Here is a 134,111-nt window from a genome sequence, read left to right on the forward strand (position 1 = left end):
CCATCGAATTACAATTTTTTATTAGAGCTCACTTTGTTTCTGACCAGTTTAATCTTTGTATCTTTTCAGCAATACTTAATTTAGAATATAAATCAATACAAGTAAGGTGCTGCCTTTTCTCCCATTCCCAAACACCGATTACAAATTCTTCGCTTGTCTCGTAAGCAGGTGGTGTGATTTTAAGTGGCAGTTTATGGATGATATGATCATATTTATATCTATTGTAAACTTCACATTCATTAATAATTTTACTAATTTCTTTTAAGTAGTTCGGGAAGTAATATTTATTAACAAACTTTTATTAGTTCGGGTTGTATGTATGTAACGGAATCTTTGAGCTTAATTTTCACTGGCTTCTAAAAATCTGATCGACTTGGAATTTTGCACACCTATCAAGGACCGATGATAATGCAATAATTTGATAAAAGTTTCCTTATTAGGATTTCCAGGATTAATATTTTCGTTTTTTTACTGTGGGCAAAAAGTAAGGTGAATTTGGTTGTAAAATGAAAAATCTCTATTTATTCTTGTAAATCAATTTCATCCCCTTCAAAATAATCCCCTCTCGATGAAATACACTTATGCCAACGATTTTTCCAATCCCCAAAACATGCCAAATAGTCCATTTCCGGTATAGCCATCAGCACCGTCTTCGATTCAGCTTTTATCTCCTCAATCGACTCGAAACGCGTTCCCCGGAGTGGTCTCTTGAGTTTTGGGAATAGCCAGAAGTCACACGGAGCCAAATCAGGTGAATACGGTGGTTGCGGAACGATATGCGTGGAATTTTTGGCGAAATGGTCACGAAGAACGAGTGCAGTGTGAGACGGTGCATTATCGTTATGCAAAAACAAGAGTTGTTCTGGTCTTTTTAGACGAATTGCTTCACGTAAACGAAGCATAACGCTCAAATAATATTCCTTATTACTAGTTTGGCCAGGTGGAAGGAATTCATAGTGCATCACACCACGAAAATCGAAAAAAACTGTCAACATGACCTTTATTTTTGAACGACTTTGACGTGCTCTTTTCGGTCTGTCGTCGCCTTTAGCACGATATTCGCTTGATTGGTCGGTTGTTTCAGGGTCGTAAGCATAAATCCAAGTCTCATCTCCCGTAATGATGCATTTGAGCTTGTCCTGATAGTCTGAAAGCATTGTTTCACACACATCAACGCGACGACTTTTTTTCCAAGAAATTGAGAGTTTTCGGTACCAAACGAGATTTGACTTTTCGTAGGCCCAAATGGTTTTTCAAAATGGTTTTCACAGATCCTTCTGATATTCCAATCATATCAGTAAGGTCTTTAACAGTCAACCGACGATTTTTGAGCACTAACTCCTTCACTTTATTGACGTGTTGGTCATCTATTGACGTCGATGGTCGTCCGGAGCGCTCCAAGTCGTCAACACGTTCTCGACCCTCTTTGAAGTCTTTGTACCACTTATAAACATTTTTCTGCGACATAGTCGAATCACCAAATGCCTTTTGCATGCTTAACGTTTCCGCAGCCGAAATTTCATTCCGCAAACAAAATTTGATGGCACTTCTCTGCTCAATCAAATCAGACATTGTAAAAATCGAAAAATGCACTCTTGGTCGTTTGGTAAACACAAGCGTAAATATAGTATTACTGATAATGACATTCACAGGAAAGTTGGCCCAGATGTTATTAACAGTGCTGCCAACTCATGAAAAAATATTATAACTAGAGCGGAATTTTAATCCCGCGAAGTTTGACAAATAAATTCACCTTACTTTTTGCCCATATATTTTTTTATTTCTGAGTAATGGGGATTTAAACAGAGATTTAGAAGAAATTGGAAATTTTTGAGGATAACTACGGCCCGATATGGGAATGAGGTATAAAAAAATTCTGTCAAAACTGCTCCTGATGTATATCTTGAATGGTATATATTATTTATTGTAAGAAAATGTCGAAGTAAATTAAGAATATTCTATATTAAATTAAAAATATATATTTTATGCATTTTTATATTTTAACATTTCTTACGTCTATAATCGGAACATTTGTACTCGTATCTTTCTTTCACGAATAATTCAAATGCCGTACTTGAGCTTTGGAGAATAAATATGGAATATAGTCCTGAGGCTGAGCTTTCTGAACACAGGTTTTGCATCTCTTCCGTCCTAAGAATATTTGTCCACCTTTCCGCTAAATAACTGCTTATGAGAACCTGTAAAGTTATATTCCGAATTTGATTTGCCACAGCACAAAAGCTTCGACCTCATCTTACGAGTTTCGTGCTGCCTGCAATATTGGTTCGTTCTTTTGCTTAGTTTTCTAGGCTGCGATCCGGATGGCTGATCGTCGTCGCTTTCCCTGCCATCCGACTGCAATACAAAATAGTAAAATAGCATTTATTCACTTCTTTTAATTTTTTTGTTTGAATATATATTAACAGAAAAATGGGAAAATATATTAAAACTATCGTTGATGCACAGTACAGTTTCTTGTAAATATAATGATGCCGGTATAAATGGCCGTGAGAAATACGTAAACATTTTCAAAAAATCAAATTGTTCAAAGCACCGAATAAATGTGCTGATGCGTTTCCACCAACAACAAGAATAATGAAGCCTTATTCTAGGTACATATATCGTTTCATCTCAAAAACAAAATTTATTTGTCGACTATCTCGAGCCAAAGGAATCGTTGGAAATGCATTTGGAATATTGGTTTCGCGTATTTCGGCAGAATTGGCTTAGTTGATTACTTACTTAGTTGACTGCTTTTACATGTTGATAAAAATAAATTTATAGATTAAACTACACAAATGTTTGAAAACTGGTTACGCATTTAAAGTTTCGCACCTGTTTCTGTAACCATTATCTACCGAGTTCTCGATTGAAAATGTGAATTTTACGTCACAATGACGTCACTCTCACTTGTAGTTCTGTTGGCGCAAACGACCCATCGATATGAGATAAAGGTGCCAAATGGAACGACATGGGTTTAGGGTTAAAATTCATTTTTTTCTATATTTCGTGATACCTTTGAAGTGCAAATTATTGGCATTAAGCATTTCTTTTTTATTTGAATAAGTTAAACGTATATGTATATATGTATATGTATAGTACATACATATGTTTATATATACATACATAATATGTAAATGAATATTTTATAATAAAAGCTTGAAAATGGTTTTGTTATTTATGGATCTTTACTGAATGCTGACTGTTGTCATTAATAAAAAATCATTTTTAATTAAATTTTAAATATAAATTGAATATATGTACAGTAATAAATTGCAGAAGAGTTTTTTTTTAAATATCTCGCACAGCTCTTTTTCATTTCAAAAATATTTATTTATGAATAATAAAATTTCTGTGCACGCATTTTAGTTCTCGCATTTAGAACTCACACACCGATTGGCATACCATTTCTCTCACTATTCCACATTTTCTCGATTAATATTTACAAAATCACGTACTTTCGACCAATCGAGCAATTTAATTCGAATCGATGTGACATCATTATAATCGAAAATTTTCTTGAATTCTAACAAAAACTGTCCAACAACTACTTCAACCGTTATCTGTCAGTTCCCGGGAACTGGAGCTGGCGTATGGACACAGATGCGTTATATTTGCCTAACGAATTTCTGTGGATTTTTTTGTTTTTTCTACATCTCACTCAGGCAGACTGCAGATGATCAAAATCGTGTAAGACTGCAATAAAGTGTTTGGGGCAAATTTTTGACAAATTAACAGCGCTAAGAAACTGAATTTCTTAAGTTGGTTAGAAGTCGTGTTTTGCTCTGCGATTTCCCAATTTTCGATTTCTCAATCGTTTCAATTAACGTGAGTGACAGTTCTAACAACGAAAGTTGATGATATAAAATAATAAATGATAACTTTTATAACGCGCATTTTTGGTCAAAAAGCTAACCTTGCTCTTCCGAAAGTGCATTGTTCTTAATTTCTTGTTTACTTCGTATAAGTATTTCTTTTATAAAGTCTGTTTGCCTAATTAAATAATGTGGTGCTCAACATGCTGCGATTCGTTCCTTACACTCTAAGCTTAAAGATAAAGAAAGCTGACAACACAGCTAATGCTTCCACGCCATCTGAGTGTCACGTCCCCATATGGAAAACTATCACGAAAAATAGTCGCATCAAATGTAAACAACCATTAGTCATCGACACAAACAACAATATCACTAAGTTGTGTTTGTGATTTTATTTCGAAACATGTTGAAATTGATTCATAGTTTTTGGTCTGCTGCTATATGTTAGCTAAAAAAATAATCACTTCGTACCTTACGTTTCTAACACAAAACTCTATTCTGACACCCGATTCGAAAGTTGATTTTATTCGAATTCGAAGTATTCTGCAACAGCTTCGGCTAGAATTAGTCTTGCGAAAATTTCAGCAACCCTGTTGACAGAGATTTGAATATTAAACTTACAAAAAAAAATAAACTTATTTTTCAATAATTTACGAAACAAAGAAATGGATTCTGTTGCATTGTAGATGAACGAAGAAATTATGAAGAAAGATATGCGAGAAGAGCCATTGAGGATCACTTAAATATTGTGAAATTATCGCTAACACCAAAAGTTGCGTTTTTTCCATGAGGCTATATCCCGTGGGTAAGGTCCATTTCCAATTAACTCTTCATATACTTCAAAAATTTTTTTATGTTGGCTTAGCATCAGCGCTCTTTATGTAGCCTTTGGCCAAATTTGGATGCGATTATATAAATTCCACTTTAATTCAAAATTGACTTTGTTTTGTGTGTTGGGCTTTGCTTTCTGAATCCGTATTGACAAGTATTTCACGTTTAAACTTATTATATTTAATAAAAACTTATTTCAATACTTGCATTTTTACATTGTTTTCCCTTTCCAGAACTCAAAAGCTAACAAATATTATTTGCGAAGACCGAATGAATTTGACATAAACATTCGAGTAACATAGTTGCCAGTTTTCGTGCTTGTAATAAAATATTCGAAAATTTAATTGAAAATGCAAAAGTAGAGTTATCAAGTACAAATATTTCGAATTCAAATAATTTTATTTTCAAAGTGAAAAGTGAGCTTTTCTGAATCCTATGCAATAGACTAGTGATGGGCAAACTCAGCACATTTGCACTGTGCGGCAGCGTGTGCTTCTGCGTGCTTAAAAGTGCTAGGTGAAGGGAGATAACAAAGCACAGGGAAGAAACGGAAAAATTGAGCGAGTTGTGTCTGTGTTTGTATCCTGAATGAGAGAACAATTATTCATGAATTCTTACCAGGGATGCCAACTTTTAACTTCATATCAACAAATTTCTAAAAAAATTGGTTTTTTTGGTAGATTTTTCTTCAATAACTAAATTTAATACATATTAAACTTTCTATTATAATAATGAATTAAGATAATGAAGAACAATAAACAAGCAATTAAACATTTCAAAAGTTCGCGTAATACTGTTTTTTAATTGCTATATGTAAAGAAGATTAAGACCTCTGAAAATATTCAATTTGAGATTAAATTAAAATCTTACATATTGGAAAGCAATGACAGTTAAATCTTCAATAATATTGATCACTGCATGTACTGACGAATCTGTAAATTATTTACACTTATCTTATGATTACTTAAATGTTTTTTGAGATCGGATATATTTTTTTAAATTGAGCCAAGAAATCGAGAAAATCAAATTTTTTAGCAAATTACAATTGCAAATTGCAAACTCTCTTCAGCTACCGAAGTTTGTCAAATGATACCATTTTTTCTTTTATTTTTCATAAAAAGTGGACGTGATTGAAAACTAATTTCGCCTATCTAAATCCAATACACTCTGAAATGCACAACTGCAAATAAAAATAAACAACCAATAGTATATACTTACATATGCATATAAATCATGAATAATAAAATCAACAATTTCCAAAATTGATTCCCACATTTAACAACTGCGGCAACTCTTACTCATAAGTTTTGACATTTCATAAATAAAATCAGTTTTTTCGTGATTTCTTCATTTTTCGACGATATTTCTTGAGACCGTAAGTTACATATTATTGTCGCATAAAAAACCACTAATATTAAGTGTATTTGTATGGTGTGGATGCAGTGAAAGTGCTGAAAATTCTATTTAAAAATTTGAAACGGCGAACGTCAAAACAAACTGCACAGTGTTCAACTGCCGACAAAAACATAAATTTATTTCTAATGTTTAATATATTATTCTGTTTTAACTTTTAATTTAGATAAGCAAAGTTAAATAAAATATTAAATATAAAACATTTGGTTCTGCATGACCTAAAATAAAAGAACATTGTTTAATTTGAATCCGAAGTGGAGTGTAACTTTTTTATGCAAATATGTAGACGGAGAATCACAATGCCTTGTATGTGAAAAACGTGTGGTGTGTAAGGTTTTTAACATAAATAGACATTATGAGCTGCACAGGAGAGAATATGATGAATATGTAGGAAAAGAAAGGAGAAGTATATACAAATCCTTAAGTCTAAACGAAGAGCCCGATTCGATGTGCCAAATTACAGATGGTCGGAAAAATTCAAATTATTAAATGTTTTTTTTAATTTCTTAGGAAAGCGAAGATTACGTTGTAGATGCAAAGCGTGCAACTTATGAAATCGCGTTAAACCTTTCTTTTGAGAATCGTGCATTTTCGGATGGCGAATTGGTGAAGTCTTGTATATTATGTATTTGACAAAAGTACAGATATATCCGACATAGCCCAATTAGCGATTTTTATCCGAGGAGTTGATGCCCACCTAAATACATGTGAAGAACTTTTATTATGTATTTGACAAAAGTACAGATATATCCGACATAGCCCAATTAGCGATTTTTATCCGAGGAGTTGATGCCCACCTAAATACATGTGAAGAACTTTTGGACATTATTCCAGTGACAGGGACGACTAAAGGTGAAGATTTATTGCAATGTGTTAATGAATGTACTGAACGTATGGGTGTATCATGACGAAAAGTGGTTTGCGTTGCCACCGATGGTGCGAAATCCATGAGCGGATGCAAACAAATTTCTCTAATCATTTTTGTGTACTTTGTCATACTGTGCGCATTGCCATATGCGTGTGATTTGAATTTGAGAGCAACTAAGTACTCACCAAGAATACCCACTCTGCTATGATAATTTCCTCAATGTTTTTTGAAAAAATCCTCTATTTTTTTAATGGAAACATGTATAAATTGTCCTTTTTAACAAAATAAAATGTATAGCATCCATTGTTTAAATAAAACATGGCTGGTTGAGATTACTGTTCGCTGTTGTGACCAGCATTCTTTAAAAAAAATGCACTAACATAAAAACATACGATATACATACATACTTATATGTAAACGAAGACAATTTTTTCATTCAGAAAAATATACACCGATTTGTCAGTACAAATTTATCTCTACATAGTTTAGCAACTATGAAACTTTGACATGCGAATGTTCAAACTTCTTGATTATAAAATCGCCTATGCTTCTTGATTACAAAAATTATAAAAGTAAATAAAATAGAAATTGTTAATATTCAAAGAAGCGTTTCCAATAAAAAAACGAAAAGCATTTTATTATTTAATATGAACGATCTAGCAAATCCCAACACTTCAAAATACCCTAATATGGAATGAAGTCCCCTTATCTGGTAACTTTGCTATTGACAAAGCTTCACTCTCTTTTTTACAAACACATATGCGTTGCTCAGAACTGATTAATATACGTACACGCCTATTGCTTACCCTTCTGATGTAAGTTTGTCGCCCCCTCATCTAGCACTTTGCTAGCACGCTCTGCTGCGAGCGTGCTACTCTGCTGCCCGTCCCTACAATAGACCATTTGGAATTCAAAAATTTTATAATTTTATAGTGATGCCTTAGAAGAAAGCTTTGCCGAAGTTCAAATGGAAATAAATCTTTAGTATAACATAATTTGCAGAACGAAATTCGAGGAAAGGCCTAAAATGCTTTCAAAAATATGGAACTGTATCTAACAGATACACTGCCGAATATAAGTACGTAAATATATAATTTATTAACCAATCTAGTAACTCTTCCCATTATAACTTCGAATAATAAAATATCATTTTCATAACTTCGTCGACTCGAAACCTATTTAGGTAGTACAAAGCCGCAAGAGCAGTTGGATGGATATTCAAAGCTAAAATATTGATGGAATGGTTGCATTTTTCAAAACAAAATTTTAATTTTATTTGTTTGATAGATATTTTGTATTGATATAGAGGAGGAGGTAAATGGAATCGCAATGGAATAGGTCAAGTTACATTTACACAAACGTGAAAAATGGCGAAACATTTATCAAATTCATGAAAGATATGTTCAATTTCGATTGTGCATCAGACGTTAATAAGTCAACAACACTAAGGGGCACCATCATCGATTTGACTTTTTCAAGACACTTTACACTCGAAACACTCCCTTTCATTTCCTACTTTTCCTATCATCATGGACCTATTCTCAACAGAGAAATGGTTAATTACCATGCACACAGCGAAGGCACATGCAAATACAAATATGTGAATTTATATACATATGCGCATATACATACATATACATATATGTTCACTCAAGTAGGAGAGAGCCAGATGTCGAACGTTGCCGAACGCGGGGCCGATTGTGTCTCTTTGTCATTCGTTCCGCGCTCTCACTTGCAGTTCAAGCAAGGTAACGACGCATTTTTTGGTGCGTGCAGCCGGCTACATCGAATTATAAGACGTTATCACGTCAAAAAAAGACTGGAATTAAGCGTGAGAAAGCTTACGAAATGCAATAAAAAACAGGTTAACCGCCAAATAAAACAAATTAACAAGGAAGCCACGAAAAGTTTTTAAATGCGACTCAAATAAAAGAGAAGTTTGGTCTTCCAGTTACAACCAGGCACATCGCTCATATTTTACGCAACACAGATTACGTAAAATGAAAAATAAAAACGGTGTGCAAGCCTGTGTTGAAAACGCATCGCAGACAAGCGCGTTTAGACTTCATTCAAAACACATGCAGTGGCACAGACTCGTACAGTTGTTATACATATAGGTAGGATTTGCGTATGTCAAAAAAAAAAACGTTGCTGGGGCAGCATTTTCATCCAGAGGAAAATCAAAAATATTTGCTTTATGTCGAACAAAATGAATTTTAAAATATACACGGAATCGTTGGACGATGCTCTCATCATTTAATTTTTGGATGTTAAACTGATTGAAGACAGAGCACAACATACCGCTTATGAAGTGGTCTGAAGTGGTTCAAATCGGGACTGTATGATTTGGATCCTCTGGGAGTGCATATCTCGCAAAATTTATCGACAAAAAGCGGAAGGACACCAGTATAAGACTATACTAGAGTTCAATTTGGCCATTAAGGAAGCTTGGGTGATTTGGACCGTACTTTACTGCGAAATTTAGTGAAATCAATGCCAAAACGTTTTTTTGAAATTATTAATAAAAATTAAGAACCAATTAACTATTAAAAATTCTGTAATTTCCGTTATACGAATTTGAAGTTATTGTGAGCATTGCAATGAGAAAAAAGAAACATGGTAGCTAAATTAGAGAGCGTACGAATATGTCAACAATATACGGAGGACTGAGAAAGTCCTTTGGACTCGCTAGGGTTACCATTTAACCCCCATTGCAGAAGCTGTGAGGACCTTTCAGAGAAGGAGACTGTCGGGCACTTTCCTGTAAATGTCCGGGTTTGGCAGCTAGACGTCTAAGGTCACTGGGTGCTCCTTTCTTCGATAGCCTGGGGCAGTCCGCCAACCTAAATCCCATCAATCTTCTTTATTATATCAACAGCTCTGGCTGGCTGTAGATATCTGTCTGTTGAAGGTCTCACAATAGTATCAAAACGGCGCTTCAGTGCTACTTGGAGAGTACCAGACTAGCACTTAAACCATTTCACCTACCTACCTACCTAGGAATATGTATTGTATATCATCTCGTCCGTCATAGTCTGGCATGCTAGAAGGCAGTATTTTAGTTACATTCCCTCTCTTTACTAATTTTTATTAATGGCATAACTGCTTGTTTTAACTACTTGACGAAGGCTTTAGAAGATTAGTATGTCCATTTTCTCTATATTTATTTATCCTTTCTTTATCAAACATTAAACTTAAAATTTTTCAACTTTAATAATATTACTGATATTTTTTATTTGTAATTAAACTTAATAATAAAATGTAAATCCTGAAATTTTGAAGATTTGAAATTTTTCATAAATACATACGTACAAATGTAAATTAGCGCATGAAAACGAAGAGGTTTCCGATATATGGATATCGGGATACTCGCAATCGAATCGTAGCTCAAAACTACCGGTTTTTCATGCTCGAATATTTGAAAGATCGTACTAAATTTAAATTCATAAATAATCAACTGGTATTCTTCATTTCATCTTCATTGATAGCCGCAACACTTTTTATTTTAACTGATATTTTGATAATGGGGTTAGGTGCACGGCCAGAGAAATTAAGACAAAAATGCAAATAAATAAATATAATGAATACAAGTAAACGATTTTTTCTTTCGTTTTTGAATAATGTAGATGTATTTTTTATTAATAAACCTACTTAACTCTGATTCATATACATATACATATGTATATTCGATTTATAAGGTAAGAATTCTATCTCGAGGCCGGTTAACGCAGAGCTGTTGATTTGTGTGGACGATCCTTCTGCTTCAGGCGATATTGCTGTATCACCATTGTCTTCACTAATTTAAAATAAAATAAGTAATTTTCTCTTTGGAATAAAAATTTAAAAAATCTGTTAGATATGTCAAAGAAAACGCTTGTGGCCAAGGCGAACAGCTTTGTGCGAACAATCCCCAAACCCCGTTTTTAATCTGTTCTCGTTTTCGGTCCGAACATAGTATTAAATAGTAACTAGTTCTAAAAATTGTCTCCATGTAGTCTGTAAGGTACATAAATTTTAATAAATAAAAAGAGCAAAAAATCAAGAAAGCAGAAAAAAGAAAGTACACCAACACTTTTCTTACACGGTAGATACGTTCCTTAGAAAACTGTAAAAAGTACATGCAACATATTGGTAAATTTGGTAAATATTTTCCCAAAAAGTCGTGCAAAAGAACTAATAATGAAATCCATATTACATAAGTGTATTATTTATAACAAAGTATCTCATTTTATTTACAAAAAAAATTTCAATTAGTGTACAGTGAAAATTCGATCCATAAACATATAAAACTTATAAAAATTCAAATTGAAATTGGGAATAAAAATCAATTTTGCAACTATTCATCGGTCCTTGATAACAAGTGCGCACGGACTGGATCAAAATGCTATCATCAGTAGATGACATAGGACCAATACTATGTCAGATATGTATGTCCAGCTCATCTGTCGGATTTTATTCAAATTATTAGCGGCTTCTGTGAGTTTCTTCGTTGCAAAAAAGTCTGTTATTAGCGACTGTTTTTTGCTCTCTCGAGTTGATTATACTAGGTGGCGCAAAATTAATCACCTTATCCAAAAACAAAATTTAATGATTCATTTTGCGTCACCTTGTATATATATATATATGTATATGTATCTAATAGGAGCTTACACCCTTTTTGAGCGTTTGACTGAGCTACTCCTCTTTTTTGTGGCGTACGTCTTGATGTTGTTCCACAAATGGAGGCACCTACAGCCTTTTCATGGCAGAAATACACTCGGGGGCTTGCCATTGCCTACTGAGAGGCGACCGCTATTAAAAAAGGCTGGTGTTTCACGGCGATTCGAACCCACGTTCTCTGAATTCCGAATGGTAGCCACGCAGCAGCCCATTCGGCTACGGCGGCCACCTTGAACGATACTTTTTATCCAGCTACATGCGACTTAACAGTTACGTTGAAATTTTAATGCACTTCGTTAGTACTAAAATATACGTATTAAATCGTTTTGAAGGAACATATGTATGTATGTATATTTACTTAATCTTACACAAAAATTATTAGTGAACCGTGAAAAAAGACTGTTAGAAAAGACAGTTGGGTGTACATTTATATTTTATGAAAGAGTTATGTTTATAATTTCCACTAAATGTATTAGGAATATAATAGAAGGGTTTTCCGTTAGCATACAACTATCGATTCTGTTGAGAGACATAACTTTTACAAGGAACATCAAAAACAAAATTTACTTTAATTGTCACACACAACTCGAAGATAATTTCAACCGGCGTACATTTCTGTTCTTCTACAAGACATCCTCTTCAGAAAACATTTTCGTTTCGTTGGTCATAACCTTTAGTTTCGACTGTTTTTTTTTTTACGTAGCAGAAATATACTCAGAGGCTTGCCATTGCCTACCGAAGACTCGCTACTATAAAAAATGGTGCATGGTGCTTCGAACCTGTGCACTTGGGAATGGTAGTCACACACCAACATTAAGTAACGAAAAACAAAAAAAAATAATAATTATAGTTATGGGCAACGAAAAAAAAATTGTAGTCTAGATAACACATATAGAACAAAAAGCCTATGTATTGGTGCAATTACTCACTTTTACTCTGTGTGGTGCGCTTACATAAACGTTTATTTATTTATTCATGACTTATAAAATCATATTTCTGTACTAGTACCTTTTGATTGTTTGTCAACTTATAATTCGATTTACTTATTTTTTGACTTTTTTACATTCTCACATACCACTATTTTATCTGCAATAATAGGAGCGCACAGCAAATTTAAGAAGTACGTTTAAACATTTAAGTGCCCCAGAACTACTTTTTCACTGCCCATTTTTGACGTTTTTCCGAATTAGTACTTTCATATTACTTTGCATCACGTTCGATTCGTACACAAATCTATTTCACAGAATCATTGCTGCAGGGATAAATAATCCAGAGCTCCAATTTAACACGCACACGTAGGACAAGCCATGGTTGCACCAATGGCGGCCGCTACTGGTTAAGGCGAATTTCATTGGTTACGCCGAACATATTGTACATATAGCGTTCCCACTCTAATCAGTGTTTGTGCTTGCAAAGTTCGCCGATCGCCCATTTTTACCTGAAACGTCATGAGTGCAAATGTACGTACAAACATACGAACATGAAGGTGCTTTTGCTAAATTTCATGAATTGCCAAAATGCCCAGAAGAATACATTGAAATTGTTTAGTATTGAATTAATACAAATTTGTGCACAATTTTTTACTGATGCCTTTTAGTGTTTACAAATGAAATAATAAAAAATGTTTGTTCCGAATGATAAGTGAGGACTGAAAATGTATGGATGCGTCGGAAAAGGCTCAACATTTTTTTATATATATTTTATGGAAAATAAAAGTTAACATCTTTTTCACTTCGAAAGAGCTTTAAGAAAGAAATATTTATGATTTAGAAATAAATCACCACTAATCACATTTTTTACTGTGAAAGAAAGGAAATTAAATTATTGGACCAGTTAACATCCATATAAAGGGTTTTTCGATAAGGGCGGGTAGATGTTGAAATGGAATAAAATGGCGTTTGCTGTGTGGCACGTAGCGCCGTACTGCTGGAACCACATGTCGTCTAGGTCCATATGGTTCAATATGGGCCATAAGAAATTGGAAGGGCCACCACGTCTACCGAAAAATGGGCGCAACGCGCGCAACGTTTGTGTTAATGAACACTCATTTTGATAATAAAGTTTTATCATTTGAACGTGCTGTTCAATCGTGTAACTTGCCATGATGATTTGGCATAAACAACTGAATAATAAACAAAAGATTTGACAGATGTCACCAAAACAAAATGGCTGCCACAGGGCGCCAAAATCGACCCGCGCCAATTGAAAAACACTTTACTTATATGACAGTAAAGCCCTTAAATTCTTAAGGGAATATATTATATAGGACTCTCTGAATTTCAATTATTTGGGAGATTTGACATATGTTAAAATTCGAAGAGTCTGCATAGCTTCGACGACGGAACGCCACAATGAAATAAACGAAAGTCCCAGTATCCGCGGTGATTTCAAACAATTCAGTCATAAGTATTTTTCAACTATAAATGTTATGGTTCTCTGTTCTAATTCACGAAGTTCTTGATTTGATGTTACAATTAATCGGCCGTCGTAGCCGAATGGGTTGGTGCGTGACTGTCATTCGAAACTCGGAGAGAACGTAGGTGAAACGCCAAAATGAAGAAAAAGTTTTTTCTCATAGCGGTCGCCCCTCGGCAGGCAATGGTAAACCTTCGAGCGTATTTCAGCCATGAAAAAGCTTCTCATAAAAATATCTGCCATTCGGAGTCGGCTTGAAACTGTAGGTCCCTCCATTAGTGGAACAACATCAAGACGCACACCACAAATACGAGGAGGAGCTCGGCCAAACACCCAAGAAGGGTGTACGCGCCAATTATATTATATTATTAATTAAAAACTAAATATCATAAATATAATATATATTTGAAATTCACTTAATTGTACGGAACTACACGACCTTTCCCTTTCTAGATTCAAGAAAAACGTTGAGATCTGGTTAAGTTTATTTACGGACTCACGGACTCAGTAAAACACAGTTACATCTTCTGTATGAACTTTCAAATCAATATCACATATGGAAACATTCTTTAATGCTTAAACAAAAATGCTATATAATGCACCAGGAGTAAAGATTCTGAGTCCACGATTGAAGTCTTAGTATATACAGGGTGTTATTTACTACTGAAGAAATTTTCAAGTCGTTGGCATATATCAAGCAGCTGACATGAGACAAATATGAAGATATGTCATTGATAAACAAAGTGAATGAATGAGTAGTTTCCTTTCAAATACATACAGACATATTCAACTAACTGGAAATTTAATAAAAACTAGTCGTAGTATCGCCCGTGGTCGAAAATTCAACCAACAAGAAAACTCACTGTAAGTAGCAGGTTTTATAGTATACATTTTCAATTGAACTGCACAATGTATGTAACTACATATATAAGGCGGTTGCGATCCATATAAATTGTTCTAAGATTCTGAAATGTCCGTTGATTCGTTTATTTTGTACACAAAATATGAATTTCAAGTTTGTATGTAATTTTTCAAGATTTTTGTAGGTACATCAGCTTTCAATAACAGCCTTAAATTGGTACTGTTTATATACATTTTTCCAAGGATTTCGATAAAGTCAGCCACTCAAATTAATCTCAAAACTAAGAAGTTTTGGGTTTCACTCTAGTTTTCTTAAATGGAAAAAATTTTTCCTTTTCAATCGTGAATGTGTAGTTGTTGTCGATAAAGTGTCTTCCTATCCTTTTATTTCCTCTTCTGGTGTCCGTTTGGCCTCTTTTGGGTCCTTTGCCCTTTGCAATTTTTATTAATGCCATATCTGAATGTTTCCATTTCTCTGAGTTTCTTTTATATGCAGACGACTTAAACATGTTTAAAACTGTCTAGTTCATACAATCTTCAATCAGACCTCAACAACCTTGTGGTATGGTTAGAAATCCTGCCAGGTGTCATTTTCGAAGTCAAAGCATTTATTCTCTGATTTGGGAGTAATCTTTGCCTTCACTTTTCCGTTTCTTAGTCATTTGAAATCGCGCCAAATCGCGTTATACACTTGCTTTCATTCGGCATTTTGCTTCTGGTTTTATATGGATCCTTACTTTTTAAAGTTATAATTTACTTCACAAGTACGATCCAAGCTGAAGTATGCCGTCTTTATTTGCAGGCCATTGAATTTTTTTAGTTTTGCACTCAGCTCCTTGAACTTCACTGATCCGATTTCTTTATATAGTGCAAGGTGTGCATTCCGAAATTTAAACAAGTTACAAAGTATTAAATGAGTATACTTTTACTCTGCTTTGTTTTCGATATTATAAATAGGACAACTAACTCGTCTTCACTCTTAGAGCCCATTCATTTTTACATACCCCGAAAAAATCTTCGGAGTAATGATCTATTCTTCCTAAAGCGGGTTAGAACTGTTTATACCTTGAAAGCACCTTTTATTAGAACATTAAATGAGTTTACCATATTTTAAGTTCTTTGGCTTTTGGTTTATCGCTATCTATAAGTAAATATAAGTTCAAACTATCACTTAATGATTTAAAAAAAAAATTCGTTACATGTATTTATACGTAATTTTTATAACCACTGTTAGTTCTTTGTAGTCTGTAAGAAACCTTGTATTTCTAGATTTACTAAATAAATAAATAGATAAATATGATTGACGTGCGACGCCATTTGCAAAAATTATAAATCTTCTGGCAATCTTTGCCCCACTTTTTGTATCACTTTGTGAACTATTTTCGCTATATTCTTGCTCGAAAAAGGCATACAAGTGATGAGGGAGAGGGGCTTTGTTGGCACACTCATTACCATCTCTTTCTGCGTGACTACATTAATTCCGCTCTTTTATCTGGTTCCGTTATAAGCCGCTTAGTAAGCTCAGTTATAACACATAACTGATAATTTCAAAAGATTGGCCGAGAAAATGTTACGACTCAACAAATATATTAATAAATAATAATATCATAACAAATTATAAAATATTTTTAAATATTTATATTCCGGAAATACCTAAACATCGTCATTTTACAGTTTCCAGAAATAATTTATTCCTAAAAATACGTGAAAATGTGTTCTAGTTTTTTTAAGACTGAACTTCGTAGTATCATTGCCATGCAAATATTAGAACGTTGAAGGCAACAAGAAAAAATAAGTATAGTATATAACTTCAATAAAGTTGAGTTGAAAATTCAGCAGTAAAATAGTAAAGTGAGGTATAATTTCGAAAAAAGTACCCAAATAGAAAACATACTTTTATTTGTAATACGATTTTTTCGGTTGACTTTACAATAACTCATTTAGAGATTGTGAGAAATTTAAAAATCAAATGTGTCCAACACCTGTATCTAATAAGACAAAACAATTGCAACTAAAGGAAATCAGTAAACTATTTTTATTAAACTTAGTATTTCGTGGCAAAACCATTTCTCTGAATAACAGCTCGCCATCGTCTCGGAATTGAAGCTATCAAATTGTCAACTATCGTTTGTGGTATATTTCTCCATGCCTCCAGGACTCTTTGGAAAAATTGGTCAGTATTTGCCACATTAGTCCGATCAATTCTCTTTTTTACTATTTCCCATAGGTTTTCTATGGGGTTAAGATCTAGGGATTGTGGGGGCCACTCCATTACGTGCACTTTATTCCTCTGGAACCATGATTTCAGGACCTTCGCCGTATGCTTCGGGTCATTATCCTGTTGGAAGACCCACTTCAAGGGCATTTCCCACTCAGCATGTGGCAGCATTACCGATTCCATAATGTCCCTGTAAACGTACTGGTCCATTATGCCCATAATACGATGGAGTGGTCCCAACCCAGCAGCAGAAAAGCATCCCCAGACCATAATGTAAGCACTATGCTTAACAGTCTTTACACAGTATGATTTTTGAAGACGCTTGTTACGTGGGCGTCGAACGTAGGATACGCCATCACTTCCGACCAAATTAAATTTGGATTCGTCGCCGAAAAGAACAGCTTTACTAATAAGCGGCTTCTTTGCTGGTCGGTACGTCCGTAAATCAGCTTCAGCCAGGCGACGACTGGCAGTTTTTGAGCTGATTGGTAACCCAAGCTCCTTTACCAATTGGGGGGCACTTCTAAATGGATATTTTTTTACCTCTCTCGCTATCAGTTTGGTTTTTCTTGGTCGCCCTCCTCGATGCACCACCGTGATAGTTTTGTTTTTTATAAAGTTCGCAATAATTCAAGAAATTGATGACTTATGAATATTATATTTTATGGATATATCTTTCTGGGTCATCCCTTTGTTATATTCATCTACAACACGCGCGCGTAATACTTCACCGAACTTATTTCGAGCCATTACTTCATTTAACTCAACTTTACAAAAAAATTGTGTTATCGCCACAAATTCTGCACAAACCTGATGTTCACAAATTGACACGATTAAACTAAGCTCAGAACAGTTAGAAAACAAAACCAAGCTCAAGCATTTTTACCGTTATATAGCTAAGCTCACAAGGTTACAATTGTTTTGTCGCTCATAGTTGCCAGATAATTTAATTTTTTTTAAATACAGCTACAAAAAGGAAAGGATCTTGAAAAGATTTTTTGGAAAATATTACTCAGATGCTCTAGTATCCATAGCGTGAAATTGAATTGCAATTGAGTGAAGAATGACATTATGACAGAAAATAAATTGAAGGCTGCATTGCAGTTGTAAATGTTTTGTCCGATACTGTAAAGTTTTGTCCAGAAAAATACTTCTGATTTGGAAGCAAACTGCTACGCAAAGATTCAGTGGAACCTGCATACGTACTTCGTTCTTTCCAGATGTCTGGCAGTGCTAACCTTACGCCAAATTGTACAACTTCAGCAACAAGTTACTTAAAAACTATAAAACTTAAAAACTATGCGGTTTTCATTTTTTGGATGAGGACTAAGGCTACAAGCTACAAATCTCAAACTTATGAGTTTGTTTAGTTAAAAAAAAAAATAGGAGCCAGCCCATATTAAAATTAATAGGTATCCATTTCTAAAAATTTCGTTACCCTCACTAACTGCTGTTGCAAGAAACAATATTGCAACGTTGAGCATTACATGTACGCAATTTTCTGTCGAGAAGGGGTACCAAGCTCTAGAGCTACCATCTGGTGACCCTGTTTTTTGGTGAAGAAGGATTTCCGTATATATTGTTGAAGAATTATAACTCCGCGTTGTGCCTTCCCATATCTATTATTTTTAACAAATAACCTCAACCCAATGAATTTTTGAAAGCATGGAAAATATGTTTTATTTTTCCTATCCATAAATATGGGGGCAAGGCCGATGTGTAAGATATCATGCATACCTAAGTTATTCGAAAAACTTGTATAATATCAATTGGGGAATCGTGTTTCATAAAGAATGGAAATGTTTATCAACATTTTTGCTAAAATTTAATCAAAAAAATTTACTTTCGTTATTATTATTATTATTTTTTTTTTTGCAAAGAGATAGATAGATTAGTTTATTTTCCACGCAAACAAACTTAAAAACTACTTACAATGTTTTTCACTTCATTTAAATGAACATAGCTTCTACTCAAATATGAACGAGACATTATCAATAAAACGGTCCGCGGATGACATATGGCAAAAATAAATTTTTTGTTTTTTGATAGAACTGTTATAAGCTTACATGGCAAATTTCAGCGTGATATGTCACATAGTTTGTTTTCTGTGCTACTGTAAACAAGTCAAGCTCGAGTGTGTTCTTCGAATTTAACGATGGAAATTCAAGTTGAACAAAGAATTTGTTTGAAATTTTGTTATTCCAACAAAATTTCGGCTTCAGACGCCTTAAAATTGTTGCAGACAACCTATGGGGACTCTGCTCTATCGCGTGCACGTGTTTTCCAGTGGTACAAATCGTTCCAAGAGGGTCGTACATCGGTTGAAAACTTGCCTCATGAACGTCGTCCAGCAACATCAGTAAACGACGAAAACATCGGAAAAGTAAAGGAAATTGTGCTTGAATATCGCACAAATCGCAAAATCGCTTAACGCTGAATATTATTTAGACGTTTTAAAGCGTTTGCGCGAGAGCATTCGTCTTAAAAGGAAGGAATTGTGGGACAACAAGTCATGGTTCTTGCATCACGATAATGCACCAGCTCACACATCACGTCTTGTTCACGATTATTTGAACAAAAATAATGTTAATATCGTTCCGCAAGCACCGTGTTCGCCTGATATGGCTCCATGTGACTTTTTCCTTTTTCCCAAGCTCAAGTTGCCGCTCCGTGGAAAACATTTTGAGACAATTGAAGTCTTAAAAGAGAATTCGAAGAACACACTCGAGCTTGACTTGTTTACAGTAGCACAGAAAACAAACTATGTGACATATCACGCTGAAATTTGCCATGTAAGCTTATAACAGTCCTACCAAAAAACAAAAAATGTATTTTTGCCATATGTCATCCGCGGACCGTTTTATTGATAACGTCTCGTTCATATTTGAGTAGAAGTTACGACAATGAATTTAAAAGTCGTCTGCCGGAAAAATAAGCTAAATTTTTATTTACAAAACTATTCATTTATAATAAATAGTCTATACTTTGAAGCATCAGTAATAAAATTGATTAGTTTTTTCCATTGAAAATCACTTACACCATTTAGAACATCAGTTATTTCGGTGTTACTAGGAACGGTCTTGCAAAGAAAGTACAGCGATATTGTTTTAATATTTAAAAATCCATGAAATATTAATTTTTTTTTTTGTTATTCTTAAAATATTTTTGATCTGCTTTATTCCAGATATTTTTTCTGTTAGTAGTGTTAATACAATTTATAAATATTTCGCTTTTTTCAGCCCGCTTGTTTTTTTCTTACACCGTTTCGCCCTATTCCAAATTGTAAGCGAATCCTGTTTGGTTTAAAAGCATTTCTTTTTAAAACTATTTTTGTGAAGAAGCGTGGGAGCCTCAATGCTTCATATACAAATACATACAATATGTTTTTTTTTTTTTTAATATAATTTAAGTGTATTGCAAGCGTGTAAATGTGACCACACTCGATACCTGTGATACCTCGCATAACTACCATAAGTAGGCGAACAGCTTGGGAGCTAAGCATCTTCTTCATGAATTGCAGCTTTAATTTGTCAACATTCTCAAACATACAGTATCCCCATACCTGCGCCGCATAACTTTGGACAGCTCGACATGGTGAGTTTCCCTTTCACACCTAATTTTATTTCCTTCTTTTCAAACAAGTTATTCCAAGTGAAGCTTAAACTTGACATTGCAGCGTTATTCCTTTTTTCTAGATGTTTCTGGAAACCCATTTTGGGTATAATGGCGCGTAATCTTTTATTTAGCCATCTTTCTTTTTTCGATAGTTTGCCTCCACGACGAAAAACCATTTTTGCCGATTTGGCTTGGTTCACCTCCATGCTCCATTTTTCACGGTAAGCCTCTAGATTATTCATCATTTTTTTAAGTCAATTTTGTTTATTCGCCAAAATGACATCGGCATAGAAAAGCAGCATTTTATTTAGATCGTCAACATTCAAACAACCACCCAAATCTCCATGCAAGTCATTTAAATATAGCGCAAAAAGTAAAGGAGACATAAGGCAGTCTTGCTTTTTCACCTGTCTATATTATGCAAGTAGATCTTATATATCTACAGATATATCAATGAAATCAAATTTAGAAGATATCCCTATACCACGTAGTCTGTAAGTGCGCACTTTCCTGGGTACTTTTTCAAAAGCTGCTTTAAAATCATCAAAAAAAGGCATACAGCTTTTTCTTCTCGTAAAATTTTAGATGCACTATTGACGCAAAGCTAAAGGTAGTGTCATTCGTTGAATATTTTTGCTAAAAACCTGCACCTATCGGAATTTTTGCACTACAATTCATAAATTAATATCTCCTTTGTATCTCCTTTGTAATTTGTGGCTTCCCCTCTATCACCTTTTTTGAAAATCGGAAAAAGCAAATTGGTTGGAAAAATATCTCCCACTTTACCAATTCTGTATAACTTATTGTAAATTTCCACAATATAGATCACACTGGATATAGTGTGGAATAAAACGTTTCTCTTACATTATTTTCGGATTGAGAAATTTCAGCACCGCGAAATTTAAAGCTGTAAAGCAACAATCGAACAGAGAAACCTGTAATAAAATGCTACTTAAAGCAGCATAATTCACACCAGATACAAAGATAAAGCCTTAAATAAGGCTTTCAAATCAGTAATTTGAGGAAATGCTCATTAAAATAGATTTACTTCCTGAACATATCAGAATTATGCTAATCTTCTTTTTCTGGAAATGATTACAATAACAGTAATATAAAATCAGATCAGAAAGAAATTGTGCCCTCAAAACTGTAAAAAATTATCTAAGTTGTTGAAAAAGTCACAAATGGCTAATTAAAAGTAAATCTTTTCGGTTACTTTTTAACGATTGAAGTAATAAATGTTGTTAACGAGAAATTGTCGTAAGGTTAAAAGTTTTCCCTGCAGGCAATTTCTACCCACACAACCACTTCTAAAACACACAGGTAAATGGTCGTTATGTTTATCAGCCACACCATAAATGGCTCAAATAAACAGAAAACTTTGTTCGATGTTCAATTTGTACAAGTGACAAGATATAAAAAGTAAAAAATCATATCGAAATTTCTGAAAAGAGAAAATAATTCAAAGCGAAACAAATGGTGGCGGCAAAATGTTGTCACTGCCAATGCGCCGCTGCTACCGCCACCGCGCCGCCTCTAACATTCGGCGCCAAAAAGCGTTAATCCATCAATTACTTTTTACACAAATTACCATTGTAAGTCGTCACTACCAGCATACTGCCCGACATGGGGCGACACAGCGACGGCGAGCGTAGCGTGAGGCCAACCCATCAACCGGTAGCTCCGCGACCCTCTGAACGCCAGCAACAAAATGGAGCACAGTTTGAGGAGAACTTATCAATGCGACGACAAATTGATCGACGTTTCATGTATCGCCGACCACCATTCACCGAACACCGAACACCGGCTACTGCTCTAAATGTGGCTCCATGTTTGGTAACAAAGTCTGACGAATTGTCAACTGTCATTAATGAGATGACATATGACTGATTTTGAATGTGGTCGGCATCTCTTACCAATGGTACACAAATCTCATAAAACATAACGGTAACTGGCCAACTCGTCTATGGTATTTGCTATTAGCGGTATCCGTCGGTATGGCTGCTGTTTTGGTTAACAAACTTTCTGGGCCAAGTGAGTGGCACATATACACACACATGCATATCCAAGCACGAGAAAGTCGCGCCACTGCTATAAAGCGGCTCCAAAATAACTGTGCCATTTCAGGCAAGTACTGGTCATGTTGATTGATTCCATTGCTGACACTGAGCCCACATTTACGCAGCTAAGTCCAAAGTATACATAGAACGGCGTTCCGCGCTGTATTTTGATGCGTGGCGTAAAGCTTCAAGTGACAATATCTATCAATGGTACTTCAAACTGAAGATTTCGGTTAGCGATATTTACTTATGTATCCGATGGGTAGACTGGCACCTAAAGGTGCTGATGGTATTACTAAGCAATGTTCTTACGAACTTTTTTCACATTCATAACGGCACCAAAATATGTAAGAAGTACTTACCAGTCATAATTTAATTTGAATTGCATTAAATAACATTTTATTAAGAAGTAATTAATGCCACATCACTTGAAAAACTACGAGTGGTTAGACAATCAGCGTCTACTGGGGCGTATGCACATACGTACATATATGTATGTATATGTACATATATACATATATACTCATGGTACATACATCCAACGAAAAAACTACAGCAGCTCAACAATTTGCCTAGTTTCGACTAACTTTTCTTTTGTTCTTTTAATTTTCTTTTGACATTTTTTTCCCGCTATCGGTGTTACGCATTCTCTCCGTATAGAAAAATGTCGGGAGCTCGTGAAAATTTCTGAATGTTTTTATTTTTGAAATATTTCAAATGTTTGAAATTTGGATTTAAGCATAGGGTTTTTGTTAAAAAATTAGCTACATTTTTATAAAAAAAAGCAATAAACATTCAACAAAACAGAAAAATAGCCAAATTGTTGTGCTGCTAAAGTTTTTTTCGCGGGCTGCATGTACATTATCTAATTAAGCACAATTTTTGCTGTGCGTGACAATCCTAACTATTAATCAACTATAAATAGTTAAGTTGAGGTCAAATATAACAATTAGCACTCGATAATTAGGTATTCTATTCTATTTAGCTTCTAAAAAACCTACCCGCGGAAATTAAATAAATCCTATTTTTTACTCAAATAAATAAATTCTTGTTTTTTACATACTTACATACATACTTATACAATTCTTAAAGCATATTGTATGTATGTATGTATATATATGGTTATATAATTCACGCTTGCAATCTTTGATGGGTGTTTGGTTGATCTCCTCTCCTATTTGTGGTGTGCGTACTGATATTTTTCCACACACTGCTGGAACCTCCGAACAGAAGATGGTTTTTTATGAGGAGCTTTTTGCAAAAACTAGAAAATACATTTTCTATAATTTTCGTGCCTACAATGCGGAGTCCACCTTAACGCATATTGGTGAACAAGGAGACGGTGAGGGCGAATTCATTCGAAGTAATGACACTAAAGCAGCTGATATTGAGATTATTGTATCTGAATTGAAGATATAAATGTTAGACTTCTTCTGTGTACGGAAGACATAGTTATGTTATTTGAAGCTGTAGATGAACTACAAAAACTTATTTAAAATCTTCAAAATTATTAAGAAGTAAATTTAGCAAAGTCAGCAATAATGATTTTTCGTCAAGGAGGAAGGTTAGCCAATAGGGAGAAATGGACGCTGAAAGGAGAACAAATACCAATATCAACAGAATATAATTATCTACGTGTAAAATTGACTCCAAAATTTTAAATTAAATAGAAGCAGAGTCGCAAAAAAGTATAAACGCTGTAGGGCGAACTTTTCTGGCCAAAAACAAAATATAATTTCAACAAATGGAATATCTTTTCGGCAGTAACAGAACAATACAGAGTTACGTCGCTCAAGTTTGGGGGTTTGACCTGTTTGATGAAGCAGATAAAACTCAGTTCCGATTTTTTAAAATAATTTTGAACTTGCCTACAAATACACCGTCTCATTGTGATCTTTCAGAAACTGGCTTTCCAAATTGTCATTTGTGTACATTAAAACTTCACCTAAGATATATTCATAACACCTTACTTCACTATGATGCTAAGAGACTGCCACATAGATTCTCAAAAATTATCCTACAAACGCAAACCTTTTGGGCAAAAGCAGTTCAGGACTTCAGAAGAAAATTAAATCTAAATATGCTCCAAATCGATAGACGGAAATGCAGATGATTTATTTTTTTTTCTGCTTCTTTGTTGTTGCCTTATTTATTTATTTTCATCCTCATTGAACTGTTGACATTCGAACGACCGAATTGAAAAAACAAAATACATGAAAATGTTGTTGCTGTTCTAGCGAACTCGCTTTGGTTGAAACATTTTCATGATGAAGACTGTGACTATAATAAGAAAATCAGTTGAGTTGAACATATTTTAAGTTCTATGGTGGCCACAGCTTCAATGGAATGACTACTTTCAAGTGTCAACAAATCGTGGTCAGGAGAAATGTGACAAATAAAAATCGGTACGCTGGAAACAAATCGTATTGTGCGTTCAAATTTAAAAAAAAATCGGATAGACATGGTTATTAATAAACTTCCCTTAAGATGTCTTAATGCCGCCTCCGAACGGCGGATGGTTTTTATGAAGAGAGCAGAAATACTATCGGAGATTTGCCATTGCCCGCCATTAGAAAAAACTTTTTCTATAATTTAATGCTTCGTGTTCTGGTTTTCGAATCCAAGCTCTATCGAATAGCAGTAACGCACCAACCCATTCGACTATGGTGGCCGCGATGAAATTAACGAAGTTATAATATTTAGTCATATTTATTCTTATACAAATGGTTCCAAAAAATGTTCTATGGACTAAGTGCTGACATACGGGTCCAACTTGACAATTTCCATGACTTTCCATGACGTTACAAGGCCAGAAGGGAATAGTTGGCATCACCGCTGCAGTTGATACTATAGGGTGGGCCATGTAAAATTTGCTTTTTGAATCGGCTATAAAAAAAAACTGATCAATATTTTTTCAATTTTTTTTTTTATTTTGAAGATTGAACATTGTCATTTATGAATGAAAAGTAATATCGTTCAAATGACTGCCACGACTGGCTTTACAGTAGGCCATTCGATCAACCCAATTTTTAAGCACATTTTCGATTGTTTGGGCTCCAATTTCAGGAATGGCAACTTCGATTTCGTGTTTTAAAGCATCAATCGACTCTGAATGGTTCGCATAGCATTTGTCCTTAACGGCTCCCCACAAAAAATAGTCCAATTGATATCGGAATTTCGGCTGATTATTCGGTTTTCAAAAACGGTAGCCAAAAGTTCGAGTGTAACTGTGCAGTGTGACAAGTTGCACCGTCCTGTTGAAACCAAATGTCGTCCATATCATCCTCTTCAATTTTTGGAAACAACTCGTTGAGCATGTCACCATTTACTGTAACCGCGGCTCCTCGCTCATTTTCGAAATAAAAGGTCCCATGATGCCCCCAGACCAAAAACCGCACCAAACAGTGACTCGTTGTGGATGCATTTGCTTCTCTACAGTAACGACAATTTTGCTTATTGACGTAGCCACCGATTGAAAATCAGAAAAGTAGAAGAAGACTCACCACTTTGGAAATAGGTTTTCAATATTTCCCAATTTTGTTCAAGCGTATAGCGTCCCATTTCGTAAATGTCAAAGCTTTAAGTAAATTATGAACATATTTGACATGTCATTTATGTTACCATTCTCAAAAAATAGGTGGTTCAAAAAGCAAACGCTATAAGGCCCATCCTCTATATTGGGTCCATAAATAACACGATTTGGTTTGGCTGCCTGTTCCGACTTTTCACCTCGTACGTAGTATTACCCTTAACGATAGTGCAATGATAGACTAATTTCCAAATTACCAACAGTCTTAAACTTTTTTTAATGCATATATTGTATTTCGCAACCAAGAGGATAATTTCAGTAAACCAACACGATTTTTCGACTGGCGGTCGACTGTACTTAATTTCGCTGTTTTTGTTTTTCAATTTTTTCTGTCAGCTTTTAATAAACGACCTCAAGTTATTACTATTTGTACCGAACTTGCAAAAGCTTTTGATAAAGTCGATCATACAGTTTAACTTGTGGCTAAATTAGCCACACTCGGTTTTCATTATTTTTTCTATGTTGGCTAAAATCTTACTTTCGTCTCGTAAGTGTGTAGTTGTAGTTGATAAAGTTACCTCGAGTCCTCCAGGGAAGCATATTGGGCCCTCTGGTCTTTGTTTTATTTAAGGACATGACATATGCAATTACTGAATTTATTTTACTAATTTCTTAACAGGCATCAGGTGGAGAAGGAATGGCTTCACTTGGTATGTCCAACTGACGCCGGTTGCCATGAAAAAGAAACGACTGACGCGGTTTTGTTGCTTCAGCTCGTGCTCTGTTGTTGTTTACTGTAGACTAAAAGTCACAATTGCAAGGTGTGTAAACACGACGGGAAAAACAATAGAGAATCGCAAAGTTGAAGCATTCAAAAATTTGTCGCTATGTACCCGGGCTGATGAAACTTGCCTAATATCACAAAAGACAGATTTAGCAGCGTTTAGCGAGCAAATTGATAACTTTGTTGTTGCTTTTACTTGCAAATTTTTTGTCAAGCGAGCAGAGGTATTATATTAAAAACCATCTTAATTTAAATATAAAAAATTACTTCTCTTACTCTAAGTCTCGTTCTCGCATTTGCACCTCTATTATATTGGTAATTTTCGTTTAAGAACTCTAGTGGTACTCTCTTATCTGCGTTTTTGATTCAAAATGTGTGTTTCAAAGCCAATTAAACCAGACTATAGAGAAGTTTTATACCATGTTTGCTTTATTCGCCGTTTTAGCTTGGATTTCACTGATCCTTATACCCTCAAATTACTTTATAAATCTCTTGTACGTTCGAAACTAGAATATACTGTTTTCATCTGGAGGCCATATTATGATTGTCATATGGAAAGGCTGGGGGTGTTCAAAAAGTTTGTACATGCTTTGATCTTCATTTATTAAATTCCGGATCGTGCTCCCCTATAGTTCTAGATGTCTTCTGATAAACTAAAAATCATTTGTAGTGTGGTACCTATTTCTTCTCTAATATTCACGTTTGATATCACAAGAGGTTCGATAATTATCCTAATTTACTTGAGTAGATTAATTCTAACATCCCTATTAGAAGCCTGCGGAACCCGAATATTTTTTTCTGGAGCGAGCAAAAACAACTTATTCTTCTAACTCTCCCATTCTAAAAGCTAAGAAAGAAATTACCTTGCTGCCAAATTCGTGTGTGATCGGGACTTCTTTAACACATCTAATTTTGAGTTATTTTTAAATGATATGTTCATGTAGTTATTATAATTGTATTTAATAGTCTGTATGAATCTTTTTGATTCTAGATTATAAACAAATAAATAAATGTATTCATATACCAATCATATATCAATTTAGAGATCAATTGGAGACTAGGACTGGACACCAGTCAAATTTCCTTGCCTATTTCAACCAAGGATGGATAATTTAGAACCTTCCCTGCATGATCGTGATTATGTACCGAAACGACTTCTTAAAAGTCGGTGCCAATCACAACTCCGAAACTATTCAACCGATTCTTTTCAAATTTGGCACACGTTTTCTAAATCAAAAATACCTCCCCCCTACACTGTTTTTTTTTTCATTTTTTTTTTTTAAGGTTGTTTTTCACTTACAAATATGGCGAAATTTTTCGCCAAAAATGCTCGTTTTACGTTTTTTTGCCACCAAAACTACAAAAATTAAAAAAAAAAATTTATTAATGTAGGGGGGAGCATTACGTCATACTTTAACTGAAAAATTCGACTTTTTTAGTTTCAGATGATTCTACGACGAATGCCGATTGGCACCGCAGAGCACCTCTCGAAAAACATATCTCCAAAAAACTCTGTCATGGGCTTATTTGTCAATATTTTATTATTAATATTTTTTAAAAACTTATTGAAAAGATGTACAATAACATGCAACTGATTTTATGAAAGTATCTTAAGCCATATTTCTGTAAAAAAATAAAAAAAAAAGTGTTTTTTTTTTAGCGCTAAACCATTGTTCGCGCAAAAGCTTCTTTAAGGAACATCACATAGTAATTAATTAATAAATATCGTAGCATTAAAGAATAACCGAACTGCGGCTTCGGTTTCGGTCATGTTTGGCCACAAAATTTCAGTGCGGCTTCGGCCCAAAAAGAAGTGAAATTTTTTTGGTTTTCTTTTTTTATTTTTGAATATAGGTATCAAGCAAGTGCAGAACTACTAGCGCGGTTGTTAAGGCCAAGGATGTCAATATCATCGACATACGCCACCAAATAAACGGCTGAAAATTGTGTTTGAGCGATTAAGTTCTGCGGCTCGCATCGCTTTTTTATCATCAGATTAAAGAAGTCACACGACGGCGAATCACCCTGTCTGAAACCTCATTAGGTATCAAACGGCTCGGAGAGGATCTTCCCAATTCTGATGGTGCAGCTTTTATTGAACAACATCATCCTGTGTAGCCGTAATAGTTTTGCGGGAATATAAAATGCTTTATTAGTTGGACCCTTTAAAATGTTCAGTTCGAATTCGGTTCGACTTCGGTTGAGATTGGCCGAAATTCGGTACAACCTTAAAACTCGGTGATCGGTTCATCTCTAACTATAATTCATATTGCTTAATAAAAAGTACGTGGCTTTTGAATGTTACAGTTAGTGATCATTCGATAGCACCTTTGCGTCGATACATTTATTTGTTGGAAGTATCGGATCAAAGTATCGTGCACTGAATAAATATCGGTAAAATCTATCACGTATATTCAAATATCGAGTAAAAATTTTAGATTATAAAACCAGATTTTTTTTTAATTTTTATTGTAAACGGAAATTCATTTTTTTTAGCTTTGATTTAAGTTTTCAAAGGGAAATTCACAAAATTTAATATTTTTATATTTAGCAGAACATAGGCGTAGAGAGCACAATATATATTTTAGGTCGTCCTGCACAAAATGAATAGAGCAAAAAAATCGCCCGCACTAACTGAGGTACAAAAAGCCATTTCTTTAAATATTCATTGAACGGCATTTCCTTTTTTTCTATCTAACTATATTTCTAGGTTTCAAAAAGAGTCTTTCGCAAGGGTGAGAAAGCTTCACCATTTACTAAATATTTTATGCATTGCAAGTTTATTGGCGCAAATTGTTTCGAGTCAGAAGTTACAAGAAAAGTAAACACGAAAAAATACCGCCAAGCAAATACCTGCTTCGGGAAACTATTGAGTACATATTTATGATGGGAAAATTTCCATGTAATACCCCATGAGTTTAAAAAAAATGGTTATAAGGGGGGGTAGAGGGGGTATTCTACTTTCTAAAAGTGAAGTCCTCACTTGAGGAGGGGTTATAGTTTTTAAGTTATTTGATTTCAAAATTTGTAAAATTGACCCAGAATTCTCCTATTTTGGTTATTTCAACAAGCAGAAGTGCTGCCAGACATCTTATAAATAATCAATTTTAGAAGATAATAAATGAATAAAAAAACAGAATTTTCCAGTTTATTTCCATATTATATACGTCTATTTATATATTATATATATATATGTAGGTACATTTATGGATATATATACATATATATTTATATACAAATGTATATTAATGCTTGATTTTTAGTAAAGTACGTTTGAATGTATGCATTTTGAGTTTACAGATTTGTATTTAGTGGGTGTATTTAGATTTGTATTCAAACAAAAAAAAAGTTTTTTATTAATATTTCATGCATATGTATGTTGTATTTGAAAAAATATCAAATTTTAATATTAGATATATATATATATATATATATTTATACATATATTTTATTTTAAACAAAAATACGTCATTAATATTTAATATAGGTACAATACATATTTTAATAGAGCCGCAGGCGAAAATTTCTCGCGATTTTTCACTATATTATGAATATATGATATATATTCTTTTTTATATATTAAATATCATTTTCAAATATCTATATATAAAAAAGGATAATTAAAAAATTTTGCGTAAAACTTTTTTCTGCGTAGGCGGCTTTTGGCCGCACTTCAAAAAAATAACCTTAAATAGTCCAACACCGTCTCCACTGCACACAGGAGTTTTATGTGAAGCTGAACTGTATTTCGAAAATCATATCGATATTGCTTATATATATATATATGAACTGAATATATACACCTTAGAGGTTGTAAACCCCCATTCCCTGATTATTCTAACCAGGCCCGACTAGAAGGGGGAGATCGGATACTTTTTCCCCCGGGCCCGGAGTTTTCAGAGGGGCCCGGACTCGAGGGTAATTCCAAGAAATTTCCTGCTTGAAAAAATATAGTAAATAATACTTCTACCAGAGTTCCGTCACAGACTTTTTTTAGTGTCACCATATCGAATGTTTTGATCACGATTACGAAGAATAAATATAATATGGTGATACAAAAGTCTATATTATTGAGCTCTTATTAAAATGGAAAAGGTTTGCCAAACACTTCGTCAACAAGCCGAAAGAAGAAACGTAATGATGAAGAACCTGAGAATTCAGCTGAAAATATGACCGCCGAAGAAATTGATTTCAAGAGGAACACATTTCTCGTCATCATGGACTCAGTTATCACTAGTATTGAAAATCGGTTTACTGCAATTAAAAACATAAACAACATTTTCTCATTCCTGTGGCTATTTCCTGAAATTGAAAAAGCAGAACTTCAGACAGCAGCTCTTAATTTTGCTAAAAAATACCCTTCTGATGTGTCGGAAGAAATCTCAATTGAGATGTGTCACTTGAAGAGTGTGTATAAGGCGAATTTTACTGGAAATTCGGAATGTTGTATGCCTCCGTTCGACTTGTTGGATGCCATCACAGCTAAAAACTTGGATACTCTGTTCCCGAACATCTGCATTGCTTTGCGAATATTCTGCACCCTGCCAGTATCGGTTGCCGGCGCCGAAAGATCGTTCAGCGCTTTATCAAGGATCAAAGACTACCATCGTTCTTGTTCAACTCAGAATCGAGTAACAGGATTGGCAACTTTGTATTTGGAATCTGAGTTAGCAAGGAAACTCGACTTCGATGATATTATAAGAGCTTTTGCCTCAGCTAAAGCAAGAAAAGCAAAATTCTAAGCATCGTGGCAGTCATTTTCAAATATTTGTAAGGCTCACAAAATGAATAAAAAATTTTAACTTTTTTCGGCTGCGTTTTTTATTTCAGATCTGCTGAAGAGTTTTCTAAAATTCATTATAATCAATATTTCATAATTAATTCTATCAAAAATTTTATCAATGAGTTTTTCAATGTTTAAATGTTATATCACTATAACATAATACGCATTTTGATAAATAAAAAATATTTGAAGGGGCCCGCATCTCAAGTTTCCCCCGGGGCCCGAATACTCTCTCCACGGCCCTGATTCTAACAAAAAAGAGTGTGTGGAAATTATGTTCCTATGTTGCTTCGTTTTCAATCGGCAGCACTCCATTCAGCCATGCTTTTCAGTTATTGTTAATTTAGCTTGCGCGTCAAGAGTTTGCAAGTTATAAATGCAATTGTTAATTTATGGTATATATAAATAAAAGCTGTTAGAAACGTGTGTGTATGTTAATGTAGTTTGAATAATTATTAAAATAAATGTGATAAGTGTACTTATTGTATTAAAATTTGGTGAAGGTAAAAGTCAAATTTTATTAACAAATAACTTAAAAACTATTATTAACTGAATAGTGTTGGTGCTAGTTTTAGCAAAATAAGCTCGAAATCAACATCTCCTGTAAATTTCATTGGAAAATTCGTAATATTTCTCTCAAAACAAGTGAGGGGGCATTGCAAGGAGTCCTAGTCTTTATGATACTTACAAGTTTCGAGAATTCACTAGTTACTTTACAATTGGGACTTTCTGTATTTTTGAATGCATAAAATGTACAATTTTATTTGCTTTATGTAATATATATAAAAAACGTATCTCCGTTATAAATAGAAGGTAGGTTATAACTAAAAAACTAAAATAATAAAAATGCTTACTTATATTTCCATTGCACATATTCCAATGCGTATCCCACATTTGTCGTTTTTCCCAAAAACACGTTAATCCTCCCCAGTGGAGTCCAACCAGAGTTTTACGTCGCCAAAGCCACATGAATTACTGACAGAAGTTTTCAAAGTGTCAATCACATTCGTCTCTAGATAAAGGCGCAAGACAGAGGACAAATATTCACGAACACGTCACACAAAAGGGAATGTTTGTACTTGGTTCGACTTTTGAAAGGTGCGCAAAACAGGAGGAACAAAATTGAGATATCGACGTAGAAAACAGTAGGCACCAATAAACAGAAACGGCAACAACACCAACTGTCTGAGTAATAAGTGAGATAAAGTATCTCCGTTATGACGAAGTGACAGGCGATAGTCCAGCGGTGCGCCCACAGCCGCCATATAATAGAGGGATCATATCCAAGCGCTGACTTGGCTGCATACCAAACGTACGATAATATGCATATGTACTCGTATATACATACCTATTAAACGCACACATGCTTGAGAGTCCCACTGAGTTGCTAAAAAAATGAACTTCTTTGAATGCCAATCCATGGAGGATGCCTGTCGGATGCGTAAATTGCACATGACATGTTGAGCAGCAGCCGAGGCAACAACAACATTCAACAGAAACGCTTTCCTACTCCTGCTACAGATGCTATACATACATACCCAAGTGCTAAACATTGTCGAGTCTACATTTGCAAGTATACATGTGCATGTGCATATATAGCTGAGTACGAGTATCTGCGACCAGCATCTGTGGTCAAAGAAAGAACTCCAACAGCGTGAACGACACTCTGCCAAATACTGCACCCTGGAATTTCGTGACCACAATTCATACTCTAGGATATGAATATTTATGCTTACTCCCTTTATTATTGTTGCCAATTTTTTATCCCTTTTTCAATTCATTAAAAACTGTCATAGAAATATTTTAGTTAAAGGTAAGCCAACAGCTTTGGGCGTTGTAAGCAAACAAAAAACAACAAAAACTTCACAAGGAAGATACCAACAAAACAACCGGTTAGACTTCAGTGACTAATTCCGAGCCAGAAAAACTACTAAGCAGCAACCACGCGCATACAATCAAAAACAACAAACCTTACTAGAAAAACTAATACTTTGCCATTGTTGATAAAAATTTTCGGTGCTCTTGAAAAACTCTATCGTATGTGCAAACGAGTAACGTCTGACATGCCACAATTCCTTTTGTTTCATTCACGCATGAGAAGTAGTCGTAAGTCCTACACTGCCAAAAAGAGATGGAAAATACTTCAATTCATTTGACATAAAGAGGCGGAGCTCGTCCAACCGAGTTTCGTGTTTATCGGTGAAGGTGGTGGGACAGTGATGGTGGCAATGCACGTATTGGTATTGGTAGAGTGGTTGCGGTGGGCCATGTAGTTCGCCAGCAATCGTGCTCTGATTCAGTTACGATTTGGTTGCGCGATGTTAATGAATAAACGGCGTTGTGAGCGCGTTTCGTTCGAAATTAAGTAAATTACTCGTATAGCGGTTGGCGTAACGTCGAATTGTCACCGATATTCCCAAACTGTTAGAAGGTGCATAAGCGAATTCAAGTTGTGAAATGTGTATAGCCTAAGTAGTTCAGACGATCCACACGAACTACTGCAAGTGTTTAGTGCTCTTAAGTGCTGCATATATGTAGATATATACATACGTACGTAAATAAATAATACCATAGTACCCAAAAATGTGCCAATTTATGTGAATCGTAAATTCAGTCAAACACCAATAATTAAGTAACTGTGTTTAAAGTGAACCGTTAAGCAATACCGAGGAGTTGTAGACATAAGTATTTTTACACTTACATAATAAAAGCAACTGTTAGCTTCGATTGGTCAGCTACAAGCGCGAACTACACCCACGTGTAACTTTCTCCTTCGAACTTCTGGTCTGGTCAATATGATGGACGTTAGCAGCATGTACGGCAATCACCATCCACACCACCAAAACAGTTATCACTCCAATAGCGCTGCCACTGCCGCCGACATGGCTGCTGTTGTCTCTTCCACCGGATATCCGAACGCCTACTTCCCAGCGGCTGCCTCTGCAGCATTACCGACGCATCATCATCAGGTTCATCATCACCAACATCATTTGGGCTATGCGAGCTATGTGACGGATGGTTCATCACCCAACTACTATCCCCAACAACAACAACTAACTCCACCCCCGTCGTCTTTGCAGCAAATACCTGCGGGTGTAAGCCAAACAACTTCAACCGGTACGCCACTGCAACATCAACAGCAGCAGCCGCAGCCGCAGCCGCAAGCGCAGCAACAACAACCTATGTACCCCCACGCTCATCTTTTTAGTCCAAGTGCTGCTGAATACGGCATCACAACATCTTCCAGCTCTGGTCCAGTGACCACTTCGGGCACACCACTGCACCCGTCAAGTCATTCTCCAACAGACTCCTACTACGAAAGTGACTCAGTACATTCCTACTATGCAACGGCAGCGGTAGATGCAATACCACCTTCTACACACTCCCCAATTTCCGCCTCCAATGCAATTCAAAACAATCCAACACCGAGCAATGATCCACCGATCATAAGCTCAGAAAATGGCCTGAGCTACACCAATCTGGATTGTTTGTATAATCAAAATGCTGCAACGCACCCACAACAGCAACAGATGCAACATGGTTATGCCTCATTGCCCCACAACAATGGCAGTGGTGGTGGCAATGTGGAGGAAAAGTACGCAGCCGTATTGCATTCTACATACGGCACGGCAGGCTTAGCCTTCGACGAACCCCTTATGCAAATGTCAACGAGTCAACAACAATCACCACCTCAGATGTGGCATCATCAACATATTAGTGGTGGTTACAGCCTGGATGCTGGCATTCCCATGGAGTCTTTGGGCATACATCCCTTGAATATGGCGCACATGCAAACAGTGCCGCCACCCCAGCATCCGAATCAACATCATCAGCAACAACAACAGCATCATCTGCAACAACATGGATCACCAAATGGGCCGCGAAGTCAACAAGTTGTCTCGCCCGACGGCACGGGATTGCCCTCATCGCCGGGATCAGCATCTAGCCAAGCAGGCTCACAAAATAAATCCCCTAATCAGGCGAGCAATTTACCAACATACAAATGGATGCAGTTGAAACGAAATGTACCCAAACCACAAGGTGAGTGAAATTCTATAAGATGATTGAGTTGCTAGGTTACTTCGTTTGAAGAATGCTTCTGTTCGCTATGTGCCAATTTTAAAAGGAAATGCTATTTTTAGGAGTAAGTCGTTTGTACTCGTACATGCATTAAAGTGAGAGAGGCACACAAAAGAGGTACTGTGTTTCCAATTGGGTTTATTTTATCACTTCAACCAAAATAGTTTTGTTCTACGCAGGGTTATTCGTTAATTGGACGCCTATAAACATAGTTTTTTTATGGAAAAAAATGTATAGTATAAATTTTATAGAAGGCCTCTTCTTTTCGCCAAGAGTTAGCAAATGGCGAGTAGATGAAGCAACTGGTATAAATGGACATATCTTGGCAACGCTGAAATAGAGCTGCCTTAAATTACATTTGTTTGTAAGTTAGTGAGTTGTACCAGTTTAATAAGGTATAATCATAGTCGCTAGCGGCGAATCTTGCTCGATAACTTTGTTGTTGCTTTCACTGTACAAGTTTTTCAACAAGTGAGCCGAGCAGAGAAATAGCGAGCAGAGAAGTGGCGAATAGAAGAGGCCTTAATACTCACTAAGTGCTTCCGCGCAGATGTAATTTTTGGTAGCTCCTTTTCAGTACTCCCAACATACCTACATATGTTTTTTCTTATGCCATTTGCTTCATCTATTCACCACTCACTAAAGCATGGCGAAACGAAGATGTCGTATAAATCAAATAACAGCGCCCTTCGGTTCGTAGAGTTATTTCTAAGGTTGAAACTCTAGGTCTCGGGACCAATTCCTACACATATATATCCACAAATTCTTTAAATGTGCATAATACAATTTTGTATATATCGTGTGTGGTACGAAACAAATTTAGAGGAGAGTAAAAGTATTATTCCAGCTATCATTCAGTTGAAGAGCTTTTTAATACATTAAACGTAGTAGCAAATGTTCCACCGAGAAAGCCACAATGGCAATAATTTATTTGGAAGAGTGGATTCGTATGAAAGGAAATTCGTTAAGTTACGAGTTGAAAGAACAAAGGTTGCCCTGTATGAACCCGGTCTAATAAAACTTGAAGCTCTTCGATGAAGCAACTGGTATAAATAAACATATTTGGTAACGCCAATATCAGAAAGACAGCTAGCAGCATAGAGAATAGAGACTTATACAAGTTCTATGAGGTGTAACCATATTCGGCGAATCTATACAGCCGATAGCAGCGAATCTTGCCCGATAACTTTATTGCTGCTTTCACATGCAAATCTTTCACCAAGTGAGTAGAGCCCAATTGCACACTCAAGCAACTGGAAAATATAAATATAAGAACACAAGATTAGAAATGACGAAACAAGAAGAGGTAATCGAAGAAAACAATAAGTCCTTTCAAGATACTTGTAACAGTAATAACAACAAGAACGTGTAGAGAAGGGAGATGTGGACTTGCAAAGATATCAACTCAGTTCACCGACCACATTTTTATTTTACATTTTTTCTCTTCCGAATTTGAAAAAGCTCACAATGTTAGCAACCAGTAGCATTGCTTAATTATAGGTTAGGGACCTCAAATCTAACTACAGCGAAACCTCCCTTGAGCAGACACTCACCGTCAGTCAACATTTGTTCGCCCAATAGAAGGGCGCGCTCCAGGGGAGGATAGCTTGCTTAAGAACTTATTATTTTTTTAATTAATTGAATATTATTTCTTATTTGAATAAAATAAATGTATGAATATTATATCATTCAAACAAAAATGTGTATTTTTTCAAAAGTGCATATTTCAATGAACCGCATATGTGCATATAAAGTAATAACGAAAATAAAAATAAATATTCTTTTCCATTCAATAAACTACATAAAACCAGATATATTAGATTAGCTTTGGCTTTCTATCTTTTTTAACAATTCGCCAGCAGTTGTGCCATGTCTGCAAAATCGCTTTCAGTTCGAAACTGCATTCAAAGCCGTTTGGTTTGAGAACATTTTATTAGATTCTTCGGTAATACTCTCAGTGCCAGTACTGTTATCATCAGTAGTTTCCATACTTTCATTCATATTTTAACAAAATCTAACCCGAAATCTAAGTTTCCGGTCAATGTATCGTTATCCATTGTTATAAATTCATCAGAATTTGAATTAGATGTCCCAAGGATTTTTGTAATTCAAATAACTAAGCCAGCGTTGCTAGCGGCAAGTAATCTTTGGGATCGAATTCAGTTATTCATATCTGTTTTTGTTAAACTCTACTTTCTGGAAACAGTTTTTTATGGTTTTCGTTTGAACTTTTGCCCAGGCTTCTTTTACGAAATGTTTTGCCTCCAAGACATAATCTTTTTAGCCGAGATAGTCTCTAAGCCCACCGAGATATGCTTAACTTAAAGAATTCGATAATAAATTTAAAAATTTCGAATCACTCCTTGATCTAAAGGTTGGCGATATTGAAAAAATTATTTGATGAGTTTGATATTCCTTAAACTTATGAATTCACTGCGCAAACAAATTAAATGTGTACATAAAAAACATCACACTTTATCCGGGAAGTCCCATTTTTCCATTTAGTAAGTATGTACGTATGTAAGGAACTGCTCACTCACATTTTTTATATTTTGTTCAAACCTCAATAGAGGTTTCTGTGCAAATGAGTAATTTGTTGCGAAATTTATACTTAAAACTTGGTATAGAGAAAAATGTCTGCTCAATGGAGACGCTAATCTAATAGGAGTGTCTGTTAAGAGAGGTTTCACTGTAACCCATTTTCCGCCCGGTGGTGCACAAAATGTTCGTTAATAAACAGTAGTAGCAAGTACCCGGTATGTGCTTCTCTGTCGTTAAAGCAAACTATTCCACTGTAACGTCTTAGAGGACAATATTTTTTGTTGTTTAAACTTCAGTAGAAATAAATGCACATAATTGACTATGAAAGTAAAGTTTTCTATCAGGTATTGAAGTTATTCTGAAAGAAATTCATTAAAAAAACGTTCTCCATTAAATTACCAATGGGAGAATCCAAATTGGTTACAGTGTTTTTCAAAATATTCTCCATGATGATCAAAACACTTTTGCATCTCTTTGGACCAATTCTCGAAGCACGGATGCATTAACTTTCTCTGGCACAACCACTGATTTTGGACGACTTTCACGGAATTCGTCGGTTATCGAACAGCGACCACGTGAAAACTAATTTAGTCAGTTTTTATGGTGCTAAAAATGGTACTAGCGCGCAGTATAATCATTTTTATTTATTAATGTATTTTTTATTGTCTTGTTAATTGCACGAAAATGATTGCGGTTTAATTCCATTTTTTTACCGAGATGAATTTTTAAGGCCACTGGAAAAAACACAAATATGACTCACACATAAAAAAGTTCTGAGCGCGTTTATGGTATAGCTCTCCAAAGGAAACGTCAAGTAGCACCTGACTACACAAGAAATGCAAGGCCAGGAATTTAAACATCAGCCCTCGTATGCAATAATTACTGTATTCCCATTTGTGTAATACGTTGATACACAATTTTAACGCACCAAATTTCGATCATTAACTCGATTTTTAGAATTATCTCTATTCTAGCGTCACTTGCCTGGTATATACATTTTTTTAATACTGATTTTATAATTAATACATTTTAAATATGAGTCGAATCGGACCATGGATGTGACTTTTACAAAGATCTAGAATCCAACGCTAGTTTTCTAAAAAATGTTTATTTTCATACAAGCGATACGCATTTTAAATATGAACCACTTTATATAAATTTTGACTGCAGCGCCATCCACGACTCCAAATGAACCTTCCCTGACATATCTGCAACAACACAACAAATTGTATGGCAATCAGGTGAAAGGTATAGGAATGTATATCTGACAGGCTAACAGACTAAGAAATATTCATTTTTATATCTATATTAGACTACTGTGCACTACCGCTCCTTTTTGATGTTACACATCTTGAATGCCAAAAAAATTCCTTATATTTACTACGACACACCTCGTACGCTCTTTAAGCCTTCATCGAAAATCATCCTATGACTGGTATCGTTTTTCTTTTGTAATTATTATGTGTACTAATTTAGCAGGTATTGTTGGTAATCGTATAAATTTGGACATGTACAAAGATTTGATCAAGCAAAAGCTGCTTAATACGATTATGGGTTACCAACAACAAAATGTTCCCCTATTTTTGACATTTTAAACTATTTCAAATATTTTTTTAAATATTACGTCTTTAGTTTTTCGAAGATCTGATCTTTGGCCCCTACAGCACCTGTAATATAATTTTGTACAAAAAACGTAATATACTATTTGAATAGGCTTAATAGGCGATTCATGGTCATACTTTTTTCTTTTTTAGTTATTCACACACAATAATTTGAAATATCTGTTTACCAAATCCCAATTTCGAACTTCGAAGGGCCATATCTTGATTTCTGAGTCTAACTTCAGAATTTGGAGAAATTGCTTTTTTACTTATAACTATCTCTTAAAAAATTTTGATTTGATCCAATAACCAGCGGAGTGCTAATTTCGAACTTCGAAGGGTCATATCTCGATTTTGGAAATGCACTTCAAAAATCGGAGAAGTGACTTTTTTAATTATGACTCAATTTCTTAAAAAAGCACGTTTGGTCCAATACTAAGAAAAAGGTTGATTTTGTTTCATAATTGCCCATAAGTGCCCCGAATGTCACTATTGAAAGTATTGATAGTCTTTTCAATATCCGCATCACCGCTTTTACGATGAAAAGCTCTTTAAGTAATCTTCTTCTACTAATTGATTGGATACTAAGTCCATTGTATGATTTAATAGGACGTGTTTTTCTCCACTTCACGTCGATATTGGCACTACTAGTGATGATATTAAGCCCTTGAAAGGCCCTTTCCTATTTTACGCGTATAATTAGTTCCGAAATTTTTTAATTTACAGTTGTTCTATTAGTAAGGGTTTAAGTAAGACTGCGTTAAGGCATGGCTAATCGAGTCGATTGCATTTGTTTTTGTTTTTAGCCTACAATCAACAACAACATTGATAACGAGCACACAAAACTTGTTGCTCGAGCTCGAATAACTTGGTGCCCCTCTCCCTTCCGCAGCGACCTCTCCTCTCAACTAAAAGTTACAAGCTGCCACAACAGAAGTTGCGGTCGAAGTTGTGGAAGAAATTTAAAAAAAAAACTTTGTATATAAGTAAACATTTCGAAAATTGGCATTGGCTCCGAAGAAGCGTCTGCTATTAGAAAAAACGTTTTGTGTGCTTTTATTTTTCGTGGACACTCTAAGTGACCTTTGTATCATTGTATGATTGGTGTTAAGGGGAGTTGAGAAGGAGTTAAAACGTAATACTTCACTACATGTGGATCGCGTAGCCATCTTCTTATCGTTGCCATCTTTTACGTCCAGTCATGTTGAATTATTCAATAAAAAATATTTTAAACCCACAATTTTTTTACAAATTCCAGAGACACAAATTCGGTTAATGAAATGACAATAGTTATGGAAAAAATTAGCTAATGAGCTTTCATTAGACCTGCTCATTAGAGAAAGTTCAAAAATGTCCATTTAAGTGGGAGGTGGAGGGTTAAAATGTACTACAAAAAACCCTTCTTAATTCTACTTATGAAGGCTGAGGACAGAAATTGTAATTGAATTTGAATAATATGAATGAATGAATAATATTTTCTGTAAACTATTCGCACTTTAGCCCAACTTTTAAAACTTTAACCCTCCGTAAAGAAAACTCAGACCCTCTGGAGCAGTACTGTCTTTAAGAAAGTAACACCTCTTCTTTCATAATTATTAGCTCTTGCTTGCATTGTGGAACATTTTTATAAAAATATTGAAGCGCGTAATTTGTTAAAGTGATTTCGTAAAACTATATCAGGCTCTATTTAAGCGCTACTTTAAAACTGAAAAATTGTATAAAACTTTATATTGTCGATATTTGATGCCATCCCTCGATTTTGCAGTCATAGTGTTCATTGTAGTTTAGCACCTTGATATATCATGGAAATAAACTGTATAAGGTAAAGAAATAATTTCTTATCATACGTTTTGGCTTAATCTCCACGCGCTTGCATTTTTGTGTTAGGTACTCTCAAAAAATTGATTTTGCAGACATAACATTGGAAGCAAATTGAAAAAAACGTTTGCTTTTATCAGCTGTGCAATCTGCGCCCCGCTCTTCAGATAATCGCTATCGATACCCATAATTGCTTTCATAAGCTTAGTTAAAGTATTGTGTATTTAATAAAATATGGTATCACTAAATTTTCGGCATGCGACCGTATAAAAGCGGGATGGAAAAGGAGAAGAATGGAACAAAACCATCGCAACATCACTTTCTGTACTCATAAATGCAGTAAATTAAGCGCTCACTGTAAACGTGCATGCTCACTGTTCAATTTCAAAACAGAAAAAATTTCAGTAAAAAGTATAGTATACTTGTCATTTAATTAACGAATGTATATCCATTTATTCACATAAATAAATATAAATAAATAATATGTGGTTCGGGTTGTTTCCTGAAATTTCAAAATTGTACAATATACTCAACCGTTCGGAACTTTGACTCACATTAGCTTTATGGATATTAAGATTTATCCTATTGCCTTCTATAAAAAGAATACGAGGGGTGCCTTTTATATGTCGGGATTTGGCAACCCTGGTGTTGCAATCTGCCAACTGACAGCTGTATCGCAAAGTTTGACATTTTTTGGCTTTTACGTACTCAGAACGTTTTGAAATACCAGCGCTATTTGTTTTGTTTACAGTAACTTAAAAGATTCATCTCGGTCCAAAAATGGAATTAAATCGTGAACATTTTCGTGCGATTATTTTTTACAACTTTCGACGTGGATTAACTCAGCAACATTGCATGGGTGAACTTAATTCATTTTTTGGCGATGAAGCTCCATCAAGGACCAGTGTTTATCGATGGTATGGTGAATTCAATCGTGGTCGTAGTTCACTCCAAGACGAATTTCGTGAAGGTCGTCCAAAATCAGTTGTTGTTCCGAAAACCATTGATGCTGTGCGCGAACTGATATTGCAAGATCGTCATGTGACCTATCGTGAGATTGAGACAATCTTAGGCATTAGTGGGGCCAGCATACATTCAATATTGCATAAACATTGGACTGTCAAAAAAATTTGTTCGCGTTGGATCCCACACAATTTGTCAATCGCTCGTGTCGATTGGTCGAAGGAAATGCTCAAAAAATGCGATCGCGGGGCTTCGAAACACGTCTATGACATCGTGACAGGTGATAGATTTACGCGTATGAGCCCGAAAGTAAACAGCAGTCGACTGTATGGGTGTTTAAAGATGAGCCAAATCCAACAAAAGTTGTTCGCGCACGAAGCACTTCCAAGCAAATGGTCGCCTGCTTTTTCGGAAAAACTGGACATGACGCAACCGTATACTAGAACAACGCAGAACAGTAAATTCTGAGTGGTACACAACCATTTGTTTGCCAGTTGTCTTCCAAGAAATTAGGAAAACCAATCGCCAAAGACGGATCACGCTTCACCAGGACAATGCGAGCTCTCACCCATCGGCTCAAACAACTGCATTTTTGAGCACCCAAAACATCGAATTAATGGGTCATCCGCCGTATAGTCCTGACTTGGCACCGAATGACTTCTTTTTATTCCCGTACGTAAAAAACAAACTGAGAGGTCAACGTTTTTCGACACCTGAAGAAGCGGTTGCGGCATTCAGAATGCATGTTTTGGAGGTACCTCATTCAGAGTGGCAAAGGTGCTTCGACAATTGGTTCAAACGCATGCAAAAGTGTATAGATCTTCATGGAGAATATTTTGAAAAACAATAAAGTGATTTTCGATGATTAAAATTTGTTTTTGTTCTCTAATCCCGACATATAAAAGGCACCCCTCGTATTTCCGACACATGTGCTTGAAATACCTCTACACCAGAGAAAGCACTTCCCGACACATTTGAATTATATTTGCTTTCATCAGTGTATAATATTTTAAATCTATAAAATAAATTTTAAAAGTAGTTACTTAGTTATATTTTACTGTTTTCCAGAAGTATTTTTCATTAGTTAATTATTCAGTGGCAGCTTTCTTGGGGCCGCTCTTGTTTTTTCTTCTTTCGCGCAACCGTCCGTGGAAGCAACGTTTTTTCAACACATTTCGAGGGATTTTTTTTTACTTTATTTAAAATCATTCATTCTTCGCACCCATTAAGTTTCTTCCCTTGGCCTAGGCGGTTTTTATTCGCAATCGAAGGGCCACGTTTATATCTCCTAATTATGTACCGTACTGTAGCAAGTACCGCTTAGTTCGTAAGCGCCTTGCTTAGCCTATATAATAATATTGCACGAATTTAGATTTTTGTGAATAGTTTACAATCAATTCTTTATATATCTTATTTTCTTGCGCGTACCGAATTCTTCTTACAACTCTTCTATTTATCATCTGTCAACGAAATATTTTAACGCTGTCAAACACAAATGCAACTTTATTAGTTGAAAATTTATTCTTATTTTCTGAAAAAAGTTACACAGAAATAAATATTGTGGAAGTGATTTGTTCTATTCAGAAGTGCCCAGTTTCGAATCTCCGGGCATGAAGCATCAAATCATAAGAAGCGTTTTTTCTGATAGCGATCACGCCGCGGTAGGCAATGGCAAACCTCCGAGTGTATTTTTGCCATAAAAAACATCTGTCGTTCAAAGTCGGCTTCAAACTGTGGGTCCCTCCATTTGCGGATCAACATCAAGACGCATACCAAAAGTGGGAAGAGGAGCTCGGCCAAACACCCAATAAAGGGTGCATATAATTGTATCAACCTTCCCGACTAGAATTACAGAGAAGCATACCGAAGACTCAGTTAGGCCCGAATTAGGCAGGCCTTACTGAGGCATGCCTTACTGAGGCACGCCTCACAATTACTTTAACAAGCCCACGTTAGGCAAGGCAAAGATTGGCATGCCAGAACAATACCAAATTTGGTTGTGGTCACGAAAATCTATGGCAGTGTCTCACTTAGGCATAAATTGGAATCCCTAACTGATTTGTAGAAGGGCATCCGGAGTATTAACGAAGTTTGGTTTTTCGAACCTGCGCCTAATGAGGCAGATGTGTGGCGATACTTTTCTGGACTTGGGCCTAGTTTGGCTGCCTTATGGCGCAAATTTGGAATGTGGTCCTATTTGTGTCTAATCACCGCCTTACCAAAATTTCTAGTTGGATTGCAGTAGTAACCACAAGAAGAAACTATTAAAGATGAGATTGCAACTCTGAAACCCTCATCCATAACCGATGCTGATGGTGTGGCACCTATTCTCCTCAAAAACTGCTTCTCGTCCACAAAGCCATTCATGTTAATATTATATTTAATAACTCTCTCTCTGCTGGACTATTTCCATAGGGTTGAAAAAGACTCATATAACTCCAATATTGAAAAGTGGGAATCAGAATGACTTCAAGAGCTTTGGACCTATTATGAAATTGACAATAATGTCGAAATTATTTGAGACTGTTGTTAAAACAAAGCTGATTTTTGTAACATGGTTTTGGCAATGGAACGCCTATGGTATATATCCTTGAAATTGTTTCTAAGAACTGTATCGATAGCTTATCAAATAGATATCAACTATACTGACTTTTTGAAGGCCTTTTATAAAATTTTGCTATTCCATCTTTCTAGCTTGGAAAACATCAAATTTATCTGAGAGGACCTGTTCAGTTGCACAAGAAAAGACAACTTCCCGTTTTTTGAAGGTATCGTCTGGTGTTCCTCAATGTATTATTATCATTTCCGTATTTCCGTTTATAATTTTTGTTAATGATATAAGTTCATGTTCCTCTTTACGATCATGATTCTCTTTTTCCTCTTTGCTGATGATCTTAAATCGAGTATGGAAGTTTCAGTTTTATTGCAATCTGACACAGGCAGATTTTAGTTCAGACTTGGTGCGAGAGAATACAGACAAATGTGTTCAAGTAGTTTTTTCAAGAAAAGTAAATAGGTCCAAATTAATGACCAAGGGGTATTTTTTGCCTCTAAACTCACATTCAGTAACCATAAAGAATATTTAATTTCTAATGTTTATGCTATGTTAGCCTTTGCCCGGCGTTAGTGTACAGCTTTCCCAGATCCGTATATACATATATATATATAATATATAATTGGCGCGTACACCTTTTTTTGGGAGTTTGGCCGAGCTCTTTCTCCTATCTGTGGTGTACGTTTTGATGTTGTTGCACAAATGGAGGGACCTACAGTTTCAAGCCGACTACGAACAGCAGATATTTTTTATGAGGAGCTTTTTCATGGCAGAAATACACTCGGAGGTTTGCCATTGCCTCCCGAGGGGCGGCCGCTATTAGAAATATGTTTTTCTTAATTTTGGTGTTCACCGAGATTCTAACCTACGTTCTCTCTGTGGATTCCGAATGGTAATCACGCATCAATCTATTCGGCTACATCGGCCAGATCCGTATACTCTCAAAAAATTTAATTTAGCAAGTCGCTTGGAAAAGAATACAGCTTAAGTGTAAATGTTCATCATTTCCAGTGAGCATTACGACGGTGTCTTCATGCGTTGCTCTTGCACCCATATTTCATTCTGTAAGCGTAGTATTGAATCATCTTCTTCTTCCTTCGCATAAAAACTCGGCTTCTCGTCTAGGACGGTGAAGCTCGGGTCGTAGCCAGTCTCTCTCACGTCTTCCGAATTCAACTCCTTGCTGCCGCTTTTTGAGCTCAAGTTCATGGTTTCTCTGCAGGAAGTATGCCTCTTTGTTTCCGCTTTTTAAATCGTCGTTGTTTCCGGATCTGCTACCGAATGCTACACTTGCTGCTGTGCTGCCTCAGCCAGCATTATCTGCGTAGTATAATAGCCACCACTCATTATTTAATTAAGGAGGTGACGAGTTTCCTTATCTCTCATCGGGCGCGTCTCAGGTGATGGATAGGGAAACCTTGGCATCACAGAGTGGCCTTCCCTGATGAGGTAGGTTCAACACACGTGTGATGACTCAGAGTTGGCATAGAATCAGGGTGCCATCCGCAAACCAAACTGGCTAGAGAGGAGTCCCAAATAACAACCTTCATTTGTAATCGACAACAGAACGGATATTACTCCTGGTGGAACCCACACAAGTGGCAATCCACTCGCTTCGGCGGCAGTGGCATGGATTCTGGAGGCCCCAACCATTACCCAAGTCTCTCAGCTCTATGAGCGAGAGCGTATCCTGGAGGAGACGGGGATTGCTATCGCAATCTCCTCTTTTTCAGAGACTGAAAAACGTCTCTCAGTTTCGGAGGGCTTGAGTTTTGAGGTCACTTCGGTGGCGGCACGACCTCTCAAGGAAGCCGGGAAATCGAAGAGCGTGGCAAGGAGGGAAAGAAAAAAGCGACCCTCCTGCGTCTGTCTTCCAAAAGACCTGGGTCGGCGGAAGTGAAGATAGCGAAGAGAACGTACCCCTCAGGAAGGCCATCTGGATTCCGGATACAGACCTGTCTGCGGCGGATGTCCTGTCCTGTCTGCGTGCCCAGAATCCGGACATCAGCACGAGGTTTTGGTAAGTCCATTAGCACGCCAAGAGTAGCAACCGAGAAGGAAAAGAAGGGGTTGCTCTTGTGGTGCAAGTAGATGAGGCCAGTGCTGATGACATGGGCTCACGGTACGGGAACCGCCTTAGTCTCTTCTTTAGGACGGTTAGTTTTCACGTCTTTCTACTACTACTAAGTAGACGGCTTACCCGGTTGTACACATTACCCCACATAACAACAGTGCAAGAGCCCTGGCTCTTTAGTGGGCGCCTCAAGCGCGTTGAAAGGGACCCCGTTATTATATGTATGACAGGAGTTCGAGTAGACCTAGGACCGGTGTTATAGTGTCATCCCATTTCACTGTGACGGGTCTTGAGCAATTCTGTTGTCAAGACCTGGTAGCGGCTGAGGTGTATTATAGGGGTAGACGCGGATGGTCAAAGTTTGTGATTGCATCTGCTTATTTCCCTTACGATACTCTGTAAGGACCACCACCTGAGAAGGCAACTAGTCTCGCTTTCATCCCAAAGGTTGGAAGAGATGACTACACCAGCCCCAAAAACTTTAGACCCATCAGCACGACTTATTTCAAGCTAAAAAGTCTCGAACGACTGGTGGAATTGCGCAGGCGTCAGAAGTCGCTGAAGGCTGACCCTCTGTCTCCATTACAGCATGCCTATCAAAGTGAAAAATCCTGCGAGTCGGCACTGCAAAAGCTTGTTGCTAGGGTAGAGCTGGCCATTGACAGGAGGGACTACGCTATGGGCATCTTTTTAGACATAGAGCGGGTGTTTGATAATGCCACGTTTGACAGTATGTGCAGCTCTGCTAGTAGACACGGCGTAGACCGAGTACTAGTGAATTGGATTCGTTCGATGCTGGCGGAGGAAAATCTGCTGCTGTCATCCAGAGTTAATAAAGTTTGCCCCCAAGACGATGTGCTGTCTCCATTGCTCTGGTGCATGGTGATCGATCCTCTGCTCACCACCTTAAACGACTCGGGAGTCTACGCACAAGCATATGCGGACAACGTTTGATAACAGGCCCTTCGCTTATGAGCATATGCAGGGAAGAACCTTGATGGACTCGTTCTGCCTAAGCTAAAAGGAGTCACAATCCAGCTATCCAAGGAAATTAAATATCATAATATACATAAATACAAATATATAATTGTGAATTGTCTGCAAGGCGATGCGTGTATTTCCTTTCGCGGTAGAAATCCCAATATTGTCTCCTTCTTAATGTTAGAAATCAAGTTGCCATCTTCATTTGTTTTGAGGATATTCATTCGCAATTCAGCTTTGAAGAGACAGATAAGAACTAATTCTCCGTTACATATATAATTGGAGCTTACATCATTTGTTAGGTGTTTGACCAGAGAGAACTCCAATTTCTTTATGCGTCTTGATATTGTCCTGCAAATGTAAAGGCCTTGGGGTTTGTGCATACGCCAAATAGCAAACGGTTTATATGAAAAAAGGGAAAAAGGTCAAAAAATTATTTCTTTAAAGTTTTCCCCTATACATTTCAAAGATTCAATAAATTCGAAATAGTGCCGGCTGATGATTTCGATTCTCGTCAATTTATTCTTTTAGAAATTATCAAAAAACCTCAAGGAAAGAAATATAACAGCAGAAAAGAGTCCGGGGCATTTAATCCAGGAGCTAACTGACCTGGACAGCGGTCTCGTGTACTAACCTTTTTGAGTTCATCACTATTGACCACTTGCTGTATAGGTAGTATGCTTTTCTTCTTTTTCTCCTTCTTCATCAGTTGGCAGGTAGCCCAAAGTGATTTTAATTCAGCAAAGCCCGCCAGTCATTTCTTCCTCATGCTAATTGCCGCCAATTAGACGCACAAAGTGAAGACCTGCTAGCAGCAGGTGTCATATTGCTGGAGTGCTGTCGTATATTCATGGGATACTAATAAGTAAATGAAAACAAAATGACTAAATTAATAAAAAAATAAAATTTTTGTTATAAAAATATTTTGCAGAAAGATTAAATTTATGCGTTTATGAAAAATAATTTTATTGCTTTTAGAGTAATTAAAAAAAAAATTATTTTAAAATAAATCAGTATCTTTAGAACACTTTTGGTATAATAAAGTAAAAGTTCCAAGTTCCTAAAAAATCGCATTAATTTCTGACAATTCATCCGCATGAATGAGGTCGTATTCCAAAAATAATAGGAATATTTGGTCCTATAAACCAATAAGACAACGAAAAAAAAGGCTTTTGTTATTTTTTTGAAAATTTTAAAAAGAAACCACTACATATATGGGTTGGCTATTATGCCCAGCTGCTCCTTGATGTTGCTTTACAATTTTATGCTGTCTCTGAAAGAAAGATAGTTTTTTGGGTGAACTTTTTCATGGGAGAGATGCACTCAGAGGTCTATCATTGCCTGCCGAGTAGTGACCGCTAAAATACCTTTTCTAACATTTGGTGGAACTCGGGCACTACCGAATGGTAGACACAAAGAAATTCATTCCGCTACGGCGGCCAAAAATAATTGAAAATAATTTATGGAATTCGAATAGCATCGTTCCTGATTTCAGAGCATACTATTTTGTCGCTACGTAAGGAGCGAGAGTAGAAGTATAGTAGTGAAGTTATTCGCAATTAGATAAACCAAGAGCCAGAAATTTCTTTTACTTGTTCTGATTTTGTCTGCTGGGTTGATATACTACATATGTATGTACGTATGTATATATGGAAATATGAGTGTGCTTAAAAATGAAATAACTTTACAACAAACACAGTGACAACAACAATCAACAAAACAATTAAGAAAACAAGTAAAATAAAACTCGACGCTGGCAATTGATTGACAAGCAAGATATTTCGCTAACCATCGGACTTCCAACCGAGGGTATGTCACCTAAAAATAAAAATTTCTTAACACGATGCCAAACTAAATGCGCAATCATAATTCCCGCAACAAATGCTGCGCTTCGACTCTTTAGCTTTGCAGTCGACGCGATCGTTTTTGTGTTGCAGCTCTGCTCCTTAAAATGACTGAACGTTTTTATGAATGCTGAATATTTCAGATAATTTTGTCAATCCTGTGCAGTCAGGTTGTCACTTGTCAAGAATTCGTGCGAATAAGTCAAAATTAGCTCGTTTGCTTAGATTTCGGAATGCAGATGAGTTGAACTTGTGGTTGGGTGGGAGGAATGCGCTTTAAAACAAATTTTGTAAGAGGAATTTCAAAAACATGAGTGTATGTAGTTATGTTTGTTAAAATGTTAATTTCTATTTGAATTTGTAACTCCAAAATTAAACTCTCACATATTTATATTTACTTAGTTGCCAATAAATTGAGTTGTACTAAAATATTTATTTGTGCACGAGTATGTAAGAGAATTTCTTGAGAAAGTTTAAATACCATAATTGATCAAATAAAACCTGTCTGAAGTGTTTATGGGTGCTAAAAAGTATCATTTACATGAATCGTAATGTGTAATTAATGAGAATGCTACAGTCAACCAGCCGAGTAAGATGATGACGCCAATAAGCAACCGAAGCGAATGCGCTTTGTTCGTTCGTATGTTTGTATGTATGTACATACCTACGTATGCACTCCTCACTCAGCTGTAAAATGTCCATATTTACAACGGCAAACCTGCGCATTCAGCTGAAGTACGAGTTCGTGTTTACCAACACAAGCAGTAAGAAGAGGATAATATAAAATGAAAATCAGAAAAAATATCTCAAAAGAGGCAAAATTTTACTGATCTGGAAGTCAAGTTGCTTGTCAAATAAATGATTATTGAAATGTGCTACAACAGACAGTCGAACTGTCGTTGAGACGGTATCTGTGGTAGAGACTGCATTGTACGCACCGTGTGTTTGTTACGCCATTACTATACTACTATAATTAAGTAAATAATAATTATTCCAAAATTTTTAAAATCTGTTATAAGTTTCATTTTGTGGGTAAACGTTTTTTTACCTCTGTAATATGATTTACCTCTGTAATATGAATTTTAGTTAGCTGAGTGAACTTAAAGAAAATTATTTACTTAAGTTGGATGAAAGAGTTATGGATACTACAGACGTAGGGGAAACAGGGGTACATTTGGTACGGTACAAGTAAAGAAATTGGGAACAATAAAATACTTGACTTCATTAAGCGTCATGAAGGTAAACAGTTAATGCATTTTTTTTATTCTTTCACCTTGAACATTAGTATGCCAGCATAATATGAAATGTCGAATCGCTGTTCTATTCCACTACTACTCTATTCTCTTTTATCGCGACATCCTAATGTATTGAACGTTGTTGTCTAGTGCCACCAACTTTAATATATTCGCCTTGGTTAATGCGCAAATTTTTACAAAAATGCACGAACTTTTCTATTTTTATGGGAGTTTCAGTTATTTTGTGACAGTGAAACGTAAGTAATTCGTGAAGTGATTTGAATAAATATTTTGACATTTTTGAATAGGGCACATTTGAAAAAGAACAGCTCAGGATCAAAAAAATCAAATATTTCTAAATGTACTCATCTTTACTTCTCACAAAAAATATTATCACAGCCAAAAAATAAAGAACCAAAACGAAAGCGCCAATTAAGATCCGACTGATCTGATGAAATAATAAGCTAGATTAGTTATATTGAATCTGATGATGGCGGCTGAATCGGGAGAGATAATTTGGATATTCATAAATTAACAGATGATTTAAAGTTGGCTGTGTGAGATAACTTCGAAAAGCACAACATGAAACTCCTTTTTTATCTAGATGAAACCAATTAGCGAATATTACCTTTATTTTCGGTTGCAGATGTAGTTATCAAGTGGTCTACTTCTTCACAGCGTTACATTTGACAGAATAACTTTACAAAAATACAAAAAAACATGCAACAGCTTCTGTAAAAAATGTCTTTATAACTAGTTTTCATCAATCGCCTTTGAGATTCGCTTTTTAATATCGAGCAATCATGTATTGAGAAATATTATAGTATTTCAAGAAAAAGGCGTCACATATACTCCAGTTTCTCCTACTACATACACTTTTGTAGCAGTAGTTTTCTTCCTTCCTTCGCTTAATATTTTGCTTTCAGTCGTTACGTAAACACTGTGCACGTCATAAATTTGCAAGCGTGGTTCATCCATTTATCATGTCATTCCGGCCAATGCTGAAGCTAAGGAACAGAATAATCAGTAGAATAATTGAAAGTGGTAGCCACGGTTAGGTTCGGAAACATCGACTATCACACTCACATTCTGATTGCTGAGCGAACATTGCAAGTGGATTAAGTGAGTTATAATCGTAGGTTTATGAAAGTACGTATCTAAATACGAACTATGTTTCTTCATCGCCAAGTTATGTGCATATATTGCGTTTAACATTTTGTAGTTTGGCAGAAACATGAGCACACTGCGTGAAAATTATGCTGAAACTTTCGGTATTGGAAGCCCTGTCCATTTCGTAGAATGAAAAACTAAGCTCCACTAAACCATTAAAACAAGGTTTGTAGCTGCAAAGGAAATGTTTGACCGTTTATTCCGCGTCTGATGAGTTACAGCTGCTGCGCTTCAGTTCAAGTCTGACTATGTCCCCAGTGAGTAGTAGTTCCGGGTAGCTCCGATGCTATAGTTATTTTACTAGGCTCCCAGACAACACAGAGTTCCTATTGAAAGGAACGTGTTGGCTGTTGCGTCTGGTAAGCGCAGATCACTCGGTATAAAGATATGCTGCATAGCCTCCCGTACCTAATCCATATTTTAACAGATAGCCACAGATATGGCAAAGCAGACGGATTGCTGCAGCTTGATCATCATTGTAAAGATATATGCGAAATGTAAACTGATATAAAGGATAGTGGTCAGTCGTTTTCAGCAGTAGAAAATATATTACTAACACAATTAGTGGTTGGTTTAATGCGCAGTTTAGGTTGTTATGTGTGAATCAATGGATTTAAACTGAAAAACTTAAATTCCATTAAATAATATTGTCAAACGTTATGTCTGTTGCTCAGATTAAAGATTTTCAACGAATGACAACAGTAGTTGGCGGTCAAAAGAGCATCAGCAGATATGTGCTAACAAATCCATAAACAGATACACGAATACCCAGTAGGGGAAAATCACGAAATTAGGTCCCTGGCCTAAACATAACGATTCTCTTACCATGGGTAAAATTTTCAACTAAATTTGAAAACAATTTTTCACAAGCTAAATATATTTATACAAAACAATTTATCCTTTTAATCTAATTGTGTAGCTTCCAGTTCCTCAAAGACCGGCAAGGGTGCAGATCGCTTAGCCCAATATCATTTCCTGCTATCATAAGGTCGCTATTGTCCTTTTTGTTGCGGGCCATTCGAGCGCATTTCTGAATCTTTCGGATCTCGCAATGCAAGTGGCCCATAATAGGGTTTCTTTTTAAAAATTAAAAAAAAATAAATAATTTACAAAAATCAGTCTGTCGGTATTTTATAAGTTTATTCAAAAGAGCAAAACTTCCCATAAAACACGATTTCATTCATGTGGCTTCCTCGGCTTAATTCGCAGTAGCGCCTCCTGTTAGCTCAGTTTTCCAAGACCTTGGTGACTAGTTCTGGTGGGTGTGGTATTAACCGATTTTTTCAATTTTAAACACGAGATTACTATGGCGAAAGAGAAATACGAGTATGTGTACGAGATTTATTGCTCGAGTTATCCTGTGCTCGAGCGGTCGAAGGTACAGTCATAGCTAAATCGATTTCTCTCATCATTTTCAGCTTTTGGTATATATTATATGTGTACAGGGTGTTCGGTGGCAGAGTTAGGTTTTAAATTTAAAGTTTCTTTCTAACTGCTAAGCGGATTCGTGCGGATTATTTTGTCACGATGTCGCAGTGGACGGGTGCACAACGTGCACTCGCAATTGAAGCGTACTTTAAGGCCAATGATTCGTGCGCAACTCTGTTCGTAGTAGATTTTGTTCACTTTACAATATTCGATGCAACAAATTCGGTAGCAAACAGCTATCGGATGGGACCCAAAAGGACATCGATACCAAATGAAAATATTGAGCTCACCGCTACAAGTTTGCACGATAATCCCCGCCAGTCCAAGCGCAAGAGAGCGGCTGCCCTGGGACTTCCAAAAACTGTTGTGCATGAAAGAGTGAGACGGATTTTAGACTTCAATGATGTAAAAACATTATTGAATAATAATAAAAATTAAAGTTTTCCTGTTTGTTTCGTGATAATAGAAAAAGGCAGTCAAATTGAGCTTTCAAAAATTAAAAAAAAAATTGAACAAACAACTGTCGGGTGGAAGACACCAACAAAAGTGAGTATGATAAGGTCAATGCCCGATATGCGGCATAATTCGTCGTGAATTTGATCAGAAACGACAAACAGTAACTGAACAATTCTATGTTGGCGTTCTGCGGGTTCATACTGACTAGATCTCACCCATTTCGCTAGATTTTATGGCGCAAAAAGCCATTCTAATGTTGAGGCACTCACCCTTTGTTATACCCCATGATGAAGCCGAGCCTCACGATCATATCGAAGATCAAGGAAACTATAACCGCGATGTTGAACAAGTTAATTGCGTTGGAATCGTGGAAGCAAAGTTGGAATCATAGAGTAAAGTTATACAATAAAGTAATACAATTGTCCCGCAACCTAATTTTATTTTCTTGTATTAATAAATTTGCGGAATCTCGAAGTCCCATACTTGTGCATGTGCAAATCTACAAATCTCTTAAAAGTTTTTAAGATAAATGAGACGAGTGGCTAATGGGTTCGAATTCTTAAAGCAACTCATGCACCCTCTTATCACCCATTAATCCAGTTTGAGGAAACTTAATTCATACAAGATTTGAAAATATTGTATATATGAAATCATCAATATTTGGATAACCCCGTCCAAATCTGGAGATTTGTACTGTGCAAACCTTTTAATTGTGAAATCTCTCCTATCCTGATTTTTCATTCGACATTATCAATTGCAAAGTCTCACTCATAAGTGGGCTGAATATCGTTTTCTCTGATGAGAAAATGTGTTCGTAAACAAACAAAATTATCATCTTTGCTTAAAGAGAGAACAAATAAGCATTTATATATTCAAATGCAGACGAAAAGTCAAGCACTGTTTGTGATGATTTGTAGATCCGTGACAGCCAACGGGCGATTCCCGTTGATATTTTTAGGCAAACATTAAGGTGAGAGCAAGTGTGCTCTTCATTAAAGTTACATAAGTAAAATACCGTTTCAAATTTAGAACTATTGTAATAGTAATATTAGAAATAGCGTTGTTAACAAAATATTTGGTATTTGAAACGTTCTAAACGTATTATTCAATTAAAAAAATCTCTAGAATTCCATGTCCAGGTAAGTGTTCCCTACAACACAGCTGACTATCATATAAGCACTCATATTATCATTATCACTATCCTCATCCAACTACACATTTTTGTTCTAGCAATGGGAAAGTTCTGATAGTTTCCCCTTGTTGGTGTGATATTCTATCTCTCTTTTACCAATAGCAATTTCTTAGAACTGAAAAATATATCTACTATGCTCTAAACTACTCATTTTCGTCATCAAAAAGTAATCAGCACAAACTCCTCAATAACTCCTCATTTTCGTTAAAAAGTAATCAGGCTGAGGAGTTTCGTTAAATTTAGAAATTATAAAATTTATATTTTTCATTGAGATTCGAACTCACGAATTTTCAATATTTTTTTGCTTACATTAAAAAACTTGTACACACCAATTCGGTGTTTCATCCACTGAGATTCGAACTCACAAATTTTCAAGTATTAGCCAAGAATCTACTCGCTCGGCTATAAGAATTATACAACAAACACAGCTAAATTTCACACTAGAACTGTTTTCAGAGCAGCCACATTATAAGCATACAAATGAGTTGCCTTGGCGTTTAAAGTACAGTAGATATATTTTTCACTTATATAAAATTGCTATTGGTAAAAGAGAGATAGAATATCACACCGACAAGGGGAAGCTATCAGAACTTTCCCATGGCTAGAACAAAAATGTGTAGTTGGATGAGGATAGTGATGATGATAATATGAGTGCTTATATGATAGTCAGCTGTCTTGTAGGGAAGTGGTCCTCTGTTTTCATTTTATTGTTGCAAGCAATTAACAAATCAAGCGAATTTATCGCGCTGCGCAGTTCTCTCTCTTGTTTGTCCAATTGTTACGTCACTATCAAAAATAGTCTCACAGGTGTCGCAATTTGTAGTCTATCATTCTTGGAAAAATGTTATTAAAAATTTACATTTGGACAGTGTTCTTTCGTAGTACAAAGTTGTATATCATATTATCTTTGCCAACTGATTGCTCTTCCACTGTCAAAGAGGTCTGCTAGCCAAGGCTTAGACATAATTTTGCATAACGTCAGTCAATCTGCTACCCCAGCATCAGGTGTTAGTGGTTAGCTTAAGCTCCACTTATCTTAAAAAATTTGCTTGCTTGAATTGCCGAATTGCTTGATGCCATTTTGAAAAAGAAACGTTAAGGCAGCAAGGTGCCCACATGAGAAAACGGAACAATGTTAAATCAGAAATTTGGCAGATGTTAACACACATTTAGAAAAAAGTCTAAAATTTGGGGTAAGTTTCTGCGGAAACTAAGTAAAATCTAGGCCTTCGCTGCCAGAGCTCAAAGAGCACTGATCCGCCCTCTTGTAAACACAAAGGTTGCGCATATGGAAGTACTGCTGCTCGGCTCCCAGTGAATTTTCATAATTAGTCGTTGAGCTGACGGACTTGTAGAGTTCGGTTTACATTTTGTGTTGACAAACAACTTTTTTAACTATTTATATTAACCTAATCAAAGTTTTTTTAAAAATTATTTTGAGACTCTCTTCATAGTTTTCTCGTATACCTCATCCATCACCGGAACATGTATATACTTATGTAGGTATATATAATAATACTTTAGGAATCTTAATGGAAAAATTCTAAAATTCACGTCGAACATTTTTTAGTAATTAATTCATTGTATTTATTTTACCATAATAAAAAAACAGAATTTAATTATACTAATACGATAACACAAAATTTGTTGAATCTAAGGCAGTACAAAATTCGCCGGGTGAGCTAGAATGCATACTCGTAAAATAAAAGGCCTATATTTGCATATTTTACCTCAACTTCAAAGACAATTTGAAAACTTGCCAAATCATAACACATTTGACACACCTTCGAATGGAATTTTGATAAGTTTATCAACAATCTAGGAAGAAGTCAAGAACTTCTTAAAAATAAACAAGAGCTGACAGTTAAGGAAAAATCTCTAGTTAAAATTATGAATAAGTAGATAACTTCTACATAGCGATTAAATTGGTCGGAAATTTAACCTTATCGGTAGTTGTTAACTTTACCGTTTGTGGTAATTTAGATTAGCGAGTGTTTGCAGCAATCTTAGTGTATAAGTTTTATTACTACGACTTAAGGTTTTGCGCGCCAAATATAACTTTACTTACTGTAAAATCTGTAATAATAATCTGTAAAATACTGTAAAATACTTTCTCACCTAGTGACTTTTATGTTAAGTGTTTCAGCCCCATATGGCTGAGCTAACCTGAATTGAGCCCCAAATTGATAATCCTTCCTATCACTCGAAATTTTGATTATATTGTAGTAAATGATGGCATTGTTCATTATTCTTAGCACGACAAAAATATTCAAAAATACAATTATTGGTAAAAAATTACACTCCAAACAATATGAAAAGTCTATTCATGCAAACTGCAAACTGATTGCCCGGCTGACTACAACTCATTTTAAGCGCAAGCTGAAGCATCAATTACTTTTGCTCTTCAGTTGAAACTGCCTAACTCTCATTGTGCTCACAAGATTAAAGTATTACTTACTCAAAACGGTGTATCTTAAATTTATTATGTTGCATGCTTTTGTAATATAGAAATTCGAGGAGGTATTTTCGCTGGGCTACCAAATTTGTGAATATCTTGAGGCTATACATTGCATTTTCCTTTTACAACTTGGGAGTATGAAGCCGTAATTTTTTCTATACTGTAAATTGGTCTTAATCAAACCAAAGCAACTCTATGACTTACCAGGCATTTCTTCGATTTTGAAGAAATCGTCCTAGTCTGTTTGTTTTCAATTCTGCAAGGGTTTGAAATGCAATTTCTGTTGCTATCAGAAACAAAATAAAAAATATTCGGTATACTTTTGTTACACACTGACTTATTATAATTTGTATCTAATTTAATATTATTTATATTACATATAATAGGACTATGAATAAGTTCGTGCGGTTTTTTTTCGAAATTTGAAACTTTATTGACGTAAAATGGTTACAAATTTAATATTCAAAGTATTGTCCATCGCTTACTACTACTTTTTCCCATCTTTCTGGCAATTCACGGATTCCCTTTGTGAAAAATTCGGTCGGTTTTGCCGCAATCCACGAATCGATCCATTTTTTGACTTCATCGTAATTACGGAAGTGCTGGTCAGCCAGGCCATGTTGCATCGATCGGAAGAGATAGTAATCGGATGGCGCAAGGTCTGGACTATACGGCGGGTGGGGTAGGACATCCCATTTGAGCGTTTCTAAGTATGTTTTGACCACTTGTGCAACATGTGGCTGAGCATTGTCATGTTGCAAAATAACTTTGTCGTGTCTATCGGCGTATTGCGGCCGTTTTTCTCGCAGTGCTCGGCTCAAACGCATCAATTGTCGTCGGTAGACATCCCCCGTAATCGTTTCATTCGGTTTCAGTAGCTCATAATACACAACACCCAGCTGGTCCCACCAGATACACAGCATAACCTTCAGGCCATGAATATTCTGCGCCGACGTCGATGTTGAAGCATGGCCAGGGTATCCATACGTTGCCCGACGTTTTGGATTGTCGTAATGGACCCACTTTTCATCGCCAGTCACAATTCGATGCAAAAAACCCTTTCTTTTGTGGCGTTGAAGCAGTTGTTCGCATGCCATTAAACGGCGTTCAACGTCTCTTGGCTTCAATTCATACGGCACCCAATGGCCTACCTTTCGGATCATTCCCATGGCTTTTAAACGTTTGGAAATGGTTGATTGATCAACTCCCAAAGTTTTTGCAACCTCTTCTTGCGTTTGAGCCGGATCTTGATCGAGCAATTCCTCCAATTCGGTATCCATGAACTTTGGCGGCGCACCCTCGCGTTCTTCGTCTTCCAAGCCAAAATATCCACTTTTAAAGCGTGCAAACCACTTCTGGCACGTTCGCTCAGCTAGAGCATGCTCACCATAAACTTCCACCAAGATACGATGACTTTCGGCTGCTTTTTTCTTCATATTAAAATAATGAAGAAGAATTCCCCGCAAAAACACATTATTTGGCACGAAATTCGACATTTTCAAGTGTGGTAAAAATATTGTTGTTTACGCTTCAAATAAAAAACTTATACTGACGTTTGTGCCTTACGACAGTAGCTCTCCAATGAATGTTTGGAAATGTGGATCGATGGAATAATAATCAAGTTACGCCATCTGTTGTAAAACCGCACGAACTTATTCATAGTCCTATTATATGGGCCATATAGCGTTTGCTTTTTGAACCACCTATTTTTTTGAGAATGGTAACACAAATGATATGTCAAATGTGTTCATAATTTACTTAAAGGTTTGACATTTACGAAATGGGACGCTATACGCTTGAACAAAATTGGGAAATATTCAAAACCTATTTCCAAAGTGGTGAGTCTTCTTCTTCTTCCGCGGTTACAGTAAATGTATAGCGTTACCGTGACATGCTCAACGAGTTTTTGTTTCCAAAAATTGAAGAGGATGACATGGACGACATTTCGTTTCAACAGGACGGTGCAACTTGTCACACTGCCAAAGTAACACTCGAACTTTTGGCTACCGTTTTTGAATTCCGATATCAATTGGCCACCTCGGAGCTGTGATTTAAGCCCGTTGGAATATTTTTTGAGTGGAGCCGTTATGGACAAATGCTATGCACACCATCCAGAGACGATTGATGCTTTAGAACACGAAATCGAAATTGCCATTCATGAAATTGGAGCCCAAACTATCAATCAAACAATGTGCTTAAAAATTGGGTTGATCGAATGTCCTACTGTAAAGCCAGTCGTGGCAATCATTTGAACGATATTATTTTTCATTCATAAATGACAATGTTCAATCTTCAAAATAAAAAAAAAAGTTTCAAAAAATTTTGATTAGTTTTTCTTTTTATAGCCGATTCAAAAAGCAAATTTTATATGGCCCACCCTATATTATAATACAAGCTTGTGATCCTATTGCTTTGAGCTTTTGAAGTGAATAACTTTAAATACAAATAAATATTACAGCTTAATTTTCATTACCATTTGTTATTATTACCAAATAATGCCTCTAAATATTTATGTTTATCTTCCTATACCAGTATTTATGTACCTTTGCATTTAAATAAGGCAACAATCACGCGATGTTAAAAATTAGACACCCGGCGTTTTGCCCAACTGGCTAAGTGTGTTATGAAGTGTAAAGTGGAAAGTGAAATATAAATTTACATATCCATACCGTTAAGCGCAACAACACTTTATGCGTTCAAGCAAGCAACGAATATTTTAGGATAAAAAATTATAAAATAAAAGGTCGAAATTATGAAAATGGTATTTGGAAACATGTGAAAAGAAAATGTCAGTTATTTAGTATCATATATCCCGGCAGACGCTATGTCTGTCAAGCATTCCACCAAAAAATTAATAAGAAACTAAATACAAGCTACGAGCTACGGCTACAAGCATACTCAAAGTGCATGTGAGGTTAAGTGTAAAAATAAAGCAAGTCAAATTTTGGTCGATTTTCCTCGCTCACTCGCTGGCAAATGTCCACCGACGGTACGCGTAGTTAACATTTATTTGATGTGATGTTTTGATATTTCTTGACACTATCACGCGACGTTTCTCTATGAACTTTGAGTTATGTGGGTATTCTCTTCAATGCAATGCGGTGCTACAACAAAACTAACAACGGAAAAAACAAGAAATTGACTACCACGAGGGCTGTACCTAGTTCTATACATAAATGATCAAAGCCAAAGCCACATCCACATCGCCAGCCACAACTACAGGCAGCCAAATGAATTAATTACCAACATTTTTGAAAAGTAGTTGAATTGAGTTGAACGAAATGAAATAAAATGATATTCATTGTAGATTGAAAAGTGACCACCAGGAATGCAAGATAACATCACTGGCCACAATCGAGTCACTCGTGCTGGGGCGTATTCCTATAGACGTACATATGTATGCGTAAGTATGTTTGCTATACAACAAGTAAGTTTCGGGTTGAGTTGACCTAAGTCGTATCGAATCGACTGCGATAGAGAGCAGCGGAGTTTGTTAGATTTAATTTTTTCGTTTTGTTTTGTTTTGTTTTTCTATACTTTGTTTCGTGACAAAGTCGGTGTGTACGCTGAGTTAACAGTTTTGAAAGCGTGTTATTAAATTCCTGCCACGTCTCTGTTTTTTCATTAGGTAAGCGCCAGCTGTTAACAGCCAACATGCAAACTAAACAGTAACTCACGAAACGTATAAAAACTGTGTTTTGTTTTAAGTACTTATAATTTGAAAAAGTTTAGGAATTATTGGCTGATCCAATATACAGTGAAACCTTGTTATTAGTCTTGATAAAACGGAAAACTCAATAATATAGGGTTTTTCAGTAAGAGCGCTTTATCTTTTGAACTTTTTTGAATAAAACACAAACGGTTTGACTTTTCTAACTAATTTTTTTTTATTGTCGAGTTTGAACATATACATTTAAGTATGAAATTCGATTTCTTTTGCATGACCACCGCGCGCACGTTTTTGACCACTCTTTTGCATAAATCGGCCGAAATTCCAGCAATTTCGCGTTCAATATTGGCTCTCCCTATCAGAAAAAAGTTGAAGCGCACCTATTGAATAACCCTATACTTGCTTTTGCTCACCTCAGTGTAGCGAAATGATCCATACAAAAATGCGTCATAGACATAAGGAAGAAATTTTGAATATGAAAACCCACGGAATATATTGGCATAGAGTGCCTTTACATACATATATGTAGTTATCATCAATGAAAGATCAACTCAAATGCCCCTACATAGCGAATTCTGAATATGTGAAGGTTAGAGTCGCGTTAGTAAAACATAACCTAAAAACAATTCTTGCAAATGGACCCTTGTGGACAATGGAGCGCGTAAAAGCCAAAATAAAAATTTTTAATACGCAAAATGACGTTTTCTTTATTTAGTAATAAATTTATTCAAAAACGAAACTGACCGATTAATTTTGCGCCACCTATTTCATAAGGAAGTATAGTGCCCTAAGTGGGCATTGTCAGTCCTATTTTATTTGTTGTCTAAATAAATTATCCAGTAAGGCGCAAGTAGATTTTCTACGCGACAAAACTGCGAAAAAAGTTTCCAGACATATTTCAAGACGAAGAATTCCACACCGCATAATATGTTATCTTTGAGGATTTGACATCAGCAGTAGAAAAATCGATTAATTGCTTGAGCCGAAATGAGTAGAAACTAAAAACAAAACATTTGAAATATATTTGAATACATGAAATATTTTAATTATTTGTTCATTAATGAAAATTCAAAACCATATTTATAACGAATTCAGTTTTTCAACTTTCCATAAATATTTCGTTGCCTCCAGGTTTTAATATTCTCTAAACATGACAAAAACATTGGTTTGAAATTTACTATATCCAACCCCAGGTTTGGAGGTTTGTCCGCCTACCGAGAAAAGAAAACTGCTATAAGGAAATATTGCGTACGAAATTTATATGATACACTATTCTGTATTCAAATTTCTGTACCGAAAGTTCTATAGTTATTTATTTATTTAACTTCTGCTCAAATATGAACGAGACGTTATCAATAAAACGGTCTGCGGATGACATATGGCAAAAATAATTTTTTTGTTTTTTGGTAGGACTGTTATAAGCTTACATGGCAAATTTCAGCGTGATATGTCACATAGTTTGTTTTCTGTGCTACTGTAAACAAGTCAAGCTCGAGTGTGTTCTTCGAATTTAACGATGGAAATTCAAGTTGAACAAAGAATTTGTTTGAAATTTTGTTATTCCAACAAAATTTCAGCTTCAGACGCCTTAAAAATGTTGCAGACAACCTATGGGGACTCTGCTCTATCGCGTGCACGTGTTGAGTAGAAGGTATTGAGCCAATGAATATATTAAATTCTTATAGGCTAAGTGGACATATTTTAAGGTTAATCGGCAATAATAAAAAAAGTACAATTAAACTAATATTTATAATAAATATTCAAATATTTTAATAGGTGATCTTTTGAAAATAAAAAAATCTATCTCAACAAATTTAGAGATTTTATTAAACTCAATTAAGGTTCTAGTAATAGGAGCATTCTGGGAATAAAGGATATCTTAAAGACCAATATAGAAGAACTCCGCCCAACGCAGAGCTCTGGCCGATAATTCTACTTGATAAAACTCTTTGTTGGCAGATGATGTAATTCAAAATTCTGTATTAAAAATTGTCGGTGCAGATACCATATTTGCCATATACCATCACTTAGTAGTGCGTTGAGTAAGAAAATGTTCAACATCTGCTAATAATATAATTTTAATAGTAAGACGAAGCAAGCTTTCATGCCGTAACTTCTTAACCGTTGAACACCAAACATCAAAACATTACAAAAAATCGTTTAACGTGTTTCACATAGCGCCCTTAATATGTATGTGAACTATCTACGCTTATCATCAGTGGAAAAATATATGTACATTCTTAAGAGTCACTGTGGGAACGTAGACAAAGTACTGCAGCCATCTTCGAATAACCTTTTCGGTATGCAAGCACATATACATTAAGGTGGGGCTCTATGGAAATTGTTTCCATTTTCTTTTTGTAATGCTACCTTTATAAGAGTTAATAAGCCTAGCCGCAGCCTAATAAAATTTGAGAAAATAAACAAGATTTTACACAACTATTAATAAATGTAATATACCAAAGATTTTACTTTTTGTATTTGTAACTTGTTGACCGAAGTACTAAATAAAATAATAATAATCGTAATTTAAATAATAAATAACATATAACAATTCAATTAGTAAAAAGTGAATAAAAGTTCACATACGTATAGGGTGTTTTTTGAAGAGCTTAAAAACTTAAAATAATTTATATATATTTATATATATTATATATTAATATAAACTCATAATATTATTTTTATAATTGGCACGTACACCCTTTTTGGGTGTTTGGCCGAGCTCCTCCTCCTGTTTGTAGTGTGCGTCTTGATGTTGTTCCAAAAATGGAGGGATCTACAGTTTCAAGCCGATTCCGAACGGCAGATATTTTTATGAAGAGCTTTTTCATGGCAAAAATACAATCGGAGGTTTGCCATTGCCTGCCGAGGAGCGACCGCTATTAGAAAAATGTTTTCCTTAATTTTGTTGTTTCACCGAGATTCGAGCCTACGTTCTCTCTGCGAATTCCGAATGGTAGTCACACACCACAAGCCCACTTAAAATGATATACAAAACAGAAAAGTAGCTGGAATGAATTTTTCTTATTATAATCTGGTAGATAATTGCATGGGATCTATTTTTTGAATTTGATATCCGACATATGTATGTCCGCCGTAGCCACGAGTTACATGGTCCATTCGATTGTTAAGAGCGCTGTATGACAAGTTGTGTCGTCTTTTTAAAATCAGATGTCGTCGATATATAGCTGATTAATTTTTAGAAATATAAATCCAGTCAACAAGGCTCGGAGAGAAGGTTTTGCACTACAATTGAAGAGGAGCGATGGCACAAAGGCATGAAGCCTGGCCATAGAACTTTTCACATCTATACAAACGGCTCTAAGACTTTAGACGGAGTGGGAGCGGGTATTTACTGCTCAAAACTAGCTGCCAGACCACAGCAGTATTTTCAAAGCGGAAGTTTTTGCTGTGGGTAAAGCCGCGGAGCTAGCCTACACAAGAACAAGAAAGAACTCAACAATTAATTTATACATGGACAGTCAAGCAGCAATAAAAGCAATAAGCTCATATTGTATTAAGTCCAAAAATGTTCGACGGAGCAGGGAGGCCATAGAAAGGCTAGCCGCAAACAGTGGGCTGCATATCTACTGGGTACCTGGTCACAAAGGCATTATGGGGAACGAAATAGTAGATGAGATAGCAAACAATGCTGTCAGACTACTTTTTGAACAAGAGAACGACATACTAAAACCGCTAAATATAATATACAATGAAATGGGCGTCTACATGAAAAGGCTAGTGGAAGTTAGGTGGACTAATCTGACCACATGCAAAACAGCAAAAGTCATGTGTAGTTTAGATTCGCCAAAAGCGCTAACATCCTACATGATGTCTACTTTCGCTATTCATAGAGGTCGGTCTCCATCTAGTATCGCTAGGGATCAAAAGGTCTATGCGTGGCTTGTTGCCAACCAGGCTAACCTAACCAAACCTAAGGCTCGATAGCGCTCGCCATTCACCATAACGGTAGCTCCTTCCGCATTTCGAAAGAAATCAGGGCCCATGATGCCGCGAGTGCTCTATGCACTTCGCGAACAGATTTATTATTTTCAAAGTAAATTTACACAATTTGGAAGAGATGTTCTGGCGTTACATGATTCGTAATCAGTTGCCAAACCTTACTGAACAGAAATGTCAGTTTGCCCCTCTCAGACGTCAAGTCATAGTTATCGTTATCGATAGTTCTCATGCAGCTAAAACACGCCCGCTGCGGGGTGCGACTAACGTTCGAGAGTGCATATGTTCGAATCTCCGTGCATGAAACAACAAATTGATAGAAAAAGTTTTTTCTAATTGCGGTCGACCCCCGGCAAGCAATGGCAAATCTCCGAGTGTATTTCTGCCATGAAAAAGCTCCTCATAAAATATCATTTGCCATTTTGAGTGGGCTTAAAATTGTAGGTCCTTCCATTTGTGAAACAACATCAAGACGCACGCCACAAATAGGAGGAGGAGCTCTGCTAAATACCTAACATAAGTGTACGCGCCAATTATTTATTTTTTCCTTTATTTATTTTAATGGTGTCGGTGTTTCTTAACACGCGATGAAGCAAATAATATTTTACACTTATTTCCCGAATATTCCTTCTTTCTACAGGTCTGCCAAAAACAATTTAAAGAAAAAAAACCCTCCACCCTAATGTACATTTTGGGCAATAGAACTTGTTTTATTACTATCGAACGATATTTAATTCTGATAGACTTAATAAAACTTCGTTGCAATTATTATTGTAAGATTTGTATCACAATCTACGATTTATGGCGTGATAAACGAACTTAAATTAATAAACACTTCAGTTTTACCATTAACAACATTCTAATATATTACGAGTATAACTTAGTCATACATTTTTATGTGCACTCGTATATATGTATGTACATATCTTTATTTACTCACTCACCTTTTAAGTGAGGGCAAATAGCCAATGGAACGTTCGTCAATTAATGATTTTAGTAGGTTAAGCTATCAGTACCTAAAATCTACCATTCAAAGATGTGTCTTCTTCACTTGATACCACAGAAGTACATAAATAAATATATGCATGCATATACTTGTTACCTAGCCGCCTAAATTTAGGAGCAAGACTCACCCTACCGCTGATCACTAAGTTGACATGAAGTTCTGTCATATTTGCACACCTAAAATGTCACTTCTCATAAAATTTTGTCTACATGGTTTGAGGGCTGCGCGCTCATCGTACCACACTACAAGAAAACCGCATTAGCGTGCGGTCAAAGCACGCGCTGGGCCGACAGCATATTGTCGCTTGCAATTTTTATATGTATACTTGTAGATTGTCTTTATTTGGTTTATTTGGCGCACAATAAAGGATATAAGGATATTATTTATTTTTTCTCGTTTTCGAAGTCAACCCAAGAGCACTAGCCAAAATTGAGTAATATTAGTTTTATTACGAATTTAAGCGAAAGCAGGCCGCGCAGGAGTCATAGGCCGTCGGGGTGCTTTTGGATATTGATATTGACCGACCAACAAACATACGAACATCATATATTATATTTTGGCATGTGCTTGTGTGTATATTCGCACCGTACGACAGTACTTGTAAAATCGGCACAAAATCCACTCACATCCTATATTGGTAGCGGCTCTTTACTGAGTAAACTAGGATATCTTATCTTTTATTTGCATTCATAAAAACTCGTTTAATTCCTTCGACGTGACATGAACTCTCTTAGCAAGCGTTTAGTTGGTTGCTTGGTTGGTGAATTGACGTAAAGTTTGAAGTAATGCTCATATTAGATTTCATATCTGTTTCGGCAATATTGGAAAGGGAGTAAATGCAATAAATGTATCGCGTTCGGTATATCGAGTACAAAGCTATATAGTTCAGTTGCGAATTTTCGGAGTAGTTCAGTATGAATGAGCTAATATTATACTTATGATACATACATACTGATACAAACTAACATACACAAGTACTTACATTTGTGCATACATACGAGTTTAAGTAAAATTGGATTATCTTGATCAAAATATTGAAAAGATGTGCAAGTACCTTAGCTTATATCTTGATGGCATTGACCTACTTTAAACTTACTTTGTGCAAATTGTAGTTATAGGGCATTCAAATTTTAGTAGGGCGGAATATAAGTAGTATGTTCTGCCAAGAGATTTTGTGTATAATGCACATTTTTATGTACACCTGTGTTCACAATAATAGTAGCGCGGCATACCCGCATTGCAAAGTTTTGACTACTTACTTATTTTTTATTGAATTGTTTTTATTTTTTATAAAAATATAGTTTATACTACTTGCAAATCAAAGACTTTATACAAAATTTAAAAAAGTCACGAGATTTGCATCAAAATGTTCAACTTTTTAATCAGAATCTTAGAGAAATTTTAGTTTAACGACAGGTAATAAATGCACATATTTTGTTCTATGGAGAAAACACATACCGCCAGTAAATAAAAATTGATTTTTAGTCTCCTCGAACAATAAATTCTTTTTCAAAACTTTTCTACAAATTCTGATTAAAAATCTCGAAGTTTTGATGAAAATTTGTTGCATTTTTCAAAATTTTGCACAAAATTTGAAACTTGAAATTGTATAGTTTTGTTGTAATATAAAAAATATTTTGGCAAAACTTAAAAACAAAATAAATAAAAAACAAATAAATAGTCAAAGCAAACATATTACAATTATTGTGAGCACAGGTGTACATAAATTTCTACACTACTAGGCATGGGTTTCGCGTATGACAAACATTAAGCAATGCATACTCGCACTCAACAGCATTTTTATTTGATTTTCTTTTTATCGATAACAATCGGTATAACAGCGGTGGCGCCGAGTAATCCATCATCTTATGGAATTAGAAGCGCTTCCACAAGGAAGCACAGTGTAATTTGTTTACTTTAACCGCATACATACCTATGCATACACACACACACATATATGTATGTATATATTTTTGTAGATATGTGGGCATAGTGACGAGTGAAAAAATAATACTGAATAATGCAAAATATTTCAACCCACATGATAAGAAATATGTACATGCATGTGTAAAAAGTTTTGAAATCAGCTGGTGTCAGTTGTTTCATTTGAAACTTCGGAAACCATTCGATATAAAGACGTTTAAGCCATAGCAACGCAGTGGCAGTTTTTAAAATTAGCTGGTATTGCCACTGCAAGCAGAACACGGCGTCTTCGGTGGGGATTTCGTAAAAATTAAATATAAATTGTTTTTAAAGTGGTTTCTTGTCGTAAGATTTGGTACAATTTTAAAAATCAAAAAGCTTGCCTATAACATGAGGAATGAGGACACAAATACCGAAATGTTACTTAATAAATAAACTATTTGAAAAACAATAGCTGGCAAACTTAAAAGGCACACATTTTACAACATTTTGCAGCTATCGCAAACAAAAGTAGACTGCGTTTCAAATTATGTGTTAAAATTAGCACGGGAAGGAAGTAACATTTAACCGCTGTATTTGCTGTAACCGGAGCAATACTGCCGGCTGCCTCTGCTGTATTATGGGCATTGTACGAAATTACAAGTGAAAACACTCTTCTTCTTCCTAATTTTTGACAGGCACCTAGGTGTGAGTTTGACAGGCAACTAGGTGTGTCATGGTGTGAGTGCTTGGTTTTCTTGCTTGAGCGCATTGGCGGAGTTGCTATGCCAAATTAGAATTTTATGGTAACATTAAAAACAATAGAATATCAACAAAAAAAAAATTCAAAATAGTATTTTGACCATCTTTACAATATTTGCTATTGTAAGATTTCTTAGCTGTAATAAGGCTTTTTATTGAGAAATATCTAAATTCGTACTACATTTGGATACGATTTTCTATGGCATTTAATAATTTTTTATGCAACCATGTTACAGAAAAGAGCGTTTTGGAGTCAGGTGATTTCAGCTGTGGGCATTTTTTGACGAGCAGTTGAGAGTATTTTTAACACTGTCACTACTTTGTTGTGTTTTGGGATTTATTTTGAACGGTGTCAGGTCCGTTAATCTCAAATAAATACAATCCCATTTTGGATTCCTCCCTATGGACGGGCTTTCCTTGCATTTAATATAGAAATATAGTGGTTCGAGGAAGGCAGTTCGCGTTCGCCCCGTGTGGGTAGGTTCTCTACGCAAAAACTAAATTCCCAGATAGTGGGACTAATAAAACATGAGCCACGCTTTCTGTTTCGTATAAGCATGTAATTATTTTATTCTGTAATTATTTGTTTGAAACAAAAACCGCATTCCTTTTGAAGAATTTTGTTATAAATTGAACAAGTAAAATACTAAAGATGCTTTCCATTTCAATTCAACCGGGCTATTCGGGTCATGTTCTTCGATTTCGATGTAACTGAAATATGTTGCTTTCTGGTCAAAATAATGAGACACGTATTTTTTTGTTCGCCCGAAAAAATTTTTTTTCAAGAGTTATCGGCAATTTTGTTTTTCGGCTCAAACTCCATTTTTTTTAATTATATAAGAAAAAAATTTTTTTAAATGCCCATAACTTAGTCAAAAATGAACCGATTTTAATAATTCTGGGTTCAAAATGATCGTAATTACTTACACGAGCGACTTCATATAGAAACAATTGCAAAAAAGTAGTTGAAAATTTTTTATTTAGCAAAAAAAGAAAAAAAATTGAAATTTTTTCGAAATTCAATATTTCAAAAAGCGTATTTTTGTTTTTTTTATAACTTTTTCCAAATCAAGAGGACACCTCAAACTTCAATTAAGCTGAATGCCCAGTAGCTAAAATTAGTTGTTTTTGAGTAATGAATTTTTGAGTAAAAACCCTGTTTCGCACTTTTTGTTTTTTGCAAAATAAAACATTTTCAACTACTTTTTTGCAATTGTTTCTGCACGAAGTCGCTCGTGTAAGTAATTACGATTATTTTGAACCCAGAGTCATTAAAATGGGTTCATTTTTGACTAAGTTATGAGTAATTAAAAAAAAATTTCTTATATAGATTCTTTCCATTTCAATTCAAAAGGCCTATTCGGGACATGTTCTTCGATTTCCATGTTACTCAAATATGTTGCTCTCTGGTCAAAATAATGAGACACGTATTTTTTTTTCGCCCGAAAAAATTTTTTTTCAAGCTTTATCGGCAATTTTGTTTTTCGGCTCAAAATTGATTTTTTTTAATAATATAAGAAAATTTTGTTTTTAAATGCTCATAACTTAGTCAAAAATGAACCGATTCTAATAATTTTGGGTTCAAAATGATCGCCATTACTTACACGAGCGATTTCATGTAGAAAAAGTTGCAAAAAAGTAGTTGCAATTTTTTATTTTGCAAAAAACAAAAAGTGCGAAACAGGTTTTTTACTCAAAAATTCATTACTCAAAAACAACTCATTTTAGCTACTGGGCATTCAGCTTAATTGAAGTTTGAGGTGTCCTCTTGATTTGGAAAAAGTTATAAAAAAAACAAAAATACACTTTTTGAAATATTGAATTTCGAAAAAATTTCAATTTTTTTTCTTTTTTGCTAAATAAAAAATTTTTAACTACTTTTTTGCAATTGTTTCTACATGAAGTCGCTCGTGTAAGTAATTACGATCATTTTGAACCCAGAATTATTAAAATCGGTTCATTTTTGACTAAGTTATGGGCATTTAAAGAAAATTGTTTCTTATATAATTAAAAAAAATCGAGTTTGAGCCGAACAACAAAATTGCCGATAACTCTTCAAAAAAAATTTTTTCGGGCGAACAAAAAAATACGTGTCTCATTATTTTGACCAGAGAGCAATATATTTGAGTTACATCGAAATCGAAGAACACGACCCGAATAGCCCGGTTGAATTGAAATGGAAAGCACCTAAAATTAATTTTTTCACGTTTATCTGGATAAACAAGTATAATATTTATTTTACTTAAACGATTCTGTAACATTGCCCTTAGATAAGTTTTACGCCATCGATCCATGATGACCCTGATATCGTCATTAGCGGTCGCACGAACTACACAAACTCTGGAATGAGGCCTGCACACCATCCAAAGACCTCTTCTACGTTCTGTGATAATTCCATTAGCATTTGCTTATAACTCAGTATTTCTTTGTCGTAGACAAAACTTTAGAAGACATTTTCAACAGGGTTTTCATTTCGTCACATCTCATCAACCCATCATCCCATATGCAAAATCTCTGCTAGGTTATCAAACATGTTCACGTAAGCGAAGTTCACTAAATTTTTTTCAGAAAGTTTAGACGAGGATAAGACATTTGAAACTAATGAATATAGAGATCTTTCCATCCTCCATTGAATTCTACGCTGCAGTCTAATATTGATTGCAAAAATTGATTTATTGATTTAAAATTTATATGTAACAATAAATAAATAAATAAAATGATAGAAAAGTTTAGTTCATGGGTATAATGGGGTAGATTGGTACTCAATCTCAACTCTTACGTTCACCCTAGGCAACGTGGGCAGCTTATAAACGAGGTATGGTACGAGTATCCAACGTGTGTAGGGACATAAATCACGGCAGAAAGTGACTGAGCTTTAATGAGGTTCCACTCCCGCAAAACAACTTTCCGAAGAAACGAAAATAAATTCTCGGACCGTGAGGCTTATCCGGCCTCTTAATAGTGAAGGTGTTTCTGTTCGGCTGGTTGAGGTACTCAGTAGAGCAATGACTGAAATCAACGCCATCTAAGAGATTCGATGAACAGAGCTAGGCAAAAATACCCCTGGAGCGCGAATTCGAATTTTTTAGGGCCACTCTATGCACGAAACCAAGGTCAGAGTTTTGGGCAATAGCAATAAAAGCATGCTCCTACAATCTAGGCTAACTATCGCGGAATAAGTGTTCTAAAAATTACATACAAAAATCTATTGTAACAAGGCAAATCAAATACAATCAAGGTTGTATCAAATTTACTTCCCATCGGGAGGATTTTTTAATCTGATGCTGAAAAATTTGTTCGAGCATGCAAAATCGCTGTTCGTTTACTTTTGACCAAATTAACACCGATAACAATGTTGAAATCCTACTGGTAATCTGTCTTTGGGCTATGGTATAGAAGCTTGGGCAACGACAACATCCCATGAGATGCCCTTGGAGTGTTCAAGAAAAAGGTACTACAGAATATTTACGGACCTATCCGACGGATAATATCACAGCCATGGAACACATAGAATGAGCTGCATGCTCTACACCGCATCTTAGGCATAGACAAGGACTTTTCCAACTAGCTCCAGTTCATGGGAGAAATGAACTCTACCAACATCGTTTAAGAAGGAAATAGTACCAAAACTAATGTGGTATGTCGATTATAATGGTGTCACATCGGTTCGATGTGAATTGCTCGATTGGTCGAGAGAAAATGTTTCAGTCAAGATTAATCGAATAAATGTGAAACAGTGAGAGAAATGATATCCCGGTCGGCAAGGACTCAACAATTATGGTATTTGTGGCAAGATTGAGAAAAGTAAGCATGAAAACCACAATGAGTAAACAGATATTTTGTTATTGATAAATTGTTATTATTTTTAATGAAAAATAACTGTGCGGAATGAGTTTTTAGAATACCACTTCTGTAATTTATCATTGCACCTATTTTCAATTCATATTTAAATTTTAATTAAACATGTTTTTTATTGATTTATCATTGCTCATATTTTCAATTCATATTTAAATTTCCATTAGACATGTTTTTTATTGCTGACAGCCGTCAGCAGTCAGTCAAGTTTTATAGATACCAAACCCTTTTTCAAGCTTTTATTTTAAAATATTCACTTATTTATGCAGAGACATGTACTATTTTTAGATTTATATCAGGTCTAATTTAACCTCCGTTAAGGAATTCAAATAAATAAATACTAATTGCTAATAATTTTCACTTCAAAGGCATCACAAAATCTCTACGTATAAAAATGAATTGTTGTTTTGTGTGTGAGCGCGTCACCTATGAATGGCTCAACAGATCTGCTTATTTTTTTTCAATTTTTCTTCTTTCTAACTGTGGAAGGTTTGTAAGGAAAACGCTTGTAAAGAACGGTCATTGGCCATTTCCATTGTTATTGTCAGATTTTCGAAATATCAAACAAAAAGTTTTAAATTGAATGAGCCGCATTAACGGTGTTTTTCAGAGAAATTGTTGGAATATTTAATTTTAAAAAATATTAAAAAATTTGGGTAGAGTTGCCACCAACCGACAAATAGGGTATGTAAAAATACTAACGCATACAAATAAAAGAGCTGTCACCAATCGCCAAAAATTGCAAAAAGGTAATTAAATATACTACCGCATACGACTGACATCAAATGGAACGTGTTTGAAAAAAATATATAACATACTTTATGCTTTTAAAACAAAAATTTCAGAACAAACAAACTGTGTGTTTAAGACAGGACAACGTCTGCCATGTCCCCAAGTATAGCATAAAAAAAATAAAACTTAATTAATTTGTGTTGTCATCACCTCAAAGCCAATATTGAATAATGGTCGGAAATATTTTTTAATTTGGTTACAGAAACCCTTAGTAACACGAATCAAAATTTAAAAAGGTTACGTTATATGGATTTTCTTATGAAAAATAAATAAATAAATAATCAAAAACATGCAATATGTCGCCCTGCACAGGTGTGAATTGTGTGCACTAACTTCCAGATGAATGAAACAGTACTTTTGAATATTTTCGTACATACAAATATAGATCGATTAGGCCATTACAAGAAACCGTTAATGCAAGTAATCTGGATACCCTGGTCTTCCCCCATAACACCAAGCACTACAAAGTCAGCAATGGATCCCGCTAGAGCAGGCACTTACGTGCGTATGTACGCATAAAAACTTTTATATTATGTCTAATACCTACAAACAAATTTTAATCAGCGGCCCACCGTAATGACGACCGAGCACAAATACAATATTTGACAGGGGCGGCATTCTTTTTTCTAACATTTCGAATTGGACTTCGTTGGCATTAAATAGTGATGTATGAATCAAAGAAGCCGCGTCTCTCCAATGACACTCCTTGGATTTGTGCACACTTATTGGAAGCGGTGTCACTTTACCATTTTTATACTCTTATAGTATACTTGTCTCCTCTTCTCCTCGGCTTCTCCTCGCCTTCACCTCCACCTTCGCACTCATTCACTTATCACAAAACACAATTGGCTTGTTCACTGAATGCCGCTGGCTGAATAAACGGGTGATATTGTCGGCCGTACAACAATACGTACTTACGTATATAGTATTTATGTGTGTATGCACATATCTACATAATTATGTTTGGTGTATGACACCACTAGTTTTCTGCCCAATGGCAAGGCATTTCTTGAGATCTCCAGAGATTTCAAGACTTTTGTGCTCTCTTGTCAGGGTTGGTGTGAGATCGCTTATAACGGTATATGATACTTTACTGTTTTTCAGAGCAATGATTTCAGCAATTTCGACTTATTGTGTGAAAAATTGGTCACATTGGTGCTTTGTGCTGAGTGTTAAGTGCTCCAGCCACATTTGCGATGTGGACACAGCACCTATGAACACTTATATGCAGGTGAAAGACAACATAAACGTTTACAAAGGATAACGAGGCAAACCACATAACGTTTTATTCACACATTCAAATAAATGAAGTACGGTAACAATTCAAACGCACACGTGCTCATAATAATAGAAGCGCGACGAATTAACAAGCTTGACTTTTTTTGTATTTATCTTGTTTTGTGATATTTTTATAAAAGTTGAGTGCATTAAAAATTTCAATAAAAATATATCAAAACTTCCGATCTTTTATTCAGAATTTGTATACAAATTCAGGCTGCGCAGTTTTACAGTATAAATATCCAATATTAGTGAAACAGTGTGCAAGTTGCAAGTGGCTCAAAATTCTCTTGAATTTCTACCAATTTCTTTCTTTTTCATCTCAACACCGCGATTTTTGAGCGACTTCGATCTTACACTTTATTACATTAAAACTTAATGGGCTACAAAACCTTCAAGTTTTCTAAAGATTCTTAAAATTCGAAAGATTTCTAAAAAGCTGAACGTTTTTAAGAAGGTTTTTAAAATTTGTTTTGTGAATTTTGTTGCCACATCCTCGCTACGAACAAGTTATACGGTTAATCCTTCACGACTATATCCAGTATGTGCGATTGAGAAACCTTATAAGGTTGTTTACGTGTATGCCGGCCAACTCTTTAAGGTTTTCAAAAAGCGATTTGCTAAGAGTTAACATCCTTGCCTTCCCTAGGGGAGGGCATTCGCAGAAGAAGTGAAAGGTAGTTTTCTTTTTCTAAGGGATACCTATGTATTTTGGCAGCCTCTTCTTCTAAGAACCAGAAGGCAGTTACCTTTGTCGTGGGTATGCAGGCATCACTTTTTTCATATTTGTCAATGTTGACATTAGTTTGTGATCTTGGGTGGTCCATAACATTCTGGCAAATTTGCATGTTGTCTGAGATCTCCATCTACAATCCTCTACTCCTAGATACTTTGAAGTTATTGCATTATTGATTGCACCCAGTGGTGTGAGTACCAATTCTGCAAGAATGTCTTTCGTAGCAGATCCCCATCTTGCCAGTACGTCCGATTTTTCATTTTCTTTAATGTTCCGATGTCCCAGGACCCAGATTAAGGTAATATTATGGTTCACACTCGATAGTGTAAGGCTATTTCATGACTGCACTATACTTTTATAAAAACATTAAATTAATAGCAAGAAAAATTTTTAAATTCATTGCGCTTCTATTATTTTGAACACAGGTGTGCTTGTATATATGTATGCATGTAACATCTATTCTTACAACACCTGATAACGCATGAACCGATATATCGAGTTGGAGGAACCGATAAAAACTGCGAATATAATAAATCTCTGTAATTAAAAAATATCTGTTTTCGGGCAATGATTTTTATAAGCCCATATAAGAATTTATTGAACTAATTCAAAGAAATAAATTCAAAGCAACTACCGTCATTTAAAATTGAATATTTTCAAAACCATTTCAAAATTTGTATATGCTGATGCTTCTATTAATTTCCTATAAATATTTCATGCTCGTAAACTCAAATTTCTCATATATACTTGCATAACTGCACGGAATAATATCCACACAGTTGGCAATTGTAAAAGGGCTTCTCTAATAAGGTTCTTCTGACACAAGGATGCTAGAGTACAAGGTTTGGCCATCCGAAGTAAAATCGTGAAGTAACTTCGGCTCCCAAGTCACAGACATCGGGAACTCGACAGCAGAATTCTGCCTTTAATTTCACACGAAACTCTTCTCCTCGCGAAAGCGCTGTCAAATTGTGCATTTTTTATAACTTTAGCCAGTAATGCCACACCGGAAGAAACATTATTTGGATATTTTTAAACAAACATTGGAAATGTTAGTTTTCATACCGTTACAGAAGTTAGTTGCGGATGTTCGGCCTATACCATCCATATTCACAAGCAATATAAATGAGCACAATCAGTAAAAAAAATACATAAATAAGAAAAAACAAATATATAAATGAAATTATTAAACATTCAAACACAAATATAATGAAGGCAGAAAATATAATATAATTATAAAGAAATGTTGAGATGGGTAATAAAAAGAAATTTACGAAACAACAAAAAGAATACGTTAATGTAAAATAAAACCAAAAATAAAAATAACACTTAACAAAGGTAAAATTTCATTTTTTATAGCTTGAATTTGAATTTGAAGAGGTCGAGCCAAGGAGCACCAGGAGGTTTGGTGGCTCCTAAAACACTCAGGCTAAAAAGCCCATTGTATTTAAAGCTCTGGAAAGGGGGTAGATAGTCAAGGAGGGAGGGAGAAAAGTATCATAGAAAGAGATAGGAAAGAGTAGAGACAGAGATAGAGATAGTTAGTCCTGTGAGAATTTTCCAGATTCTTTGGCAAATCTGTAAATATCCTCCAGTTTTAGAGAACGAATATTACTCATTCCCATGACATCGGAACCCAATACTCGTAGTCGCGCTCTAGCAAAGTCAGGACACTCACAGAGAAAGTGCTCAGTGCTATCTGCCTCATGACAGGCATACCGGGTCCTCGATGATTCCAATGGTGGTCATATGCTGACCCCAATGGGTTGTGTCCTGTAATGATGCCGACCATCAACCGAATGTCTTTCCTTCTAAGTTTTAGTAGAAAGTTTGACAGTTTTCTGTTCGGACTTGTCACAAAACACTTTGCAGTTCTGCAGCGTTCTAGACCGGACCATCGCTCTTTATGTAGATTGCCTACATAATCGTTGATCCAATTCTTGATTCCTGCGGGACTGATTCCGATTATTGACTCTGGCCCCTGTGGGGGCACCGCTAATCCACGGTTAGCCAATTCGTCGGCAATTTCGTTTCCTTGAACACCGGAGTGTCCCGGAACCCATATAAGTACAAGCTTGTTTTGTCTTGCGACAGAATTAAGCTTCTTCTTACATTCTTGAACAATCTTTGAGGTTTGCTTCGCGTTCTCCAGGGCCTTCAATACAGCCTGACTGTCACTGAAGACTCCAATCTGTTTCCCGCTCCATCTCCTCTCGATTATCCATTCGGCTACTTTTAGGATGGCAAAAACTTCTGTTTGGAAAACAGTTGCCATTCCCCCCATAGCATAGTGATACTTATTACTATCGTTTTTATAGCTTAAAAAATAGTTAACAAAAGTATATTTGTAAAATATCACAAACTAAACAGATCAAAATTCAAGTTCAATTAAATTACCTAATTATTTAGTATTACATCTATAAATATTTACATAAAACAATACCCAGCATTCGATATTATTATATATATTAATAATAATTATAATATGATATTATTATTTCTACATTAATTAAATAAATAAAATTTGTTCTCTCTAATCTGAATATAAATTTGAACAAACTATGCACAACATCTCGCGACAATGATGTAAAATTTAACTCTGTTCTTCAGTTATTTTTAGGCTATTTCTGACAGCCCTCCATTTCGTTTATCAGCTGTTCATCAGCCAAGGCATTGGCAAGGCTGCCCAATACTAAAATGGTTTCCTAGGCGAGCTCTCACGTAAAATAAAAAATTTCACATTTAGTCATCTATAGTTCAGACGGCAATGAAATAGTAGACGGCATGAGTAGTTGGTTTTTTGAATTTTACGTATACAATCAATATAATTTCAAGTTTTGCCGACGTTTGTCGTAAACAAAACGCTGGCATAATCCCGGTTAAGTCAGCAAATAGCTGCGAGCCGGTTAACGGTCTGATGTTGGCCACTTCTTTTAAATTCTTTTCACCATACTCCTGAGATTCGTACTTTCCCGTAGAAGGTCTATAAACAAGTTGTCCTTTATTGCCCTTCTAACTAAGCTTCCTGAAAAGCTCAATTAGAAGTTCTTTGCTCGGTTCTGGTGTAATATAAAAATATAACTTCGATGGGTTTTAAAATAAGAAAACATTATAATCGTATTTTTTGAAGTATTTATGTATAATTGAATTTTGATATACATAAAAATAAATAATTGGCAGATATTTTTTTATGAGGAGCTTTTTCATAACAGAAATACACTCGGATGTTTACCATTGCTTGTTGAGGGGCGACCGCTACATAAAATTTTTTTCTATCATTTTCGTGTTTCATGCACGGAGATTCGAACTTACTCACCTCCGAATGATAGGCACGCACCAACTCATTCGGTTACGGCGGTCGCCAATATATAGTGTGTGTCAGAAAAAAGGAACCGCGATTAATCATGAAGTATAAAAGATATATATTTAAAATTTTTTTATATGAAAGTATGTACAAAACTACGAGTCGTGTAGTCTTCATTGCTGTCGAGTATAGCCTGTCATTTCTTCATGCTTTGAACGAGCTTTTCTGCGTAACTCGTCGACAAACAGGACTAGATTTTGACTCAAAACGCTTCGTGTACCTCTCATTAATTTTTGTTTGGTTGCGTTTACGGGAAAGTTTCGAACGACACTAATCAGAGTTAACACTGGCGTCATAGCCCTTGAGTAGGACTATTATGCAGCAAAAAGCAGAACGAAATATATCTTGAAGTTACAAGAAAAAAAAGGTTATTTTCTTCTGACACAGACGGTACATAGCTTGAGTTTTATTATTTTTTGAATATCATCCACATAATGTGTGAAAAAGATATAAACACACCCGATGAATATAAATCGGAAATAAGGAGCGGCTCTAAGAAAGCCAGGAAGGAGAATCTTCGAAAATTACTATTAAAATTGATTGATGAAATAATCTTTTTTCCTATAACCTCAAAACTTTTGAATTTCTATTGGAAGCCCTTGCTTGGATTAGAAAATAGAACTATTCAAGAAGAGGTTCTGATAGTTTTCTTAGTCAAGACTGTACTGAAGCCTTTTTCAGAGGAAGGAAGGCTTAAGACTTATCAAAGTGGACCATCTCATATAAAAAAGAAGGGCGAGCGGAAGGCCTTCGGTCTACGAAAGGAAGTAGTAGAGATAATTCTAAAAGGGGTTTCAGGTCGTACCATTACCAACTGGGTACATATATATGTATGTACAACAGTATATATATGTATGGCAATTAAAAAGCAAACATATTTGCTTCCGAAGAAATGGTTAAGTACTTTTTTACTTTGGCTTTCAAGTGGCCCACTGAAGTTCGCTGTCAATAGCAGTCAAGTGGAATGGTTAACCATAAGCAAATATTGATTTTAAGCTTAAATTTTATGTTTAATTTTAATATTTCTACGAGTAATACTCAAAACGGCTTCGCGATCACTACTTCAGTTGCGATTTGCTGTAGACGCATGGCAATGCATACATGTATTATAAAGGGTGGTTAAATTTCAATGGCCGATGTTGAATGTGAACCACACCTAAACGTCAACGACACCTTTCTTTGGGGTTATTTGAAAGAAAAAGTATACGTCGATAAGCCAGCAACAATTCAAGAGCTAAAGGATGAGATAATTCGGCACATTAACGGCATAGAACCTCAATTATGGCTCAGCGTCATCGAAAATTTGGACCATCGGATGGAGGTGTGCCGCCGTGGCCGTGGCGGCCATTTGGCCGATATTTTGCTCCATACGTAATTGAGCTATACCAGTATTATCAGAATAAAGAGAAATGACAATAATTTCCTAAAAAAATTGTATTTTATTCAAAATCAACACCGGTCCTTAAAACTTCACCACCTTTTATATGTGTAGGTATATGTATAAATATACGGGTATTTGTCATAATATATGTATGTAGTATGTACACGTTATATTTATGTATGTACTTGTTGACATTTTAATCCCCAAATCAACTTTTAATATCAGCTTAATTGAATTAGGAAAACTAAAAATGATTTATTAGCATCGAATTATCTCCTGTAAACAAGTCATTTTGGTAAAAAGTTAAATTACAAGTTAAACCGGCGCTGTCTTGTCAGCACAAGTGCTTGCCAGCAACACACAAACACCTCCTTCAACACTCCACCCCAACACACTTTAAACTCCATTTTCAACAAGTGGCCCATTCAAAGCAAAATATTGTTAATTTGCCTAATGAAAATTTTTCGCTACCATCCGAGTGGGGAACACAACCGAAATGCCAAAAAGCCAACATGCCAATCAATCCTGTCAAAAATCGGCCTGGGGACACAGCTCTATACACATACATATGTATGTGCATATGTGCATGCACGCTTCTGTGTGCGAATACTCCGTTGCGATTACATTGCCATCTTTCTTAAATTTGCCTGTGGTGTATTGATGATGACATTTTTAGGTAGACAGTTTGGCAGGCAATAGCGCTTCGCCTTTTCTTTACTAACACACACACATACACACAAAATAATTTGTATGCATTGTATTAGCTTGTCCGCCTGCACTGTCGGTCATTTGTGAAAAATTTTCGTCTAAGATTGATGATGACATTAGCATCGTTGTCAAAAATTTAGGAAAAAACAATCTTTAATTCAAAGAAGAAATATTTGATAAGACGTTAAGTGGCTATGCGTATTGGAGGAACAAGGAGTGGATTATTTTTGTTGCTTTACAACTAGTACCCGGCATTTGGTGCTCTAAATTACTTAGCAAAAAATAAAACTGGAATAAATTAACGCAATTCATAAATTTGTGCCTTCATATCTTAACTTGCAATTAAGTCCTACCTAAATTTATATGCACCTGTATAGGCATGCATACATTTGTATATACAAATATGGATGTGTATTCAAATTCCATCAATAAGCCAGGCGAATCCACATATTACAAGCTCTGTAACATCGACAGATTAAAACTAGTAAGAATTGCTGCGTGTTAAAGTCTGATTATGCATACTTCGCAGAACTTCAAGAAACTTAAGGCTAATTATGCTAAAAATGAGTATTTCTTAAAAAAGTAATCGCATTTTATTGACAATTTTATTATATTAATTAATACAATAACTTACTTTCATGCAAGTCCGTAAAAACATTGCTAATGATATCACTGTATTTAAAATATCACTTAAAAAACTGTCAACTTTTCGTGCCAATTTCCGGGTAATTAGCCATATGGAAAACGCAGTTGTTTAAAATTTATGCGAAGTTGTGCGAATTTGCATAATAAGACCTTTACCTCGAGAACGGTTTTGCGATTTAACGAATTTAATTCTTTATTTTTTCTTTTTTTGCTCGTCTCAATACTGAGGTGATGTAGGAAAAAAGTTCGTAAAATCCCATAAGAAAAGATGGCGGATCAAAAAGAATTAAACTTGGGTTTTGTATAGGAATTTTATTTATTTTTGAATTAAAAATAAGAAAGACTGTTTCTTTAGACTCTTCTTGATTGCAGCTTATGCATCTATCATTGTACGGCCAACCCATCTTCATGGCATGGTCTCCCAAAGGCCAGTGGCCGGTTATTGTTGACGTAATTTTGAATATGTCTGCTCAAGGCTTCCTTAACTACTCGTACTTTGTTATACGATACTCATGCCTATTTTATAATAAACTACTTGGTTTTTTTTTATATACAAGCAAACGGACAGTGCCAAACTTAATGTGCACAAAATGTGCCCACAAACCATCTAACTATAGGCTCTCCAACGATGTAAAAAATGTGAAAATCGATCGAAAAACGATTGCCCGTTTTTGAGTGATGCGCTTACGAAAAAATGTCAACGTTTTTAGATACCTATTTACCTACGCGGCCGCCGTAGCCGAATGGGTTGGGGCGTGATTACCATTCGGAATTCGCAGAGAGGTCGTTGGTTCGAATCTTGGTGAAGGCAAAATTAATAAAAACATTTTTCGTACATATGTACATGTATGTAGAGATGGAGAGACTACTTTTATAAGTAATTAAAACAGGAATATATTTGGACTATAATATTGTATATGGAAAGGATATGACTGTGCTCCGGGGTGTAATACAAAGATGGACGATCATTCTTGCATCTGGCCTATCTTATTTCTTAAAAGTGAGTTTCTGATAATATTTTAAATTGTTGACCGTATTTGGGACTAGAAGTGGCAGTCGGTTTTTAAACCGATCTATGGACCGTTGCCTGGTGCTGCTTGTTAAATCATTTTTTTTAGTACAAACCCATTGATCTGACTGGCTTTAAGGCCATCAGTATCACTCAAGAAAGATGAGCCAAATCATCCAAATCTAGTAGCATGCCACGCAGAATAGACAGAGAAGATGTCTGACAGGCTCCTCCTCATTCTTGCAATTTCTGCAATCGACTATTGAGGAGGTTCAATCTTTGCGCATATTGCCCAAGGGCACCGTAGCCTATGATGAAAGTCACTAACAAAGAGACGTTTTTCCTTGGCCGATTAAGTAGATCCTTTGAGCGCCTGACATCCCATTTTGGTTGTATGTAAACTATTAAAAACATGTTAAGTACCGAGTCTTGAGCTTACCTTCTGCCCATTGTTGCTCATGTTTGGTTTAGTGAACATAATAATATGGGGAACACTGTTTAGGATTTTGTTAACTATTTGATTATTAACATATACTACAATCTAATTCTGGTAATTTATTTAATAAAGAATGCGTTTAATTGAAAGAGACGACGCGCTTGCAAGAAGTTGTCAGTAGGGTAAAATAAAAGCATAAAATAGATGCCTATCAGGTAGTTTCGCTTACTTCTTTTCCGTTGAAAAAAGGAATATACAGGGCAGTCAGAACAAGGAAGGAAGAGGGACTCAGATAATATTTACAACAATTTGTATTTCATTTACAGCGGATTTGTTAGTTAGCGTTAGCTAGAATGAAAAAAAAGGTTTATTGCAGGTTGGATACGATTTTTAAAATTTATTTTGCAAACGCTTCACAAGTATGTACTAAACAAGTTACAAATTCGAATTAAAGACGAGCTTCTTCGAGGCAAAGGAAAGGAAAATGCTAGTTCAAAAAAGATCTTTGGCCTTTACTTTAACAAACCCCTCGAGCCTTTACAAATAACTTTCTCTTTTATAACTCGACTTCTTTAATAACTGGCCTTGATAGAAAGCAAACATGGCTTAAAAGTGACTATTTCTTGCCCACACTGCGAATTCCTGTGGGATACAACGAATTTTCAAATAGTCAAATACGAATTTGTATATTTTTATGCAATGAAAAGCGAAACCAAAGGCTTTTGAGTAAATTTAATTGGGTTGTAAGTAACCGAACTTTCCTTTCATATTAAAAAAACGTTACTCACTTTTAAACATTGATCGCTGGTACTTAATCGCTGGTGTAATTACGACTACATGCATATACATATTTACATATGTACCATATGTATAGATCTCTATGTTATATGTATATATAAGTATAGATCTCTATAGCTGAGGTATTTTCGAGCAATGGCTCGTTCTAGTGTCTGAGTCTTTCATCAAGAAATGGAGTCAACAGTTTCTAAATTCTTGGGTATATGGATAAACGCATATAGCTGAAAATATTTTAGGTAATACAAACAAACAAACTATGGCGCCCATCTGATTTCCTACTCGTATTTTCATACTGACGATTGTGTTGCATGTGTATGTTGGCATGTCATCTGCCAAATCACCCTTGTTTGAAAATACGGAAATATGAAAAGTGAGTGTGTACACCACCACACATGTGCACGCGAATACAATGCGTGTGAGTATATAGAAATCTTAGTACATATCTGCACAGAAATATTTCTCTACAAAAAGCAAAGAAAAAAAATTACCTCTACATATATATGTATGCATTGAAGAGAAAAAACAACCACTAGAATTGCATTTACAGTAACAGTCGACAAGAGCTTGAATGCCTTTGCCTCTGTATTTTTCGACGGTGATCCGTCATGTTGTCAGAATGTATTATTCGAATTAAGATTTTTACTTTTTCTGGCATTGAATTCATACATAGAGAATAAAGCGCAGATGTACTCAAACTCATGCTACCACTTTAAACACATATGTAGGTATGTATGTATGTACATACTATCCCAAATATGTAACATACAACCATATTTATTCATGTATATATTCGTATGTATATACATGTGTACATATCACTATAAGGAGCTCCATATTTATATGCACGTACATACATACATATGTATAAGAAAACTTGCCAGCGAAACAAAATGGCGCTCATGAGCAGTTAGTTTCAGCTTCCACGTTGCTCTTCCTCTCATCATACAAATATATGTGTGTATGTATATCCGTTAATTATGTTATAAAATTAAAGTTTTAATATTATTAGTCCATCCTTCTACTATTACCATTCGAACAATAACAATTTATTTATATGCACATATGTATGTAGGTATGCGGGTATATATGTAAGTGTTACTCAGTCTTGTTTCATAACAAATTTGGAAGAATCTGAAATTAATCAAATTGTAAGATTATATTTTATATTCTACATATGAACTTATTTGTTTACTTTACGTTTCAAAAGCATTTGACTCAGTGGATCAGTGAACTCAGTGAACTTCTTGTTCGAAGCTTAAACATTATTTCGGCTTCAAAGAAAGTGCGGAGTAAGCTCATGGCGAGCTACCTTGGGGGTAGAACACAGAAGGTTAAAGCAAGCAAATTAATATCTCAGTGTAGATTTGTGCACACTGCTGTTCCTTGGTTCACTTCTATTCAGTCTCCTTGTCAATGAGGGCTTTACCGCTTGCCAGTATGAGGATGTCCATTCGTAGTCTGATGATATACGTACAATTGAGCGTCCAGGTTGAACTGGTCTCGTTGAAGATTTATGTTTCAAAATGAACAAATAGGGTCGAGAACGTGTTGATGACTTGGAGCGCTCCGGACGACCATCGACGTCAACAGATGACCAACACGTCAATAAAGTGAAGGAGTTAGTGCTCAAAACTCGTCGGTTGACTGTTAAAGACCTTACTGATATGATCGGAATATCACAAGGAGCTGTGAAAACCATTTTGAAAGACCATTTGGGCCTACGAAAAGTCAAATCTCGTTTGGTACCGAAAACTCTCAATTTCTTGGAAAAAAGTCGTCGCGTTGATGTGTGTGAAACAATGCTTTCAGACTATCAGGACAAGCTCAAATGCATCATTACGGGAGATGAGACTTGGATTTATGCTTACGACCCTGAAACAACCGACCAATCAAGCGAATATCGTGCTAAAGGCGAGGCCAGACCGAAAAGAGCACGTCAAAGTCGTTCAAAAATAAAGGTCATGATGACAGTTTTTTTCGATTTTCGTGGTGTGGTGCACTATGAATTCCTTCCACCTGGCCAAACTGTTAATAAGGAATATTATTTGAGCCGTTATGCGTCGTTTACGTGAAGCAATTCGTCTAAAAAGACCAGAATTATGGGCCAACAACTCTTGGTTTTTGCATCACGATAATGCACCGTCTCACACTGTACTCGTTCTTCGTGACCATTTCGCCAAAAATTCCACGCATATCGTTCCGCAACCACCGTATTCGCCTGATTTGGTTCCGTGTGACTTCTGGCTATTCCCAAAACTCAAGAGACCACTCCGGGGAACGCGTTTCGAGTCGATTGAGGAGATAAAAGCTGAATCGAAGAAGTTGCTGATGGCTATACCGGAAATGGACTATTTGGCATGTTTCGGAGATTGGAAAAATCGTTGGCATAAGTGTATTTCATCGAGAGGGGATTATTTTGAAGGGGATGAAATTGATTTACAAGAATAAATAAAGATTTTTCATTTTACAACCAAATTCACCTTACTTTTTGCCCACAGTAGTATATGAGATTGGTAGATATGCCTGGCGAACAAAGATACTGGGTTGCAGTCTTGAAAATAATCTGTCTGCTAGGAATTGGTTGCCATTGCCTACCGAGGGGCGACCGCTATCAGAAAAAACTTTTTCTTAATTTTGATCTTTTACCGAGATTCGAACCGCGGTTGTCTCTCTGAATTCCGAATGGTAATCCGACACCAACTCATTCGACCACGGCGGCCGCCGTAAATATTTAGATTAAGAAAATTTCTTGTTAAAATCATTCTATTTGCGTATAATAATGTTGAAGTACGAGTACTATTAAAACACCTAAGTCTTGCTCTGTACTCCTGATATAAATAAAAATGAAATGAAAAAATATGTATATACATATGGATAATCTCGTATATGTGTATTTCGGATATGAAAGGTAAATAATACCACCACGTACATACGTATACATATACATACACACATACAGTTCTGCATTTCCGAAATTATTTCTGTCATCGCTTAATTAATGAACGATTCATCGGAGCATATACATACATACACATGCATCTAACAACGTTGATATCATATTTAGTAGATTACTGACCATTTCACACACACTTATAATATTATATAAATATACTTATATATGTATATACTTGTACATAAATCATGTATCCTTGTTTTTTCAAATTAGCTGAGTGCCTGAATCATGTAAAATTATTTATTAAACATTTTTAAAAGACTGCGAACATATTTATAATTTATTAGTATTGGTTGTGCTCGCAATATTTATTTACATAAACCAAGAAAATTAGAAAATAATTTATCATGATTTTTCTTCCTTCAGATACATATAAAGTCAACTATTTCTAGAACACAAAAGAGGGTACTTTCTTAAATTATATCTATCTTAAAACCACTAAAATTATTATTATGGTTAAAATTGTAATGAAGTCGTTGGCAAAATATGAATTTCGATTTCATGCGGGTCATCAATAAGCAATAAAAAAGCCTCACAAAGCAAAACTAAAAGTCTTAATATATCTGATGTGTATTCATAATGAACAAATTACATTATGCTCAAAAACTAGCTTGGCAAAAATTTGGCATACCGACCAAACGAATTCCTTACCAACAATGTGAGAAATAAATTTGAAAAAATGAGGTATTGATTACACTTAACTAAGACTTTCAATATCTACTATGTCATGAAAACCTCTATCTAAAATAAAAAATACTTCCTCCACCTACTATTAAAATAACTGAATACATCAAAAGTGGTAAACACCTTAAATGTAGATGGAGACTTGGTTATTCAAATAGCGAATTAAAGAGAATAAGCTAAAAATTAAACATCTACCTTTTTTTTTTGCTTAAAGGAACTCGCGCTCTCAATACTCGCACTAAAATTTGCATACCGCAATCCTAGGTAGTAAATTGCTTATGCTAATCTATACATTTACGTTCCCATGAAAATCAGTTCTCCGTACTTTAGCAATCTGGCTTTATATTCGACCAAAGACTGTCACTTGAACAGCAAAAATTTCTTGGAAATGTTTTGTGGTATTTTTGACATTCTCTGTAATCAAATGTACTAACTGTAAACTACGCCGCAGACCCAATTAGTCAAAATATTGTCCTTCTTATGCAAGCAACTGGTACTTTTAACATGCCGAGCTCCTACGAGATGTCTCTTGTCAGATTCCGATCAGAAATATATCATTCTCATACTAGTTCAAGATAGACCGAAAAATATTAGTTCAATTATGTGGTTTTGGTCCGCTCATTTGAAATTAAAAAAGATATTTAAAAAATAAAATAAATTCATGAATACGCAATAAAAACCCCTTTTTATTAAGATAATTTACAAATTACTCAGTTTATTTAGCAGTCTCAGATGAACTAATAATAAAGGACGCCAAAAGAAGCGCCAAGATTTTATTTTATATTAAAATATATAAAAATTTAGATTTTTTTCTTCACTACTTTCATTCAAAATACAGCTCATAACTATTTTACGTGAAAAATGGCATCATTGAAATGCCCATCATGAGCGTCTGCAAGTAAAATCCGCGAAACAGTCGATTCTTGAATGCCTAATTGTTAAGAACGCGATGATATCTACATATGTTGCAGGTGGTTCAGCAGCACTTTGCGCTACAGCAACAATACTCATAAAAGAACGTCCACTTCTGTTGGGTGTTTGGCCGAGCTCCTTCTCCTATTTCTTTTGTGCGTCTTGATGTTGTTCCACAAATGGAGGAACCTACAGTTTTAAGCCGACTTCGAACGGCAAATGAGTTTTCATGAGCAGCTTTTTCATGACAGAAATACACTCGGAGATTTGCCATTGCCAGCCAAGGGTCGACCGTTATTCAAAAAAACTGTCTATCATTTTGCTGTTTCATGCACGAAAATTCAAGCCTACGCACTAACGAATGATAATCACGCACCAACCCATTCGGCTACGGCGGGCCCCATTCCAAAGATTACATAGAAATATTTTTCCATAACTTTTATCAACAATAAAACATTTCAAATACAATAAATAAAATATTTTTTAATATTGTATCGACGGTATATTTAATTGCTTACTTAATGTGTAATTGAATATGTACTCGTTGTAATTTATTGGGTGTTTGGCCGCGGTTGTCCTCCTATTAGTGGTGTGCGTCTTGATGTAGCTCTGAGACCTACAGTTGTATGGCGCCTCAGAACGACAGATGGTTTTTATAAATAATAAAATAATCGAAGTTGACCGGTTGGTAGTAGTCGTAACATCACCCATGAACTAAAAATCGATCATAAAACAGTTTTAAGCCATTGGCATAAAAATTCTTCTATGTATTAATTACTTCACCACATATATAAATACAAGTATTGTTCATTATAATGCTATGTTCCTAGGGCAAGTAATTTATTAAGTGATTCACTTTGGCAGGTCCCCCTCTTGCTTTTGTGCTTTGCGTTTTATTATTTATATCTGTTGTTGAATATCGGCGATAGAGGAAAAATGAATTTAGAACTTGGATTTTGCTAGTTTATTTCTTCCATTTTCCAGCAATAAGAAAAAGTGCCAGCAGATGGCACAGGTTGGCAAAAAGGCCCTAGTAGAGCATAAATGAGTTACGTGGCTGCCTTAACAGCCACATACTATTAAAAATAGTAGAGGAGTAGAAGAAACTAGAGTTTAATTTAGTATCCTGCAAAATTCTTCTTTTTTGCTCCCATTAATAAAATTTTACTTTTCCAACATTTATTAATTTTGTTAACAACTTTAGTTAGGAGTAACTTTAGTTTTGCGATAGCCATTTTTTCTTAGTTCGCTAGGTAATTCAGGTAATAATTACAAGCTAAATCTCTCCCGAAATTTTGCTTTTTTTTTTTGAATTTTTGTATGAGCAGTACATCTTCCTTCGCAATTTTATTATGATCTGTGTAAATCAATCGAGGGAGCATTTTGAAGACATAGATTTTGCAATGACACCAAGTTGAATGACCTTAACCTTGACTTAAAGTCAATGTTAAAAGAAAGCCAAATATTTGGCGTTACACACGAACATTACATTTCGGAAATATTGAAAATATAAATGTCTTTTTAATATCTTGGAAGCCAGTTCACCGCGGATAGTGGATACAATAATCATGCATATACAATATTGCAGGAAGCACGAAGCTCGCCCGCTATTCTCCGCCCCGTATGGCAGTTCAAGCAAATTCGCGTGAAAACAAAAATCCGGCTTTTTAACCAATTTAAAGACAGTTCCTCTTTATGCCTGTGAAACATGGTGAAAATTGAACAAAAGCTTTAAGTATTTGTGACAATTGAATATCCAACTCTTAGTTGTATAGGCGGTACCATCAAAAATATATTAGAAAAGAAACGCAAATAATGGAGATGGATTGGTCATACCTTGCGGAAAGACGGCACTGAAATCAGCAGACAAGCAAGTGAAAACTAAAACCAGGAATCGTACAGAATGGAAAAGTCTTCCTTTGGTCTAATGCTCCACAACGTAGATGAAGAGTTGTTGATAATTAATTTTATCGTGAAACGGCTTCGCATGAAAATCATATGTCGGTCGGTAGCTGCGGGTAATGCTATAAAGCAGCACTCCACACCAGTTCTCTCAGACATGTCCGCATGCGCTTCAAAAGTTAAATTAGTGAACCATATGAACTTCTTCCAAAATCAGTGGTTGTGCCAGAAAATATCAGTGCTGGACGCGAAATAATTCAGAAGATCATAATGTCAAATACCGTGAGATTGAGATATCCTTGGGCATTAGTATGACGATCATTAAAAAGATTTTGCAAGATCACATTGTGCTAAAAAATGTGCGTTCGGGTTGGATCCCATACAATTTAAAAAAACGCTCTGGAAGTGCGACTGAGTAAAGGGCTTCGAAGATTGGTCCACACGAATGCAAAAGTGTATTAATCATTTTGGAGAATATTTTGAAGAACAATACAACCATTTTCAAAAACCACTGCTAATTTTTCCATTATTATGCCAGAAATATGAAGAGCTACCCTCGTATATTAGTTTAGGATATACTTAAAATTAAGTTTGGAGGCACAGACACGATTTAATGCCTTCACTCAAATCAAGCCTCTGTAAATTGATACCTGTGTGTAACGTCAGATGTTTTTGACTGGCCATTCCTTCTTTTCTCAAAATTATCCAACATATTGCGAAATATTCAGCTTCTCATATGGTCAGTTCAAATAAAAATCCTACAATGGATATTTCCAATGGACACTGCAGTGTTATTGAAGTTGCTCAGAGTGCAAAAGGGTTCAAAGAGAAATAGCCCCTAAATTCAGTACAAGTACACGCGTGTATTAAACATGCATACAAATACGTATGCTTGTATGTGTCTCTGTTAAACTTTCAATATAAATATGCAGTTGTCAACACTGAAATTAACCCTTTTAGTCAATAAAGTGTACATGCGGACTGGCGGGGAAGAAAAATTTAATTAAATTAGCTACTTAGCCACTTAGCTCGTTAGCAAAAGTCAATCAAGTAGCAGTTGTGTGCATCCAAATATCTAACAGCGGCAACAACAACAAAAGCCTCAGTATGTAGCAGAACCTCTCCATTCGCTGCTGTAGAGTTCTAACAAACTGCAGATATATATATATTTTTTTCAGAATCCAATATGATATAATGACTTGACGAAATTTCACTAATCTGTTTACTCTGTCATTTCGTTTTTCTCTTCAATTCACTGTTTAAGTTACTGAGTCGCGGGTATTTTATTGTTACTATTGTCAGTCATTTGAACTTTCTACTTGTCATCTTGCCTCCATAAAATGTTAATAATTTTTGGTTTCATTAGTGTACATATCTACATATTTAGGTGCATGTTGTAGCATTCACATGAAAGGTGCGCAGCTTTAAATGTAAGTGATTTGAGGAAAATAGAAGAGAATGTAACAAATGGAAATCGTAAAAACATGAAATGCAGCAAAGTTTTCAATTTTCGGTTGCACTGTTGCATCGGAATTCGTGGTGGCGGGGACCTCCTGCTGACGTATTAGTCACGATTTGTTACAAAAGTTACTCCTGACACGCATGCACACATGTATCTAGCCCGAAGTACAAACATACAACGTACTTTCTCAATATTACTTACATTTGCTGGAAGTAACTTATTGCTGTGTAGGTATATACATACATACACCTCGCGACAAAACGATAGCACATCAATATTTTCAGCAGTTGTTACTATTTTTCTTTCTTCTTTTTTTTGAAAGCTAATTATTTTTTATAAAAGTATAGACGGCGTTGCGTATTTCCTCAATATACAAAACAATTCGTGCATTCGTTATATGGAAAAAATTATAAAAATCAAAATTCAAGCAAATTCAAACTTGCACTTTATCAAACTGAAATTTAAAAAGCTATAAAACTACATACAATAATTATTTCTAGAAATTCTAGTTAAAATCCATGGAATTACGATGAAAGGATTGCGAAGTTTTTTTAATTTTTGTATAAAGTTTGAAGCTGTGATTTATATGGTTTTTGATAGACAATGTGCTACACTTTTATTATATTTTATTTATTTTTTTTATTATATTTTATTTATTATATAAACAATACAATATATACTTTCGCTTGTCGCTGGCTGTACATATAATACATATGTACAGTTGCTCACGTAAGTATTCTGCATGTAAAGACGATTAAGTAAATCTTTAAATTTTTGTGATTTTTTTATTTATTTCTTCGTCTTCTTGATTGGCGCAATACCCGCACACGCGATTTTGGGCGAGTTTAACAAATCTCGCCGGTGGTTTCTTTCTTGTGCTGACCGGTGCCAGCTGCACACACCAAATGAAGCCAAGTCCTGCTTCACCTAATCTTTCCTACGCGTAGGGGGCCTTCCTTTTCCTCTACTACCATCGATTGTTACCATATCGAATAATTATTTCACAAGTTATTAATACTAAACATTAATAATACATAAATAAATAATTAGGAAAATATTAAGAATAATTATTTTCTTAACGTCGTGGTATAGATTTTATCAACTTTGGGAAGCATTTTTTCCCATCGCATGAGCAAAACAGCCTTTGGGTCACTTTTTATCCATATGAATGGGATGAGGCGGTGAATCCACCTGCTTATTATATTGTGCCTGCTATTGGTCTACGCTGCGCTGATTTATGACTTCTCTCTGTGCCAAGTGATCGCCTTGGGTTTGGTTGTGCTAGAACCTGTCTTGCCTACAAATGGAACCAAAAAGGTGGTACGCACTGACGGTTTATGCGTAAAACTTGTCAGACATAGTGGAAAAGACGAGTCTCGTTACTGAAAAGATTATATGAAAAGGCCACATATGTAGACAAAGATTGGATTCAAAACCACAACCTTCTAACATGAATCCAATCTATGCCTTACGGAGACATTTCGTATCACAATTTGCTCAGTTCACAGTTTTAACTGCAAATTAAAAGTTTAAATTAATCAAGCTTATAGTTTTTTATATTTCTCATAGAACAAATTACAGTTTTCCAATTGAACGAATAAATGAAAATACCTTTCATTCATAGTCGTACGAGTATGAGCAGTGAAGAATTACAAGCAGTTGATGATGAACGGCGCGAATTACGTCACATTATTTTTGCTAGACTAAATTACTTCTAACACTGATATATATTGAGATATTATTGGAGTTATTTTTTAGGACAGAAAGGGGCGATGGAGTTACTGCGTCTACTTTTTTGAAACAATTCAGCTGCCCTTTGAATAAAGCAAAAAAAAGAAATAAATTAGAAATTCCAGCACTGTCTGGTATTTTAAGAACCAAATATTTCTTTAAAAAAATGCCTCAGATTGTACTAAATTTGAGGTTGTATAAACAAATTAACAAAACAGTTTACGAAAAATAAAGAAACTGAATTTCGTTGAAACAAAATGTGATTTAAATATTCCAGTTGTATTGTATATTTTTATTTATGTAAAATAAAATTAAAAAAACCTTCTAAAAAATATTTCGTTTTAGACGTTACAGTTTGTTGGACAAAACTAAAGTTAAAAAAACTGGCAACACTGTCAAACTGTCTAATATCAATCAAGAACTGTATAAAGCAAAAGGATAATAAGCATCTTATTAATAATTAATTTTTTTAATATTAAAAACAAAAACTCGCCTTCATTTATTTTTTTCTGTTGGTTTTTTGTTATTTTAAGTTGACAATTGATCTAATATGGTTGAGTGATTCGAGTGAGAGTCTATAGTTTTGCCAATCAGGTTGCAAAGCAAAAACATGTAAATTGTTTGAGCTTAGAGAAGCAAACAGTTGTATTTTAAATAAGCAGTGCTGCAGACTATTATAATTTTGCACGTCAGTGTATGTAAGTATTTATGTATGAAGACCAGTTTTGGAAACCACCAAGATTCTGATGGAAGGAAGAGCCTTCGCAAGCCTAGCGTTTATTGCTGTGGAGGCCAGCGCAAGAGAATCCGTTACGTTTAACAAATTGTGACAGAACCCGAACACCGAATTCCACTTTTGAACAGAAAGGCTCAGAAGCTACACACACATACATATTGACGCATATATAGTCCCCAAAGGTGTTTCTCATTTCGTTATGGCAATACACGTTGATTTTTGGTAAAGAACGTAAGCAAAAAATTTATTTTTTTCAACTGCAACAGGTAAATTTGATAGTTCCAACAAGGCATATCCGTATTTTTAAGCTGAAAGATATGCGTAGATACATACAAATTTACATGCAGGAAAGTAAGCATGCTACATATAGGCACACATATTTATGTAATTTTGTTAATATTTACACTAATAAAATTCGGTAGCATACATTGTGAAAAGCAAACAAGTTGTGTTTGACTTTCTTTCTCGACAAAAAAACACATTCCTACATACTAGTACGTATATTTTGTACACGTTGCTCGACACTTAAATGAAAAGTGTTATCAGAAATCCCCTTTTTGGCTACTGGTTTCTATCAACCGGATGCTTGCGTAGGTGTTGACATGTTTATAAAACGTCGATGGGATTATCTAAACATCATATTTGCTTTCTCAAGTAAACATGTGACAAAGGATGTATACATTAATGTTTGTAAGTATGTAGTTATCACGATATCAAACAAAGTTTAAGTACGCATAATATGAGTGTATGTACATACATATACATATGTATGTGTGTTTATGATTGCAAACAATTGGAAATACAACATCCAAGACGAGAAACAATTTTCCGAATATTTTCAAGCAAAATGGCACCCGGAAAAAAATAATTAAGTCAATTTCTCAACAACCATCCCTTCGTCGGCCTACCAGGTATAGAGGACTGGGTTAAACGTTGCCACATGTGTGTTGCTTCAGACGGATCATATTTTGCAGGAGCTAAAATAAATTTGCATGAAATTTAACTCTGTTTTGTTTTATTTAAACATTTAGTTTTCAAATTAAAAAATAATTTAATTTTTTAAAAAAGGGTCGGAGCTTTTAGCTCTTCTTTATTACACTTCCCTTTTCAGACTGATTTCTTATTACAATTATTTGCCTAATTAAACTCATTAGTAAATATGATAAATGCTATGTTTGCATTCCCATTGGTAATTACAGAGGTAAATGCTTTGTTTTCATTTCCAGCACGCTTAAATATTTTATGCTGACCTAATGTCTGCTTACAATTTTGTAAGTATCGAGATCACTCGAACTCTATGGGAAAGTAATAAATTAAATTTAAATTTTACTGGTGTTAACTTAAATACACCTTATGAGGCCTAAAGTTAAAAGTCCACATCGGTCCTTTCAGGCGTTGTGGCTTTAAAAGTTGTTCAGGTTTTACAGGCAGTAAAGTGCCTGACATTTCTTCAGTACTAACTTGCTCTTTGCTCTTTACTTGAATGACCTGCACGACTGCTTGGAGGGGGACTCTTTATAGATGAGTTAAATATCCGTTTGCTATTATATGCTGACGATATCATCATACGAGTATTGGCAGATGAGGTTAGTGCTCTTCAAAAAACGATAAGCAACTTAGAAAAATACTGCGAAAAGTGGAATATGCAAGTAAACTTATCTAAGTCAGCTATAATGATTTTTCGGAGAGGCAGTAGAATAGCAGAAAAAGAAAAGTGGTTTTTTCACGGCGAAGTTATACCAATAACGAAAGAATATAATTACTTGGGTGTAAAGCTAACATCAAAACTCAGTTTCAAGCAACATATAGAAACTAGAAATGTTCTAGCGAAAAATAGCATAAATGCAACTTGGCGCACATTTCTTAGTAAAAATAAAATTAATTTGTCGGCAAAATGGAAACTGTTTTTAGCGGTGACTAGATCAATCCAAAGTTATGCTGCTCAGGTATGGGGAAACTCATTGTTTGAAGAAGTAGACAAAATTCAACTTTATTTTTTAAAAAGGGTACTTCATCTCCCGAGTAATACGCCATCTTATTGCATTCTCTTGGAGACAAATGTTCCAAGTTTTAATTTGTATACACTGCAGCTTCATTTAAAATATATATTCAAAACGTTATTTGAATATGATGATAATAGATTGCCTCATATACTATCAAAAAAGATTTTAGAAAAACAGATATTTTGGGTTGAAGAAATTAGTAATCTGGCACAAAAGTTAAATATAACATGTAACTGGGGCATTTCAAATAAAAGAGAGTGGAATAGAAATATAATTTCAATAATAGAAAATCTTCATGATTCGAATATTCGAGCTTTATGGGAAAGGCCACACCAAAGCACCCGATTATATAAGGAATTAGACCATAACAAAGCCAGAAGCTATTTAAACTATAATACTGGAATCTATAAAATTATGTGGATTATGAAAGCCAGATTTTATTTAATATACTTGGGAAGCCAAAGGGATTTAAATTGCACTTTATGTAATTAACTTAAATGAATTAGAAGACATCACACATTTCTTAGGAAAATGACCGATACTTAAAAGAATTCGTCAAAGATTTTTTGGAAAATATAGTTTAAACCGAGATGAAATCATAGAAATTTGAAATGGTATTGGCCCTTCTGGATATAATAACTTATTTAAGTTCATCACTGGTGCTATAGAATATAGAAAATTAATTTTAAACGAACTCAATACATAGTACCATATTAACATATGTAAAATGTAAGATTTTTTTTTTTTCTTTTTTCTTCCGACAAACGACGTCACTGTCGTACGTTCTAATGTTAGATAATGATTAAAAATGAAATGTAATGTGTATTTTAAAAAGTTCGAACAATAAATAATAAATAATAATAATACTAATATTTTGCACCAAACATTTGTGGATGTTGCAGCATTTTAATATTCGTTGTGAGAAATATCCACATACTTACCACTTTTTAGTTATAAAGGGTCTTTCGAAAGTGACGCCTAGATGTCAGTGGCGAAGAATTCCTAGATGATTTTTGTCGCATTTGTCAAGTAGACAGATGTACATTCTTACATGACAGGAAAACGCGTTAAAATTATTGAAACTTACTATATAATTAGTCGATTTTTAATGACAAGAAGTCGCAAAATTCGTAATTTTTTTATGGAAATAATCATCGGATTGAGTCGACAATTCTGAGGTTGGTGAAAAATTTTGAAGAAACCGGCTCTGTTGAGTATATAAAAAGGATTGGAAGAAAACTGAACGTTCTGTTGAGAATACTGCTGCTGTAGCTAAAAGTGTTGCTGAACAACATTCAACTTCGATATCTGGACTTTTTCTACAATTAGCCAAATTCAATCATGAATCGACTGTGTGACGCATTTTATATGTAAGCGTTCTCGTGGTGAACTCTTAAATGATGCAATTTTTCACATACAATTATTCATATTATGGTCATTAGTGAAGTAGTATTCCTCGGTGAAAGAATATCATAATGAATGGCACAACAATATTGGAGAAAATCGAACACCTCACTGTTTTAAATTTCTTACCAAATGAGAAAAAAATCAGGAAACCCATTCTCGAAGAAATAGAGCCCATTTATCATAATTTTGCACCTTCATTACGTACAATTCAAAAGTGGTCAAGTGTTACGGCCACTACAGAAGAAAATATGAAAAAGTTTAGATAATTGTACTGGAAGACGCCCGAATTAAGGTTAAATTATAAGCAGAGAAGACTATCCATTGGTACCATAAATATTATTCTTAATGATCATTTTAATCTCTCAAAAGTGAGTGCAAGGTGTGCACCACGAGCTCACCGCAAAAGCAAGTGCGACGGGAGTGCTGTGAAGAGTTTTGCAGCTCTGTTGGAAAAATTCCACCAGTCTTTGCTGGAGATAAAACATGGGTTCATCACTAAGACCTTGAAATGAAGCCAATGTTTATGCAGCAGCACAAGAAGGGTGCAGAGTCTCCTAAAAATATAAAGTCACTCTACTGCCAGAAAGATAATGGCCACAAGATTCGAAAGGAATTTTATGGATTGTGTATACAAAAAAGAGTAAAGCCATAAACGCAGCATCTCACGCTGATTGCATCTGTCCAACCTATTGACACCGGCGTGATATTGAATCATGGTAGGCGGATAATGTTCTTGCAACGCCAATATTATTAAAACCTTACTGACGGCTCCAAAACTGAATCCAGATAAGATATGTAATCTATGTTGTGGGCAACGAGTACAAGCTCAATTTTTGTATTGTTATACATTTGGCACTCTTCTAGCTTTTTCAAACTAGTTCGGCGATGAATAGTGGAAATGTTGCACTCTGTAAATACTTCACAATGCCGCACGGCTGCTCTTTTGAATGACTCTTCTGAGTGGGCTCTGAGGACACTTTCCAAGCCAGACAACTAATTGTAGGCAAGCTCCCTTTAGGCCTTTGAAACCACCGGCATTCAGTGATGACTAGCAGGCATCGAAGCGCTCATGCTGCTCTCGATCTCCTCCTCTCCCCAAATTTGCATTTTTTCGAAATCTTATATGGAGGTACCTATATTTTTTTTACTGTTTGGGGATGCCTATAAATCTTTTCTCGATTTCTATTACGTATTGTATATATACATATGTGCACCCACACTTAGTCGATTCTCTCCGGTTATCAATTAATATAAATATTATAAATTTATAGTTAAATCAACAGCAATTACAGTGAGCTTGTAATAGTAATTAACAAGAGTTTTGATGTTATCACGCTACAAACCGCACTGGAGTGCCGATTGGGGCGGGATATTAACGGCAGAGTTTCAGCTTGTAATCAATATTTACTTTACGACTGTCAGTGTCAGTTTATTATGGTGTCATGGCGCTTAGATGTCACTTCCCTCGCTGCTTTTCACACCACTCCCACCCAGTACATGAAACACGTTAGCTCGATGGTGTGGCGGTGGCGGTGGCGGTAACAGAAAATCGTTTGATTGTAGCACCTACATATACACTTACATATGTACATATTACAAGTATACTTGCCCACGCCGCTGCAACCGTCCGACAATGCACCGTGCTTCTGTCAGTTTGTCTGTCGCTTCAATGAAGTGGAAGCGATCCCTGATAATTCTCTAAAACTCGAGTACACATTACAAGCGCATACGCTTTAGATATCGGTGGCGCCGAACGCCAACTCCAATGCCGCCAACTGGCCGCGTCGTTTTTGACAAGAAGCGATTGCGGGTATGCGAGTAGTAGTTGTGTCAATGCGCCGGGGAGCTGATAACTACCTAGCTCACGATGTGGTGGCGGCCAGCTGCTGCAACTGGAAGCGCAAAGAGATTAGTAAGCCGCTCAATGGCTTCCATTCGTGAAGTACCTGAGCAAATGGCGGTGTAATGGGTTGAGGCTTTAATGGAACTGCTATTACGCTTTTGTGGCGCTATTTGGATTACAAGTTTGCCCAGCTCACACGTGAATTACATTAACGGGTATTTACATTTGCGCCGGTGTATTGTCACAATATTAATGACAGCCACTGTATGCAGATAGATGGGTGGCGAATTGAGCGGGGAGCCGGAGACCGAGGACTGTATGTATATGTATGTATGTACATACGTACTAACCAATATATTTATACGCCTTTCCAGTTTGTTTGTATAACTGAAGTGATTATTGTTGTTAAGAGTTAATATTGGTATTTCTTCCAGAAGGGATCATAAATTCATCATTGATTTGGTGTTTAAACCATTTGACATTTTTCATATTTATTACTCTCTAATCGATTGATTTACCGTACAAATGGCCGTATGTAACGGTGGTGGAGAGGAGAGTAGCGCATTTCATTCAAAAGAAAAATATGTACTAAAACAAATTTTTACTATGTCTGAGAGTAGGTAATGTTTGATTGCACACAACAATAAATTATAATTTATTGGACCCGAAATATTAACAAAGGTTAGTACGGTACATTTCTATATAAATTTATATGGTCCAAGCACAGCGTTTATGTGAATATTTATGTATGTACTTCCCTGTATATAAAACAAACATAACGATGTGTAGATTAAATCAGCTCTTCTGTAAATGCTTCAAATTATAAAATTGGTAATTGTTCATTGAGAATATGGTAAATGTTTTCCGAAATCTTAAAAATTTATTGAACTCCGATCTTTTCCATTGATTTTATATGCGGGAAAATCGAACTTGTCCAAGAGGTATGCAAATTATTGCTTAAAGAGTTTATTTATCGCAGCAATCTTTCCAAGTAAGTAGGATTGGATCGAGGAGAAAATCTATACCCATTCTGATACCTCTGTCTGCACTGACGGCTTCAAGATGGAATCGGGAGCTGGAACAGGGGTTTTCTCTAAATCTGCCAATTTTTCTATTTCCTTAAAACTGCCGAATACTGCTAGGGTTTTTCAGGCAGAAGTCTTTGCAATCTTACAGGCATGTAAAATGCTTAGGGAACGTAGGAGCGAGGGAGATATTAACATTTTTGCCGATAGTCAAGCCGCGATCAAGACTGACGACGCAATGGTGCAGATCCAAACTGGTCAATTCCTGCAAGGCGGGGAGCAAAACTCTTGGGTGTGCAAGTAACATTTCTCTGATCTGGGATATTGAAGATGAGCTTGCCAGGAAGAAGTCGACTGAATTGGTCTCAGAGATCTCCTACCCAATCATCGACATCCCCTTGCCTGTTGTTAAATGGGGAATGGCACAACTTATTTCGCAGGAAAGCGCAGATCAGGTGGAGCCCAATTTCTCCATATGCTATTTCGAAAACCCTTTTGTCTCAATACAATAGACGGAGGACTCAGAATGACCTGGGGATCCACGCCATTCAATTTCCAAGTTCATATCTGAGTATACCAATCATTGCACGCTCGACACACTCAGAAAAGCTAGGTTTACCATTTAACCCCCATTGCAGAAGCTGTGGGAACCTTTCACAGAAGGAGCCTGTTGTGCTCTTTCCCTCTAAATGTCTGGATTTGGCGGCTAGGCGATTAAGGCCACCAGGTGTTCCTTTCTTTGACAGCCTGCGGAGTGTGCCAATCTGAATCACATCCATCTTCTCCATTACATCAACAGCTGGCTGTAGATATCTGCTTGTTAGAGGTCTCGTATTGGTAATGGTAATGGCTGTAGATATCTGTTGGTAATGGGGAGTGCCGGAGTGGTACTTCAAACATTTCACCTGCCTACCTACCTTATTTACCGAACCGCAGTTTTAATTCCTATCGCCCATGTATAGGAGACACGAGTACTCCTAAACGAAATATTAGACACAACAATTGAAAGAAAATTGGCATTCGAGGTAAGAAAGAAGAAGACGCTGATTATGTGACAAAACAATAATAAATAATCGAAGGTCACAAAAAAAAATAAGGTCACAAATAAGTACCATTTTAGAAGTGAGCAACCTGTGGTTCTGGTGACAAAATTGTATATTAGAAAGAAAAGGAACTTTGTAAAACTTGGATCAATGTTGAACCACACTTTCAATAGCATCGAAACGATTAAAAATGGATTTAATCAATGTCCGCATATTAATAGTTGATTTCATATTTCTTTTAAACAGCAGTGCGGTTGAAATTCTCTTACCACAGAAATTTAGTGTAACCTCTGCACTATCAGCCAGACATCTCCCTTGAGCGAACACTTTTTTATCCTTTTTTGAGTGGACTCCTCTCTTAGACGAACAAAAGTTGGCTGTATCCGCCCAAGTGAAGTTTCAGTGTAGTTCGCTCGCGGTGCCTGTTGCCGAGTGCGTGCAAAGACGGCATTACGATGAATACAGTAATATCTCACATTTTATTTATTTATTCAATTAACAGTTTATTAGTACAATAAACTCAATTTTTATAGTACAAAAAAGGTAATAATCAGATATGCAGTAATGGAAATAAGTCTAAATACACCATAAAGTTGATTAAAAAATTTGGTGATGCAGTTTCTTGGAAACTTTTTCTAAGCACAATAAATTAAAAATCCATTATTTAACATAAAGCAACAAAGTTATGGAGAAAACGCAATAACAGCATTGACCAAAGTCTACGTATACAGTACAAACTTTAGCCTAGATTTTGTTGCTATTAAGTATTTAGTTGGTCCACCGTTAGCATCGATAACCACTTAAAGCCTACGTGGCATCGAGACAACTAAATTTGAATTTAGGTATTGTACAATCACATCATTCCGGTGAGTCGATTTGTTGATAGATTTTTTTTATTCACTAATTAAAATTATAGTTATGAATATTTACGAGTATATTACATTGATATCATCCAACATAAGTCGGAATAGAAATACTTAAACAGGGGGAATAAAAATACGCAGTTCATCGCTTTGATGTATTCAGATATTTCACGTCCCAGTAATCACGATCTACAGCTGGAGATATGCTCATATTTCGTTAGACCACATAAAAAAGCGTGTGATATGATTAAATACTTTTTGTGAGTAAAATAATACCTTTGTAAATAATTTCTTAAAATATTATTACATATATACACTTCGGATATGACGAGATTTACATGGCCGACACAAGTGAGGTTAGAATTGTAGATGAAGATTTTTTAAGTTACGACACAGAACATTCTTAGTTAAGACTTCAACTTTTTGATGGAAAACTGGCGTTATTAACTATAACATTACTCGTATTAACTAATAAATTATTTGGCGACTATTATATGTACTAGGGTGCATCATACGAAACCAATCGGTAATATTTTTCATTACAGATATAAAATTTACTATATTTTAAGACTTCCGCCCGAAATTTTCGTGAAAATTTTAGCAAAATTTTACGTGGGCTAAACCGATTCGAAAGTTCCTCCAAAAATCTCATTATTTTACAACATTTTTAAGAAAACCTTTTAAGCTTACAAGGTACCGGTGGTCTAAAGCCCAAACATTTAGGGTATTTTCAGAACGTTTTTTTTTACAATAAAAAAATTAAATACTATATTTAAATTTTTTGGCTTTTTATTTAACTTTTTTACATACAAAACACAAAACAAAATTTTTTAATTTTAATATATAAAAAAATGGCGCTGAAGTTGAGCGTCCCGAAAAATTGGACCTGCACGATGTTGTCCATTTCGGCTCTTCTATTTATCTGAAACACAAAAACCAAAAAAATTATTAATCAGGATGACTGTAGTTATGTCCCGTACTAGAATAAAAAATAATTGACAAAATGGCACGGTTTTGAATTTGACACTCTAAAAATCGAGTTTTTTTCATTTTTTAATCAAAGAATACGAAATAATTGAAATAAGAATATGATTCTAGTACGGGCGATCGCCATGACTCGGTTGAATAGTTTTTTTTTTGTTTTTTGTTTTGACAACACCAGGCCGAAAAAAGTATGTTTGAGGTAATTGAGTGCCGCATGACGAATCTGACTCTACCTGCCAAAACGGCTGTAGAATCGCAAATACTGGGAATATCCTTCCCAAAGTTTGACAGTATATTCTTAAAAGCCTATACTTTCAAAATATAAAAAAAAGCTCTTCTCGCATCTGAAATGATTTTCGGGAAACATACTTTTAAAAACTAATTTTATTTAAAAACAACCCGCAACCGCGGAAACCGTTTTGTTTTTCTTTCTTTGTGTTTGTTTAGTTATTTTTGTTTTTGTTGAGGCACCCTAATATGTATAAAGTACATATATTTTTATAACATAAATGAAAAACGCTTTGCGCTCGGTGTCCCTGGTAACATCTAGTAAAATATAATTTACAAATTCAGAAACATCTATAAAAGCTTTCTACAAGCGCCCATGTGTTTGCTTATCAATATTTGCATTTTTGATTATATTGGCGCCATTTTCACTTAAATCTCCTTCGAATACCCCACATAAGCTTGATAAAAGTCAGTCAAATTGAATCGGGAAATACATTTTGTGAACTGGAACATACTAACATTACATATATGTACTTGTTTGTGTAAGCATGCACATATGTACGCATTATTACTCAAATATACATATATGCGCATAATAATTTCGCTGTTGAAGATTCTCGTTTATTCAATGAAATCATAAATTGGTTCCATACTTAGTTTCATTGTCTCATTTCTAGCTTAATTCCAATGCAAATATAAGGAAGTTAACATCAATTAAAATTAAATTATTTTAAGTGCTATGTAAATTTACAACAATTTACAATGCCCATATGCATTTACTATAATTTAAAGAAATATAACCCAACAAGCATTAAAAATATTTTTCTTCGACCTTTGTGGAGTTTCTCAATTTAATTGATTTTTTTTTTTTTGTCAATTTCCGGAATATTTTGTTTGGAGACAACAGTAGTAATTTGTTTGTAGATAACAGATTCGAATTTCAGATTTGGTGTTCTGGGTTTTTATTCACTTTTCACTGAAAAACATGGTAATTGTCGATATGTACCGACGGATATTTATCTCGATATATGCTGACTTTTCCCAATTTGGGCTCCGTCTGTACGGACATGACCACGAAAGGGTTATGTATTTCAGATATATGAGGGTGCGTACGGTGTTTGAGACAACTTAAGAGTAAAACTAATTAGCTTTTATTTTGAACAAATGTTAATTAAACTTCACGAATTTTGTACACAACATTAACTTATTATATATCTAAACAATGATTCAATAAAATTTTCATTAGCCCGGATTCGGACACGAATTCATGTCCAAATCATAGCTGCTTATTCATATTTACCCGCGCTAGGTCTGGGGAGTTAGGCGGACATAAGTTGGTTTTCTCAGATGCTTTAGAGTGTTCAAATTGATTATAAGGCCTTTTTGATCAGATAACTCACTGTTCTCGTCTTAGCTCCGACATGTCTTCTGAGCATAAGGTAGGATTTATACCCGAGATCTTCATGGACAACTCGACGGATGAGATCCTCAGAAACATTAAGCTGCTTCGTAAAGGCCCTCATTGATTTTGAAGAGTCTTCGTCAATGATCGCTTGCATTTGTTGAATAAATCTGTAAATCGGGCAGTGTCAGACCGTTCGTGTTTTTTGCGCCGCCTGATATTTTCAATACACGGCAAACCTTATGAACGAATGAACGGACGCACTTAAGAAAATTAGAGATTTCTAAATCGGTATGATTTTCACATATAGGGGTGATAACTGCATGTCTAAAATGTCTTGTCTGAAGAAGAAAAATAATGATTTCGGGAAGTTATAGCCACATGAAGTAGTATATGCATGTCCTCAAATACCCTATATATATATAAGTACTTATCTTTTTGCAGCTCTTTTAATGTTTTTAACTGTTCTAGTTGTCACAATAAAGCCGCGAGAGCCGGCGGACTGCCAGCTGAGCTATGCAAATATGACAGCGAGGAGTAGGTAAAAAGCATGCGTCAATTACTAAGTAAAATATGGTCGGATGAATGCATGCTTATCGATTAGGATTTAAGTGTGGACTGCTAAATGCATGTGAAGTGTGATCCAGCAATCTGCCTGAAGTATCGCTGAGTTAGTCTTCGGAACACCGCATACAGGATATTGTATATGCGTATTGAGCGAAAGGCTAAAGTTCAACAACCACCAACTAATTTGGTCTTATTAGAGTGCTTCAAACGTGAAAACACTACTATCGTCCTAAGTCCTAGAAAAGACCGGTGAGAGGAAACAGCACGAAAAGGAGTTGCCTATATGCCGAGATATTTCAATTTGGTATCTCCAGAAAACTAATACGGAAGTACAAAATGACGTTCAGCAATACCAGGAACTCCATTAGAATTGTGATAACCTCTTGGAGCCGTTTTACACCAAATGGGGCTTCAGACAAGGCGATTCCCTATCGTATGACTTCTTTAACCGGTTTCTGTTAAAAATTGTTCGAGCCGCAGCACTCAGTCGCTCAAGTACCATACTTTATAAAAGCCTACAACTGCTGGTGCATGCCGATGATGTTGATATCATCGATGTTAACAACCGCTCATTAGTTTTGCCTTTTCTTAGCTGGGCAGAAAAGGGCAGCGAAAGGGTCTGGTGGTGAACGAGAACAAAACGAAGTACCTCCTGTCATCAAACAAACAATCAGTGCATTCATATGTGTTTGTCGAAATGTCACTGTTGATAGTAAGAACTTCGAAGTACTAAAGGAACTGGCATTAACAACTACAATAATGCTCTCTTTGGGCTAAGTGGCAATTTAGCGGTATAATCAGTATTTACGATGGCAACATGCGATGACACAGCCCTTGAAGTGTTCGCGAAAAGAAAAAGTTTCTACGAAAGATTTTTGGACCTTTGCACGTTAGCAACGGCGAGTATCAAACTGAAGAATAAGAAGTTGTTTAGTTTTGCTCCAGAAACCGACTATCTGAAACTCTTGTAAATATTAAAAATTCATGTACTCTCAAATTAGAAATTAAGTTAAATTTAAATTAAATCGAACTCAAACCAGTTCTTTATTGGAAAAACTGTTGCAAGTGCCGTTTGGTAGGTCAGTTGGTGATAAAATATATCTGTGTTTACTTATTCATATTTAAGTACCGCTTGATCATTTAATGCTTGAATACTGGTTTCAAACAAAAGTTAAAACTATACTTTTTTATTTTTGATGGCTCAACAGCTGCCGGTTTATCTCTTGAAGCCAATCCGTCACTTCTCGGTTTGCTTTCACTTTGGGACGCCAAACCAGCGTTTTTTTTTTTGCTGACCACATAGGTAATGATACACTACCGTTGAAGTAAATTATATTTCGGCGGGAATTTTGCTTGTGAAAAATGAAAGATAATTTCCTTTCTGAACTTTTAGCGAACAGATCACTAATTTTGATAATATTTTTTAATAAATTAAACCTCGTGTTGAATCGTGTAGCGATCCATAGTTAAATGTCAAGAATAAATAAGTATTTCCGCGATTCTGTAGTTAAATATCAAGAATAAATAAGTATTTCCGCGATTCTGTAGTTAAATATCAAAAATAAATAAGTATTTCCGCGATTCTGTAGCTTTACCAAAATGGCTGCTGTACACTCTCAAAGTTCGAGAGCTGCTATTGAAAACCATTTTTCGACTACAATTTTCCTTTTCATCGGCTCATACATGGAAATACGAGGTGCATAGTATGTTGACAGAATCCTTTTGCGATTATCAAACACTAAACAAATAAAACATTTCTATGCCAATCGTATTCACCATTTTCTAATCGATGGTAGTGGAAAACTGTAGGTCCTCCTATTTTGAGTTGAAGCTCTGCCTAAAGAATGCATATGCCAAACTATTATTTATAATATTTCTTACATTTACATATTTATGTAAAATATATTACATGGAGATATATCGAATATTTATAAAGGTTGTCAAAAAAGTCTTGCGGTATTTTTATTGAGTTTTCAATTGTTCATAAAATTGGTTGTAATAATGCGATTTAAGTCAAATATGCGCCGTTTTGTTCGATGACGAGTTCCCAACGAGATGCCAACTTCATAATGCCCCTTTTATAGAAGCTCGCTTCCCTATTGTCAAAAAACTCAGAGAGCCAATTTTCACAGGACTCTCTTGAGGACAACTTCCGACTACCAAGCTCGTTCGCCATGGACAGAAATAGGTGGTAGTCACTTGGTGCGAGATCCGGACTATACGGTGGATGCAAAAGAACCTCCCATCCGAGCTCCCGGAGCTTCTGGCGCGCCACCAAATATGTGTGTGGCCTCGCGTTGTCCTGATGGAAGACAATTCGGCCTCTGTTGATCAAAGACGGCCTCTTCTGCATGAGTGCTGCATTCAAGCGGTCCAGTTGTTGGCAGTACAGGTCCGAATTGAGCGTTTGGCCATAGGGGAGTAGCTCATAGTGAATGATTCCCTGCCAATCCCACCAAACACACAGAAGAACCTTCCTGGTCGTCAATCCAGGCTTGGCCACCGTCTGGGCAGCTTCACCGCTTTTCGAGCACGACCGTTTGCGCTTCACGTTGTCGTAAGTGACCCACTTTTCATCGCCAGTCACCATCCGCTTCAAAAACGGGTCGATTTTGTTGCGATTCAGAAGCGATTCGCATGCATCCATACGGGCAAAAATGTTTTTTTGCGTCAAGTCGTGTGGCACCCATACATCGAGCTTCTTTTTGAATCCCAGCTTCTTCAAATGGTTTATAACGGTTTGATGACTCATGCCCAGCTCTTGGCCGATGCTACGGATGCTACTATGCCGGTCTCTTTCGATCAATTCGGCGATTTTATCGCAATTTTCGACGACAGGCCTTCCGGACCGTGACGCATCTTCGATCACCTCTGCACCAGAACGAAAACAATGAAACCATCGTTGTGCGGTGGAAATGGAAACTGTATCGGGTCCATAAACTGCACAAATTTTATTGGCAGCATGAGATGTATTTTTGCCTTTAGCGTAGTAGTACTCTAAAATATGCCGTATTTTCTCTTTATTTTGCTCCATGTTTGCGACGCTATAACTCACGAACGACTAAAAGCAAACAACAATTAATCAAACACGTGTTAGCACGTGAAAAGAGCTTTCCAAAAAGTTCTAGCGTGAACCGATGCGACGAATACAACTAGAACTACGCGCTTGCAAAGACAAGCTTGCGGAAATACCGCAAGACTTTTTTGACAACCTTTTTTACAAAAATAAGGAGACTCTAAATCTATTTCTGAATTATGCTTTCATGTCCTTTTTTGTTCAATAGAATACTTCAGCCAGCGAAGCAAAATTGATTATATTTTTTAAAAACAAGCTGAATCCACTTATCCAGAAACCATAAGAAAGTAAACCGTTGCCTAAATATAAAATTCCTACCAAATACTTAAAACCAACCCAGAGAAAAGGTCTACATGCACGTATACAGAGTGGTAAATGTAGTAATTTTTTTAATCATATGTATGTTATTTTGACAGTCACAGCTCTTTCCCACTGGAAAGAAAGTCAGTATCATATCTCCGTTGAACGAAATTAATCGCTTTACGCTTGAGCAACTTTGAAAAAGTTTGCAAACCTTTTTTCCAAAATGTAGCCCAAACAGTGCGTTTATTGAAAGTAAGTCCAAATCATCTTTTCTGACGAAGCGCATTTTCGTCTCGACGGCTGATGTCATTTGGAAACCTCGAAGAAGGGATTTGACGCCGTTAGGCTTTTTTGCAACGTTCCATGAGAGACTGATATTCTACGAATAATCCGTTTATGGCTCTCAAAATGAATATGGAGTACTCTATTCATGAGATAAAGCCAGAACCTGTCACCAAAGGCTTGGAAAGTTAGGTTAATATGATACGCTACTGCGAAGCGATCTGAGGAGCCCATATGAATGAAATCGTGTTCCATAAATAATGGAAATAATTGCTCTTTCGGATAAGCTAATAAGATACTGGAAAAAATTGAGTTTTGTTAATTTTTTTGAATTTTCACAAAAAAAACCACTGCATGGGACATCCTGTACGCACAAGAATTTCTAGGAATCAGATAACAATGTTATATAATAAAAACCAAATTTGTTTAAAAATGGCATAACACTTCATGGCGATAACGGCATTTTCCATCCTTCTTTACCTTTGGGAAAAGGAATGGTGCACGAACACCCACATTTCATATGTACCTGTTTTTCACTTATTCATTCCCAAGCCAAAAATACCACAATGTTTTCAAACATAATAATAAATCCTATTAAATCCTTCTGTGAAAAACCAAAATATTGTTTTCATCATCAGCTTAAAGTCCACGGGGCGCATGTCAAATTATACACAGTAATGCAAAATCATCTTCGCATGATCAGGCATTCATGTATACCTTCTAAGCCAACACTTATAAAAAGTAACAACAAACATATTGTAAATAAAATAAATACAACTTGGGCACCAAACCTGTATTCTCGTTATAGTATTTGAATGCATCAAAACTGGCATTCAAAAAAGAAAATATTGTGGTATTTAGGTACAAATATGTGTGCTCAGACGTATTGATATGTATGTATGTAATATGTGTATGAGAAAATGCAAATTCACTGATTAACTTTGACAGCGATCATCACCGAAAATCACTCAAAAACCACAAAACTAGCATTGAAACGTCAAACTGATTATCGTTTCTTCCTTTTCTCTTTGTTTATCTTCGCAGCACCAAAACTACCTGCCACAATACACGATTATCAGCTGAATGGACATCAGTTAGACATTTGCCGCAACAGCTTACCCGCCGGCCAACAGACTCAGACGAGCCTACTCTTAGCGGGTGGCAATGGCAACGCGCCGGGACTGATCATTGGTGCGCCCAATATGAGTAGCTGCAGCCTGAGTGCGACTAATAATTCGGGACGTACCAATTTTACCAACAAGCAGTTGACTGAACTAGAGAAGGAGTTCCATTTCAACCGCTATTTGACACGCGCACGTCGCATTGAAATCGCCAACACACTGCAGCTCAACGAGACACAGGTAAGTGGAGGGGCGACTTAAACGTTTTAACTTAATTTGCGTTTGAGGCAGAAGTGAAAATTAGATTTTTTCTTGTTGACAGGTGAAAATTTGGTTCCAGAACCGCCGCATGAAACAGAAGAAACGGGTCAAGGAGGGTCTAATACCGGGGGACATACTGGCGCAACAAACCGTGTCGACCACTTCGTCTACAACACCAAGCAGCATCGGTTCTGCAGCTGGTCCAACGAACGCTAATTGCAACTTTAATGTTGGCAACAATTGCCATAATAGTGCCAACAATACTAATGTGCATGCCCATGGTGGCCCTAGCGCCGGAAATAAGCCCAGTGTACCTCGTATGGGCTCATCGGCCGTCAACAGCAGTGATGCTGGGGCTCACAATAACGACTCCTGTCATAATGGCAACAATACGCTCAGCAGCGGAGATTGTAATCTGACAGCGCATAGCGATAATAGCCGTGAATCAAATTAATACGATCGCATTTGCGCTGGCATCACACCACTGACCAGCATCACTTATGCCAGGCGATAGCTTCATCCACTGGGCAGGTGGGAGCGCATATACGGTATATTGCACTTATGTGTATTAACTGTGTTAGTTGAATTTGCCAAGTGTCGGACGCTTACACCCACAGCTAGGAACAAAAAAGGGGCTACAAATGCGTACCGATATTGGCTGTGATAACAGTTTAAAGTACATAATAATAATAAATTAATTCGCAAATATATAATACATACTTACATACATACGCAGCCATGACTGTGGTCTCTATGTAGCAGTATATTCGTGAGTATGTATAGTATGTAGTTTATGAGTCCACATGTACAGTAATCAAAATTTTTGAAGGCTTTTGCAAATGCTTTCCATATATACACACATAAGCACAAATGAATAGAAACACATGAAAATAAGTAAAACTGGTGGCAAATTAAGGCACTCGAGATCTTACAAAAATAGCAATATTCGATTCACAATTTGCGCTAATTGAAATTTCGGATTTACGCGGTGCGTTCCAAAGTACAACGAATTGAGCGCGTACGTAAGGTGCGATCTTTTCCGACAGGCAGTGAATATTTCAAGACACTAAAAGACTGGAGTTATTTTAGCTAGAATGGTAGAAAATATGCGCCATGTACCTTTTTTACGGTTTCACGTCTTCTACTCGCATTGTGACTATTGGGTTCTAGATCTTATTGAAAATATCACGTTTCATCGGCAGTTACAATATCGAGAAGGAAGACTTTGCTCTCTGCGAATGATAAATTCTGATTCTCAATACGCCATTAGCCCAAACACTTTGATATTTTGATATGCCTTATTCCGATTCCATGAATTTCAATGAACAAGTATAATAGATCACAAGATTTGGCCAACCGAAGCAAAATTGTCAGAATAACGTTGGCTGCTACGTCATAGGGGGCTTGACAGCAATATTGTGCAAGCTCATTTCATATGTATAAGCACACTCGTGCAATCAGTCGTTGTTCAGACGGTAAGGAAGTTACTTGAGCAATTACTACGTTGATTTTTTTGTATATTACCAACACAATCCCAGTTTTTCCTAAACAAACTGCTGTCACATCCAGTGTTTCGTCAGCAAATCAACTAATTCCTTCACAGTCACTAAGAGCCGACTAACAGTCTGATGTTGGTCACATCTTCTGAATTATCTTCACCGTGCAGATGGCAGCAATGTACTTAACATGAGCAGTAGCTGTGGTGATTTTTCCATATACAATATCTCCAGCACAGTCTCAGTGTTTCCCGACCTCTATTGTATACAAATCGCTTTCATATAGCTTATGGCGTCAGCAAATCAGCCGATTCCTTCAAATTCGCTGAGAGCCGATTAACGGTTTGATGTTGATCACACCTATGCATTCTGTACATCGTGGCTATAATATTAATATTAAATTACATACGTTGAATTGAAACATTTTGGCAAAAGTTATACTAAGTTTCTTTGTATACCTGATGAGTATAGGTTACACTATCAACTTAGATACAATACTCGTAACGTCGGTTCCAGTCTAACAAAAATCATAAAATTTTTAGTGCAGGTCGGAAAATAATAGGCATTTTGAACGCACGATGAAACCTATACATATAAGGTGGCACCGAAAATTGCTCTATTCTAAAAGTTCTGTTTATTTGAAAAGCACCTTGTGAATTATGAGTGCAGTAATGCGCACTCTCTATTGGATGGCGACGTGAAAATGTGCCATATTTCATAACTTTAAGATTTACACATAGAACAAAAAGATTAGCGCGTCAAAAATCTGTATTATATGGGCATAAGTCTTGATATTATATGAGCTATTAAAAAAAAATTGACTAAATATTCCATCTAAACTATAAGCGAACACCTTAACCTTTTGTTTACCGGACGAGAATTTATTGTGTTCCCGATTCAACATTTGATGCCTTTGAACTCTGTAACACTTTCTTTTTGATTATTACTATGTTTCCTAATAGTTGGTGTAGCTAATAAAATTTTCCAGTAGGAACTGCAATAGCTTTTTTTCGGCAGACAAAGGGTTAAAAATGAATTTCAGAATGTAAGGCAAGAAAATGCAGAATGCTGTGATGAATAAATCAATTTGATAATAATTTCAAAAATTTGTCTTTGCTAACCTTTCGCACTGTTTTTAAATTGTAGTAAATTTTCAGAGTAAAAACAGTGCAAAAGTAAAATGTAGACAATTTCCAGAGAATCGTTTAAACGCCACCTTGATCAAAAAACTCCCGGAATATGCTCAGAAGACTGAAAAAAACAAGTTTATTTCTCAAAAGCGATATTATCACCTTAAAAGTACTTCCTGCACTTATGGAAGTGTTTGATCCAGCTCTCAAAACATTTCTGGAACTATATTTTTGGTATAGCCAGCAGAGCCGTCTTCGATTTTTCCATTTCTTCCTTTCGGCTGTTGAAACACCTGCTTTTCTGGCTCGCTCAAGCAGAAAAAATCGCAGGGAGCCATATCCGGGGAATTCGATAGCTGTTGGATGGTACTCGTTTTGTTCTTGGCCGAAAATTCACGGATAATGATGGCACTATGCGATGGTGCGTTATTATGGTGCAAAATCCACAAGTTGTTTTTCCATAAATCCTTTCTTTTTTGACTGTCCGACCTTCCGAGCTCTCCGCTCACTCGCCTGATTTCTGGATTGCGTGTGGATAAACCCACGTCTCATCTCCAGTAAATATTCGTTTGATGAATGTTGGGTCGGATTAAGCATTGGAAATCAAGTCTTCAGATACTTTGGGACCAACTTTACAACAACACGGCGCAAACTTACGGTTCAGTACGAACGGATCCATAAGCACTGTTCAAATCCTCTGCGAGCCCTCTAATGGGTAATTTGCGATTGACTTTTCTTCCACTTTATTGATGATTTCAGATGGCCTGCTCGATCTCATCTGTGATCTCACGTGCGTGCCACTAGTAAACGGCTGTTTTCTGTTTTCTTTAGAGTATCATTACCAAAACGATTTCCCAACATTTCTAAGGTTTTCGCCCATTGAATCCATTTTCAACGCAAAATTTAATACAAATTCCTTATTGTAAATTCAAATACATTTTTAAAACTGTAAGAAGTCGAAAACACGCGCAAAGGTAGATTTACTCAAGACGGCGTAGCTTTTACAAATATCAAGCTATGATGGCAAAATTTTGGTTTAAATGTTAATCACAGATGTGTTAACCTAAAACCACAAAGCACAACTCAAATCAGTTGGCTTAGAGCGTCACTTGCGGCTGCTCCGCGAACTTTTTGATCAAGGTGTCATGTATACGTAATTTAGTGTGATGACTCATGACATACTTTACAGAAACATCCTCAATCATTTAAAAAATAATTGTTCCAAACCCTCGTTAAAAGGACAATATTTCCACAACACATAGAAGCAAAAAAATCTATACCATTTCAAAGCGAAATAATTCAGACTTATGCATATTGGGCAGTCCCCATACAAAATTGTATATAATCAAAATAAATTGTTATTAAATAAGCGGCTGGTAAATTATTTACATACACACATACATTGGTATATATGTGTGTATGCACAAGTAGCTAATTATGATAAAATAAAAATATTTAACACTAACATAAATTTGCAAATTTAAGATTAAAAATACGAAATACAAACTCAGGGTTTTGCAGAAATGTCGCATTATCTGCAAAAGTTAGTGAATACAATTAGCGATCCATTGAACCAATCAAAATGTATAAATATAAACTCATACCTACTTAGTATAAAGAACAATAAAGTTATTCTTAATTCAACTAAATAGGAAAGTATCGGCAATTTTATTTGTAAATATAAATACTTAGTATATCGTAAAAAGATGAATAAATACATTTAAATTTTTTTTTCATTTAATTGGAATGATTGTACAAAGAAACATACATACAAAATCGATGCATAGATGTATAAATTTAAATAACCTTTATTTATTATATTTACTTTTTGTTGTGTATTTTATCTGCCAGAATACGTTTGAATTGATACTTTTTAGAACAAACTAGTCCTAATGATAATATACAAATGTATGCTTGACTATAAATTATTGAAAAATAAAAGCTAATTTCAATTGTTAAAAAGTGAATTTTATTAAACAAAAATTGATGACCAAGATGCAGCCAGGAAGACCATAATATTCGTACTCTGGATTCTCCTCCTGGATTTTGGCTGATAACGTATAGTCTATGGGAAAGAAAGTGTTTAGACACTCTCAACACTCTCTATTAATTACCTTTACATCAGCTTTTGTTGTCCACAAAATACTTAGAAGCGTTCTAAGTTTCGTGAATTGGAAACTGTTATAAAAAAAGAATTAAATGATTTGTTGAAGCCCTATGTTCCAAGTGGAATAATAAAGGAATAAAAAAAATTTGACTTGCAAAAAATACGTTGCAGAGCTGACACAAAAAAACAATTACGTTAACGAAAAGCTGAAATTACGCTGACGTAAATATCACACGGGTTAGGTGATTTATAAATATATTCTATTAGAAAAACACTCACTATTTCAGAGCGTCAAGAGCGTTTTTTTTTATTATATGCTAAAATTTTTACGATTCTAACCATTTTGCAGTGAAATTCTGGAATAATGCGGTCTTTATATTATAGAAGAGAGTAAATTCGATATTTTCAAATCTGATGGCAGAATAATACGCATTTGGAGAAAACCAAATTCGGAATTCGATGCAGGCAATACTGTGAGCACAGTTAAACATAGTGGTGGAGGAGTCATGGTATGAAGTGCTTTGGCGGCGGCAACTGTCGGTATTTAGTAGCTATTTATAGAGAGGGAATGGATAAGAAAGTTTATCTTAATTTCCTAAAAGGTAACCTCTAAAACAGTATGAAAAGGCTTTATCCTGGCTATCATTTTTATTGTCAACAAAACAATGATTCCAAGCGTACTGCCGATGGTAGGCATATGTAGATCATGCATCATGTATCACACAGTCTACTGACACCTCCACAGTCTCCTGCCATAAATCCAATAAACCACTTGTGGGAGAACTTGGAAGATGGCATGTCCTGTAAGTCTCAATTAATGGATACACCGCAGGAGGAATGACAATCGGAAACTACTAAAAAAACTAGGAATAATTAAAAGTGGTAAGTGTTTTAGCGGGGGAAAAAAACATTATTTTTGTGAATTTTTTTCTTAAATATGGATTGAGCAAATTTATTAAAACCTTTTGTATATTATTAAGCATACTTTAAACTATATCCTGTAATTTTTTCATGCGGAAATACTTAAAAATAAGCCGGTGACCGACCATGACCGAAAACGTTTGAAAAAAAAAAAAACATTTTGCAGTGATCACTGTATCTCGGTCGGAAATTATCTGAAAACAAAACCAATTCAAATTTAGTCAAAGTATCATTAAATCTTCCCCCCAACGTTGTCCGCTTATTTTTTTCTTCGTTTAAAAATTTTTGGTGGCGGTCTACAGTGAAAACTTCTATTTTCAACGAAAATTTCCGCCATTTTATGTGTCAAAAAAAATATAAACTAAACGTTGGGGGCAGGCATTTTATATGAAGAAAATGTGTATCAAGTTTGGAATGAATCGGTCAAGTAATTTTTATTTGGCAGTGATCATCGACTTTCAAAAAGTAGTTTTGAGAAAAACGTTGTCAGCCGCGCTGCCTTCCCGAACGCTTGCACCTGTCAGAGCTAAGACGCGAGACTAATTGGGCAATAACTCCAAAAGTTTTGCTCAGATAGGCTTAAAATTTTGGGAATATATTCCTAAAATGTTAAACAATACGATAAGACAAAAAAATCGATTTTTTGAAAGTGCAAACCCTTACCATAAAATTCAGAAGAATACCATATTGGAATTGAAGCCCAAAAATTTAGAGGCAGTAGCATGCAAGGTATTAAAGTTAATGTTGATAAAATATACAGCGAAAAATATATTCTTGATACACAATATATTCTATACATAAAAATTATGTATACCTTGTTTTATTTAGTTTTTTTTCGTACTCATGATTCTGATATGGATTGTGCATTAAAATTTCAGCGTAGCCTTAAGCCTTTTGTATCTGAATATCAAAAATTATATCAGCAACTTGAGAAACCAAAACAACAGTCGCTAATAATATACTTTGGAACAACGTAAAACCAAACCCCTTAATAACGAAGGGAATTCTCCAGTTAAATTAAACTCGACAAATGGATTGGACATATCTGATATATCTACTGATGACAGCATTTAGTCGAGTAGGCAAAAAACGTGCAAGCTTACCATCCTGTAGCGATGAATAGTAACGTAACTTTTAACCCGTTTCTACCACGTAAAAAACGGGTTTGTAAGTATTACAAAAATTATTGTTGACTCAAAATTATTTAAATTTCGAACTCTAAGTAAATAAGTAAAAGAAAATTAATCTCATAAGATATGAGCGAAATATATTTGGTATGCAATGCAATTTTTATCGAAAATGCCCATAATTATAAATTGACGATTTTAGGCCAAAACATTGATATTTTAGGCTGCGGAGGAAATTTAGAAAGAAACAAGACTGGCTTTATATAACCACCAATCATATAACCCATTTCTCGAATTTGACGAGACGTGAGATAAAATCCCCCGTTGCTCGAACGAAAATTTATATGAGCTGAAAGAAGATGTGGAGTGGCTTAGTTTTTTTGCGTTCATGAACATATTTAAACTTTTTGTTTGAGATTAAACTCATTGCCTTAAACTCTGCGGTTATAGTTTGTTTTGGGAAATACCTCAAGTTTAACATTTTGCATTCGTTAATGGAATTTCTCAGTGGACTTATCATTTATATTAATTTATATACCTATATGTAAAAAGAAAATATTTTAAAACTTAACATTTTAATATTGATAATTTCATGAGTTCGAATTGCGGTGAATTGACTGCCCGTGATGGATTACAAGCTTTGTTTTAGTAAAGCAATGCCTTCTTGAAGCTTTCAGACCCATAAATTTTAATATAAAATACCTCGAAAACGGTAGCTGACCTAGAAAATTGGTCAGTACCATAGGATTCCGCGTACAACAGAAATACCTTTTGTATAAGGCAGTCATCTGAATTGGCCAGGATTTGTACGAGTATTCGGCAGCATTCCCCGTACATCATTTTTGCACAGTATCAACATTTTCTGTGTTGCATGCATTACATTGTACGAGTATGTATAAGAAAGTTTTACGCTGTTTAACTTCTTGGTATCATACTTCATATACTTCTAATTGGAGCTTACACCCATTTTGGGTGTTTGAACGAGCTCCTCCTCCTATTTATAGTGTGCGTCGTCTTGATGTTGTTCCACAAGGGAGGGATCGTACAGGATCCGGCACTCGAAGTGTAACCATTTTCAGACCGCTCGCGCCGAGCAGACCGTGATGACCGTGCATCAGCTGTCTGTTAGTTGGCTAAATAACAGTCCAGAGTACTATTTAGTAGCGCGCGGAAGCATTTTGCCGAGAGTAAACATGAAAAAAGAAAATCAGTAATGGATTTCAAACGTAATAGTGTGATTGCCTTATATTTGGCTGGAAAATCACCACCAGAGTTTGTTCGTGAGCTCGAGCACCTTAAAGTAAATAAAGTTTTGTGTTTATCGCACCATTACTCATTACAACGATACTGGTAGCATCGTGAAACCTCATGGAGGTGGTCATCAAAAGACTACAACGTCACGTGAAATGGTTCACAAAGTGAACAAGCGACTTGACCGAAATCCCCAATCAAATGGCAAAAGAACTAAAAATACCTAACCGTAGCATCCGCCGCACACTGAACAATTTTCTCAAAGTCGAGCCTTATAAGATCCAAAAGGCGCATGATCTCACACCAAAGCAGCAACAAGTCAGACTTGAGAGAACGAAGGAGTTGCTTCGCTTGGCTGAAAGCCGTCAATTTCCGAACATTGTGTTCTCTGACGGGAAAATTGTTCAATTTGAGCAATTCGTAAACTCCCAAAACGATAGGGTTTATTTAACCGACCGTGCGAGTTTGAGTCATCGATTGGCTACCAGGAGGCAGCACCCGCCAGAGGTAACGGTTTGGCCCACTGTAACCGCAGATGGGTGCTCTCCAATCGTTTTCATCAAGCCTGGTGTCAAGGTCAATGCGAAATATTATCGAGAAAGTATTCTGGAGGTTGCTTGGAAGCTGTGGGCAGACAAACATTTCGGTGGCAGACCATGGGCGTTTCAACAGGACTCGGCACCGTCTCACAAAGCTCGAGTGCACCAAGAATGGCTAAAAAACAACGTTCCGAACTTCATAACGTCCACACAATGGCTCTCAAATTCACCAGACCTGAATCCGATAGATTATTCTCTTTGGGCCATTTAGGAGAGCAAGATCCGAACTAAAAGTTTCACCAGTCTCAAAGCGCTGAAAAAAACCACTGCCCGCGAGTGGGCTAAAATACCTGCAAGTCACATTCGAGCATCTTGCAATTCGTTTCTGGACCATCTCAAGGCCATAGACAAGGCAAAAAGTGGCCATAACGAGCAAAAGTAAATCGATTCTTAATTTTGTATTATTTTCACACATTTTTTTTTTTTTTTTGAATTGAGTAAAAGTAATTTTCTAAAGTAAATTTATGGCCTTTTTAATTGGTTACAGTTCGAGTGCCGACCCTGTAGTAACTTCAGTTTTTACAATATTTCAAATTTGGTTGGGTTAAGTTACGTTGTATCAGTTGTTCCCTATCGAACACGCTTAGTAAATCTGAGTCTGCATAGAGCAGGACGGTGGCACAGAAGGTGCGAAATTGTCTCTTCTTCTTCTTAATTCAAACAGCTTCCGCCGAAGTCTGGCGGTGCGCCGTTATAACAGAAATCTGTGCTAAGGCTATTCTCATTTTCTTTTAGCAGGAATGCTGTGCCTTTAGCAAGAAAGTCAGCCATAATTGTTAAGCGATTCTGCGGACGGGTTCGATACGCCATCTTTCATTCACTGTTCTTAAAATTTTCTCAAAATTAAGTAATATCTGTAAGAGTATGCCTATGTCGTTATCTGTGTACTCATTGGCCTTGCAGTCCACCTCGATGCCGCAATGGATGGAAACCCATGTAACTTGGGGTGAAATGACTCAGCCATCTCGGTAAGTGATGTGCGGCATTTCCAAATATCGCATCACAACGTACCAATGTTACGGCTATTATTATTGTCATTCGTTCAGCCTGAAAAGTACGGTCGCAGTCGTTTAACCGCAGATATTCGGAATATACACTAGATAGAAGTTTACCGTGGCCGTAACTCATGTTCGCCACATAACTAAGGTGGCGATATATTTTGACTGCAGATCTACTGGAAGGAAATTTAGTGTCGCATATAATACTTTCGATAACGTCGACGATGATGCGAATCTTTGAACCTTGTCAGCCCCCTCCTCCTATTTGTGAGGTGCATCTTGTGTGACATCCACAAATGAAGCCAACTCCGAAAGGCAGATGGTTTTTTATGAGGAGCTTTTCCATGGCAAAAATACACTTGAAGGTTTGCCACTGCCTGCCGAGGAGCGACCGCTACTAGAAAAAACTTTTTCTATGATTGATGTTTCATGCACGCACGGTGATTCCAACCTGCGCACTTCCGAATGGTAATCATGCACCAGCCCATTCGGCTACGGTGGTCTTTATAGTGAAGTGCACTGATTTGCCTTTATTGCATGCATGCTGGGATATATTGTTGCTAATATAATATTTCCTCTGTTATGCGCTTTCAGCAAACGCTTTAAGAATTTTATGTTAATAAGAAGGATGATAGGCTAGTCGGTCTGACGTTCTTCGGTTTCGTATGAGAGGTTTTTCGTCTTTTGGGAAAAAAGACAACTTATACCTCAGTCGATTTTTCGACAGTATGATTAAATCCGATCCTCACCTCAAAAATAGACCCTACTCTAGGTGCAATCATGCCTATAGTATGTGGCCCCAGTGATTTGTAGAATTGGAAGCTGCCAATGGCAAGTTTTGATGTTATCCTCCGTTACAAAATATATTAGACGAGTCTTAAATCTATCAGACGTGTTCTGCTGTCTTCGTTACAAACACAACCCGAAAAATGTGTCTGCATCGTTCCTTTGTTTAGTTTTTTTAAATTATCATCTCACAAAAAATGCATTATTATATTAAAAGAATTATATGAATTTTTGCGAAACCAAGTTAACATAAGCGATAACGTTTTAAAGGCAGAAGGAGATGGCAGATTGTTTGGCACAACTTCATGTTACTTTTTTTGGAAAATATTATATATTGTAATAATTGTAATTGACAACTCTGTACAGCACAAAAAATAGCAAGCTTTTGACCATGCGATCTGGTAGAAAAGGCAAAACATGTACGCGAATTGGCGATTTGAAAGTTTTCGTCTGAATTTTGTTTTGGCGGTCAAAGTTTTCACTCTGGCACATTCTTGCGGAAACTAAGAAATCCTTATATTATATTTTGGATATGCAATGTGATCAGCAGATCTATGTAAAAATAACAGATAATAGTTTTGTGGGACATTTTAAATCTCTAACTTCTCAATAGGTGGGTATTTTATATTTCTAACAGAGGGCCTGCGGTCGCCGTAGCCGAATAGTTTGATGTGTGACTACCATTCAGAATTCAGAGGGAACGTAGGTTCGAATCTCGGTGAAACACCAAAATGAAGAAAAAGTTTAGTAATAGCCGTCGCCCCTCGGCAGGCAATGGTAAACCTCCGAGTGCATTTCTGCCATGAAAAAGGCTTGAAACCGTAGATCCCGCCATTTGTGGAACATCATCAAGACGCATGCCACAAATAGGAGGAGGGCTCAGCCAAACACCCAAAAAGGGTGTACGCGCTAATTATATATAAATATAACGGGAGGCCATAGTGGGTTGAAATGTAGGACAAAAGCAACAAAAAATACACAAAATATGTTAGAAAATTTTAGATTTTGTCGTATAATTTTGTAAAAATAATTGGAATGATACAAAGCTGATAGGAATTTTTAGTTAGAGTTTCTCATCAAACAGAAGCTTAAATTGGCTTAGAAATAATGAGCATTTAAAGGAGCTGGAACGAATACCAAAAAAGGTGGTTTGAAAATTCCATTTATTTAATAGAAAAATCGAACTATCGCAGATATTACCAAGAGATAGAAAAACACGTACATTATTTTCGTTAAGTTGTTAAATCGCAGCAAGTCAAAAATATACTTAAGCGCCTACTTCCAGGGTGCATAATCCCATGCAGCTCATTAGGTATGGTGAAATTTTGGTTGTCAACAAATGCATTAAACGTCACATGTCAAATGCAATACATCAAAGGGTATTTGCTTTTTTTAACACTTCTTACTTAATTTTATATTTTTATTTTGCGTGTAATTACTGATATCTACTATATACTACCGCAGCCACATACTTATATACTTACGTATATCCGTATTCATGTATGTGCATAGCTATAAAAAAATCAAATTTTTATGCAATCCATCTGTTTTTCGGCAAATGCCGCTGTTTCAAAAGTAACGGATTTTGATTAATTGATCGATGTACTTTTAATGCCAAGAAGGAATAAAAAACATGTTCTGTTAGATTAAAAAAAATATGAAATCAAGCAGTACAACAACATCAATAAATCAAACAGAAGAGCTCATAATATAAAATAATTAAAGTGTAAATGTAAACGATTGCCTTGAAACAGACTTAAGGGCGGTCTTCCAGGTTCTAATTTCGAATACTTCATATTTATGTATAAGTACGGATTATTTTTCCCTTATGCAAAAATGCATTGTTTAAAGCCGAATTAAATCAAATTAAGGGTCTTTCAAAAGTAACGCCTGGATGTCAGTATTGACTAATTTCTAGATGATATCTTTTCTCATGTCTTCTTTGACATTTGTCAAGTAAACATATGTACAATTTTACGCGATAGAACAATGCGTTACAATTACTGCAAATTATTATGAAAAGGGCCGATCTTTAAGAACAACACATCGCATAATTCGTGATTATTTTTGTGGAAATAATTGTCCGAATGAATTGACAATTCAAAGCTTGGTAAAAACCTTAACGAAACTGTTTCTGTCGAGGATAGAAAATAGCCCGGAAGAACAAAACCTGGACCAGTATTCTCTTGAGAATACTGCTGCTGTAGCGCAAAGTGTTGCAGAACAACCTTCAACATCGATATCTGGTTTTCGAGATATTGCCTGTAGACGTGCTCATGGTGGACATTTCAATGATGTTAATTTTTCACATATAATATTTAAGAGCCGCATTTTGAATAAAAATATAATATATTAGTAAAACCTGAAATAATCCAAATTTTTACATTTGTGGAGAATCGAAACATTTGAGTAAACATCCCTCAGAATAACCCCGAATAAAGATTCTGCGGTAGAAGTATGGACCTCTTTGCTACAGAAGCCTAGATGTTCTCAGATGATGTAATAATAAGCCTATGGATTCAGTGACTCCACCGCATGTACATAAAATCGCAGCGCTGCAAGAATCCGGAGTTGGAGTTGCTAGCACGAGGAGAAAACTACTGGCGACAATACTTTGTTGAACTTTGCAAAACCGCGTTGACTGTTACTCAGCTAATAAAGAAGCAGAATGCAATAAGAATGCTTAACTCAATCACAGATGAACTAAAATCCAAGGAAGACTCCAAAGGTTTTTGTTTATAGAAATTGCTTTGGTGGAATATTTTGGAGTTTTTGGTTTGTTTAATTATTTTTAACGATATAAGAAAAATCAAGGAGAAAGAATAGCTAATTTATTACGCAATTGGATGCTTGCTTTAGGATGAGACGGGATTCTTTTGCCTTTTTATGTAACGAAGTCGCGTCCATTGCAAAAACTGATACAACGTATAGGAAAAATGCATAATTTTAGACAAACGTATCGCGATTTTACGAGGTGTGTTCCAAAAGTATTGCGAGTTTTGAATTTTCGCAGGTTACGTATATTCGAATTTCGTTTTTTTTGTGGCGATATGTTGGTATTCATGTCTCTCACTCATGCCGAGGAGTTCGGCCATTTTGAATGTTCAGTTAATTGTTGACAGCTGCTTTGCTGGCACGTGTTTCGGCTCGTCTTCGATTTTTACTTATTCAAAAGATGGATCAAAGAACTTATATCAAATTTTGTGTGAAAAACGAAATTAAGTGCACGGATGCATTCCGAATGTCGACTGTTTCATACGGAGAAGCTACTTTGGGCCAAAACGACGTTTATCGGTGTTACAAAATGTTCTCAGAAGACCGAGAAGATGTGAACGACGAAAAGCGTGCCGGACGCCCGAGCACTTCAACAACAGACGAAAAAATTGATGAAGTGAAGAAAATGGTATTGGCCAATCGTCGAATCACCGTTAGAGAAGTTGCTGAGGACCTAGACATATCGATTGGCTCGTGTCATCCGATTTTTTTCAAAGATTTGGGCATGAGACGTGTCGCCGCAAAATTCGCACCAAAACTGCTGAATTTCGACCAAAAGCAGCATCGCATGAACATTGCTAATGAGATGTTGGACTCTGTCCGCGACCACCCAAATTTGCTCCAGACGGTCATAACTGGTGACGAATCGTGGGCTTATGGTTAAGACGTGGAAACCAAACAAACTCAATCATCTCAATGAAAGCTTCCGCACGAACCAGGACCGAAAAAAGCGCGACAAGTTCGGTCGAATGTAAAAGTTTGCTTACCGTTTTCTTCGATTGCAAGGACGTTGTGCATCATGAATTCTTACCACAGGGTAAAACGGTCAATAAGGAATATTACCTGCAATTTCTGCGCAATTTGTGCGAAGCAATCTGAACAAAAATTGGCTCTTGCATCACGATAACGCCCCACATCATTGCTTGTGCGCGACTTTTTGGCCATAAAGACAGAGAGATAAAGACGGCATCGAAGGAGGAGCAGAACAAGATAAAAAAATGATTTTTTGAAGTGCTTCGAAGATTAGAAAAAACGTTGGCACAAGTGATTAATATATCATGGGGATTACTTTAAAGGGGACAAAATAGATATTAATGAATACATAAATAATATTTGAAAAAACACAAAATTCGCGATACTTTTTGAACACACCTCGTATATGGCTTTTTGTTCGATTAGTTTTAAATTAAAAGTTTTGATTCAATTTATCTTGATTCAATTTAAATAAAAATAATTCATTTATAGATAATCTACTTATATGTGAACGTACTATAACGGTAATCTTTTTGAATCCACCAAGCAAGCAAAAATACAAAAAATAATTTGTCATCAATCAGTCATAAAGTCATCGTAAGAGTGACTTGTTGATCAAAATATCAGATCGTACGTAAATTATGAAGAACGTAAAACTGCCTCGAAAACCGATATCGTTTGAGGTGACTCAGTCGGTTTATTATAATAATGTGCAACAGTTATCAGAAATATTTTACTTAACACGAAAAATTATTTATAACAAAACAAATCGTACAAAAAATTAAAATATGCTGGAGCCAAAATATGCAAATGGAATACCACGGAAAATATTTGGCCGCGCCGAATGAATTTTGTTGAGAATAGTAGCCCGAAAGTCGCAAATCTCGAAAAGAAATCTTCCTAGTGAGCTTAAAGATGAGTGTGGGATCGAGGTATCACATGAAACAGTCCGCGAAGTTTTGCAAAAGCACAATTGATATGATACTTCACAAGTTGCTCGAAAAAAGCAGTTATCTTCCCCTAAAACGTATGTACGTATCATAGTTCAACCAGATAGCTTTGGGAATAATGTGATATTCTGCGATGGGACCAAAATCGTGTTGTATTACAACGATGGACCCAATAGTGTGGAGGCAGCCATTAAAAGTAGATACTGGAAAGACGGAATATTATACCGACAATAAAATTTGGCAAACTATCAATCACTTTGTAGGGATGTATATGCAGTAAGGTAATAAGTGATAGCTACCATTCGGGAATGCGTAGGTTCGAATCTCCATGCCTGAAACACACCAAAAGATTTTTTTTTATATTAGTTTTAGCGATCGCCCCTCTGCAGGCAATGGCAAACCTCCGAGTGTTTTCTGCTATACAAAAGCTCCTTTTAAAAAATTACCATCGTTGGGAGTCGACTTAAAACTGTAGGTCCCTGTAGGTTGGATTCATTGTTGACAACAAACTTCAGTTCAAATTATACAGGTCAACGATCCTAAACAGAAAGCTCATATGGTCAGAATGTGGCCTCTTTTTAATTGCAGCAAAGTATTGCAATAGAAAACATGTGGGCAAAAAGTGGCAAAAACACACTCAAAAGCTCGAGCAGAGCTCAAAATCGTTATTTTAGAGGCATGGCACAAGACAACCCCGGACTATGAGGTTCAAAAATTTATTCATGTTGTTAGAAGTGGACTACAAGGAGTTATAGATGCTCGAGGTAGTTCTACAAAGTACTAATTCACATTTCATACTTATAACTTTCAAAACTTATAAATTAAAGGTATAAACTGCAAATGTAAAAATACTTTCTTGACAGCTGTGTTTTAAGTATGCATACTATATGTTGTTTTTGCTTTTTATGTTATTTTTAAACAGAACAACCGAATTTTCTACTATTGGATTATGAATTATTTATATTATTCAAATAAAACCAAAGATTGAAAAAATCATGAAAAATACATATTTTCTTACGTAATACGAGGGGTGCCTTTTATATATCACACTTTTGCATGCGTGTGAACCAATTGTCGAAGCACTTTTGCCACTCTGAATGAGGTACCTCCAAAACATGCATTCTGAATGCCGCAAGCGCTTCTTCAGGTGTCGAAAAACGTTGACCTCTCAGTTTGTTTTTGACGTACGGGAATAAAAAGAAGTCATTCGGTGCCAAGTCAGGACTATACGGCGGATGACCCATTAATTCGATGTTTTGGGTGCTGAAAAATGCAGTTGTTTGAGCCGATGTGTGAGAGCTCGCATTGTCCTGGTGTAGAGTGATCCGTCTTTGGCGATTGGTTTTCCTAATTTCTTGGAAGACAACTGGCAAACAAATGGTTGTGTACCACTCACAATTTACTGTTCTGCATTGTTCTAGTGGTACGGTTGCGACATGTCCAGTTTTTCCGAAAAAAACAGGCGACCTTTTGCTTGGAAGTGCTTCGTGCGCGAACAACTTTTGTTGGATTTGGCTCATCTTGAAACACCCATACAGTCAACTGCTGTTTACTTTCGGGCTCATACGCATGAATCCATGATTCATCACCTGTCACGATGTCATAGACGTGTTTCGAAGCCCCGCGATCGTATTTTTTGAGCATTTCCTTCGACCAATCGACACGAGCCTTTTTTTGAGCGATTGACAAATTGTGTGGGATCCAACGCGAACAAATTTTTTTGACAGTCAAATGTTATGCAATATTGAATGTATACTGGTCCCACTAATGAATAAGATTATCTCAATCTCACGATAGGTCACATGACGATCTTGCAATATCAGTTCGCGCACAGCATCAATGGTTTTCGGAACAACAACTGATTTAGGACGACCTTCACGAAATTTGTCTTGGAGTGAACTACGACCACGATTGAATTCACCATACCATCGATAAACACTGGTCCTTGATGGAGCTTCATCGCCAAAAAATGAATTAAGTTCAGCCATGCAATGTTGCTGAGTTAATCCACGTCGAAGGTTGTAAAAAATAATCGCACGAAAATGTTCACGATTTAATTCCATTTTTGGACCGAGATGAATCTTTTAAGTTACTGCAAACAACACAAATAGCGCTGGTATTTGAAAACGTTCTGAGTACGTAAAAGCCGAAAAATGTCAAACTTTGCGACACAGCTGTCAGTTGCCAGATTGCAACACCAGGGTTGCCAAATCCCGAAATATAAAAGGCACCCCTCGTATGTCTGAATTTCGCTAGATTAGTAGATGTCGAAAAACTTCCTTGAAAATTATGTAAAAAATTGTAAATTTTTATGCAATAACAGCCCCAGTTAAAATTCGGTGAATTTTAGTTGTCAGTAGACTTGTCCATGACGCAATAACTAGTCGAGTACCACAAATTTAAAAAAATGCAGAATAAGTGAGGCTGGTATTACTCAACTAGCTTTTGCATTTTGTTTTGTTCATCGTTCGTTTATAATTTGAAATTAAACTAACCATTCGGAATCCCTTATTATAAAATTCGCGGTTTTAATAGTCTCACTGTAAAATTTTGCATCCTAATTCCACGAGCATAGTCTTGTTTATTCCTCTAATTGTGAATATAATAATAATAATAATAATAAGTAAAGAATAAGGAAATTAATAAAAACTTAGGCCATTGAAGCTGGATTTTGTGCATTTGCATAAACTTTTAATTGCATCTTAGTTTAGGTTTTCGTATAATTATCAATTTTTTAAAAACATGTTTAAACATTTTGAAAAATGTTTAACTATCCTAATATTTTAAATTACTCTAAATTGTGTGGCAAATTTAGTAACAGGAAAATTGGTTTTTTATATGTATTTATGATCAAAGTCCTCTTTTCTTTAACTACTACCGCGACTTTTAATATTTCAATTTAAATTTATTTGATGTGCAAAAGATTATATAAGGATTTCTTATGGAATGTAATCCTTCTTTTTCCATTATGGTATAGATACGTGGCCGCTACGTGGCGGTTCCGAGTACTTAAATAACCGTATCTATTGAACTAGTAAAATTATTTAAAATTATACTTCTTCTTCTTAATTGGCGCTACAACCGCTTATACGATTTTGGCCGAGTTTAACAAAGCGCGCAAATCGTTTCTTTCTCTGCTAACCTGCGCCAGTTGGATACACCAAGTGAAGCCAAGTCCTTCTCCACCTAATTTTCCCCATGCAGAGGAGACCTTCCTCTTCCTCTACTACATCGAATACTTTCAGAGCGGAAGCGTTTGTATCTACTCGGACGACACGACCCAGCCAACGTAGCCACTGGAGATCTATTCGTTTATATTTTTATATCTTCGATATTCGCCGTTGCCAACGTACAAAGGTCCAAATATCTTCCGCAGAATCTTCCTCTCAAACACTCCGAGTGACGCCTCATCGGATATTGTCATCGTCCAATTTTTGCGCCAAACATTAGGACAGGCATGATGAGTGTCTTGTAAAGGGTTAGTTTTGTTCATCGAGAGAGAACTTTACTACTCAATTGCCTACTTAGTCCAAAGTAGCACTTGTTGACAAGAGAGATTCTACGTTGAATTGCAAAACTGATTAAATTTATCCTGGAGTGCAATGTCAAGTGCGTTCAATTGAATTGTTTGCAACCAACGTCAAGGAGATAGCAGCAAAATGGAAGTTTCTGTCGGTATTTGATGAAACCAAAACTAAGTGTCAGCTTACACCTCTAATAACAAAATCAAAAACAAAAATTGTTTGGCCTATGAATCTATTTTTTTTTTCTATACTTATTTAAAATTGGAGTTTTTGTAATAACCTGTGTAAAAACTTAGTAAAACTCGATTCTTTCATTCAATTTTTCAATTTTTATAATTTTTCATCGAAAAATATAATTTTTATTGTTTTTAAGGCTAAGAAATCGATTTCTTGATGTATTTTTTTATCAAAAATTTTACGATGACTGATGCTACAAAGAACATTTCATATTTTTGTTAGAAGCATTATCATGAGAAAAATGTTTGTATTAAATGATTTATGAGAAAAGGCGGCCCTACGTTCGGCCAAAACAAGATTTTTTTTTTTTCAAGGGTTTCAAGGGTTTAGCGCTAAAAAAAAACACTTTTTTTTTTATTTTTTACAGAAATATGGCTTAAGATACTTTAATAAAATCAGTTGCATGTTATTGTACATCTTTTCAATAAGTTTTTAAAAAATATTAATAATAAAATATTGACAAATAAGCCCATGACAGAGTTTTTTTGGAGATATGTTTTTCGAGAGGTGCTCTGCGGTGCCAATCGGCATTCGTCGTAGAATCATCTGTAACTAAAAAAGTCGAATTTTTCAGTTAAAGTATGACGTAATGCTCCCCCCTACATTAATAACATTTTTTTTTTTCATTTTTGTAGTTTTGGTGGCAAAAAAACGTAAAACGAGCATTTTTGGCGAAAAATTTCGCCATATTTGTAAGTGAAAAACAACCTTAAAAAAAAAAAAATTAAAAAAAAACAGTGTAGGGGAGAGGTATTTTTGATTTAGAAAACGTGTGCCAAATTTGAAAAGAATCGGTTGAATAGTTTCGGAGTTGTGATTGGCACCGACTTTTAAGAAGTCGTTTCGGGAAAAACGCCTTTGAAAAAATGACTCTGAAAAATTATCTATGCTCCGCATTCGAGGTAGAGTGCCTACAAAGGCTATATCTTTGAGAGTTCTGCTCCGATCCACTTAAAATTTTGACACAACATTCTTGAAATGATTTACTATAAGATGAGTGAAGAAAAAAAATTTCGATTTTGTGACTTTGTGCTTTGAATTACATGCTCCGCTTCTTTGCTGTTGCCTTATTTTTTTGCTTACATTTTCATTCAAATTTAGGCATTCACCACCTCCAAATTACAAACCAAAATACATGCAAAAGTTGTTGTTGATCTATGGAAATTATGGAAATCACCTTGTACGAATACATTTATTCCCATGGCAATTTAACGCTATTTACCGCAATCCATAATTAACCCAGTAAATTACAAATAACATGATATTTCAATTTATCTTTGCAAAGTCAGATAAGTCTAGGTCTAAAGAATTTTCGAAAATGTTTTCCCCCGATAAAACTCGTTACGTTCTTTGATTACATAAAAGATTTTATTCAACAGTTAAGGAGCTCATGGAATAAAACTTTTGTAGCTGATAAGAAAATATTTACCGGCAACTATAAATATTGTGTGGCAACGCTTTAATTAGATAATAAACAACTGACGAATCACCTTCGATTTGACCCGTGGTATATAAACAATATATTAAAAAATGGAACTTGTCGGTTTTGTACACAAGTATGAGTGGGGAAAACTTGGAAACGATTCTGTTGTGGCACAACTCGCAATTCTCAATGATCCGGAATTCAAAGTTGATCTGAACACTCCCTATGCAGAACTGTGGATGGGCTCTCATCCCAATGGACCATCCAACTACAAGTCAAGCGGTACTAAATTGGAGGAAGAGTTACCATTTTTATTAAAAGTGTTGAGCATAAATAAGGCGCTGAGTATCCAAGTTCATCCCAACAAAGTTCCTATTTTCATGTCAAAATCAAGTAAATGTCTCAATAATTATTGTTCTTTTGCAGGAGGAAGCTGAACAATTGCATTTAAAGGAACCTACAATTTATAAAGACCCAAACCATAAGCCTGAAATGGCGATTGCCCTTACACCTTTTGTTGGATTATGTGGGTTTCGACCCCTTCCCGAAATAAGAGATATACTCATGAATATACAGCCACTCAAAGAATTGACAGTGGATGATCCTAAACAGATGGATCTTCTCATGGCAGACGATGAAGAAGGGCTGCGTTATTGTTATAAAAAACTCATGAACACGGACGCAACCACAATTGGACAATGCATTGAAACTATTTCGAGAGATTATTCGGAATGTGAGTTTGGTTCGACTACAACATACAGTGAAATCACAATCATTTGTACCTCGTTAATTCAAAAATCGCAAAAATTCATAACAATCCGTTAGTCTTAATTGAGCTAATTTTTGAAATTCCCATGCATTTTGGTCGTCTAGTTAATTCTTGTTGTTGTTTTTTCTTCCTTATTTTTGATAAAGCAAATTATGCTTGAACTGGCCGCCGTGGCCGAATGAGTAGGCGCGTGACTACCATTCGGAATTCAGAGAGAGAACATCGGTTCGAATCTCGGTGAAAGATCAAAATTAAGAAAAAGTTTTTTCTAATAGCGATCGCCCCTCGGCAGGCAATGGCAAACCTCCGAGTGTATTTCTGCCATGAAAAAGCTCCTCATAAAAAATATCTGCCATTCATAGTCGACTTGAAACTGTAGGTCCCTCCATTTGTGGAACAACATCAAGACGCACACCACAAATAGGAGGAGGAGCTCGGCCATACACCCAAAAAGGGTGTATATAATAGATTGTTGACTACTTCTTGATTCTCGTGTAAGTGATAACGAACTTAAAAGAAGCAAAATCTAAAATTAAACTACGTTTTTATTTCTCATCTCATCTTGTTAATGAAAACGTTTTTCAATTTGTATAATATTAATAGTCCCTTGAAATTACGAATTATCATGATTCCACTGTACTCGTAATACATTATATTTTTTAAAACCACAATTGTATTCCTCCATAGTGTTATCTGAATATGAGCTACTTATAATATTCAACAAACTTAAAGTGGATTTTCCAAATGATGTTGGAGTACTTTCTCTTTTCTTTTTGAACGTTGTACGCCTGGAGCCTGGTCAGGCTATGTTCCTCGGAGCAAATCAAATACACGCTTACTTATCGGGAGATGTTGTAGAGTGTATGGCTTGTTCTGACAATGTAATACGTGCTGGATTGACTCCCAAGTATAAAGATATCAAGCAACTACTCAACTCATTAGAGTATAACGGCGCCCCACCATCAAGTAAAATTTTTGTACCGGAACGCTTTGACAACCAACGTCTGCTATTCAAACCACCCGTTGAAGATTTTGCTCTGACGCAATTAACCTTGAGGCCAGCAGATAAAGAGTATGTTTTGAAAATTGAGCAATCTCCTGGTATATTACTTGTACTCAACGGCCAACGTACTTTAAAGACGAACACCGATAATGGAGTGAAATTAAAACGTGGATCGATTGTGTATTTGCCTTGGGAAATTGGCACCGAAGTGCATTTCGTTTCAAGTGAAGAAAGCGAAAATGATTTTCTAGCTTATATCAGCACCCCCAATGCGCCTTAATCTCCGACACTTCGACAGCTAATCTATAGATAAATTTTATAATGCAAAAATGCCTGTCTAAATATAATAAATCCAACTGAAATATAAATTCAGGGATCTACAAGTTTACATACGAAATAAAACTTGTAATTACAACTTTTATAATTCAAATTCTATAACAATCAACATATTTACAAAGCAATAAAAAAGGTTTTAAAATTATCGCGTAAGAATGTAATTTTTGAGTGGACTAAAGAATGTACGTATGTAAATAATATATAATTTTGCATAACATATTGAGCGAAAACAGAGGTTACTGGAATTTGCTCTTCTTTCTCTTTATATTTTTTCCGACACTCGTTACGTTTTACCAAAACGGCGTTTCAGTGTTACTTGAGGAGTGCCAGACTGGCACCGGAATATATATCGGAAAATAATTACTTGAAAT

At 35.7% G+C, this 134,111-nt stretch overlaps 2 protein-coding genes across 2 annotated transcripts; both read left to right on the forward strand.

Moving 5' to 3' along the window:
- The first annotated feature begins 34,646 nt into the window (after nucleotides 1-34,646).
- Nucleotides 34,647-112,642, forward strand: LOC129235875 (homeotic protein labial-like). The gene is made up of 3 exons (XM_054869931.1): nucleotides 34,647-35,892; nucleotides 110,999-111,315; nucleotides 111,398-112,642. Exons 1-3 carry the CDS (start codon nucleotides 34,647-34,649, stop codon nucleotides 111,788-111,790), a joined length of 1,956 nt encoding a protein of 651 aa, XP_054725906.1. The 3' UTR covers nucleotides 111,791-112,642.
- A 19,052-nt stretch (nucleotides 112,643-131,694) lies between these two features.
- Nucleotides 131,695-133,886, forward strand: LOC129247507 (mannose-6-phosphate isomerase). The gene is made up of 3 exons (XM_054886663.1): nucleotides 131,695-132,000; nucleotides 132,059-132,365; nucleotides 133,089-133,886. Exons 1-3 carry the CDS (start codon nucleotides 131,740-131,742, stop codon nucleotides 133,682-133,684), a joined length of 1,164 nt encoding a protein of 387 aa, XP_054742638.1. The 5' UTR covers nucleotides 131,695-131,739; the 3' UTR covers nucleotides 133,685-133,886.
- Nucleotides 133,887-134,111: the final 225 nt, after the last annotated feature.

Source organism: Anastrepha obliqua, chromosome 1 (genome assembly GCF_027943255.1).
Source record: "Anastrepha obliqua isolate idAnaObli1 chromosome 1, idAnaObli1_1.0, whole genome shotgun sequence".
Lineage (NCBI taxonomy): Eukaryota > Metazoa > Arthropoda > Insecta > Diptera > Tephritidae > Anastrepha > Anastrepha obliqua.

Excerpts from the sequence above, each read along its gene's own strand:
- LOC129247507 (XM_054886663.1), top strand. The coding sequence starts at position 131,740 with ATGGAACTTGTCGGTTTTGTACACAAGTATGAGTGGGGAAAACTTGGA. Across the intron at positions 132,001-132,058 it reads TCCAAGTTCATCCCAACAAA|GAGGAAGCTGAACAATTGCA; the intron begins GTTCCTATTTTC and ends GTTCTTTTGCAG. Across the intron at positions 132,366-133,088 it reads TTCGAGAGATTATTCGGAAT|TGTTATCTGAATATGAGCTA; the intron begins GTGAGTTTGGTT and ends ATTCCTCCATAG.
- LOC129235875 (XM_054869931.1), top strand. The coding sequence starts at position 34,647 with ATGATGGACGTTAGCAGCATGTACGGCAATCACCATCCACACCACCAA. Across the intron at positions 35,893-110,998 it reads AAATGTACCCAAACCACAAG|CACCAAAACTACCTGCCACA; the intron begins GTGAGTGAAATT and ends TTATCTTCGCAG. Across the intron at positions 111,316-111,397 it reads TGCAGCTCAACGAGACACAG|GTGAAAATTTGGTTCCAGAA; the intron begins GTAAGTGGAGGG and ends TCTTGTTGACAG.